General features: G+C 37.9%; 1 protein-coding gene across 1 annotated transcript; it reads right to left on the bottom strand.

Annotated features, from left to right (window-relative positions):
• Positions 1-84001: 84001 nt before the first annotated feature.
• On the bottom strand, positions 84002-85370 carry LOC121987437. The gene is made up of 2 exons (XM_042541227.1): positions 84469-85370; positions 84002-84366 (listed from the first exon to the last, which is right to left on the bottom strand). The coding sequence occupies exons 1-2, from the start codon at positions 84975-84977 to the stop codon at positions 84261-84263; spliced, it is 615 nt and encodes a 204-aa protein (XP_042397161.1). The 5' UTR covers positions 84978-85370; the 3' UTR covers positions 84002-84260.
• Positions 85371-144179: the final 58809 nt, after the last annotated feature.

Here is a 144179-nt window from a genome sequence, read left to right as displayed (position 1 = left end):
CTTAGATCTATCTCTATAGATCTGTATCCCTAGAATGCGGGATGCCTCACCTAAGTCCTTCATTTAGAAGCAACTCCCTAGCCAGGTCTTGACAGACTGAAGCATAGGGATGTCCTTCCCAATGAGTAGTATGTCATCCACATACAATATGAGGAAGACAACTATGTCCCCTACAACCTTCTTGTAGACACAAGGCTCATCTTCGTTCTTGATGAAACCAAACTGTTTGATCGCATCATCGAATCGAAGATTCCAGCTCCGAGAAGCTTGCTTTAGTCCATAAATGGACCTATGCAGCTTGCATACTCTACTAGTATGCTGTGGATCTACAAAACCCTCAGGTTGTGTCATGTACACATCCTCGAGTAGGTTTCCATTCAGAAACACGGTTTTGACATCCATTTGCCATATCTCATAGTCATGGTAGGCTGCAATAGCAAGCATGATCCGAATGGACTTAAACATCGCTACTGGAGAAAAGGTTTCATCATAGTCAATACCATGAATCTGCTTGAAACCTTTAGCTACCAAGCGACCCTTATAGATAAGTCCATCCATGTCAGTCTTTCTCTTAAAGACCCACTTACATCCAATGGGTTTTACCCCTTCAGGTGGATCAACCAAAGTCCATACTTGGTTGGTGTACATGGAATCCATCTCGGATCTCATGGCTTCTAGCCATTTCTCGGAATCTGGTCTCATCACAGCTTCCTGATAGGTGGTAGGCTCATCCCATATGAGCACAATGTCATCATGGTCAGACAAGAGAAAAGAGTATCTCTCAGGCTGACGACGTACCCTATCAGACCTGCGAAGAGGTATGTCTACTTGAACCGGTTGTTGTTCCTCAACTACTTGTGGAACAACATCATCCACAACACTTTGTGGTTCCAGTTCAATTTCCATCGTGGCATTAGTGCTATTGTTCGCATCTTGAACTTCTTCAAGATCGAACGCGCTCCCACTAGTCTTTCTAGAAACAAAGTCCCTTTCTAGAAAGACCCCAGTCTTTGCCACAACTACCTTGTGCTGACTGGGAATGTAGAAGTAATATCCCTTAGTTTCCTTGGGATATCCGATGAAATAGCACTTGTCGGATTTGGGTCCTAATTTGTCTGAGACTTGACGTCGTCCTCACAACCCCAAATCCTCATGAAAGACACCTGGGCATCTCTCCCAGTCCATATCCTATATCGTGTCTTTATCACGGCCTTTGATGGAACTCGGTTGAGTATGAAAGCTGTCGTGTCTAGAGCATATCCCCATAGATATGTCAGAAGATCTGTGTGACTCATCATAGATCGTACCATATCTGATAGGGTACGATTCCTCCTTTCGGATACACCATTCCACTGTGGTGTTCCAGGAGGAGTGAGTTGGGATAGAATCCCACACTCAGCTAGGTAGTCACGAAACTCATGGCTAAGGTATTCTCCACCTCGATCTGATCGAAGTATCTTAATACTCTTGCCAAGCTGGTTCTGTACTTCATTCTTGAATTCTTTGAACTTTTCAAAGGATTCAGACTTATGTGTCATCAAGTACACATAACCATATCTACTGAAGTCATCAGTAAATGTGATGAAGTATCTATAACCGCCTCAAGCAACATTGAAAGGGCCACATACATCACTATGTATGAGTCCTAACAAATCAGTTGCTCTCTCCCTATGCCCACTAAAGGGGGTCTTGGTCATCTTGCCTCGTAGGCATGACTCGCATATCTCATATGATTCTAAATCAAATGAGTCCAGCAAACCATCCTTATGGAGCTGGGATAAGCGCTTGTCATTTATATGACCTAAGCGACAGTGCCAGAGGTAGGTTTGGTTCATATCATTTGACTTGAACCTCTTGGTACTAATGTTATAGATAGGGCTCTCAAGGTCTAGAATATAGAGTCCGTTTATTAGTAGTGCACTACAATAGAACATATCTTTTAAATAAACAGAACAACATTTGTCTTTTATTATAAAAGAGTATCCTTTCTTGTCTAAACAAGAAACTGAAACTATGTTCTTATTAAGAGCAGGCACATAACAACAATCATCTAAATCTAATACAAGCCCAGAGGGCAGAGATAGCTGATAAGTTCCTACAGCAACAGCAGCAACCCGTGCTCCATTGCCTACTCGTAGGTCCACCTCGCCCTTTGCCAATGCTCTGCTATTTCTCAGCGCCTGCACATCAGTACAAATGTGAGAAGCACATCCAGTATCTAATACCCATGATGTAGAAATAAATAGATTGACTTCTATAACATATATACCTGAAGTGGAAGTCTCACTTCGCTTCTTCTTTAGATCCTCCAAGTATACCTTGCAGTTCCTCTTCCAGTGCCCGGTCTGACCGCAGTGGAAGCAGGTAGCATCCTTGGCGACCCCTCCTTTAGGCTTCAGTGCCTTGCCTTTGCCCTTGGTTTGGGACTTTCCCTTACCTTTGGCCTTGCCCTTGCCCTTGCCCTTGTGCTTCTGGACCATCAGAATGGGCTTAACCTTCTTAAGGTTAATCTCAGCAGTTCGTAACATACTAAGTAGCTCGGGAAGTGGCTTGTCAATCTCGTTCATGTTATAGTTGAGAACGAATTGACTATAGCTATCCGGCAAGGACTGTAAGATCAAGTCAGTGGCCAGCTCTTGGCCAAGTGGGAACCCCAGTCTTTGTAGGTTCTCTATGTACCCAATCATCTTGAGTACATAAGGACCTACAGGAGCCCCGTCTGACATCTTGCACTGAAACAGTGCCTTAGAGATCTCAAATCTCTCATGCCTCGCTTGTCCCTGATATAGTTGGCGAAGATGCTCAACCATATCGTAAGCTCCCATTAACTCATGTTGCTTCTGAAGCTCAGAGTTCATGGTCGCGAGCATTAGACAGGACACATCTAATGCATCGTCTTGATGCTTCTTGTAAGCATCTTTGTCTGCTCGCAGGGCATTGGCAAGAGGAGCTTCCGGAATGGGCTGCTCCAGAATGTACAGTTTACGTTCCTAGGTGAGAACTATTCTCAAGTTCCTGTACCAGACCAGGAAATTCGCTCCGTTGAGCTTGTCCTTCTCAAGGACAGATCGCAGGGAGAAGGAATTCGTGTTCGACGTCATGGTTATCTACAACAAAAATTTGCAGAAATAAATATCATATTCTTTAAAAATCATTTAATTAGGCCTTTAACTAAATGATGCTCCCACTGAATACTATAATTCATGTGGGACAAGATCCACATCATACTAACCCTTGAGTTAGCTTTGGCTAATACGCCCAAGGCTTAGTATGATCGGTAGGTAACGATTACCAATTACATCTCTATGCAACTCTTGTTTATAGAATCAATATCCACATTTATATTAAAACTCGAGTTAGCTTTGGCTAATACGTCCGAGAGTTAATATAGATGTGATTTTGACCTATCTTTTCCAACCGTTGGAATAATGCCTATAGTTGACTCGATCCAACCGAGTAACTAGGAATACTCAATCTAATTGAGTTTGTATTCACCCATGCGTTGATAGGCGGGACCAAGATTGTCCCTCCGTACCCTACCAAGATAATATGTATTGCTCTGCTTTGGCAGATTCAACAATACATGTGATCGAGGTAGTGATAGGTATCACGGCACGGTTAGGCATTAGAGTTGAGTCGATTGAGATCTAATCTAATCGAAAAGGATGCATCTTGTGCACGACTTAGATCTAATCTAATCGCAAGGATGCATCATGTGCACGACTTAGATCTAATCTAATCGTAAGGCACTAATTAATTAACTACTTATTAAATATGTATCACATACACAAGCAACTAATTAATCTATTTGTGATTTAGTCATGGCCCTACTACGATCTTCTCAAGCCAATGAGAAGATCGACTGGTCAACCTAGGGTCAACAGCTTCTCCAAGCTCTTCCCTTTGACCACCTTGTGTTGCTCGTGCCCGCCTCGGAACTCCGTCTCGTGTGGACCCTCCACCGCTCCAATTTGTACATTACAATTTGAAACTCGAGTTACATTTGAGTCTAAATCTAATTTACAACAAGAATATAAGAGAAGGCACGACGCGCAGGTCGCGAATATAATACAACACTCGCAAACACATAACGGCACGCAGGCCGTATTATGAATTACAACACAATCCAATCATATTGAGTTTTTGGGCCATGACTATCACAAAATTAATATATAATTCAAAATTATATATTTTTCATAATTTTCTGTAATTTAAAATTAATTTTTACAATTTTTACGAGTAAAATTTCCAAGCGAACCCGTTTAGCGGTTTCGGGCGCAATCGCGGAACGGATCCCCTTGCGGGGCCAGGGGCAGCGCCCCTACCCGCGATCTAACCATCGTGAGGGTTCCTTTGCGATCCAACAGCGCCTAAACCCGCTGTCCCAAAACGATTTGGGCCGAGACATTGCCGTTTCGGAAAAATCTTCCCGGCGGGTTCGTTTTTAGCGATTTCGGGTGCAACCGCGGAGCAAATCCCCTTGCGGGGTTAGGGGCAGTACCCCTACCCGCGATCTAACCATCACGAGTTGCTCCTAAGCGATCTAATGGCACCCAAGCCCGCTGTCCCAAAAAATTTTGGGGCGAAACGAAGCCGTTTTGGAAAAATCTTTCCGGTAGCCGAAGCCTACAAGTGCCGAGACACTTGTGCTTCGCTTCTACGGAAAATTTACCCATAAAAACTCGAAAATCATAATTTTACAGAAAATTACAGAAACTTTAGTTTTCATAAAACCAAAAACAAACTCGTACAAGCCTTGCACGTGGCTCTGATACCACTGATGGGTTTTTCGGGCCGCGAAAACCGCTTTTCGCGTCGCGGAAACCCCAAATCACCCAAGGCCAACGGATCCGTGCAAGGAAAAACAAAAATAAATATGAGTACGAGTTTGAAAAACCTTTTAAATCTACCCCTAGATCTACATGTTAAGAACTTTACCCTTGGTGCGTGCCTTCGCGTTCCCGCTCGTCCAAGGAGTTGCCGGATCTCTAGACCGTCAAGTGTCGGTCCTCTAGAAGTATCCACACGGACACGTAGGTGGAGAAAACCTTACACAAAGGTGTGCTAGCACCTTGGTAAGATTCGGCCAAGGCAAGGAGGAGAGGGAGAGGAAGAGCTTCTTGAGGAAGAAGAAGAAGATACACCACTTGAATGAAAAAATGAATTCACATTCAAAATCAAATGTGGCCGGCCACTCTCCATGGTGAAAACCCCCCAAATTAATTGCATTAATTGCAATTAATATGAAACCATTAAAGAGAATGGCTTTGTAACTTCCATGAGGTGGCACCCATGATGATGTGGAGTATCATCATTGGTCCACCTAATGCCAACTCACCAATGAGGTGGCAAAAGGTCAAGTCAAAATTAACCTTTGGTCTTCCTTCTTAAGTCAAGTCAAACTTGACCCAATCTCTTCCATGGTTGATCTAAACTAACCATTTGATTCAAGCTAACTTAATATAATGAATCTAATTCATTTAATTAAATTGATTCAATGAGTCAAAAATCAAAATTAGACTCATTGAACACATGAATCAACTTGAGTCAAACTCAAGTTAGCCCAATTAGGATTATTCTTAATCCAATTTGATTCATCAAATGAATCTAATCCTCTTGGTTCATCATATGAACCTAATCTCCATCTAATTGTCCTAAGTGTGTGACCCTATAGGTTCTTGTAATGTTGGCAATGCCCTAAACCTATTTAGGAGCATAAGTAATGAGTGGTATCTAGCAACACATCATTACTACCCAAGTTACAAGAATGTCGAGATCCGACATCACCTTGTGACTACTAATTGTGACTCCTCACAATATGTGACATTGTCCTTCTATCCTTGACATCTAGATTGATCAATATGAGGCATAGACCGTGTCATCCTCTAATCAATCTAAATCTTGAACTCCAAGTAGACTCACTCGATCAAATGAGCTCAACATCTAATGTTGACTCATTTGGGCATGGCCATGCACTTCGTGGTCTAACTCTATCAAGAATATTGATGTCGCTCTCGTCATATGGGAGGGATAGATCCCATCTACATCACTCACATCCCTCTGCATAATTTGTTACATACCCAGTAATCGCCTTTATAGTTCACCCTGTTACGGGTGACGTTTGACGAAACTAAAGTACATAACTCCTTATGTAGGGATCCATGGTGACTTCAGGTTAAAGGACTAATAGTCATACTAATAGCCACATGAGAAAGTATATGACACTCATATAACGATCCATGATACTTTCTCATGGCGGGTCATTCGGTATACATTCTCCAATGTATACCCATGTGTCAGCTTGATATCTCTATATCCATGACTTGTGAGATCAAGTCATCGAGCTGACCTACATGCTAGTCTTATTGCATTAACATTGTCCCTGAATGTTAATACTGGACTAGGAATGATTTAGAGTAGTGTTCCCTATATCAACTCACTATCGATTCAACTAATCGATTGATATAGGTATGAACCTTCTACTCAAGGACGCTATTATACTTAGTCTATTTGGCACTAATACAAACAAGTATAATAACCAAACAAATGCCTTTATTAATATACAAGAATATGATACAATGAGTCCATACAATCATCAAATGATTGGCTCTAGGGCTCTAACTAACAGAAATTACTGCAGGAAAATTTCTAGAATTTCAGCAACAAAGTTCCAGCACTGAAGAAATTCCAGAAGCTCAAAATTTGCCAACTTCGAGTTCTAATCCAAATTTCATTGATCCCTTGGATTTTTAGCATTCACAAAGGAGTAGAAATTTGATGCTGGAAATTTCTAGCAACTTTTGTCCAGATGAACAGTTTTCAGCAGATGTGCCAAATTCCAACAAATCTGGAAATTCAGGATATCATAATTTGGTTCAGAAAGATTTAGAGCCAAGCATTCCATTGCCTTTTCCTCAACGAAAAATTCAACCAAGGAAGAATGTGGAAGAGGAAAGAGCTAAGGAATTTCAAGAGCTTGTGAACTTATTTAGCAAGGTGGAGGTAAATGTTCCCTTACTCACGATGATCAAGCAAATTCCAAAATATGCTAAATTTTTGCAGGATCTTTGTGTGCACAAGAAGAAGTTGAAAGGGAATGAGTTGATTAGCATGGGCAAGAATGTAATTGCACTTTTTCAGCCAGTACCTCAGAAGTGTGAAGATCCTGGTGTGTTTACGGTACCTTGTTGTTAACGTTCTGCAAGTGTACGAATACGTCATCAATAATAAAGAAAAATATCATATCCACAGGGACTAGTTATAACCACTAAAGATATCTCAACACGAATTAGCTAAACAACTAATTAATTGATTTATAAAAGCTAGGTACAACTATACAAAGTAAAACCTAGAAGTAAAAGCATAAAAATAGGGATAAGGGCTATGATAAAGGATGTTCTAGGAGTTTTGGTTTCTTTGTAATATTATTCAATGTAAATAATCTACCAAGTCTTATTCCTCAATTGTCCTTCATTTGTAGGAGATTGTCGATTCTCTCTTGTAATAGATAACCAGGCTAGGACCAAAATTCTATATCTAATGTGATCAATTAGGAAAGATTCCTATGATGTCCTTACACGGGCTTACCTGTCACGTGCGTCCCTCGGATAATCAACATAGAAATTCATTACTTCTCAATCATATCAAGATATAAAAGATTAATGCATACAATCTATCATATCCCCTTGAATGACCTTATTTCCTCTTCAAAATTATCCCTCAATCGTCCTTACACGGGCTTGTCTCTCACGTACGTCCCTCGGATAATCGAATGAGGAATTACCTCTACAAGATCCACAAAACACTCAAACATTCAATCAAGTATGGTAATTAAGTCCAATCACAACAATCCACACAAGATCAAATGGATACAAAACAAGACAACATCATAGAAATAGGAAATTGGCAAATCCATAAGAGTTTACATCAAATCACATTACAAATACTCCCTCCATGCTAGAACAAAGAGATCTAATCCATAGAACAAGAAAAGAAACCCAAAGATAAGAAGATTACAAGCATCTTGATCCCAAAATCCAAGAAGAGAAAGGGAAGAAAAGCTTATCTACGATGAAGAATGGTCTTCGGATCCAATCCTCGTTCCCGGAGTCGATTCGTTGAATATCTGCCCTTAGATTGCCGAAAAATCCCTCCAAGAAGGTGAGGAATCGCCCAAATCTCGTCCTCTCCCAAGAGGGAGAACTCCCCCTTCAAATGGTGGAAGAAACCCTTATATAGAGCAGAGTTTTTAGGCGTCACACGGCCCCAAGACCTGGCCATGTGTGAGACACGGCCTAGGTCATTCTCTTCGCTGCCCCTCTCACATGGCCGAGTGATGCACATGGTCGTGACATGTTCTGCCACTGCCTCCCTTTGCACGACCATGTAGATCTACACGGCCTGTGTTGCCTCCAGCTCTGGAACTCATGCACGGCCGTGTCTGGGACACGGCTAGGCCCTGTTTGGCTTCTGGAAAAATTGCACGGCCATGTTTAGCATCTTTCTTTCCTAGTAAGTATCGGATGGTTGCATGATCAGTATAAACTATTACCTTTGAACTCACTAGATAAGATCTAAACTTATCAAATGCAAACACTACTGCTATAAGTTCTTTCTCTATAGAGGAATAATTCACTTGAGCTGCATCAAGTGTTTTGCTTGTATAATGGATTGCATGTAGAATCTTATTCTTTCTTTGTCCTAACACTGCTCCTACTACAAAGTCACTAGCATCACACATTATCTCAAATGGAAGATTCCAATCTGGGGCTTGAATTACTAGAGCTGAAGTAAGAGCACTCTTGATTTTATTAAAAGCCTCCATGCAATCATTATCAAAGCAAAATTTAACATTTTTAATCAATAGATTTGTTAATGGCTTAGAAATCTTTGAAAAGTCCTTGATAAAATGCCTATAAAATCCAGCATGCCCCAAAAAACTCCTTACTCCTTTTACATTAATCGGTGGGGGTAACTTCTCTATTACTTCCACTTTTGCTTGATCCACTTCAATCCCATGCTCCTATATTTTATATCCCAAAACAATTCCTTCTTTAACCATGAAATGGCATTTCTCCCAGTTTAATACTAAATTCACATCTTCACATCTTTGAAGAACTGTGGAAAGATTTGACAAACAAGTATCAAAATCATTACCATAGACCGAGAAATCATCCATAAACACCTCCATGATTTTCTCTATTAAATCTGAAAAAATAGCCATCATACATCTTTGAAAAGTAGCTAGAGCATTACAAAGCCCAAACGACATACGACGATAAGCAAAGGTACCGTAGGGACATGTGAAAGTAGTCTTCTCTTGTTCTTGAGGATGAATTGGAATTTGGAAAAATCCTGAATACCCATCTAGATAGCAGAAGTATGAGTGCTTAGCCAATCTCTCAAGCATTTCATCAATAAAAGGTAAGGGAAAATGATCCTTTCTAGTTTCTTTATTCAACTTTCGATAGTCAATGCACATTCGCCACCCTGTTACTGTTCGTGTTGGGATCAGTTTATTATCCTCATTTTTTATAACAGTCATTCTCCCTTTTTTCAGAACCACATGTACCGGACTCACCCATTCGCTATCTGAAATTGGATAAATGATCCCGACATCAAGAAGTTTAAGCACCTCCTTCTTCACCACCTCTTTTAGATTTGGGTTTAACCTCCTTTGATGTTCAATTGAATTTTTATAACTCTCTTCAAGTAAGATTCTATGCATGTAGAGAGAAGGACTAATTCCTTTAATATCATCAATTGTGTATCCAATTGCTTTTATGTGCAACTTCAACTCTTTAATCAGTCTCTGTGTTTCAAACTCAGTTAAATTGGCATTGATTATAACTGGGAAAGTGGAATTCAGCCCAAGGAATACATATTTTAAGTTTGGTGGAAATGGCTTAAGCTCAAGTTGAGGTGGCACTATTTCTGGCACAGTTGGCTCTTGCCCTATTAACTTAACTTCTTCCTTTAAATTTTTTTTTCTAAATCCTCATCATCTTCTAGAAACATATCATCCTTTTTATAATCGTTTAGAGATTTCTCCTTTTTAATTAAAAATACCTCTTCATCAAATATCTTTGAGAGGGACTCACAACACCAAGGAAATAATACTTGAAGAGCATTTTGATCCAGAGTAATTCCTTTCTCATCCTTCTCCTTTCCCTCAAATGCATTAACTGTTAGGATTGCATTATTCTGCCCTGACCAATCATTAAAATTCGATGTAATTCTGTAAATTATCTCATAGGCTTCCTCTAAGCTCTTCTTCATAAATGATCCTCCAGATGCTACATCTAATTGATTTTTGTTTGAGAAAGAGAGCCCAACATAGAATAAATGCATTGTTAACCATCTCTCAATACCATAATATGGGCATAGCTGTAAAAGAGATGAATATCTTTCCCAGGCTTGATGCAATTCTTCCCCAACAAGTTACTTAAAATTCAAGATTCGGCTTCTCAAATAAATAGTCTTCTATGGAGGAAAATATTTGTCCAAGAACCTCTGCTCTAACTCATCCCAGGTTTTGATACTTTGAGATTGCAGAGAATTAAACCATCTCTTTGCAGCATCTTTTAGACTAAAAGGAAAAACCAATAGTTGTATAACATCAGATGGAACTTCCTCTTGTTTTTGAATATAACAATATCTATAGAATTCCATGAGATGTGAATAAGGGTTCTCAATTTCCAGACCCCCAAACTAAGCTTGCTTAATCATTGAGATAAAGGATGGTTTAATCATAAAATTTCTTGCTTGAATTTTAGGGTAAACAATTGGCCCTAATTCCTTTGCAGACTTTGGAGTTCCATAATCTCCTAATGACCTCAATACCATGTTTAACTTGCAAAAGAAGAAAATTAGGAGATATAAATACAATTATAGAGATCAAAACGAATTATTAAGAAGTAGTAAGGCATACAAGATGAAAATAGAATTCTAAAGATTAGTTACAACTATGCTAATGAAAAGAAAAGAAAAGTTATGTTAAGTCTAACTCAATTGATAATCTCTAATGTTATAAATGCAGCCCTCGGCAACAGCGCTAAAAACTTGTTAACATTCCGTAAGTGTACGGATACGTCGTCAGTAATAAAGAAAGATATCGTATCCACAGGGACTGGTTATAACCACTAAAGATATCTCAACACGAATTAGCTAAACAACTAATCAATTGATTTATAAAAGCTAGGTGCAACTATACAAAGTAAAACCTAGAAGTAAAAGCATAAAAACAAGGATAAGGGCTATGATAAGGGATGTTCTAGGAGTTTTGGTTTCTTTGTAATATTATTCAATGTAAATGATCTACCAAGTCTTATTCCTCAATTGTCCTTCATTTGTAGGAGATTGTCGATTCTCTCTTGCAATAGATAACCGGCCTAGGACCAAAATTCTATATCTAATGTGATCAATTACGAATGATTCCTATGATGCCCTTACATGGGCTTGCCTGTCACGTGCATCCCTCGGATAATCAACATAGAAATTCATTACTTCTCAACCATATCAAGATATAAAATATTAATGCATACAATCTATCCTATCCCCTTGAATGACCTTATTTCCCCTTCAAGATTATCCCTCAATCGTCCTTACACGGGCTTATCTGTCACGTACGTCCCTCAGATAATCGAATGAGGAATTACCTCTACAAGATCCACAAGACACTCAAACATTCAATCAAGTATGGTAATTAAGTCCAATCACAACAATCCACACAAGATCAAATGGATATAAAACAAGACAGCATCATAGAAATAGGAAATTGGCAAATCTATAAGAGTTTACATCAAATCACATTACAAATACTCCCTCCATCCTAGAACAAAGAGATCTAATCCATAGAACAAGAAAAGAAACCCAAAGACAAGAAGATTACAAGCATCTTGATCCCAAAATCCAAGAAGAGAAAGGGAAGAAAAGCTTATCTACGATGAAGAATGGTCTTCAGATCCAATCCTCGTTCCCGGAGTCGATTCGTTGAAGATTTTCCCTTAGATTGTCGGAAAATCCCTCCAAGAATGTGAGGAATTGCCCAAATCTAATCCTCTCCCAAAAGGGAGAACTCCCCCTATAAATGGTGGAAGAAACCCTTATATAGAGCAGAGTTTTTAGGCGCCACACGACCCTGAGACCTGGCCATGTGTGAGACACAACCTAGGTCATTCTCTTCGCTGCCCCTCTCACACAGTCGTGTGATGCACACGGCGGTGACATGTTCTGCCACTGCCTCCCTTTGCACGGCCGTGTAGATCTACACGGTCTGTGCTGCCTCCATCTCTGGAACTCATGCACGGTCGTGTCTGGGACACGGCTAGGGCCTATTTGGCTTCTGGAAAAATTGTACGGCCATGTTTGGGACACGACCGTGTACTACTCTGTCTCTACAAGGCTTGCACGGGTGAGCATCACCACATGACCTAAGTCAATATGCCAGACATGGTCGTGTGGTACTCCAAGATGGTGTCTTCCTCCTTTCGTTAGCTTGTAGATTTGTCCTCGATAATAAATTCTTCTCCAAATACGACTCCTGCGCACAGAAAATGCACAAAAGCATATCTCCGAACAAAAAGAGTAAATATGCTAAAAGCAAAGCTGGAAGTATGAAAATGCATAGATAAAGCATGCGTAAAATATGTGAATGTGCATCAAAACATGCTAAATAAATGTATACAATCTACGCACATCACTTGTGAAATTGGAAGCAATCTTTTTGAGGATGCTATGTTAGATCTGGGAGCTTCGATTAATGTGATGCCAAAATCAATTTTTCAGACTTTAGGGATTGGACCATTACAACCTACAGGAGTAGTCATTCAGTAAGCTGACCGCAGTCAGATTCATCCAGCTGGAGTTATTGAAAATGTATTGGTTAAGGTGAGAGAACTCATTTTTCCTGTAGATTTTTATATCCTAGATATGGAGGAAGACTATCTGGCCAGTAGATCTCCACTCATTCTAGGACGACCATTTTTGAAGACTGCAAGGACCAAGATTGATGTTCATGCGAGCACAGTTTCCATGGAGATAGGAGAGGTCCAATTCAGTATTTTTGACACTATGAAGCATCCTAAAGAGGATCACTCTATTCTTAGTTTGGACATCTCAGAGGAGTTGGACAGCATGGATTTCTTTTCAGCGATTGATTTAGATTCAGATTCTGTAGAGGTTGGTCAAGGTGATATTTTATTTACGGATGTGGAGGATATTTTAGCCTTGGGAATGGATGATAGGTCTTGTGGATTATATCTGAGTGAGAGAGATGAATTATGTGTAGGGGATTGCTTAGGAGAAGCTCTATCCATAGGATCGCCTAGAGGAGAAGAATTATGTGTAGGGGATTGCTCAGTAGCATTACCCCTAGGATCACCTTCTGTTGACCAGACACAAGAAGAGTTGAAGCCATTATCTCAACACTCCCAAGTATGCTTACTTGGGAGAGAATCAACAGCTGCTTGTCATTATAGCTCAGAATTTGGAACCAGAACAAGAAAGCAGATTATTGGAGATTCTAAGACAACACATGAAAGCCAGAACAAGAAAGCAGATTATTGGAGATTCTAAGACAACACATGAAAGCCATTGGATGGACTCTAGCAGATATTCCTGGTATCAGTCCTTCTATTTGCATGCACAGGATTTATTTAGAGGAGGATGTGAAACCAGTGAGACAGCCTCAGAGGAGACTTAACCCACTCATTCTTGATGTAGTCAAGAAAGAGGTGACTAGACTTCTAGAGGCAAGTATTATTTACCCTATTTCTGAGAGTAAGTGGGTAAGTCTCATCCATGTGGTTCTGAAGAAATCAGGTGTGACAGTGGTAGCTAATGAAGAGAATGGGTTGGTGCCCACAAGAGTGAAGAATTCTTGGAGAGTATGTGTGGATTACAGGAAGTTGAATCAAGCAAGCAGAAAGGACCACTACCCTTTGCCTTTTATTGATCAGATGTTGGAAAGATTGGCGGGCAAGTCACATTATTACTTTCTTGATGGTTACACTGGATATTTTCATATTTTCATCGACCTAGAGGACCAAGAGAAGACTACCTTCACTTGCCCTTTTGGTACATTTGCTTATAGACGCATGCCATTCGAACTTTGCAATGCTCCAGGAACCTTCCAGCGATGAATGGTAAGTATTTTTGGTGATCTATTAGAGCATTGCATGGAGATTTTTATGGATGATTTTTCTGTATATGGTACATCATTTGATGCATGTTTGGAAAATTTATCTAGGGTTTTGGATAGATGCATTGAGACTAATTTAGTACTTAATTTTGAAAAATGTCATTTTATTATTGAGCATGGTATTGTTTTAGGACATATAGTCTCTAGGAGAGGTATTAAGGTAGATCCTGCTAAAGTTAGTGTCATATCTTCTTTAGCTTACCCCGCATGCGTGCGGGATGTTTGAGCTTTTCTTGGCCATGCAGGATTCTACAGGATATTTATTAGGGACTTCAGTAAGATCGCTCTTCCATTGTCTCAGCTTCTTTAGAAATATGTGGAGTTTCAGTTTGATCAAAGGTGCAAGGAAGCTTTTCAGAGATTGAAGGAGGCTTTGATTTCTACACCTTGTTATGCGAAATATCATACCGATTTCCCGGTACAAAAATTTTGTACAAGTCCTGAACCTTTTACTAACAACCTATTGTGTTCTTTAGAAATTAAATTAGGAATCGCAAACGGAACTTGACATTATTAATTCCAAATTTAACTTATCTGTTCTTAGTGGTTTAGACATGGATCGCAAACGATGCTTAACATTATTGATCCAAATCCACCCATGTTACAAATTCAATTAAATATTAATTTTAGAAATTGGCTTTCAGGTTAAACATAGCGAGGCACTAGGCCTTCTTGGGTATGGGAGCATCCACCACTTCCTAGACAAAGCCTTTTAATGAAATCTAATATTTAATTTCCTTATATAACCCTAGGTTTAACCAAAAGGAACAATCGAATCACAAATTCAAAAAATAAAAAAAATACAAACTCGAATCACAAATTCGAAAACTAGAATCATATGCCTCTTGTGTTTGGTATTTCAAAAAATATACAAAGAAAACTAGTATGATGCGGAAAATAATTACTAGTTATACCTTTCTTTGTAAGCAACAACCTCTTGATCATCTATCGTATTCCTCATCTTATCTCGGACGTTGTGTGGGTAATGATCTACCGAGATGAGAATCCACCAAGCTTCCTTCTTCCTTCCTCCAAGTTTCGGCCAAGCACCTTTCTCCAAGAGGTAGCAATTCTCGGCCACCAACCAAGCTCCAAGGGATACAAGAGAAAAGCCTCCTTTCTCTCCTTCTCCTAGCAAGAACCCGGCCACCACAAGAGCTCCAAGAGATGTTGAGGTTCGGCCACAAGAAGAAGAAAGGAGAAGAGAATAGGGTCGGCCACACCAAGGAAGAAAAGAGAGAGGAACAATAGAATATGTGTTGTGAGGTGAGACACCTCTACCCTCTCTTTTATATTACTTGGTCTTGGCAAATAAGGAAATTTAATTATAATTGAAATTTCCTTATATTCCTTGCCATAGGTTAATAAGGAAAATTTAAATAAAAATTCATTTTAACCCATGCTATGGTCGGCCACATCATATGCTCCAAATAAGGCAAGTTTTAAACACAAAATTAAAATTTCCTTATTTGTTTCCGGAAATTTTTAAAATAAAAATTTCTCTAATAATTTTTCCCTTCATGGTTGGTTATAAAAGGAATTTTATAAATTAAAATCTCTCTATTAGAACATGTGGATGATTTCCAAAAAGGAAAGTTATCTTTAAAATTAAAATTGTCCTCTCATTCTACAAATAAGGAAAGATATCAAATATTTTCTTAATCTTTTGTAGAAACTATAATAGGAAAGATTTAATTTTAAAACTCTCTTTTATATCATCAAGATGGTTGCAAAAAAGGAAATTTTTATCAAAAATTAAAATCTTCCTTTTAACTACAAATAAGGAAAGATATCAAACCTTTCACTTAATCTTTTGTCAACTATATCAAGGACAAGCGAGGCACGAGAGATTCGAGATCTCTAAGGCACTATTTCAGTGCAAGATGCAAGATACAAGATGGGACTCCCATAGGCCCATATGTACTCAAAATGATTGGGTACATAGAAAACCTACAGAAGTTGGGATTCCCACTTGGCCAAGAGCTGGCCACTGATCTGATCTTGCAATCCTTGCCAGATAGCTATAGTCAATTCATTCTAAATTATAACATGAACGAAATTAACAAGCCACTGCCTGAGCTGCTTAGCATATTAAGAACTGTTGAGCTCAACCTTAAGAAGGTTAAGCCCAACTCCATTTTGATGGTACAAAAGGGCAAAGGCAAGGGCAAGCCTAAAGGTAAGGGAAAGTCCCAAGCCAAGGGCAAAGGCAAGGCACTGAAACCCAAAGGAGGGGTCGCCAAGGATGCTACCTGGTTCCACTGCGGTCAGACCAGGCATTGGAAGAGGAACTGCAAAGTGTACTTGGAAGATCTTAAGAAGAAGAGAAGTGAGACTTCCACTTCAGGTATCTATGTTATAGAAGTCAATCTATCTATTTATTCATCATGGGTATTAGATACCGGATGTGCTTCTCACATTTGTACTAATGTGCAGGCGCTGAGAAATAACAGGGCATTGACGAAGGGCGAGGTGGACCTACGCATAGGCAATGGAGCACGGGTTGCTACTATTGCTGTAGGAACTTATCATCTATCTCTACCTTCTGGGCTTGTATTAGAATTAGATGAATGTTGTTATGTGCCTGCTTTAACTAAGAACAAAATTTTAGTTTCTTGTTTGGACAAGAAAGGTTTTTCATTTATTATAAAGAACAAATGTTGTTCAGTTTATTTAAATGAAATGTTCTATTGTAGTGCACCTCTGATAAACGGACTCTATATTCTAGACCTTGAGAACCCTATCTATAACATTAGTACCAAGAGGTTCAAGTCAAATGACATGAACCAAACCTATCTCTGGCACTGTCGCTTAGGTCATATAAATGACAAACGCTTATCCCAACTCCATAAAGATGATTTGCTGGACTCATTTGATTTTGAATCATATGAGACATGCGAGTCATGCTTTCTAGGCAAGATGACCAAGACTCCCTTTAGTGGACACAGTGAAAGAGCGACTGACTTGTTAGGTCTTATACATAGTGATGTATGTGTCCCTTTCAATGTCACTGCTAGAGGTGGTTATAGGTACTTCATTACATTTACTGATGACTTCAGTAGATATGGTTATGTGTACCTGATGACACATAAGTCAGAATCCTTTGAAAAGTTCAAAGAATTCAAGAATGAAGTACAAAACCAGCTTGGCAAAAGTATTAAGATACTTCGATCAGATCGAGGTGGTGAATACCTTAGCCATGAGTTTCGTGACTATCTAGCTGAGTGTGGGATTCTATCTCAACTCACTCCTCCTGGAACACCATAGTGGAATGGTGTATCCGAAAGGAGGAATCGTACCTTATTAGATATGGTACGATCTATGATGAGTCACACAGATCTTCCTATGTATCTTTGGGGCTATGCTCTAGACACAGTAGTCTTCATTCTCAACCGAGTTCCATCTAAGGCTGTAATAAAGACACCATATAGGATATGGACTGGGAGAGATGCCCAGGTGTCTTTTATGAGGATTTGGGGTTGTGAGGCTTACGTTCAACGTCAAGTCTTAGACAAATTGGGACCCAAATCCGACAAGTGTTATTTCATTGGATATCCCAAGGAAACAAAGGGATATTACTTCTATGTTCCCAATCAACACAAGGTAGTTGTGGCTAAGACTAGGGTATTTCTAGAAAGGGACTTTATTTCTAGAAAGACTAGTGGGAGTACGTTCAATCTTGAAGAAGTTCAAGATATGAACCATAGCATTGAAGCCTCGATGGAAGTTGAACTGAACCACAAAGTGTTGTGGATGATGTTGTTCCACAAGGAGTTGAGGAACCACAACCAGTTCAAGTAGACCTACCTCTTCGCATACAGATCTATAGAGATAGATCTAAGAGGTTGCTTGGCCTAAGTCAGAGTACATATATTGACAAGGTACTCCTACAGTTTGCCATGCAGAACTCTAAGAAGGGATTTCTGTCGATGTCACATGGCGTGAGTCTTTCGAAGACTCAAGGTCCCTCTTCTAGAGAGGAGAGAGACCGCATGGAGTAGATCCCTTATGCCTCAGCCATATGATCTATCATGTACGTCATGCTATGTACTCGTCCTGATGTCTCGTATGCTTTAAGCATGACAAGCAGATACCAGTCAGATCTAGGTGAAAGTCATTGGATAGCGGTCAAGAATATTCTTAAGTACTTAAGAAGGACTAAAGAATATTTCTTGATATATGGAGGCGATGACGAGCTAGCTGTAAAGGGTTACAGTGATGCCAGCTTCCAGACCGACTAGGATGATTATCGATCACAGTCAGGGTTCGTGTTTTGCATAAATGGTGGTGATGTGAGCTGGAAGAGTTCGAAGCAGGACACAGTAGTTGATTCTACGACAGAGGCCGAGTATATTGCTGCATCAGAAGCAGCAAAGGAGGCAGTTTGAATCCGTAAGTTCATTACCGAGCTTGGGGTGGTTCCTAGCATAGCTGATCCCATAGAGCTCTATTGTGACAACAATGGAGCAATAGCATAGGCTAAGGAACCTCTCTCACACCAGCAGACCAAACACATACTACGGCGCTTCCATCTCATTTGAGAGATTATCGAGAGAGGAGATGTGAAGATTTGCAGAGTACCCACAGAGGCTAACATCGCAGATCCCTTGACCAAGGCTTTGGCACAAAGAAAGCATGATGGTCACACTAGGTCATTAGGCCTAAGAGCCTACACTGATTGGCACTAATGCTAGTGGGAGATTGTTAGTTAGAGCCCTAGAGTCAATCATTTGATGATTGTTGTATGGACTCATTGTATCATATTCTTCTAATAAAGGCATTTGTTTTGGTTATTATACTTACTTGTATTGGTGCCAAATAACTAAGTATAATAGCGTCCTTGAGTAGAAGGTTCTTACCTATATCAATCGATTGGTTGAATCGATAGTAAGATGATATAGGGAACACTACTCTTAATCATTCCTAGTCAAGTATTAACATTTAGGGACAATGTTAATACGACGAGACTAGCATGTAGGTCAACTCGATGACTTGATCTCACAAGTCATGGATATGGAGATATCAAGTTGACACATGTGTATGCATTGGAGAATGTATACTGAATGACTCGCCATGAGAAAGTATCATAGATCATTATATGAGTGTCATATACTTTCTCATGTGGCTATTAGTATGACTACTAGTCTTTGGACCTGAAGTCAACATGGTTCCCTACATAAGGAGTTACTTACTTTGGTTTCGTCAAACGTCACCCGTAACTGGGTGGACTATAAAGGCTATTACTGGGTATGTAACGAATTATGTGGAGAGATGTGAGTGATGTAGATGGGATCTATCCCTCCTATATGACGGGAGTGACATCGATATTCTTGATAGAGTGAGACCACTAAGTGCATGGCCATGCCCAAATGAGTCAATATGAGATATTGAGCTCATTTGATTGAGTGAGTCTACTTGGAGTTCAAGATTTAGATTGATTAGAGGATGACATGGTCTATGCCTCACATTGATCAATCTAGATGTCTAGGATAGAAGGGCAATATCATATATTGTGAGGAGTCATAATTAGTAGTCACAAGGTGATGTTGGATCTCAACATTCTTATAACTTGGGTAGTGATGATGTGTTGCTAGATACCGCTCATTATTTATGCTTCTAAATGGGTTTAGGAGCATTGCCAACATTATAAGAACCTATAAGGTCACACACATAGGGCAATTAGATGGAGATTAGGTTTATTTGATGAACCTAAAGAATTAGGTCCATGTGATGAACCAAATTGGATTCAGAGTAATCCAAATTGAGCTAATTGAGTTGGACTCAATTTGGTTCATATGTTAAGTGAGTCTAATTTGGACTTAGACTCATTTAATTAATTTAATTCAATGTATAGAGATTCATTAAATTAAAATTGACTTGAACCAATGGTTAGATTAGATCAACCAAGGGAGAGAAGCGGTCAAGTTTGGCTTGACTTAAGTAGGAAGATGAAGAGTCAAGTTTTGACTTGACTTTGACTTGACCAATGCCACATCATAAAGGCTTCTTCATTTGGTCAAGTTTGAATTGACCAAATGCCACCTCATGGAGGAGATCAAGACACTTGACTCTTGATATTCCATGGGAGTTACAAGTCATGAAGTGGCCGGCCACTTTTAGTGTGGAATAAGTTGTTTTCATTCAAGGCAATTCATTTCTTATTCTTCCTCTCAAGGTTTCTTCTCTCCCTCTCCTCCTCCTTGACGTGACCATCAAAGGTGCTAGCACACCTTTTGTGTGGGTTTTCTCCATCTCTTGCTTGTGTGGATACACATAGAGGAGTATCTACTTTGATACTCTCGAGATCCGGCAAACCTAGGACGAGCGGGATTACGCGAAGGACTTCGCATCAAGGGTAACCTATTTATCTTGTAGATCTAAAGTAGATATAGGCTTATAAAACATGTATATGAAATTTTATTTCTTCGCACGGATCCGTGGCATGGGGATTTCGGGGTTTCCGCAACGCAAAAAGCGGTTTTTGCGGCCCGAAAAACCCAACACATTGTTATTGCTTTACCTCTTAAATTAAACAAAAAACCCCGAGGTCGACTTACTATTGTCCCTATCTGATAGGAAGTCAAAATCCGTGTAACCCACAGGGATCAACTCATCTGCCTTGAAAACTGGCATATAATCTCTAGTCCTTCTCAGGTACTTTAATATATGCTTTACAACAGTCCAGTGTCCCAGTCCTGGGTTACTTTAATATCTAATAACCATGCTCATAGCAAAACAGATATCTGGTCTCGTTCACAATATAGCATACATTAGGCTTCCTACAGCTGAAGCATAAGGAACTGTCTTCGGAGACATCTCTTTAGATAAAGCTACTCCATCCCTAAAAGGTAGAAAACCTTTCTTGGAGTCTTGCATGCTAAAACGAACTAGGATTATATCGATATATGAAGCTCAAGATAAGCACAACATTCTTTTCTTGTGATCCCTTATTACTTTAATCGTAAGAAAATGTGTTCATTCTCCCAAGTCCTTCATATTGAATTGCTTGGACAACTATACCCTTACTTCTGACAACACTTTGATATTGTTTCCAACTACCAAAAATGGCATATACATATAGTACAAGAAATACCACCACGTTTCCATCACACTTCTTGTATACACAAGACTCATCCAGACACTGAATAAATCCATAGGTATGGATTACTTCATTAATCCGGATGTTCCAAGACCTTGAAGCTTTGCTTCAGTCCATAGACTGATTGAGTTTTCATACAAGATACTCTTTGCCCTTTGCAATGAACCCCTCTGGTTGCTCCATATGGATGCTTTCTTCAAGACTTCCTTTAAGGAAAGCTATCTTGACATCCACTTGCCATATCTCATAATCCATATGAGCAGCAATAGATAAATGAATCCGGATAGACTTAAGCATGGCTACCGGTGAAAAAGGTTTCCTTATAATCGATACCCTTTTTCCAAAAAGCCTTGCTTTGAAAGTTTCCACCTACCCATCTGTCCTTCTTTTTCTATTATAGACCTAATGGCTTTTACACCATTTGGTGATTCTATAAGCTCCCAGACTTTATTAGAATACATATATTCTAATTCTTTATTCATTGCTCTTTGCTTAGATACTGCATCTTTATCTTGGAGTGCTTCGTCATATGTCCGGGGATCAGGTTCATGTTCACCAGGGTTCAAGTCCTGAAGACTCTCCCAAAAACATGAATCTTTCAAGTTGCCTCACAACCCTCCCATTACGACGAGGCACTGTCTGTAACTGTGCATCATTTGTGACACATGTTGCAGTTTCTTGTGATATTTCATCTTGTACTGTTGGTACTAAAGTAGGCATGTCCTCTCTCATTTCTTCTAGAACAATTTCACTCATGGGCTTGTGGTTTATTACATAATCTTCTTCTAAAAATCGAGCATTGATGTTAACAATGATATTCAAATTTTTAGGATTATAAAACAAACCACCTTTTGTTCCCTTAGGATATCCTACAAACAGACAAACTTTTGTACGTGATTCCAACTTGTCAGTATCCCCCTTTAGCACATGTGCTGGAATACCACATATTCGAATATGACTAGGCTTACGCCCATTCCACAACTCCATGATTTAGAAGGTACTATATTCAGAATGTACACTACTGTTTCCAGAGCATATCCCCAAAATGAATTTGGTAATTCTGAATAACTCATCATCGATCTCACCATTTCCATAAGAGTCCTATTCCTTCGTTCTACCACACCATTCTGTTGGGGTGTACCAGGTGTAGATAATTGGGATTGAATCCCAGCCTCTGATAAGTAATTCCTAAACTCTCCAAAGAGGTATTCGCCACCACGATCAGACCGTAGTGTCTTGATACTTTTACCATGGCGTTTCTCCACATCAGTCTTGTACTCTTTGAACTTATGAAAGTATTCAGACTTGCGGCGCATCAGGTAAATGTATCCATATTTTGAATAGTCATCTATAAAAAGACAAAATATTCGAAACCACCTCTTTCCTGGATAGATATAGGACCACACAAATCAGAATGAACCAGTTCCAACACATCTTTGCCTCTATACCCCTTGCCCTTAAAAAGGTCTCTTGGTCATTTTAGCTTCTAAGTAAGATTCACAAGTTGGAAAGTTTTCCAACACTAATGAACCCAAGAGTTCATCGGCTATTAGCCTTTGAATCCTACTCAAGTTAATATGACCTAGCCTTAGATGCCAAAGATATGTTTGATTTATTTCCGAAGGTTCATTTCTCTTATTAGAATTAGAAGATGTGTTATTAATTTCCATTTGTTGCATCGTGGGAGTTATTGGATTTAGAGTATACAAATTGCCAACGAACTTACCAGAACAGATAACTTCCCTATTTATCTTGATAACACCTTTACTATCATAGATAGATAGAATATCCATCCTTGTATTGTTTAGAAACTGAAATCAAATTCTTTCTAAAACTTGGTATGTAAAGATAATTTCTTAAAACCAATATTTTATTCCTATCAATATCTCCCACTACAACAGGTGCTACTTCTATAGCATTGCCCTTATAAACAGTGATTTCTCCTTCATGTAGTTGTCGGATTTCCTGGAACCCCTACAATGATTTGCAGACATGATCAGTGGTTATCATATCTACACGCTAGGTACTGGTAGATAGTACCACTAAACATGTTCCAACTACTATACCTATATTGTTCTCTTCCTATGAGGACAGTTTACCTTAATGCCCAAGTCTTATTTCCAATCATTATAATTAGGACTACTAAGTCTATTGTATAGTATAACAACTAGGGGATTGACAAACATTTGAAATCCTAAGAATCACAAAAATATTTGGTCAAGACCAACACCTCAAAATCCCCATGAATTTTGTATGCCACATTAGTATGGACGTATGCAAATTCAAACTTTAAGAGGAGATTTTATTCATTAATTTTATCTTGTCAACCTAACTTTATGATAAATAAAATTAATAGTTGGTCTGTCTTTGATCAAATATTTGGTCAAAACTTTGAATTTAAAATAATATTGATTGCTCAAACAATATCATTTAAATTCACCAACACCTCAAACACCGTGAATATTGTATGCCACAATAGTGTGGACGTATACAAATTCAAACATTTGTAAGAGGGGGGTTTTACCCATTAATTATCTTGACAACCTCTCTTTATGATAAATAAAATTACCTCAAACACCGTGAATTTTGTATGTCATGATAGTATGGACGTATACAAATCCAAACATTTGTAAGAGGGGTTTTACCCATTAATTTTATTTTCTTGTCAACCTGACAAATAAAATTACCTCATACATCGTAAATTTTATATGCCACGATAGTGTGGACGTATACAAAAATTACCTCATACACCTTGCTATGCAGAATATCATATCGGTTCCCGTGTACAAAAATTTTGTACAAGTCCTGAACCTTTTACTAACTACCTATTATGTTCTTTAGAAATTAAATTAGGAATCGCAAACTGAACTTAACATTATTGATTCCAAATTTAACTTATCTATTCTTAGTGGTTTATGTAACGACCCGGCCCTTTGGCCTCTTGGGAAGCCCTTGCGGCGGCCCACTGGCGGCCCTTATGTCGTCGGCCCATTTGGCGACCTCTCATGTCGTCGACCGATGACCCTTTGGCCGTGACGTTACTCACTAGGACTTTCCACCCCTGGCAGTGGATTTTTGCCTCCCCCAGGATTCGAACTCTAAACCTGCAGGCTTAAGTATTAGAGTTTAATCACGGTAGCCAATGTGGCTCTCCTTGGCTGCTTAGAGTTCAAACTCGGGAGGCAAAACCACCGCCAGGTGGAAAATCCTAGTGAGTAACCAAGACGCCAAAGGGTCGATCGACGATGAGGTCGCCAAATGGTCGACGACATAAGGCCGCCCTCATAGCTAAGGCACCTTTTTATTGTAACGACCGGCCCTTTGGCCTCTTGGGCAGCCCTTGTGGCCCATTTGTCGGCCCATTTGGCGACCTCTAATGTCGTCGACCAACGTTGGTCGTGCCGTTACTCACTAGGACTTTCCACTCATGGATTTTTGCCTTCCCAAGGATTGAACTCTAGACCTCCGGGCTAAGTAGTAGTTTATGAATCCCGGTAACCAAGTGAGATGCTCACTTGGCTGCAGATTCATAAACTCTAATAAAGCACGGAGGTTTAAAGTCGAATCACGGGAGGCAAAACCAACGCCAGGTGGAAAGCCCTAGTGAGTAACGACACGCAAGGGTCATCGATCGACGACATGAGAGGTCGCCAAACGGGCCAACGACATAAGGGCCGCCAGTGGGCCGCCGCAAGGGTCGCCCAAGAGGTCAAATAAAAGGCGCCTTTTTATTATAACGACCGACCCTTTGGCCTCTTGGGCGCCCTTGCGGCGGCCCGTCGGCCCGTTTGGCGACCTCTCATGTCGACCAGCGACCCTTTGGCGTGTCGTTACTCACTAGGACTTTCCACCGGCGTTGGATTTTTGCCTCCCCGAGATTCGAACTCTAAACCTCCGGGCTTAAGTATTAGAGTTTATGAATCCGGTAGCCAAGTGAGAGCTCATTGGCTGCGAGATCATAAACCTAATACTTAAGCCTGAGGTGAGTTCAACTCGGGAGGCAATAATCCAACGCCAGGTGAAAGTCCTAGTGAGTAACGGCGCCAAAGGGTCGTCGATCGACGACATAAGGGCCGCCAGTGGGTCACCGCAAGGGCTGCCCAAGAGGCCAAAGGGTCGGGTTGTTACAGTTTAGACTTGGATCGCAAATGATGCTTAACATTATTGATCCAAATCCACCCATGTTACAAATTCAATTAAATATTAATTTTTGAAATCGGCTTCCATGTTAAACATGGCGAGGCACTAGGCCTTCTTGGGTATGGGAGCATCCACCACTTCCTAGACAAAGCCTTTCAATGAAATCTAATATTTAATTTCCTTATATAACCCTAGGTTTAACCAAAAGGAACAATCAAATTACAAATTCAAAAAACAAAAAAAAAACACAAACTTGAATCACAAATTCAAAAACTAGAATCATATGCCTCTTGTGTTTGGTATTTCAAAAAATATACAAAGAAAACTAGTATGATGCGGAAAATAATTACTAGTTATACATTTATTTGTAAGCAACAACCTCTTGATCTTCTATTGTGTTCTTCTTCTTATCTCGGACGTTGTGTGGGCAATGATCTACCGAGATGAGAATCCACCAAGCCTCCTTCTTCCTTCCTCCAAGTTTCGGCCAAGCACCTTTCTCAAAGAGATAGCAATTCTCGGCCACCAACCAAGCTCCAAGGGATGCAAGAGCAAAGTCTCCTTTCTCTCCTTCTCCTGGCAAGAACCCAGCCACCACAAGAGCTCCAAGAGATGTTGAGGTTCGGCCACAAGAAGAAGAAAGGAGAAGAGAATAGGGTCGGCCACACCAAGGAAGAAAAGAGAGAGGAACAATAGAATATGTGTTGTGAGGTGAGGCACCTCTACCCTCTCTTTTATATTACTTGGTCTTGGCAAATAAGAAAATTTAATTATAATTAAAATCTCATTATATTCCTTGCCATAGGTTAATAAGGAAAATTTAATTAAAAATTCCTTTTAACCCATGCTATGGCCGGCCACATCACATGCTCCAAATAAGGCAAGTTTTAAACACAAAATTAAAACTTCCTTATTTGTTTCCAGAAATTTTTAAAATAAAAAATTCTCTAATAATTTTTCCCTTCATGGTTGGTTATAAAAGGAAATTTTATAAATTAAAATATCTCTATTAGAACATGTGGATGATTTCCAAAAAGGAAAGTTATCGTTAAAATTAAAATCTTCCTCTCAATCTACAAATAAGGAAAGATATCAAATCTTTTCTTAATCTTTTGTAAAAACTATAATAGGAAAGATTTAATTTTAAAACTCTCTTTTATATCGTCAAGATGGTTACAAAAAGGAAAGTTTTATCAAAAATTAAAATCTTCCTTTTAACTACAAATGAAGAAAGATATCAAACCTTTCACTTAATCTTTTATAGAAAGTTATAAAAGGAAAGATTTAAATTTTAAACTCTCTTTTAAAACTATGATATCCACATATGGAAAGATTTTAAATAAAATCCTTTTTATTCTTAACATGGTCGGCCACACCATGCTTGGGCTCTAAGCTAGGGCCGACCACCTATACTTGGCTCAACCTATGGCTTGGCCGGCCCAAGCTTGGACTAGAAGCTTGCTTGGCCGGCCACCTAATGGTTGGGTAAGAAGGTGGGTATAGGTGGGTATAACACTTTATAAATAAGAGGCTATGATAGGGACCGAGAGGAGGAATTGGTTTTGGTCTCCCGATGAAAATTAAGCTTCCCGTGTTCGCCCCGAACACCCAACTTAATTTCATCAATAATAATTCATACCACTAAAGAATTATTATTGAACTACCACACCAATCCCAAATTACATTTTGGGCTCCTTCTTATCATGAGTGTGTTAGTCTCCCTGTGTTTAAGATATCGAATGCCCACTAATTAAATGAGTTACTGGCAACTCACTTAATTAATATCTAGCTCCAAGAATAGTACTACTCAACCTTATCGTCATGTCGGACTAAATCCACCTACAGGGTTTACATGACAATCCTTATGAGCTCCTCTTGGGGACATCATCAACGTAGATTACTAGGACACAGTTTCCTTCTATAATCAACAACGCACACTATAAATAATATCATTTCCCAACTTATCGGGCCTCTTGATTTATCGAACTAAATCTCACCCATTGATAAGTCAAAGAAATAAATACTAGATATATGTGCTTGTTATTATATCAAGATTAAGAGCACACACTTCCACAATAACAAAGGTTTTGTTCTTTTATTCAATTAGTATAAAAAGAACTTACCTTAAATGGTCCTGCTCAATATACTCAGAGTGTATTAGTGTAATTTTATAGTTAAGATAAACTAATACCAAATTACACTACGACTATTCCAATGGTTTGTTCCTTTCCATTTTAGTCGTGAGCTACTGTTTATAATTTATAAGGACTTTATAACATGATCTTCTGTGTGTGACACCACACACCATGTTATTTTCAATATAAATTTATTGAACAACTACACTTAGCTTATAAATGTAGATATTTGACCAATATGATTCTTATTTCTAAGTAAATGTTTATACAAAAAGCTAGGCTTTTAGTATACATTCCAACACACCTATCATCAGGCCATTAGATTGGACTCTACCGTTTGAGCTTATGTGTGATGCTTCAAATTTTTCTATAGGGGCAGTACTTGGATAGAGAGTAGAGGGAGCACCATATGTGATCTGCTATGCATCAAAAACCTTGGATTCTGCTCAAGCAAATTTCACCACAACAAAAAAGAGCTTCTTTCCATTGTTTTTGCTTTAGATAAATTTCAATCATATTTACTTTGTTCTCACATAGTTGTATTTTCTGATCATGCAGCTTTGAAGTTTCTCCTCAAGAAGCCAGATGTTAAGCCGAGATTGATTAGATGGATGCTTCTCCTCCAGGAGTTTGATTTGGAGATTCAAGATAGGAGTGGGAAGGAGAACTTGGTTGCAGATCACTTGAGCATAATTGAAGGAGATTTGGATCACACGGCCATTGATGATGATTTTAGGGATGAACAGCTTTTTAGGGTGCATGCTGAGTCTCCGTGGTATGCAGACTTGGTAAACTTTTTAGTCGGTAATGTTTTTCTTGCACAATTTTCAAAAGCACAAAAGGATAAATTGAAAAGTGATTCAAAATATTATGTGTGGGATGATCCTTATTTGTGAAAATTTTGTAGTGATCAGATCATTCGGAGATGCATACCTAATTTTGAGTTTCAGTCTGTACTTACATTTTAACATTCATCTGAGTTTGGGGGGCATTTTGGACCTCAAAGAACTGCTAGGAAATTTTTGGAGTGTGGTTTTTATTGGTCTACCATTTTTCGTGATTCCTTTGTTTTTTGTAGATCATGTGATAGGTGTCAACGAACTAGGAACATAGGACCTAGGAATGAAATGTCTCAACGTTACATGCTATTTTATGAGATTTTTGATGTATGGGGTATTGATTTCATGGGCCTATTTCCTGTTTCTTTTAGATTTTCATATATTTTGTTGCCAGTTGATTATATTTCCAAATGGGTGGAGGCCATTCCCACCAGGACTGACGATTCTTCAATTGTTGTGAGTTTTGTCAGGTCACATATTTTCTACAGGTTTGGAGTGCCCAGGGCCATAATTAGTGATCAAGGTTCACATTTTTGCAATAGACACATGAACGCTATGCTAAGCAAATATGGTGTTTCACATAAAGTTTCTACTCCTTATCATCCCCACACAAATAGACAAGCTGAGGTGCCAAATAGAGAAGTGAAGGCAATTTTAGAGAAGATAGTGAAGCCTGACAAAAAAGATTGGAGCAAGAGATTAGATGATGCACTTTAGGCTTACAGGACTGCTTTCAAGACTCCTATAGGGATGTCTCCATATAGGATGGTTTATGGTAAAGCTTGTCATCTTCCAGCGGAGATTGAACATAGGGCATTTTGGGCAGTGAAATCTTGCAATTTTGAAGCTAACCTAGCAAGAGAAGAAAGAAAGTTTCAACTCCAAGAGCTTGAGGAAATTTTGTTAGAAGCCTTTGAAAACTCACGGATCTACAAAGAAAAGACCAAAAATTTTCATGAAAAACACATCGTGGGTAAGGAATTTCATATTGGAGATAAGGTGCTTTTATATAGGTCAAGACTTAAATTTATAAAAGGTACGTTGAGATCCCGTTGGGAAGGTCCATTTGTTGTTACTAATGTATTCTCTTATGGAGCTATTGAGATTAGGGAGGAATCTACGGGACGGATTTTCAAGGTGAATGGGCATCGACTTAAGGTTTTCATGAAGTCAACAACAAAGTGGAAGTGGATAGATTGAAGTACATTGAAGCTATCTACCCAATTAAAGGGGAGTTTGTTCCAACTTAGCTTTTATTTTTTCTTTCACACATATTGCATGTTTAGTTGCTGAATAAATGCTTTATTTCCAAATAATAATTTGAGTTTAGAAAAATGATCTCTTTACTGTGAATAATCTTCTTATAGAACTTAGTTTTGAAATTAGTAATAAAGAAAACGGTACCCCCTTTGCAAGATTTCAATGATATGTTAGAAATGGAGGAAGTAAGCTATTTTTGATTGTTAAGTTTTTGGCTTCATGTCAAGATTGGACTTTTAATTTTCTCAAGGTTTCTATTTAATAATAGACACTTGATTGGTAAATTGGATTGATACTTTTTCTGTTGGATTTTTCGGGCCACGAAAATCCCTTTTTCGCGTCGCGGAAACCCCGAAACCCCCTAGCCATTGGATCCGTGCGAAAGAAAAATTTCGGAAATATGAGTACGAGTTTTAAACTTCGATCTACAGTAGATCTACAAAGGAAAAATATTTTATACCTTCGATGCGTGCCCGTCGTAATCCCGCAAGTCCAAGGTACGCCGGATCTCGAAGTTGTCAACGTAGACAACTCTCTAGTGATATCCACACGAACAAGATGTGTTATCTAACACTCAAGGATGGAGAAGAGAGCACCCCAAGTGTGCTAGCACTTTCTAGGGCTCTCGAGTAGGATTTAAAAGGAGAAAGGAGAGAAAGTAAAAGGAATCTCACATACTCCTCTAGGTACCCTCCTTTGTGACCTTCACTTCACCCTTTTCACTTGGAACTCAACTCACTCACCTTCCTCTTGCTTGAAAACCCACAGCAACAGTAGCAAAGAGAAGGAAGAACCCAAGGAAGAAGATGAAGCAATCAACACCAAATCAATGCCACCAAAAAATGAAACCCATTTTTCATTATGTGGCCGGCCACACATGAGTAACTCCTCATTTAATGTGGCCGGCCACATTAAATGGAGGAGTGTAACCTCTTGATCTCCCTTGATGATGTGGAGATGATGTGGCAAGGTTAGTCATGCCATGTAGGATGAGTCAACCTTCATGATGTGGCAATACATCAAGTCAAACTTGATGTTTCAACTTCCATTTGGTCAAGTCAAAATTAACCAATTCTCTTCCTTGTTGAGTTAAATCCAACCTATAATTCAAGTCAATTTCAATTTAATGAATCTCAATTCATTAATATAAATTGACTCAATGAATCAAATTTAAATTAGACTCATTCAACAATTGAATCTAATTGAGTCTAACTCAATAAGTCTAATTTGAATCCAATCTTTGGTGCATCATATGAAACTCATCAAATTGGTTCATCATATGAACCCAATCTTCATCCACTTGTTCTTTATGTGTGACCCAATAGGTTCTTGTAACGTTGGCAATGTTTCTAAACTCCTTTAGAAACATAAGCAATGAGCGGCATCTAGAAATACATCATTTCTACCCAAGTTACAAGAAATGTTGAGATCCAACATCACCTTGTGACTACTAATTTTGACTCCTCACAATATATGACAAGTGTCCTTCTATCCTAGACATCTAGATTGATCAATGTGAGGCATAGACCGTGTCATCCTCTAATCAATCTAAATCTTGAACTCCAAGTAGACTCACTCAATCAAATGAGCTCAACATCTCATGTTGACTCATTTGGGCATGACCATGCACTTCATGGTCTAACTCTATCAAGAATACCGATGTCGCTCCCGTCATATGGGAGGGATAGATCCCATCTACATCACTCACATCCCTCTGCATAATTCATTATATACCCAGTAATCGCCTTTATAGTCCACCCAGTTACGGGTGACGTTTGACGAAACCAAAGTACATAACTCCTTATGTAGGGAACCATGGTGACTTCAGGTCTAAGGACCAATAGTCATACTAATAGTCACTTGAGAAAGTATATGACACTCATATAATGATCCATGATACTTTCTCATGGCGGGTCATTCAGTATACATTCTCCAATGCATACCCATGTGTCAACTTGATATCTCTATATCCATGACTTGTAAGATCAAGTCATCGAGTTGACCTACATGCTAGTCTTATTGCATTAACATTGTCCCTGAATGTTAATACTCGACTAGGATTGATTAAGAGTAGTGTTCCCTATATCATCTCACTATCAGTTCAACTAACCGATTAATATAGGTGAGAACCGTCTACTCAAGGACGTTATTATACTTAGTTTATTTGGCACCAATACAAGTAAGTATAATAACCAAAAACCAAATGCCTTTATTTATATAAGAATATGATACAATAAGTCCATAATACAATCATCAAATGATTGGCTCTAGGGCTCTAGCTAACAATCTCCCACTAGCACTAGTGTCAATCAGTGTAGGCTCTAAGCCCCAATGACCTAATGTGACCATCATGCTTCCTCTGTGCCAAAGCCTTGGTCAAGGGATCTGCGATGTTAGCCTCTATAGGTACTCTGCAAATCTTCACATCTCCTCTCTCGATGATCTCTCGAATGAGATGGAAGCGCCGTAGTATGTGTTTGGTCCGCTGGTGTGAGCGAGGTTCCTTCGCCTGTGCTATAGCTCCATTGTTGTCACAATAGAGCTCAATAGGGTCAGCAATGCTAGGAACCACCCCAAGTTCAGTGATGAACTTTCGGATCCAAACTGCCTCCTTTGCTGCCTCTGATGCAGCAATGTACTCGGCTTCTGTTGTAGAATCAGCTACTGTATCCTGCTTCGAACTCTTCCAGCTGATAGCACCACCATTAATGCAAAATACGAACCCCGACTGCAATCTATGGTCATCCTGGTCGGTCTGGAAGCTAGCATCACTGTAACCCTTTACAGCTAGCTCATCATCGCCTCCATATATCATAAAATATTCTTTAGTCCTTCTTAAGTACTTAAGAATATTCTTGACCACTATCCAGTGACTTTCACCTGGATCTGACTGGTATCTGCTCCTCATGCTCAAAGCATACGAGACATCAGGTTGAGTACATAGCATGGCGTACATGATCGATCCTATGGCTGAGGCATAAGGGTTCTGATCCATGTGGTCTCTCTCCTCTCTAGAAGAGGGACCTTGAGTCTTCGAAAGACTCACGTCATGTGATATCGGCAGAAATCCCTTCTTGGAGTTCTGCATGGCAAACCGTAGGAGTACCTTGTCAATGTATGTACTCTGACTTAGGCCAAGCATTCTCTTAGATCTATCTCTATAGATCTGTATCCCTAGAATGCGGGATGCCTCACCTAAGTCCTTCATTGAGAAGCAACTCCCTAGCCAGGTCTTGACAGACTAAAGCATAGGGATGTCCTTCCCAATGAGTAGTATGTCATCCACATACAATATGAGGAAGACAAATATATCCCCTACAACCTTCTTGTTGACACAAGGCTCATCTTCATTCTTGATGAAACCAAACTGTTTGATTGCATCATCGAATCGAAGATTCTAGCTCCGAGAAGCTTGCTTTAGTTCATCTATGGACCTATGCAGCTTACATACTCTGCTAGTATGTTGTGGATCTACAAAACCCTCAGGTTGTGTCATGTACACATCCTCGAGCAGGTTTCATTCAGAAACGCGGTTTTGACATCCATCTGCCATATCTTATAGTCATGGTAGGCTGCAATAGCAAGCATGATCCGAATGGACTTAAACATCGCTACTAGAGAAAAGGTTTCATCATAGTCAATACCATGAATCTGCTTGAAACCTTTAGCTAACAAGCGACCCTTATAGATAAGTCCATTCATGTCAGTCTTTCTCTTAAAGACCCACTTACACCCAATGGGTTTTACCCCTTCAGGTGGATCAATCAAAGTCCATACTTGGTTGGTGTACATGGATTCCATCTCGAATCTCATGGCCTCTAGCCATTTCTCGGAATCTGGTCTCATCACAGCTTCCTGATAGGTGGTAGGCTCATCATCTATGAGCACAACGTCATCATGATCAGACAAGAGAAATGAGTATCTCTCAGGCTGACGACGTACCCTATCAGACCTGCGAAGAGGTATGTCTACTTGAACTAGTTGTTGTTCCTCAACTCTTTGTGGAACAACATCATCCACAACACTTTATGGTTCCAGTTCAACTTCCATCGAGGCTTCAGTGCTATTGTTCGCATCTTGAACTTCTTCAAGATCGAACGTGCTCCCACTAGTCTTTCTAGAAACAAAGTCCCTTTCTAGAAAGACCCCAGTCTTTGCCACAACTACCTTGTGCTGACTGAGAATGTAGAAGTAATATCCCTTAGTTTCCTTGGGATATCCAATAAAGTAGTACTTATCGGATTTGGGTCCTAATTTGTCTGAGACTTGACGTCTAACATAAGCCTCACAACCCCAAATCCTCATGAAAGAGACCTGGGCATCTCTCCCAGTCCATATCCTATATGGTGTCTTTATCACGGCCTTGGATGGAACTCGGTTGAGTATAAAAGCTGTCGTGTCTAGAGCATAGCCCCAAAGGTATGTCGGAAGATCTGTATGACTCATCATAGATCGTACCATATCTAATAAGGTACGATTCCTCCTTTCGGATACACCATTCCACTGTGGTGTTCCAGAAGAAGTGAGTTGGGATAGAATCTCACACTCAGCTAGATAGTCATGGAACTCATGGCTAAGGTATTCTCCACCTCGATCGGATCGAAGTATCTTAATACTCTTGCCAAGCTGGTTCTGTACTTCATTCTTGAATTCTTTGAACTTTTCAAAGGATTCAGACTTATGTGTCATCAAGTACCCATAACCATATCTACTGAAGTCATCAGTAAATGTGATGAAGTACCTATAACCGCCTCTAGCAGCGACATTGAAAGGGCCACATACGTCACTATGTATGAGTCCTAAGAAATTAGTCGCTCTTTCGCTGCGCCCACTAAAGGGAGTCTTGGTCATCTTACCTCGTAGGCATGACTCGCATATCTCATATGATTCTAAATCAAATGAGTCCAGCAAACCATCCTTATGGAGCTGGGATAAGCGCTTGTCATTTATATGACCTAAGCGACAGTGCCAGAGGTAGGTTTGGTTCATGTCATTTGACTTAAACCTCTTGGTATTTATGTTATAGATAGGGCTCTCAAGGTCTAGAATATAGAGTCCGTTTATCAGAGGTGCACTACAATAGAACATATCGTTTAAATAGACGGAACAACATTTGTTCTTTATTATAAACGAAAATCCTTTCTTGTCCAAACAAGAAACTGAAATTATGTTCTTAGTCAAGGCAGGCACATAACAACAATCATCTAATTCTAGTACAAGCCCAGAGGGCAGAGATAGATGGTAAGTTCCTACAGCAATAGCAGCAACCCGTGCTCCATTGCCTACTCGTAGGTCTATCTCACCCTTCGTCAATGCCCTGCTATTTCTCAGCGCTTGTACATTAGTACAAATGTGCGAAGCACATCCGGTATCTAATACCCACGATGAAGAAATACAGAGGTTGACTTCTATAACATGTATACCTAAAGTAGAAATCTTATTTCTCTTCTTTTTAAGATCTTCTAGGTATTCTTTGGAATTCCTCTTCCAGTGCCTTGCTTGTCCTTGATATAGGTGACAAAGATGTTCAACCATATCGTAAGCGCCCATCAACTCATGTTGCTTCTGAAGCTCAGAGTTCATGGTCGCAAACATAAGACAGGACACATCTAATGCGTCATCTTGATGCTTCTTGTAAGCATCTCGGTCTGCTCGCGTGGCAGTGGCAGGAGGAGCCTCCGGAATGGGCTGCTCCAGAACGTACAGTTTACGTTCTTGGGTGAGAACTATTCTCAGGTTCCTGTACCAGTCCAGGAAATTTGCTCCGTTGAGCTTGTCCTTATTAAGAACAGAACGCAGAGAGAAGATGTTCATGTTTGACGTCATGGCAATTCTACAACAGAAATAAATGCAGAAATAAGTATCATATTCTTAATCATTTAATTTGGCCTTTAACTAAATGATGCTCCCACTGAATTCTATAATTCATGTGGGACAAGATCCACATCATACTAACCCTTGAGTTAGCTTTGGCTAATACGCCCAAGACTTAGTATGATCGGTAGGTAACGATTACCAATTACATCTCTATGCAACTCTTGTTTATAGAATCAAAATCCGCATTTATATTAAAACTCGAGTTATCTTTGGCTAATACGCCCGAGAGTTAATATATATGTGATTTTGACCTAACTTTCCAACCATTGGAAGAATGCCTATAGTTATACTCGATCCAACCGAGTTAACTAGGAATACTCAATCTAATTGAGTTGTACTCACCCATGCGTTGATAGGCGGGACCAAGATTGTCCCTCCGTACCCTACCAAGATAGTATGTGTTGCTCTACTTTGGCAGATTCAACAACTACATGCGATCGAGGTAGTGGTAGGTATCACGGCATGGTAGGCATTACGAGTTGACGTGATTTAGATCTAATCTAAACGATGATGCGTATCATATACTCGATAGATCTAATCTAATCGAATGGTGCATCATGTGCACGACTTAGATTTAATCTAATCGTTAGGCACTAATTAATTACTTAATTAACTAGCATGCATCACATACACACAAAAGCAATTAATTAAATTAATTTGTGATTTAGTCATGGCCCTACTACGATCTTCTCAAGCCAATGAGAAGATCGGATGGTCAACCTAAGGTCAACAGCTTCTCAAGCTCCTTCCGTTGACCACCTCGTGTTGCTCGTGCCCTCCTCGTAACTCCGTCTCGTGTGGACCTTCCACCGCTTCAAAATTTACATTACAATTTTGAAACTCAAGTTACATTCGAGTCTAAATCTAATTTACAACCAGAATATAAGAGAAAGGCACGACGCGCAGGTCGTGAAAATAAAAATAAAAATAAATACAGCACACGCATCACAAATAACGGCACGCAGGCCGTAATATGAATTACAACACAATTCCAATCTTATTGTGTCTTTTTGGGCCATGACTATCATAAAATTAATATATAATTCTAAATTATATATTTTTTCATAATTTTCTATAATTTTCATAATTTTTTACAATTTTATGAGTAAATTTATCCCGGCGGTCCTGTTTAGCGTTTTCGGGCGCAATCGCGGAACGAATCCCCTTGCGAGGCCAGGGGCAATGCCCCTATCTGCAATCTAACCATCGCGAGGGTTCCTTTGCAATCTAACAGTGCCTAAGCCCGCTGTCCCAAAAAATTTTGGGGCGAAACATTGCCGTTTCGGAAAATTCTTCTCGGTAGTCGAAGCCTACAAGTGTCTAAACACTTGTGCTTCGCTCCTACGAGAAAAATATCCATTAAAACTATAAAAACATGAATTTACAGAAAGTTTATAGATCTATATTTTTCATAAAAATACAAACCTAAACTCGTACTCGCTTCGCACGTGGCTCTGATACCACTGTTGGGTTTTTCGGGCCGCGGAAAACCCGAAACCCCCTAGCCATTGGATCCGTGCGAAAGAAAATTTTCGGAAATACGAGTACGAGTTTTAAACTTCGATCTACAGTAGATCTACAAAGGAAAAACTATTTATACCTTCGATGCGTGCCCGTCGCAATCCCGTAAGTCCAAGGTACGCTGGATCTCGAAGTTGTCAACGTAGACAACTCTCTAGTGATATCCACACGAACAAGATGTGTTCTCTAACACTCAAGGATGGAGAAGAGAGCACCCCAAGTGTGCTAGCACTTTCTAGGGCTCTCGGGTAGGATTTAAAAGGAGAAAAGGAGAGAAAGTAAAAGGAATCTCACATACTCCTCTAGGTACCCTCCTTTGTGACCTTCACTTCACCCTTTTCACTTGGAACTCAACTCACTCACCTTCCTCTTGCTTGAAAACCCACGGAAACAGTAGCAAAGAGAAGGAAGAACCCAAGGAAGAAGATGAAGCAATCAACACCAAATCAATGCCACCAAAAAATGAAACCCATTTTTCATTATGTGGCCGGCCACACATGAGTAACTCCTCATATAATGTGGCTGGCCACATTAAATGGAGGAGTGTAACCTCTTGATCTCCCTTGATGATGTGGAGATGATGTGGCAAGGTTAGTCATGCCATGTAGGATGAGTCAACCTTCATGATGTGGCAATACAGCAAGTCATACTTGATGTTTCAACTTCCATTTGGTCAAGTCAAAATTAACCAATTCTCTTCCTTGTTGAGTTAAATCCAACCTATGATTCAAGTCAATTTCAATTTAATGAATCTTAATTCATTAATATAAATTGACTCAATGAATCAAATTTAAATTAGACTCATTCAACAATTGAATCTAATTGAGTCTAACTCAATAAGTCTAATTTGAATCCAATCTTTGGTGCATCATATGAACCTCATCCAATTGGTTCATCATATGAACCCAATCTCCATCCACTTGTTCTTTGTGTGTGACCCAATAGGTTCTTGTAACATTGGCAATGTTTCTAAACTCCTTTAGAAACATAAGCAATGAGCGGCATCTAGCAATACATCATTGCTACCCAAGTTACAAGAAATATTGAGATCCAACATCACCTTGTGACTACTAATTTTGACTTCTCACAATATATGACAAGCGTCCTTCTATCCTAGACATCTAGATTGATCAATGTGAGGCATAGACCGTGTCATCCTCTAATCAATCTAAATCTTGAACTCCAAGTAGACTCACTCGATCAGATGAGCTCAACATCTCATGTTGACTCATTTGGGCATGGCCATGCACTTCGTGGTCTAACTCTATCAAGAATACCGATGTCGCTCCAGTCATATGGGAGGGATAGATCCCATCTACATCACTCACATCCCTCTGCATAATTCGTTATATACCCAGTAATCGCCTTTATAGTCCACCCAGTTACGGGTGACGTTTGACGAAACCAAAGTACATAACTCCTTATGTAGGGAACCATGGTGACTTCAGGTCTAAGGACCAATAGTCATACTAATAGTCACTTGAGAAAGTATATGACACTCATATAACGATCCATGATACTTTCTCATGGCGGGTCATTCAGTATACATTTTCCAATGCATACCCATGTGTCAACTTGATATCTCTATATCCATGACTTGTGAGATCAAGTCATCGAGTTGACCTACATGCTAGTCTTATTGCATTAACATTGTCCCTGAATGTTAATACTCGACTAGGAATGATTAAGAGTAGTGTTCCCTATATCATCTCACTATCGGTTCAACTAACCGATTGATATAGGTGAGAACCGTTTACTCAAGGACGTTATTATACTTAGTTTATTTGGCACCAATACAAGTAAGTATAATAACCAAAAACCAAATGTCTTTATTTATATAAGAATATGATACAATAAGTTCATAATACAAACATCAAATGATTGGCTCTAGGGCTCTAGCTAACATTTTCATGCCTAGTGAGGTTGAGCCTTAATTGAGTGATGCTCTTGTGTTATTGTACTCTAGAACTTTATTTGATTCTTTCAAAACCACAATTCAATGAATTGAATTATGTTTGTGAAGGTTAATCACTTTGCATAATTTTCTCTTCCACACAAATTCTTTCTATTCTTCTTGATAATCATCATATCAATTCATGTCTTCTCATTTGTAAATCTTTTGGATGTGGATACATGGTTTGTTATATGATGGATATTTTGGCAAAGGTGGATTCAGTTTAAGTGTGGGGGAAAGAGTTTTTGGATGATATGTGTGGATTACGTTTTGGATGCATTTTCTTATGGCCAAAATTTTTGATGTTTAAGATTAAGTTTGATTGTAGTGGAGGTTAACTTTAGAGTGTTGGAGTAGTTGGATGCATGAGGAAGATTGGAGTGGTTCAAGATTGGGAAGTGCAATTGTTAAAAGGTTGTTTTTGTGAAGGATTTCTTGTGCCAACTGATAATTCTGCATAATAATGTATAGCAAGGTTTTAAATCTAAGCTCTTAATATTGCAATGCCAAATAGAATCATTCCTTGAGCTTAATCATGTATAGAGCAAGCTTTAATAGCTTTTAATTTTGGAATTTGATACTATGGTGATACACTCAATTTCTGTAAAACACTGAAAAGAGACACGGTAGAATTCTAATGATAGCTGAATATGCACATTCTGTGCTGAATCTGAACATTACTGTTGTGCAGCAATTGCAGAAGTCTCAAATTCAGGAATCATTTAAAAAATGTGGAATGCTTGGACAATGCAACCATTGCTAAACCTGTAAATTGCTCAAATCTGTAGAAACAGGTTCAAAACAGTGAGGTAATGCCGAAACAATGAGCTGCAGTGACATGTGTGGATCAACATTCGAGATTTAATTAATGATCTTTGTGGAATCTGAAGCACTTGAAGATTTTGTTTGTTGGAAACAACTTTGACAACATTCTTATTTACCTGTTGAAGTACTAAGATGTGCAAGAAATTTGTTGCAGAAATTAAGTTAAAATCTATGAATGATACTGAATTTGTGATGTAGTAGGAAGTAAATTTAGATTTGAATCTGTTAGGATTCCTGTCACAAATGTACTGAAAGTTTAACTCTTCATTAACTTGACTTAAGAGTGGTTTGATTAGAAAAGGATAGAAGTTGAATTTTGAAGTGAAATCTGTTTTAAAAAAAATAGAATGCAGTAAAAAAAAAGAGAATTCAGTAGTGAATTGATGCTAAAAGTGTAGCAAAATGTTATGAGCAGCACTCAAATCATTGAGGAAATACACTGAAGCTATTGAATTATTTGTAACATATGGGGTTTAATTGCTTTCCATGACTTCACAAGCTAAACTGGATCGAATCTAGGAAGTATAAAACTGCTGAAATGGAAATCTGTGGAGTTGTAGAAACTATGATTGCTTGTTTTGAAATTTTTGAAGCTGATTGAATCGGACACATTGATTAGAATTCAAATAAGTTAACTGCAGAGTTTTGTATCAATAGTGTGCTAAATTCAGAAAAACCTTCAAACAGTGAAGATATTGAAAGGGAAAGGCAGTCACTTGGCTGTTAAAAACAGAAAAGCTGAAATCTGAAATGCTGGAATCTGTATTTCCAGTGCATTAGAAACTGTACAAGTTTAACAAGTTCAATTATTCAATCCTCAAGATTAAATCATTTTGAATTCCAAATCTTGATACTTAATCCGGGAATTTGAATTAAGGTCAGTGATATAGGGTAGACTACTGAATTTTATGTATCTGCTGTTGCAAATTAGGAGAGTTGTAAATCAAACTCAGTTTACTAAACCTTCTACTTAATGTGCCCTATTTGGTTTGTCTGAGACTGACAAAGGTTTAAGTGTGGGGGAAGGAATGAAGTGTGTAAGGTCTATTTTTGAGTTGTGGAGTTGTGTGTACAAATTTTTGGAATCTGATTTCTGTGAAAACTGAATGAGGACATTTTACAACTAATCAGAGCTTAAATAGAAGTCAGATTTTGGAATTGTGATATGTTGTATCAATTTAGATTCAGCAGCTCCCTAAGTAGTGAATTTTAATTGTGAAGCTTGGCTAATTATAGTGACAATTGGTACTGCAAATATTTCCATATGTTTATGAAACTACTTGAGCCGGATTTAGTAGTATCAATGAGTGTTCAAAGCATACAATGAGCTGTTTTGGGAGAGCTAAATGCAAAAAATTGAATTGAGGAATCAGTGGTGATATAATTGGAAGAAAGTTACGGAAAAAGAGAAAGAAGGAATTATGGTCAAGTATTCATTTATATAGCATTCTTTGTATCCATGTCTTCCACTAAAGCTAAATCTTTCTTTCTTATCTTTTCTTTGAGCTAATTCTTCCTTTTCTGATCTTTCCTTGCAATTAATGTTTTGATTTGCACTTAACTCATACTCTTACATTTTCCTTTCCATGATTAACCTTCATATTGTGATTTTTATCCATGATTATGGTAGAGAGTAGAAGATAAGCAAGCATATGGTAGTGCAAGAAGCACAAGTAGCATGAGTGCCCTCCATTTTTGTGATTACATGTGAAATAGGAGGAGGGCCACAAAAACTCTATCTTGTGAGGTTTTTAGTGTGAAATCAATTTCAATTTACTCATGATAGATGGAAATTATTATGTTGATAACCAAGAGTAAAGTTTGAAGTCCATGAATGATTGAGATTCTAGAATGTGATGATTTTTTATGGTTTTCTTTTTCTATTCTCTAATCATATTAAGGAATGTGTATATGGGGTGCCATTAAAGTAGGATTTCAGTTTCTTAACTTGCTTGAGATAAGCAAGAATAAGTGTGGGGGATTTTGATGATTTGTCAAATTGGTGTTATATTTTGATTCAAATTGATGGGCTTTTGGGTTTATTTCATTTGAGTAATTGACTTTGGAGTTAGATTTTGTTATGCAAGATGATCTTGAATTAATCCAATTAGTTAGCTTTTCTTCATGATTTGTGCTTCATATATTCTCTAATCTTGGTTGCAGATGAAGATTTGGATTCATTGATCAAACTTGAGTGCACTCGAGCTAGCTAGCTTGGATATGGATTCGACCCGTGCCAAGTAATGTTGAACTTGGTGGATCGAATGAGTTGCTACAACCAATGAACCGAACCAGCTATTGCATTGAACGAGAAATTGAACCTGGTCCAAGAGAAGATCAAAATCAAAGCTGCGGCACGATGAACAGTGGTTTGCGCTACTGTTCACCGTGCCACGTCTTCCTCCTCAGCACGGACGTAAGCTCCGTTCACCGCTCCAGATTTCAGTTTTCAATTTCGACTTCAACCGCTAATTCAGGATTTCTTTGCAATCAGCGATCGAAGAACAGATCGCGATCGTGGGCATTCCCTAGATCCGCGACATTTTTCTTCCGCGATCCGCATTCCCCATAGATTTAAGGGTGTTCCCTAGATCTGAGGTTCCAGGCGTCTATGGAGGTTAGCTGGAGTTTTCCTGAAGCTTCCGTATTCATTCCACTTCCGTGTAAGCTCGTAACTTCAAAATCAGTTTGATCAATCGATTGAAGCTTCGATTGTCATCTTTTACCTCTGTTCTTCACTCAACAAGATAGCAAGCTAGAAGGGCGTTCCCTGCGGCTTGGCGATTCTTATTCACTAGCTGAAGATTCCAGATGCAGCGATTGAGAGCTTGAAGGTCGTTCCCTGCGGCTTCTGTCAGATCGGCAAAGAGAAGGGATTGGATCTATGATTTGGAGTTTGTGAATGTTTCTTAATTTAGATTTTAGATTTTGTTTACAGATCAATTGTTTGTTTGGTTTTCCTTTAATACGAACAACTCCCATTTCTGATTTCGTAGTTCATAGTAGAAGTTCTTTGATCTCTGTTTTGGTTTCTTTCATAGTTTGTGACTGCACTTGATTAATTTCTGGTTTCTGAGTTTAGATCTGAGATTTGTAGTTGAGGATGTTTTCTTATTTTGTACTTAAGATCGGTTGCTAGATTGAACTTAGATTGCAATTGTTGACCGTTCTAGTTTTAGTCAGCAGCTTTCCATTTAATAGTGAATCAGTAGTTAGTTAATTTAGTGGACTTAGCTATGTTTAGCTGTTCTAGGTTAATTTAATTTCAACCTGTTAAGGAGTGTAGTAATTAGTGTTAGTTAGAGCTCTAGAGTCAATCATATGATGATTATTGTATGGACTCATTGTAATATATTCCTATATATATAAAGGCTTTTGTTTTGGTTATTATACTTACTTGTATTGATGCCAAATAACTAAGTATAATAGCGTCCTTGAGTAGAAGGTTCTTACCTATATCAATCGATTGGTTGAATCGATAGTGAGATGATATAGGGACCGCTGCTCTTAATCATTCCTAGTCAAGTATTAACATTCAGGGACAATGTTAATGCGATGAGACTAGCATGTAGGTCAACTCGATGACTTGATCTCACAAGTCATGGATATAGAGATATCAAGTTGGCACATGGGTATGCATTGGAGAATGTATACTGAATGACCCGCCATGAGAAAGTATCATGGATTGTTATATGAGTGTCATATACTTTCTCATGTGACTATTAGTATGACTATTAGTCCTTGGACCTGAAGTCACCATGGTTCCCTACATAAGGAGTTACATACTTTGGCTTCGTCAAACGTCACCCGTAATTGGGTGGACTATAAAGGCGATTACTGGGTATGTAACAAATTATGCGGAGGGATGTGAGTGATGTAGATGGGATCTATCCCTCCTATATGACGGGAGTGACATCATCATTCTTGATAGAGTGAGACCACTAAGTGCATGGCCATGCCCAAGTGAGTCAATATGAGATATTGAGCTCATTTATTTAGAGTGAGTCTACTTGGAGTTCAAGATATAGATTGATTAGAGGATGACACAGTCTATGCCTCAATTTAATCAATCTAGATGTCAAGGATAGAAGGGCATTATCATATATTATGAGGGTCACAATTAGTAGTCACAAGGTGATGTTGGATCTCAGCATTCTTGTAACTTGGGTAGTAATGATGTGTTACTAGATACCGCTCATTACTTATACTTCTAAATGGGTTTAGGAGCATTGCCAACGTTACAAGAACCTATAGGGTCACACACAAAGGGCAATTAGATGGAGATTAGGTTCATATGATGAACCAAGAGGATTAGGTTCATGTGATGAACCAAATTGGATTAAGAGTAATCCAAATTAGATTAATTGAGTTGGACTCAATTTGATTCATGTGTCCAATTAGTCTAATTTAGATTATGACTCATTAAATCAATTTAATTTAATGAATAGAGATTCATTAAATCAAATTGGCATGAATCAATGGTTAGATTTGATCAACCATGGGAGAATTTAAGTTAAGTTTGACTTGACTTGAGAGGGAAGATGAAGAGTCAAGTTTGACTTGACCTTGACTTGACCAAATGCCATGTCATTGTGACTTGGCATAGGTCCGGCCAATGATGATATGTCACATCATCAAGGCAACTTCATGATATGCCACCTCATGAGGGAAACCAAGAGTCTTGACTCTTGAGATTCCATGGAGGTTACAAACCTCATTGAAGTGGTCGGCCACTTTTAGTGATGGAATGAATTGATTTTCATTCAAAGCATCATCTTCTTCCTCCTCTCTTCTTTCTTGCTCTCCCTCTCATCCTTGCCGAGACTCCTTGGGGTGCTAGCACACTCTAAGGTTTCCTCTCCATCTCTTGTTCGTGTGGATACTTCTAGAGGCGTGTACACTTGAACACACTTGAGATCCGAAGAACCTTGGACGAGCGGGATTTGCGAAGGGCTTCACTTCAAAGGTATATCCCTTGTCTGTTGGGTTTTTCGGGCCACGAAAACCGCATTTTCGCGTCGCGAAAACCCTGAATCACCCATGCCACTGGATCTCGTGCGAAGAAAACTTTCAAAAATACGAGTACAAGTTTAAAGCTTCAATCTATAGTAGATCTACAAAGGAAGAAAACATTTTTATACCTTTGAAGCGTGCCTTTCGCGTATCCCGCTCGTCCAAAATGTCGGATCTCTAGACCGTCAAGCGTACGGTCCTCTAGAAGTATTCACACGGACAACTTAGGTGGAGAAGACCTAAACAAAGGTGTGCTAGCACCTTGATAGGTCACGGCAAGAAGAGGAGAGGGAGAGAGCAAGAAGAACTCAAGGAAGAAGAAGGAGGAATCAATGAGATTAACTCACAAAATGAAAACATATCCTCCTCTTGATGTGGCCGGCCACATTAAGAGATGTGTAACCTCCATGGAATGCCAAGAGTCACAACTCTTGGTAACTCCCATGAGGTGGCATCCTACTTAAGCAACCATGATGATGTGGAGCATCATCATTGGCCCAATCAATGACAACTCACCAATGAGGTGGCATAAAGTCAAGTCAAACTTGACTCTTCATCTTCCTCTCAAGTCAAGTCAAACTTGACTTAATCTCTCTCATGGTTGATCTAATCCAACCATTTAATTCAAGCCACTTTAATATAATGAATCTAATTCATTTAATTCAATTGATTCAATGAGTCATAATCCAAATTAGACTCATAAACACATGAATCAACTTGAGTCTAACTCAATTAGCCCAATTAGGATTACTCTTAATCCAATTTGATTCATCAAATGAATTTAATCCTCTTGGTTCATCATATGAACCTAATCTCAATCTAATTGTCCTTAGTGTGTGACCCTATAGGTTCTTGTAACGTTGGCAATGCCCCTAAACCCATTTAGGAGCATAAGTAATGAGCGGTATCTAGCAACACATCATTACTACCCAATGTTACAAGAATGTTGAGATCCAACATCACCTTTGTGACTACTAATTGTGACTCCTCACAAAATATGACAAGTGTCCTTCTATCCTAGACATCTAGATTGATCAATGTGAGGCATAGACCGTGTCATCCTCTAATCAATCTAAATCTTGAACTCCAAGTAGACTCACTCAATCAAATGAGCTCAATATCCTATATTGACTCATTTGGGCATGGCCATGCACTTCGTGGTCTCACTCTATCAAGAATATCGATGTCGCTCCCGTCATATAGGAGGGATAGATCCCATCTACATCACTCACATCCCTCTGCATAATTCGTTACATACCCAGTAATCGCCTTTATAGTCCACCCAGTTACGGGTGACGTTTGACGAAACCAAAGTACATAACTCCTTATGTAGGGATCCATGGTGACTTCAGGTCTAAGGACTAGTAGTCATACTAATAGCCACATGAGAAAGTATATGACACTCATATAACGATCCATGATACTTTCTCATGGCAGATCATTCAGTATACATTCTCCAATACATACCCATGTGTCAACTTGATATCTCTATATCCATGACTTGTGAGATCAAGTCATCGAGTTGACCTACATGCTAGTCTTATTGGATTAACATTGTCCCTGAATATTAATACTCGACTAGGAATGATTAAGAGTAGTGTTCCCTATATCATCTCACTATCGATTCAACCAATCGATTGATATAGGTAAGAACCTTCAACTCAAGGACGTTATTATACTTAGTTTATTTGGCACCAATACAAGTAAGTATAATAACCAAAACCAAATGCCTTTATTTATATATAGAATATGATACAATAAGTCCAAAATACAATCATCAAATGATTGGCTCTAGGGCTCTAGCTAACATTGTCATGTAGATCTAAAGTAGATCTAGAGTAGAAAACTAAGTACATGAAAATTTTAATCTTCGCACGGATCCAGTGGCTAAGAACTTCGGGGTTTCTGCAACATAACAAGCGGTTTTTGTGGCCCAAAAGTTCTAACAGTTAGGTTGTTTTGATTAGTAGATTTAGATTAAACTTAATCGAAACTAGGTTTTGAATTAGTGGAGTCTTTAGTGTAGATTTAATTTCTGAATTTATATCTTGATGTTTCTTTTTCAATTTACCGATCATGTTTTTCTTAAGGTTCACTAGTCAACTTTACTTTAGTTGTTTGAGTGTTTCAATAGCTTTAGTAGGTCTACTTCAGTTATAGATTAACTAGGGAAGTTAGTTTTTGGTGTCATCTATTATAATTTCTAGTACTTCTCTAGATCTTATTGTTTAGGGATAATTGTCTTTGTCTATTTAGTCATCTTTAGAATTTGATGTCTTGAGTTAGTTTTATTCAGCATAGTAATTTAATTGGCTTGGAGAAAACCAGAATTTAGAAGTAGGAATTGCAATGCATTAGTGTAGTTTTTGCACTTCAATTATTAGCTTATAGTTTTATTTTCTATTGAAGATTAGACAACCCAAAAAGAGTTTTGAATCTAATTCAAACACATATTTATTTGTTATCCTTGAGAAAAAATACGACTCAGGACTCGTTGCTACATCTCTTTTATTGAGATTACTTTGGTTCCCAATCCTTATTAATTTGGAGTGCCTAGTGACATGCGAAATGGTGACTGCCACCCTACCAACTAGATTATTAAGGACGTAGTTCTCGAGTTTGCCTCCACCCCTGTAGAGTACCTTGAACCCTCATCATCTAGACACTTGGAGCTAACCGACCATCCAAAATTGGCTAGGCACTCATTTTCTTATGGCTCGAGTCCCTCTAGATTTGATTTTTTAGATTTTCGTGCTTCTTTAGATTAGCTTCATGAGAAGTATAGTGCCAAATAACAATTGTTAGAGGGTCACTTTCAAATGTTTGATAAATAATTTCAAGAAGCACGTGATCATTTTTAGTTTAAGAGGAACTTTTAGAGCTAGGTGGTCGAATTTATCATCCTCCTCCTCCACCATATTGATTTCATTGAGACGATGAAAAGTTTAAGTCTATGGGGAGTTATACATAGACTTCCTTTCCTTGCATTTTAATTCATTTTAATTACATTTTGCTTATTTTTATGTTAGTTTTCTTCAGTTACTTTGATTGTTTTGGTTATTTATGGTATTGGAGAATATCAATCTTCACCTTATTGCTAACTTGTCTGATAGAAAAAGTATTAGCATGTTCATCTCTTGATTTATGTTATTGTGAGAAATAGTACTAGTATGTCTAGTGAACTTCTTTTCTCTATCTCTAGTAGCATGAAGTGAGCACTGTGTTGTAATGATAAAAATTTGAGAATTGTCCTGATTTTAAAGATCTCATTTTCACTCTGCATGAGTTTAAATAGTTGATAACTCTAAAATAGTCATGATTCATCAAATTTATTTGGTACTTTAATTTCTATAGTGATTTCTTATGTTCTTAGACTATATCTTGGTTATTGGATGATGCTCGAGTCATGTAGGCTTGCTTGGAAAAATCAAAATATCCCTATAAAAAATGAATGAAATTCAAGTATTGCACAATGCAATTACTTTGGGAAAAAAAAAGAGAATGAGGGATATTAGAATTAGTTTCACAAGTGAAAACTAACAAGTTATCCCTTTGAGATTAGTTAGGTTACTGGGAAAATAAATGATATGTTTCTCTTGATATCGAGCACACCTTTAAGACCTTGGGTAGATTAAGAAAAAATGAACCAAGCGTGTGCCAGGTAAGTGTTTATCATCAAGAACACAAGGAATTTAGTTAGATGATGATTTGACTATAATTAGGGATTGAAACTTGAAGAGCTTAGGTAACTCATCGTACTGTGCATGAGAACTTAAATTTAGGCCATACTTAGGTTACTCTATGATCATGCTCACCAGTGAAACTAGTTGATAGAGTTGAATTGTTTCACTAGAGATTATGATGCACTATATTGGCACATGAATCTAGATTGTAGAATTTTACTTGAGGAAAAGTAATGATTCAAGTCTGGGGTGTGATGTGCATAGATTACATACACTTTTATTCATGCTTTGATACACATCACATGTTCTCTTTGAGTATGTTCTATGCTATTATAATCCTCTTTATTATATTTTCAACATAATTTCTCTCTTTGTTGGAAATCTACTCATTCTTGATTTTTTTTCTTGATAGGATGCATTTTTGGAGTAAAAATGGAGCTAAGGTGCTCTATGTAATGATCTAAGAAGGAGAACAGGGCTTGGTTATACCCCCTGACATGGTTGTGTCTCCTCACCCGAGAGCAAGTAGACCACGCCCATGGCAAAAGGCATGGTGGTGCCACTCCACCAAAGGTTAGTCCAAGGTAGGTCGTATGGCTTCACACGGCCGTGTCCCCCTTCTAGAGCCCAATCGAGGTTAGCCTATATAGTTTCACATGACTATGTTCATCTAACAGAGTCAATTCAAGGTGTGGTCATGCCAAAAGGCATGGCCATGACACAACCTATGCCTGGATTGTGCTATGCTCTATAAAAGGAGATTTCTTCTCCTTTTCAAGGGGAGGAAGGTCTTCCCTTTGGGAAGACTGATTTTTGTCTAGATATGCTCATCCTTTGAACTCTAATTAACGATCTAAAGTCGATTCTGTCCTCTCCTTCAACTTCGAAAGCATAGGATTGAATCCAAAGACCTCTTTTTGACTTGACTTTTCTCCCTCTTCTTCTTAGATTGGGTTTCTAAGTTTGCAATTTCTATGTCTTTGGATTCATCTCCTCTTGTTATAGAGTAGACTCATTTGTTCTAGGATTATGGGAGAAGTTATGATGAGTAATTGATATATACTCTTTGAATGTGTGAATTTCATATCCGTATGACATGCTTATGCTTTGTATCTATTTGATTAAACGTGTGTGTGAAGTATTTGTGCTTAAATTGCATGTTTGATTGAATGATTTATTGATTTGTTCACCCAATAAAGGGGATGCTCTAGATCATATGACCGGGGGCCCTAGTAACAAGGGTATCCCTTTTATTGGACATATAAAGTGTCTCATTAAAAGGGAGGATAATTCTCTACAAGAAAGCATTGAATTAGGTTTAATGGATTATTTCTAATCCTATGTTATTAAGTGTCCTATGTAATCTAGTGAACGTATGACTGGAGGGCCCTAGTTATAAGGGTATATCTTTAACCAGACTTCCTAAGTTGCCCCTTCCACTTAGTGCCATCGGATACCATTAGAGATAGCACTCTGACATAACCGTCACGGGGTAGTGTTTTTTGGTACCCCAAGGTTGTTTGATGTGATCAAATAAGTTAAGTTAGGTCCTGTTATGTTTAACCTGGTGTCTAAGTGTGCAGGAGCTTAGGAGCATAAGAATTCGAGCAAAAGACGCAGCTAGCGAGGAGGACGGGATGGGAGAGAGTCGACGAGCTCAGTGCATCTGAGGGACGAGGTGCTGCAGAATAGTACATGGGCGGTCGAGAAGGAGGCGCGCGACGTTTCCGAGGGATGAGAAGCCAGAGCGAAAGGTTGCTCGAGAAGGCTGGAAGTTGGGTTTGAGTGAGCCCTATTCCGGATGGCCGAAATCATCCAAGCGAGCGGAGCCGAAGTGAAAGGCCCAGACCAAGGTGAGCATCACTGGAGGAGAGGGCTCGGACCAAAAAAAGTCAACCTTATTGACTTTTAGGGTTCCGGCGTTCAGAGCCTCTTTTTATCTACATCCGATGTGGATGTTGACCGTTGCATCGGGGATAGAATTATATCCCACTCTAGGTGCCTGGAACCCTTCCAGGTGCCCCGACCAAGGCTATAAATACAGCCTTGGTCCAGAAGCTAAAGTACAATAAGCAATTCTTGATACAACACTTGTGAGCTTTTCTGTTTTGTTTAGCTTCTTCCTTTCTGAGATTTCATTGCTGTAAAGAAGCTTCTCTGCCTGAAGGAGAAATTAGCGCACATCATTTCCTTGGATTAACAACCTCCCCGGTTGTAACAAGTAAAACTCTCTGAGTCTCTGTCTTTCAGTTTTTTTATTTATCATTTATGCAAGTGTTCTTTTAAGTCCAAGAAGGGTTTGTTTTGTTTGTGTGCAGGGCTATTCAAACCCCCCATCTAGCCGGCCAATGGTCCCAACAAGTAGTATCAGAGCCAAGACAATTCAAGAGGACTAACCGCTAATCGAAGCACCGAATCAATGGCCGGACCGAGCATATACCCACAGAAGTTCGAGTGGGAGTTCGCTAGTTGGAAAAAGCGAATGTAGGTATTCTTTAAAACTGACTTTGAATTACTTTTAATAATGAAGTTTGGTTTTGTAGCACCCGAGGATAAGGAGGAATACCAGTGGATAAAGAAGGAGTAGGTCGACTACGTGGCAAACGGAAAAGAAGAGTTCCATCTGTTAAGCGTCCTTCCGCCACAAGAAGTCAACCGGATCGGCACTTACAATTTAACAAAGGAGCTTTGGGAGAAGTTCCTTTAGCTATACGAAGGGGCGTCCGAAGCCAAGCTTGTGAGAAGGGACTTACTTCGCAACCAGCTCACAAACCTATGATTTGAAGAAGACCAAACGATTGCACAACTTCACACGAAAATTAAGAAGCCCATCACCGGACTTTTTCAACTTTTGAAGTGCATGAATCAAGATATGCAGGTACAAAGGAGCCGAAGCACAACATCGCCTTCAAGGCAATGAGAGACGAACATGAGTCAGAATCCTCTCTCAACGATGAAGAAATGGTAATGATGGTAAGGCGTTTTAAAAAGTTATTTAAATCAAGAAATACTAACCATCCCCAGGGTAGAAAGAAAAGGATAATCAGATGCTACCACTACAACAAAGAAGGGCACATTAAGGACAACTGCCCTAAGTTGAGGAACAAGGATAAAGGAAAGAAGCCTGTCCAAATGAGCAAGTACAAGACTTTAAAGGCGACGTGGGACGAAACGTCGTTTGAATCGGAAGTTGAGGCTTTCTTTGAGCTTGCATTGATGGCAAGTCATCAAGAAGAACACAAAGAAAGCTCTTCTGAAATGAGCATCGATGAAGGGGGAGCGACATCGGAAGAAAGCAGCAGTTCAAGTGGAGCCACGGACAATGAGATCAACAAGGTAAGTTAGGTACGATCTCTTCCTCCTGATAAAATATTTAAATTTGTTAAATTATTATCTAAAGATTGTTGCAAATTAGAAAAATAAATTAAAAAATTAAAATTAATTCTAGCAAAATCTTGTCCATTAGAAGATTTTGATAAATTAAAGCTAGAAAATGACAATTTACAAAAAGAAATAAAAAAAATATGAAAAATCATACATGCATATATAGTACAAGTATTAGAAAATATAATTTGAACTGGTATTTTAAATATTACAAAGGATAAATTAGAAAAATATCAAAGAAATATATTCCTAAAAAATTCTTAATTAATCCAGTTGGCTAGAACCGATATTTGGTTCCAAAGTCTTATTTAACTTGAAATTTAATTAGACTTAGATCATTCAGCAAGAAAATTAGATGTTTAATTTCCTTATGAGGTTTTGTCTAGAAAGTGATTGTTGCTCCAATAACCAAAAAAGCCTAGTGCCTCGACACAACTTGGAAGCCAAATATTGAAATAAAATGTTTAATTGACTAACTAATAAAGAATTAAAATTGAAATTAGATAATAATTTGAATAGTTATTCAATTTTTTTTAGAAAATTCTTAAATTTTTCTATGCAAATCTGTTTAACTTAAAAAAAATTCTCATTTTTTAATTTAAATTTTTTTTAAGTTATTTTATAAACTTGTGCTTTACCAAAAAGTATTTTATATATTGCACAAAAATTTATAAAAACTTAGAAAATTTTTTCTTACTTAGATTTTTTTTTTACTTAAAGTTTTTTTTAAGTATCAGATTTACTTTATCAAAATTTCTACAAAAATTATTTTTTAAAAAAATTGTTTAACTGAGGAAATTATTGATTATTTCACAAAATTTTTACTTAGAAATTTTTTAAAAAAATTATTGCATTTTTAGTGTTATCAAAATTATTTTCAATATTTTCATTTAATAAATTTTTCAAAATTATTTGTAAATCAGAGTTTTATAAAAGTTACCCTTAGATATTTTGAAACCCCATTTTTTATGTGATCAAAGGGGGAGAAAGAAATATTAAGTCTAGGGGGAGGTAGATTATTTTAATTTTTGCACTTGAATTGCAAATTTATCTCTTTTATTTTATATTTGTTTACCCTAACTTAAGTTGAGTTGCTCACATCAAAAAGGGGGAGATTGTTGGTACCCTAAGGTTGTTTTGATGTGATAAATAAAGTTAAGTTAGGTCATATTGTGTTTAAGCTTGTGTTTAAGTGTGCAGGAGATTAGAAGCACAAGAAGTCGAGCAAAAGACGCAGCTAGCATAAAGGACGGCACGGGAAAGAGCCGATGGGCTCGGTGCATCTGAGGGACGAGGTGCTGCCGAAGAGTACGCGGGCGGACGAGAAGGAGGCGCGCGGCATTTCCAAGGGATGAGAAGCTGAAGTGAAAGGTTGCTCGAGAAGGTCGAAAGTTGGGTTCGGGTGAGCCCTATTCTGGATGGCCAAAATCACCCAAGCGAGTGGAGCTGGAGAGGAAGACCCGAACCGAGGCAAGCAGCACCGAAGCAGAGGGGACAGGCTAGAAAAAGTCAACCTTGTTGACTTTTAGGGTCCGGGCACCCGTAACCTCTTTTTATCCATATCTGACGTGGATGTTAACGGCACAGGCTAGAAAAAGTCAACCTTGTTGACTTTTAGGGTCCGGGCACCCGTAACCTCTTTTTATCCATATCTGACGTGGATGTTAACTGTTGCATCAGGGATAAAATTATATCCCACTCCAGACACCTAGAACCCTTCCAGGCGCCCCAACCAAGGCTATAAATACAGCCTTGGTCAGAAGCTAAAAAACAATAAGCAATTCTTGATACAACACTTGTGAGCTTTCCTGTTTTGTTTAGTATCTTCCTTTTTGAGCTTTCATTACTGTAAAGAAGCTTCTCCGTCTGAAGGAGAAATTAGTGCGTATCATTTCCTTGGATTAACAACCTCCCTATTTGATTAAAACTCTCTGAGTCTCTGTCTTTCAGTTTCTTTTATTTATCGTTTATGCAAGTGTTCTTTTAAGTCCGAGAAGGGTTCATTTTGTTTTTGTGCAGGGCTATTCAGCCCCTCTTCTAGCCGGCCAATGGTCCCAACAGCGTTGGTATTGAGTTAGAATTCCTACATGTGCATAAGGATAGAAAATGGGTGATGGCAATTCATAGTACATTAATTAGTGTCACAACGAAATTGAACTCCTAGAATGCTTCACTATGTTAGACCAGTTAGGGTGGCTGGAGAGGGTTGAGTAACCTGAAACACTAAAATAAACTCCTTTCTCGACTTTCAACTCAAATTAGCAAAGCAATTAAAATAGAAATAACAACTTAAAGAAAATAAGTAAAAGACTAAGAATTACTTGGTTACAATCTAGATAATTGTTAATCTAAGGTAGTAGAAAGCTCACTAAGAATCTTCTTCACTGAATGTGGAGAAGCCTTTTACATACAATGAAAGCTCAAAAAAGACTAGAAAAGTGAAACAAAAGTTGTTACTTCTTTCTTATGTCTAGGGGTCATTTTATAGCTCCTGAAAAATCTTATCCGCAGGCTGAAGACGCCTTCCATAGGGCTGGAAGGCGCCTCCAGTGAGGCGCTCGCGGATAAAACTTTATCCACGGCCAACGGCTCATTTCAGCTTGGTTGAAGGCGCCTTCCATAGCCTTGGAAGGCACCTTCGCACTGTTCATCGAAGGCACCTTCCAGCCATAGAAGGCGCCTTCCACAGAAGGCGCAGAGGTGCCTTCAACAGCCTTTGAAGGCGCCGTCAGCAGTACTTGCAGCTCCATTTTGCTCCTTTGCTGCTGCGATCTCCTGGGTGAGTTCGACCACCGGAGTAGGGCTCACCCGAACCCAATTTTCGCGAGCAGGCTTTCGCTCCAGGTTCTCATCCCTCGAACGTTGTGCATATCTTTCTCGTCCACCGGTGTACTCTTCCGTAGCATCTCGTCCGACGCACCGAGCCCGTCAGCTCTCTCCAGTGCCATCCTTCTTGCTAGCCACGTCTTCCGCTCGACTTCCTGTGCTCCTAAGCTCCTGCACACTTAGACATAGGGATCAAAACTGTTGGTTAGTCCTAGGAAAATGTACCGGTTCCACTGTACAAAAAAATTTGTACAAGTGTCGAACCTTTCCTTAAATAACCTATTGTGTTCTTTAGAAGTTAAATTAGGAATCGCAGACGGAACTTAACATCATTGATTCCAAATTTAACTTATCTGTTCTTAATGGTTTAGATTTGAATCGCAAGCGGAACTTAACACTATTGATTCAAATCCACCTATGTTATTAATTTCATTAAATATTAATTTTCAAAATTAGCTTCCAGGACTGCATGGCGAGGCACATGGCCTTCTTGGATATGGGAGCAACCACCATCGCCTAGACAAAGCCTTTTAAGGAAAACTAATATTTAATTTCCTTAAATAACTCTAGGTTAACCAAAAAGAACAATCGAATCACAAATTCAAAAAAGAAGAAAACACAATCTCTAAAAACTAATTCGAAAAACTAGATCTAATGCCTCTTGTGTTTGGAATTCATACAAAAGAAATACAACTAGTATGATGCAGAAATTAATTACTAATTATACCTTCCTTTGTAAATTTTAATGACCTCTTGATCTTCTACCGTATTCCTTTTCTTATCTCGGACGTTGTGTGGGCAACGATCTTCTGAGACGAGAACCACCAAGCTCCTTCTTCTCCAAGCTAGATTCGGCCACCATTAATTCTCCATGAGAAGTAAAAGTCCGGCCACCACCACCAAGCTCCAAGGGATGCTAGAAACGAAGCCTTCTTTCTCTCCTTCTTCTCCTAGCTAGAACCGGCCACCATGGACTTCCCTTAAGTTGATGTCGCCGGCCACAAAGGAGGAAGAGAAAAGAAGGAGAAGAGGAGACCCTAAGGCCGGCCACACCAAGGAAGAAAAGAGAGAAAGAAAAGAATAGAGTCGCTAGCCATGAAGGCACCTTTACCCCCTCTTTTATAATCTTTGGTCTTGGCAAATAAGGAAATTTAAATAATAACTTCCTTAATTCTTTTGCCATGAAAAGGAAAATTTTAATTAATTAAAATCAAATTTCTTTTCTCAATTTCAATGGTCGGCCACTTTCTCCCCAAAACAAGGAAAGTTTTAATTAAAACAAGAATTAAAACTTCCTAATTTATTTCAAGAAATTTATAAAAAATTTCAATAATTTTAATCCCTTCATGATTGGTTAGTAAAAAGGAAATTTTATAAATTAAAATATTTCTTTTAAATATGTGGATAATTTTCAAAAAGGAAAGTTATCTCTAAAAATTAAAATCTCTTTTCAATCTACAAATAAGGAAAGATATCAAATCTTTTCTTAATCTTTTGTAGAAACTAATAAAAGAGAATATTTAATTTTTAAACTTTCTTTTAAATCATGAACATGGTTAAAAAGGAAAATTTTCTCAAAATTAAAATCTCCTTTCAATCTACAAATAAGGAAAGATTTCAAATCTTTTCTTGATCTTTTGTAGAAAGCTATAAAAAGAAATATTTAAATTTTAAACTCTCTTTTAAAACAATGATATCCACATAAGAAATAATTTTAATAAAAATTCCTTTTAATTTTCTAATGGCCGGCCACCTAAGCTTGGGACCCAAGCTTTGGTCGGCCACCAACTTGGCTCATCCACTTGGTCTTGGTCGGCCCTAGCTTGGGTTCCAAGCTAGCTTGGACGGCCCCATTAGGATGGGTAAGAAGGTGGGTATGTGGTGGGTATAAATCTCTATATATAAGAGGCTACGATAGGGACCGAGAGGAGGAATTGGTTTTGGTCTCCCGATGAAATTAAGCTTCCCGTGTTCGCCCCGAACACACAACTTAACTTCATCAATAATAATTCATACCACTAAAGAATTATTATTGAACTACCGCATCAATCCCAAATTATATTTTTGGGCTCCTTCTTATTATGAGTGTGTTAGTCTCCCTGTGTTTAAGATGTCGAATGCCCACTAATTAAGTGAGTTACTGACAACTCATTTAATTAATATCTTAGTCCAAGAGTAGTACCACTCAACCTTATCGTCATGTCGGACTAAGTCCACCTGCAGGGTTTGACATGATAATCTTTATGAGCTCCTCTTGGGGACATTATCAACCTAGATTACTAGGACAAAGTTTCCTTCTATAATCAACAAGTCACACTATAAGTAACATCATTTCCCAACTTATCGGGCATTTTGATTTATCGAGCTAAATCTCACCCTTTGATAAGTCAAAGAAACAAATATTAAATATATGTGCTTGTTATTATATTAGGATTAAGAGCACACACTTCCTAAATAACTAAGGTCTAGTTCTTTTATTTAATCAGTATAAAAAGAACTTACCTTAAATGGTTCTGCTCAATACACTTAGAGCATACTAGTGTAATCTATTAGTCAAGATAAACTAATACCTAATTATACTACGACTATTCCAATGGTTTGTTCCTTTCCATCTTAGTCGTGAGCTACTGTTTATAATTTATAAAGAACCGATAACATGATCTTCTATGTGTGACACCACACACTATGTTATCTACAATATAAATTAATTGAACATCTACATTAGGTATATATAAATGTAGACACTTGACCAATGTTATTCTTATAAATGTTTATACAAAATCTAGGCTTTTAGTATACACTCTAACAAAAACATAACAAGACCTAACATAACTTGGTTGATCACACCAAAAATAACCTTGGGGTTCCAATACACTAGACCAAATTTCCTCAACCAACTCTCCTTCCTAGCTCTCTCTTTTCTCTAATTCTCTCTTGACATTAGTGCATAAATTCACAGCATTCAATTGTTTAGCTAATTCACCGTGCTAAGTCTCTAGTACTTAAACTCAATCCTTGTGGGTTCGATATATTTTATTACTTATGATGTTACTGTTCACTTACGGTAACATAACATGCTTGGTGTATCCAAGGAATGAGGAACTGTGGAAGAGTATACTGGTAGAGCGAGAAGGAGGCACAAGTGCATCCAAGGAATGAGAAGCCGGGGAGGAAGCCTTCTCGAGAAGAAGGTCAGAGTTGGACTTGAGTGAACTTAAATCCAGATGACCGGAGCATTACTCAAGCGAGTGAAACAAAAAATGGTTAACAATGGAAGTTAACCATTTTCAAATGAATAGTATAGAGGCATCACGAATTGGACTAGAGGCGCCTTAAATGAACAGTATAAATGCACCTTCGATGAACTAGAGATGCTTCAAATAAACAGTAGCCGAGGCTGTTGGGATATACCCGATGTGGTATGTGCTAAAAATATATTTCATAAACATGCACAGCAGAATACTTAATGATAAACTAATTTATTACATCACACATACCACGCGCATGCAAAATATAATCGCATAGACAAGATTATAAATCAAAACGAAATCGAATAACAATTATTCTAGCTATACCTTATGGATGACCTATAATGAGAAGGGCATCAATCTTTTGTGACGTTATCAAACCTCGCCTCTATTCGTATCAATGTTAAGCTCTTCAAGATAACTCCAAGAGAATAAGCTTCAACTTCAGAAGGTACTAGCCACAAATGAAGGAGAAGGATTAAGAAGAGGAAGAAGCAAAAGAAGATCTTCTTCATTTGGGTGGCTCACGGCAATAAGAGGAGACCCTCTTGTTGTGGTCAGCAGCAAGAGAGAGGGAGAGGGAGAGAGAGGTATTGGGTTTAGATTTCTAAAACCTAATCAAGCCAATAATAAATTATGTATTAATTCTCTCATAACCATATAAATATATAGTCTTCTTTAATGAATTGAATGAAAAAGCTCAAATCCAACTCATTATGCCTTAACTAAAAATTAGTCCATTAACCCTTTGATTTGGTTCACAACTAAATCAAGTTGGTTCATGGCTAAACTAAAATGGGTCCAACTCTTTTATAAGAGATGTGGTCCATCCGCACTTCCGTTCCGACAAATATTTTCATATTTGTCTTATGTATGATCCAACCAAACATTTATCTCTTGGTCTGAGAATCCTATTCTCTAACTTGATTTACGTCTTTTAGTGACTCATAGTGTGTGTGATCCAATAGGTTCCTAGTTTTTCTTGGTCGTCCATAATTAACTACTTAATTATGGAATGATCATGAGTGACACCTAGTAGTACTTTATGATCCCCAATTAATCAGAAAATTACAGTTGATCTCATAACTAATTCTGAACCCTTCAGGAGCTATAGTGAGTTGCACCTCGTTCCTTTCACTCATCTTATACCTACTTGGTTCAAGACATGGTATATGTGTCTGCCCCTACTAGGCTGACTACGTCACACCTAACCCAAGTAATACTTCCTCATTCTACGAATTGAAATTACTCGTACATGTGTACAAGAGTCTCATACTCTTAACGTGTAATGTTTTGGCCAAATACTTTGAGTAATAATTCTAATGAGTCGTCATAGGGTATACGTCTTCTCTCAAGGAGTGGTGAATCCTCTGTGGACTATCCAAATACTTTCGGGTACTTCGACTTATACCCATTTATCTTAGGTTGACATCTCCAAGAGATATTTGCTTAAAATGTCAAAGTATAAGTCTCCATGACCAAGATGACTTGTATACCTCAAGTCGAAGGAAACTTGCACTCGAGCTGTAGTAAGAACTTCAAAGACATATCTATATTTATAGAGAACTATATGAAGTCTTAGCATCCACGTTTAACTCTAAACATCCCAATATCTCCAACTAGTGAGAAATAACTGCTTGGTCGAATCAATGAGTATAACTCATGTTAGTCTTATAGAATTGATGATGTCTAAATGCACTAATTCACGACTAGTGAAATTCTAATACGTTGATAATTATACATGTTGAGATAATCACAGGTTGTGATCCAATCATAAATTCTTTCATACTATAAATTGTATTACAGACATTCAGTAAATGAAGTTAAGACTATTCAAATATATAATATGTACTCAAATAATGAATCTATATTTATTGAATAAATAGTAAAATCATAAGGCGAATCGTCTTAGGACATTTCTTAAAATCTAACAAAGGCTCCTTCAGCTACTCGGAGGTGCCTCCAATGAAGTAGAGCCGTTGTGAAGCCGTTACAACATGAATAAAATTTTATCCACTTAGAGACGTCCTAGATGCCTTTGGAGATGCCTCCAAGCCACCTCAGCTAATAGTAACTTTTTTCAGAAAGCTATAAATAGCACATTGAAGTTAGGAATTTAACAACACAACTTGTATTTCATTTCTACATTTTGTTTTAAGCTTCCAAAGTCTGTAAGAAGCTACTCCACGTTCAACAAAGGAGATCTTTAGTGTACTTTCACTTGCCTTGGATTAACAACCACCTAAGTTGTAATCAAGTAATTTCTGACCTCTTATTTCATTTAATGTTGTTTATTATTCTTATTAATTAATGTTTTAGTGTCCTTGCTAAATACAAAGAAAGAGAATTATCTAACATAAATTGCAGGCTATGCAACGTCCCCTCTAGCCGGTCCACGATGGTTCAAAAATTCTGATACTCAAGTTAGGATTTGCTTGAGATTGTATACAAAAAGAAGAGGATGGAGAAGGAGAAGAGGACCTGGTAGAGTTGTAGAAAGTTTAGATTAGGGATCCTTCCTATTACCTTTGTGAGTATTTCTATTTATATAACTACTAGGAGAGCATCTCCACGTCAGCTGCTGCAGAGCGTGCTCCTCCATCTTTCTCATATGAGCTGACAAAGGGGACTAAATTCGACAGTCGTTAGTTCCCTTGTCATTCACCTAGTGTCACATGTTTGGAGGGAGGTATCTAGGAAATCAGATTTGATAATCTTGTAACTGCTTCTCCATTCATCCAATACATATGTTTTGTGGAGTATTTGTAGGAAAATAATTCTAAATGATGGGACGATTGTGCAGCCTCCTTAGCCACATGCTACTCACATGCCTTCGATACGCCACATAGAATGTGGACCTGATCTGAGAATGGGGGAATGAAGAATTGAAGTTTGTGTTGATTGGCCTTGAGAGTAGAAGATGTTGGCGACTGAAGTCAAGCCATAGGCGATATCAACAACTAAGGCCGAGTTAGGTAGGTAGTGTCACGATCTAACATTTAGTTGGAATTAATGTCGACAACTAAGGCTAAACACAAGTGATACCGAAATCTAATGCTGAGACTGAGATGGAATTAGAATCGAAGTCAATCGCTAAGATTGATCTAAGAAATAAGTTGGGATCGAAAGTTAAGTCTAAGCTAGATGATAAGTCAAAATCGGGAGCTGAAATTTACACTTAATCAATCTAAAATCTCTGAAACAAACATACTAAACTGGTTCAATTAAATTTGAGTCTTCTCTAAACGGAATTTCATTTTCTTTGGATCATATTTAATCCATACTTTTATCGAAATGAGAAATGTAGGGGCGACAGAAAACCGCCGCATCAATGTCCTTTGTAAATTACTGCATCTTTTTTGATATTTCATTCTCATTAAAACAAAAGGGCATTTCTTTAAATATTGGGAAATAAACTAAATTGAGTCCAACATCTTTAAAGTTTTGAAGATGGCATCTAGTTGATCCAGATACGATTACATAGATAACAGACAACATGCTCAAGTAGGGCATCAGTTCCATACATAATTACACAACTCCCAAGGACTTCACAACCGGACTCGGGACTCCCGCCGCCGATTATCTAATTCTTAACGCCCTGCCACTCGCCCGAAGGCCGATGAAGTAAGCCTTGGGGTCAGCCTCGAAGGGGATCCGTGGAATGCGCACGCTCGGCCTCCCGGGCGCCTTCATTATCTTCGACGGCAGTACTGATCTCCCGCAGCACGCCTTGACCATCTTCCATGCTCCTAGGGCGCACTGCCAGACTCCGATTACGAGAGCCCGGATCAATTTTCCGAACTCCACGACGCAGATGAGCAGGCACACGGCCAAAGCCCTGACGAGGGTGACAAGCAGAGCCACGCACGAGCAGACAAAGCAGGGGAGCAAGACCAGGCCAAGGATTAGGACGACGGTCATCGCCAACTGGACCAGCAAAAGCAAGGTGGCGCGGCTGGGATGCTCCGGCGGCAGGGCCTCTTCCAGCTTGCCGACCAGGGAAGCGGCGATGTCTTCCCAAAGGCGAGGGATCCGGGAGAATTGGTCTACGAGGAGGTTGAACAGCTGCAGGACGGCGGCGATGAGGCCGGCGAAGAATCCATCCGCTTCAACTCCATCTCCACCTCCCCAGAGCAGAAGACTCACTCGCTCAATCGATCTCATCTCGTCGGTGTGAGGAAGGAAGCAAGAAGAAGAGGATCCGAGCTGCTCTTTTAATAATGAAGGGAAAGGGAAAGGGAAAGGGAAAGGGGTAACGAAAAAAGGAAGGATGCTTCCCACTAAGTGATAATCTTGACCCTCAAATCAAATCGAGAGTCGTCGTGACTCGCCAGCGCGTTGGGCAGTAAATAAATCAAATGTTCGAACAGGAGGTTGATGTTTAATTTGATACATATAAAATTAATTAAATGAATAAATTTAAAAAATTTATTAAATTAAATAAATGAATTTGAATATATATATATATATATATATATATAAAAAGTTAAATAGGTTTGGACAACTGATTAAATTCAATAAATAAGTTTGAATATACGTGTTGTGTTCAGTTTATTAATTTTAATAAATATATCCGTGAATAAATTAATGAATATATTTATGAATAATGTTTATAATATAATTTAATTATCAGTGAATAATATTAATCAATAATTATCTTATTTAAATAAATAAAAAAATTAAAATGAATAAATAAGTTTATATTATCAAATTTAATAATTAACTAAATAAATTTAAAAATAAAAATTAAAAATAACCAAATAAATTTAAATTGAGAGCTTGATAATATATAAATAAATCAAGTTCAAGTCAAATTTGAACCAAACCAAGCTCAAATTCATAAAAATAAAAAATAAAAAAAATCAATATAAGATTCAACAATAATTTAAACGACTTTGATCTTGTTTGAAAGCGGTAGAGATGGTGTGCTTGATAGGTGGCTCCGACGTTGACTGGGAGAAGACTGTGAAATAAGGGAGAGATGACGCCGAGCCTTCCTTTCTGCGCACACCAGAGAGATCAAATGGAACATTAGAGCGAGAAACGGGGAAGAGGTCCCTGACAAAGATACTCCGATGCTCATGTTAGTAAGGTGCCCGAGCGAAAAGTGGAGCAGATGAACAATAGGTGTTTATGCCAAAAATGTGAGTGTACTTCGCCAACGGAGACAACCCCGTCTTTTTATGTCACCTCTCATAACCTCTATAATAATGAGGTGACAAGAAATATTCGGTGCCAGAAGATGTCAAGTAATGGAGGGTATGCAATCTTCCATGATAAATCTTCCGTTACATGTGTATGAACTGAAGGATAGATAGCAATTGATATAAGAGAGGGGGGGGGGGGGGGGTGAATATCGCTCTTTAAAAACTTTTCTTTTCGTATCGTAAAACCAATCAAAGTAAGCAACGGAAATTAAAATAGACAACTCAGGTGGTTAGTTGGTTCGAAGCATACGTCGACTCCTACTCCAAGTTCCGCGATCTTTGACCTCACTGTTGGTCAATCTACTATGATTATTCTTTCTAAAATCTTCAGAAAGAAACAATGCGTACAATTGCAAGTAGAAGATAGTAACAACCTACTATGATCTTCTTTTCAATTTAAGTACATAACAAGCTTAAATAAATATACCGACAAAAGTAGAAGACGAAGCTCGGTCGACACTTGAACGACGCAGCAACTTGCTTGAAGACGAGTAGCAGAGTAGTAGCATGAGCAGCTTTGCACAAAGATGAACTAGTGAAATTAATTCATATATATGAGCCTCAGACCTCGAGCTCCATTTTATAAGAATGTCAGCAATCAGTCAACCGATCGTTGGGTTCGGTCTACCGATCCCACTCCCTTCCTTCTTCATTGAGATTCCATCTTCGGCCATTGATGACATTTAATGGTTCGGTCGACCGATCACCTTGTTCAGTTGATCGAACAGTGAATTTCCATGTTTGTCGAGATTCGCACGTAATGCTTCATTAATGTAACGATCATTCGGTCGACCGATCTCCACTTTCGGTTGACCGATCAGCCTGACTTCCTTCTTTGCTTTGGGTCGAGTGCCATGTCATCATTGTTCGGTCGACCTATCTGCTGGTTCGGTCGACCGATCAAGATTTAACTGGACTTTGCCCTGTTATGCTCTGGTTTGATTTCTAACCTAAATCAACTTGTTTCGGTCGACCGATCCTGGGTTTCGATCAACCGATAAACTTTGGTTCTTACTGTAGGACCGTTGCGACCAGCTAGAAGGGGGGTTGGATAGCCTTGTAAATATAAAAACAAAAACCAACCCTTCTCGAACTCTTAAGATAGCACTTGCATAAATAGATAAATAGAAAATAACTCAGAAAAGTAAAAGGCACACCGAGATTTACTTGGTTACAACCTGGGATGTTGTTAATCCAAGGAAAGCGTAGCACTAGTATCTCCTTCAGGCAGAGAAGCCTTTTATAGCAATGAAGCGCACAACAAAAGCTAAACTACAGAAAAAGCTCACAAGTGTAGAAAGAATGCTTCAGTTCTAAATTGATGAAAATCTTCTAGACCAAGGTTATATTTATAGCCTTGGTCGAGGCGCATTGAGGGTTCCAGACGCCTTGGGGGGATAAAACTTTATCCCCCAACGTTCAGATTGCGTCAACCGTGATCTGGTCAACTTTTCAGGTCCGGGAGCCCAGAAGGGTTCCGGGCGCCCCGGGCAGGTCCAGGCGCCCCAAACTGTTCCGGGCGCCCCGGACCCCGAAGTCAACTCTGGTTGACTTTTTGAGTCCGGGTCCTCTGCTCTGGCTCTGCTCACCTCGGTCCGGGTCTTCTACTCCGGATCCGCTCGCTTGGGTGATGTCTGCCATCCGGAAAAGGGCTCACCCGAACCCAGCTTCCGGTCTTCTCGAGCAGGCTTTTGCTCCGGCTTCTCGTCCCTCGGAATCGCCGTGTGGTTCATTCTCGTTCGCCAGCGTACTCATCCGCAGTCTTCGTCCCTCGGCCGCATCCCGTGCCAACCTTCTCGCTAGCTGCGTCTCTTGCTCCTCGAGCAGTCTTCCGCTCCGGCTTCTCGTCCCTCGAAACCACCGCACGCTTCCTTCTCGTCCGCCGGTGTACTCTTCCGCAGCGCCTCATCCCTCGGACGCACCGCGTGTCGTCCTTCTCGCTAGCTGCATCTTCCGCTCGACTACCTGTGCTCCTAAGCTCCTGCACACTTAGACACAAGGTTAGAAAAACACGGGACCTAACTTAACTTGTTGATCACACCAAAACAACCTTGGGGTTCCAACAATCTCCCCCTTTTTGATGTGGGCAACCCAAGTTAAGGTAGGGTAGAATAGACAGAGAATAAGACTAACTAAATTTGCAATTAAGTGAAAAAAATAGAAAAATTAATTTTTGATTAATTTTTGTCTACCTCCGCCTAGACTTGTACTTTTTCTTCTCCCCCTTTGACCACATAAAAAATGGGGTTCCGAAAAATCTAAGGGTTAAAAAAAAATTCTAAATAAATTCTAAGTTAGAGAATTTGCAAAACAAAAAATTCTAACTTAAATTTTGAATTTTCCAAAAAAAAAATTTACGCACGGAAAATTTTTCTAAGTATAAAGATATATTTTTTTTTGAAACAAAATTTTCTAACTTATAAGAAAATTTTCTAAAGGAAGTTCTAAGTAAAAAAATTTGAAAGAAAAATGTTTAAAAGACTTTTTAAAGTATTATTAAATTTCCACCTTAATATTTTTATCAGAAAGTTAATTAAACATTTTTATTTCAATATTTTGGCTTCCAAGTCGTGGCGAGGCACTAGGCCTTTTTGGTTATTAGAGCAACAACCACTTCCTTAGACAAAGACTCATAAAGAATTTCAATGTTTAATTTTCTCGCTGAAAAGCTCTAATTCTAATCAATAGTTTAATTTAAACATGACTTAGGAACCCAATATAAGTTCCAACCTACTGGATTGATTAAAAATTTCTTAGGGACATTTTTTCTAGAGATATTCCTAATTTGTCCCTGGTGATATCTATAATACCAATTCAAAATTTTAAATTTTCTAAAATTAGATGAGCATGCATGGTTTTTCAAATTATCTACTTGAATTTTCATATCTTTATTTTCTGATTTCAATTTCTCATTTTCTAATTTTGATTTGTCTAATTCTTCTAAGGGATTGGACTTAGCTAAAATTACTTTAAAATTTTTATTTTCATTTTCTAATTTGCAGCAATCTTTTGTTAAAAGTTTAACGAACTTAAACATTTTCTCGGGAGGAAGAGATCGTACCTAACTTACCTTGTCGATCTCATTGTCCGTTTCTCCCCCTAAACTGCTGCTTTCTTCCGACGTGGCTCCCCCTTCATCGATGCTCTCGATGCTCATTTTGGAAGATCTTGACTCGTAGTCGTCGTCTTGATGACTTGCCATTAGAGCAAGTCCGGAGAATGCCTCGACTTTCGACTCCGACGACGTAGCGTCCCACGTCGCCTTTAGGGCCTTTCGCTTTTGGATAGGCTTCTTACCCTTCTCCTTGTCCTTGTTCTTCAGCTTGGGGCAATTTTCCTTGACATGTCCTTCTTCGTCGTAGTGGTAGCAACGGATCATCATTTTCTTTTTCCCCTATGAATAGTTAGTAGATCTAGATTTACAAAGTTTCTTGAATCTTCTTACCATCATTACCATTTCCTCATCGTCGAGAGAAGATTTCGACTCAGGTTCGTCTCTCGAAGCTTTGAGGGTGATATTGTTCTTGGGCTCCTTCATTCCTACACATCTTGACTCATGCACTTCAAATGTTGAAAAGAATTCTTCTAATGAAATTTTTTCTAAATCTTTCGAAATGTAAAAGGCATCTACTAGTGATGCCCATTTTGAATTTCTAGGAAAAGAATTCAGTGCGTACCTGAACGAAGCTCAGTTACTTACCTTTTCTCTGAGATTCGAAAGTTCGGTAATGATTTCTTTTATTCTTGAGTGTAGATGCGCGACTGTCTCGTCTTCCCCAAGTCACAGGCTGGTGAGCTGATTGCGAAGCAGATCCCGTCTAGCGAGATCTTGGCTTCGGAAGTTCCTTCGTGCAGCTCGAGAAACTTCTCCCAAAGTTCCTTTGCGGAGTTGTAGTTGCCGATTCGATTGACTTCTTGTGGCGAAAGAACGCTTAACAGATGATATTCTGCTTTGTCGTTCGCCATGTATTCAGCCTGCTCCTTTTTGTCCATTGATTTTTTTCTTTGCCCTCTGGAACTACAAAGCCAAGTTCCATTGTTAAAATTAATTCAAAATCTGTTGTGAAAAATACCTGCATAAGTTTTTTCCAAGTAGCGAAATCCCCTTCGTATTTCGGCGGGTGGATGCTTGGTCAGGCCATTATCTTTGCTTCGATTGGCGATTAGTCCTCCTGAAGCGCCTTGGCTCTGATACCACTTGTAGGACCGTTGCGGCCGGCTAGAAGGGGGGGGGGGTTGGATAGCCCTATAAATATAAAAACAAAAACCAACCCTTCTCGAACTCTTAAGCTAGCACTTGCATAAATAGATAAACAGAAAATAACTCAGAAAAGTAAAAGGCACACCGAGATTTACTTGGTTACAACCGGGGAGGTTATTAATCCAAGGAAAACATAAACTAGTATCTCCTTCAGGAGGAGAAGCCTGTTATAGCAATGAAGCACACAACAGAAGCTAAACTACAGAAAAAGCTCACAAGTGTAGAAAGAATGCTTGAGTTCTGAATTGATGAAAAGCTTCTAGACCAAGGCTATGTTTATAGCCTTGGTCGGGGCACCCTGAGAGTTCTGGGCGCCTTGAGGGGATAAAACTTTATCCCCCAACGTTCAGATCGCGTCAACCGCGATCTGGTCAACTTTTCAGGTCCGGGCGCCCCGGACCGAAGTCAACTCTGGTTAACTTTTTCAGTCCGGGTCCTCTACTCCGGCTCTGCTCGCCTCGGTCTGGGTCTTCTATTCTGGATCCGCTCGCTTGGGTGATCTTTGCCATCCGGAAAAGGGTTCACTCGAACCCAGCTTCCGATCTTCTCGAGCAGGCTTCCGCTCCGGCTTCTCGTCCCTCGAAATCGCCGCATGGTTCCTTCTCGTTCGCCAGTGTACTCATCCGCAGTCCTCGTCCCTCGGTCGCACCCCGTGATGACCTTCTCGTTAGCTGCGTCTCTTGCTTCTCGAGCAGTCTTCCGCTCTGGTTTCTCGACCCTCGGAACCATCACACGCTTCCTTCTCGTCCGCCGATGTACTCTTCCGCAGCGCCTCATCCCTCGGACGCACAGCGCACCGTCCTTCTCACTAGCTGCGTCTTTCGCTCGACTAGCTGTGCTCCTAAGCTCCTACACACTTAGACACAAGGTTAGAAAAACACAGGACCTAACATAACTTGTTGATCACACCAAAACAACCTTAGGGTTCCAACACCTACAACATAGAGTTAAAATGAAAGTTCCTGCAAAACAGGGTTAGCACAATAATAGTAAGATGCATGAGTAGTAACTGACAGTAACACTATTTTGATCTCAAATTGAAAACCTTCTCGATTTCTTTAGTTGGATCAGCAACCTAGGGTTTGTTCCTTCCCGGAACATGACCTCACTATCGCTCCTCCAGTTGCTTACCTCAACTTATCTGCCAAATCTTGGTCCTCCAGACTTGTTTGGACTTTGTCGCTTAGTATTGGACCTCTAAACCTATCGAGCTTCCCTGCCAAGTGTCGGTCCTCTCGACCCACTTGGTCTTTTTGCCTAGCTTCCATGATCTGCTAAGACTTTCTCCGGATTGAGTAAACAGTCTACACACTCAATCAACTTGTTAGATCACAACAAAACTTAACTTGAACCTTTGACAACATCAAAACTTAAGTTCAATTCTGGTGCACCCTACACCAACAATCTTCCCCCTTTTAATGTTTGGCAACCAAGGTTCACAGTTAAGTTAATATATGTAAAAATAAATAAGCAACTTTTACTTAACTCTCCTCGTGAGTTAAACAACTCCTCCTGAATTCACTATCTCTCCCCCTTTAATTAACACACATTAAAAATAGGGGTAACTTGAACAAAAAGTAACAAAATAGCTTGAAAATCTTGAATATAAAATTCCCAAGGTGATTTAGAAATCTTGATTTCTAATGTATTCTCTAAGTATTGCACTAATAATGATGAAATACCTTTTCTCAAAAATATTCTCATTGTATTCCTAAGGTATTCCCTTACCCTTTTGAAAGACTATAATAAGATATATTTAGGGTTTTCAAAATGATCATGATTCCAAGCTAATTTCAAAAATGTTTTTCAAGGAATTTCTAAAAAATCCACTTATTAAAATTTTTCAAGAATATTTTTTTTAAAAAAAAACATTTCAAGACTTAACATATTTTTTTTATAACTAAGATGCTTCCAAAATAATTTTTTCACTAATTTTGTAAGAGTGATTAAAAATATTTTCAAACTATTCTTATCAAATATCTTTTCAAAGAGTTTTTCAAAACATGTTTTCTAAAGTATGATTTTGACGAAAATATTTTTAAAAGAGAATTCTTGAACTTAAAATTTTTTAAACCCTTTATGAAGATATATTTTAAAAAATATTTCATTTTGAAACTCTTTTTTGTAATATGTCTTTCAATATAGTCTCTCCCCTTAACCAGACACTCTTTTGGATATCCTTGTTACCCATAAAGAAGACATTCCTCTACGTGTCTAAGGGTCATGGTTGACTTAAAAATCTAAAGACTTAGGTGGTAATCAATAATTTATATATAATACACTCAATCAATCATTAATCAAAATTTTTAAAAAAATTGATTTATAAGTTTTCAAAAACCTTTTTAAAAAGATTGTTAATTAACTTTAGCTTCTCACGCATTATAAATTATCAAATATGGTAATCCTATAGTTGTGCAAGATGACTTTATTAATTTTGAGTTGTAATTTGAATTGAGTTAAAATTGAATTTGAATTGAACTTGGATTAAGATTAAGTTAATTATTATTTTGTGAATTAACTAAATTAATTTTGTTTATTAATTTATTAACTTATGTTTAGTCTAGAAATTTTAAGGTTAATTGTTAAAGATAGTTAATTAATAAAGAATTAATTTAAGATTAAGTTGATTTCTGGTTATTAATTGGTTTAAGAATTAACTTTAATTGTTATGGTAAATTTATATAGAATGATTTTTTAGATTAATTTAATTTTATTTAAGGTTAAAGTACTGTATTTGTTGATTAAAGATGAGATTTATTACAGATTAATCATGTATATTAAGTTAAATTAGTTAAAGATTATGGTTAATTAATTAAGTTTTCAAATTATGAAGTTAAGTCGAATTATGAATTACTTGTATTTAGAGCTAGGATTTAGAATTGTGTTTTGAGTTGGTTCAGATTAGTTTTATTAATTTAAAAAATTTATTGATTAATGTTATTAATTAAAGTTTAGATTCATTAACAGTTAATTACGTGTATTAAATTTTAAATTTTAATTATTAATTAAGTTAAAATTATTTATCAATTGATTAATAATTTATAATTAATTTAGTTTTAATTACTTTAATTTAGGTTTAAGTTTACATTTTTAAGTTTTAAATTTATGTTTAAGTTTTAATTAATGTTTTAATTATGTTATCATTTAATTTTAAGTTATAATTAATTTTAGGTTTAATTTATTTAAGGTATTAAAAAATATTTATTAATTCTGATTTAAATTTTATTTAAATTTTATTCAAATTTTAATTTAGTTTTTTTTTATTTTATTTATTGATTATGAATTAACTTTTAATTGTGTTTTGAATTAAGGTTTAGACTTTTGGTTAATTAATCAGTTTTAGATTTAATTAAGGAATGTGATTTTTTTAGTTGAAATTTTCTAGAGATTGAATAATTGTTAATTTTAGATTAATTATTGATATTGAATTTATTAAGTTGATTAATATATTTTATTAATTGATTAAGTTTAATTAGATTAATTGATTAATTAATAGTTAATAATTAATTTAGTTTTAAGGTTGATTTAGTTTGTCTTTATTTAAGTTATAAATCAGTTAATGTTTATTTAATTTAAGTTTTAAGTGATTTTAATTTTGAATTACATTTTATGTTTTACTTTATTTTAGTTTTAATTAAATTTTAATTAATTTTGTTTAATGTTTTAACTTGTTAGTTACTTCAACTAAGTTTAAATTAAGTTATTTAGATTTAAATTATTAAGAATTTTGAAAAGGTAGTTCAACCCATGTTAGGTTCAAACTTAGATTTGGTTAATCAAGCAAGCTTCCTAAGAATTAGTTTTCAATTCAGTGGCGAGACATATGACCTTCTTATGTATTAATGGTGGACCACTTGCTAAATACTTTCCAAACTATTCCTTTCCAAAAAGCTCAATACTAAGTTTTAGACTAACTAGTCCATGTTTAACTAGGGTAGCTTTGGTCAGATCCACTAAGTCTAGTACACCAGGTAGAATACACAAGATTCAGCTTAGACATGCCTTCGACAAAACTTCCTTGACGTACTATCATCCTAATTCATTTTGATGCTATGTTATTAGGGTTTAGTAAACTTTTTTAACTAACCATTCTAAGCTAACCATAAGGAGAGAATGCATGAAATGATATATAATAAGTATACATAATTATGGTAAGTCAATCAAATCAAACAAGTCATATTATTTATAATTATTATTATTATTATTATTATTATTATTATTCTTGTTGTTTTATGATTATAGTTGTTTTGTTGTCATTATTATTGTTTTTTATTGTATTATTATTATTATTATTATTATTGTTGTTGTTGTTGTTGTTGTTGTTATTGTTGTTGTTGTTTTATTATTATTATTATTGTTGTTGTTGTTATGTTATTATTAATTTTAAATTATTTATTAGTTTCATAATTAAAGGGTGCATGATTATAATTAGGTTTTTAGAAGTTTTGTTTTAGATTTGGTTTTGATTTGTAACATAGATCTAGATTTTGTGAGTTGATAAAATTATTAATAATGTTTTACAATTTATCAATTTTATTTTTCAAAAGATTATTTTATTTTTCTAGTTTTCTAAAATTTGAATTTGTATTTAATTTTAAATTTTTACCGTTTAGCTTCTTATTTTATTTTCTAAATTTTTTTATTAAATTGTGTTTATTGTTAATTAACTTTAGAGTGACCGTAAAGTACCTCTTAAACTTAAAGGTAAGTTCTATAAAATCGCAGTTAGACCTGCTATGTTATATGGAGCTGAATGTTGGGCTATGACTCGAGCACATGAGCATAAGATGAGAGTTGCAGAGATGAGGATGTTAATGTGGATGTGTGGACATACGAAGATGGACAAAATAAGGAATGAGAGCATTAGAGAGAAAGTCGGAGTTGCATCTATTGAGGACAAACTCCGAGAGACACGTTTAAGATGGTACGGACATGTACTTAGACGACCAATAAATGCTCCAGTTAGGCGATGTGAAACCATGATAAACATGCATATCAAACGAGGAAGAGGACGACCAAAAAAGACTTGATTAGCAACAATAAAACAAGATAAAATTTATTTAAATATAGATGATAATATAATAGGAGATATGGCTCAATGGCGTAAAAGGATTCATACAGCCGACCCCACCTAGTGGGAAAAGGCTTGGTTGTTGTTGTTAATTAACTTTAGATAATTATTATTTTGATTTAAATTTAAATTATCTTGAGTAAATAAATTTTGATTACTAGATCTAGGTCTTGATTAAAGTTTGAGTTGATTTGATCATTTTTAGTTACATTTGAATTATTTAAATTTTTATAAATTAAATTATTTTTGTTAAGTGAGGTTAATGTAGGGTTTTCATGCTTTCTTAAATTCATAGTACAATCAAAACAGGAAAGATTTAAAGCATACAAATTTTCATGTAAAATAAATTTATTTGCCTTAATTGCTCCCCCTGGATCCTTGGATCTTTTTTCCTAGCATTGAAATTTATAATTGCCCATTCTTTTGCATTTGAAGCATTCAGTCTGGTCCTTCCTTTTTTGGACTCCAGGCGTTGGTTCCTCCTTTGCTTCCGGTTGTGTGGATTACTTCATTGGACATTTACTTTTATAGTGCCCTTTCTCACTGCACTTAAAACATGTTATGTGATCTTTAAATTTTATATTTACAATATTACCTTTTGAATCCTCATGAGGATTCTCCCCCTTGATTGTTGCCATCTCAGATTCGGGCTCGAGTGTTCGTTCGGACTCAGGTTTGGATCTGTCTACCTCCTCCTCAACGATTAGTGCCATGAAGTTGTTTTGGTCTTGATCTTTTAAATCTGTATCTAAGGATAGCTCTCCGAATTCACACTCAAATTCGAACTCATTTTGTCCTTGATCTTCTAGCCTCGACAGAGTTTTGTGAAGTTCGATCAATTTGGTCCACAACTCGAATGTGTTCTTGTAATCTTCTAATTGACACAAAATTTTATTAGGCAAAACACTAATTAATATATTCAATACCTTGGTGTTTGCTTCTAAGTTTCGAGAAGTTTGTCTCAGTGTAATCCAGTTGTCGAAATTGTTGATTCCTACAAAACATTCCATCATTCACCTCCAGGAATTGAAATAGACTTGATTGTACGGTGGAGGTTCATAGATGCTTCTCCCTTCTTGATAGGATGTCGACATTCTTGCAAGAAAAAGATAGAAAACAAATTTCTAAGACTTTCATCTTGGGATTAGCAGTGCGGGATAAAGAAGAAAATATTACTTAAGAATTTATGAAAATACTTTTAAAGAAAAAAATCTTTTAAAATTACTCAAAAAACGGTTAAGCAATTTCAGAGCTACCAAGATCTGATACTAATTTATGGATCGATAGAAAGCGATAGAGGGGGGGGGGGGATATCGCTCTTTAAAATCTTTTCTTTTCGTGTTGTAAACCAATCAAAGTGAGCAGCTGAAATAAAATAGATGACTTAGGTAGTTGCTTAGTTCGAAGTCTACATCGACTCCTACTCCAAGACCCGCGATCCTTAACCGCACCATTGGGTAATCCACTATGATTCTTTTTTCTAAAATTTTTGGAAAGAAGGAATGCATACAAATGCAAGTAGAAGATAGTAACAACCTACTATCTTCTTTTCAATTTAAGTACAAAGAAAGTTTAAATAAATATACCGACAAAAGTGGAAGACGAAGCTCGATCGGTAATTGAATGATGCAGCAACTTGCTTGAAGATGAGTAGCAGAGTAGTAGTATGAGCAGCTTTGCACAGAGATGAACTGGTGAAATTAATTAGTATATATGAGCCTCAGAACTTGAGTTCCTTTTTATAAGAATGTCAATGATTGGTTGACCGATCCTTGGGTTCGGTTGACCAAACCCGCTCCCTTCCTTCTTTGTTGAGATTCAATCTTTGGGCATTGATGACATTTAATGGTTCAGTCGACCGATCACCTTGTTCTGTCGACCGAACAGTGAATTTCCCTGTTCACCGAGATTTGACTTAATGCTTCATTAATGTAGCGATCGTTCGGTCGACCGATCTCCACGTCCAATCGACCGATCTGCCTGACTTCCTTCTTTGCATTGGGTAGAGTCTGCTGTCTGCCTTGCCATCATTGTTTGGTCGATTGATCTGCTGGTTTGGTCGACCGATCAGGCTTTGACTGGACTTTGCCCTATTATGCTCTGGTCTGATTTCTGATCTAAATCAACTTGGTTTGGTTGACCGATCCTGGGGTTCTGTCGATCTATAAACTTCGGTTCCTATAACACAGAGTTAGAATGAAAGCTCCTGCAAAACAGAGTTAGCATAGTAATAGTAAGATGCATGAGTAGTAACTGGCAGTCGCACTGTCTTGATCTCAACTTAGAAACCTTCCTGATTTTTTTCAGTTGGATCAGCGACCTAGGGTTTGTTCCTTCTCAGAACATGACCTCTCTGTCGCTCCTCCAGTTGTTTACCTCAACCTACCTACCAAACATTGGTCCTCCAGACTTGTTTGGACTTTGCCTCTTAGCATTAGATCGACCACCCAAGACTTTCCCTCAATCTTCGGTCCTCCAAACCTATCGAGCTTCCCTGCCAAGTGTCGGATCCTCTCGACCCACTTGGTTTTCTGCATAGCTTCCACGATCTGCTAAAACTTTCTCCAGATTGAATAAATAGCCTACACACTCAGTCAACTTGTTAGATCACAACAAGACTTAACTTGAACCTTTGACAACATCAAACTCAAGTTCGATTTTGGTGTGCCCTGCACCACCATGAAAAGTCTTTTGTAACTTTTGCAATAATGATAGAAATTGAGTAATGACTCTTATAAGTGTTGGAGATAGGATTCTGTTCTGTTTAAACTTTCCCGTACAAAAATTGTACAAGTAGAGAACTTCTCCTAGCAACTCGCATGCTCGATAAAAGATTTATTCGATCAATCAAGCAAGTTCTTGAATGATCAAAGCACACCTTGATCGAAATACAAGATCGTTGGCCTCTTGTGTTGATATTCAAAATCGATACGCAAAATTGATACGAAGAAAACAAAACTAGATACGCAGCGGAATTAAAGAACTAGTTGTACCTTTTTTTGTAGTTATAGACCTCTTGATCTTCTGCCGTATTCCTCTCCTCTTCTTGGACGTCGTGTGGGCGACGATCTACCAAGACAACACCACCCTTCTTTTCTTCTCTTCCAAACTGCCGGCTACAAAAGGAGTTGCTAGGATGGGGCACCTTCTAATCTTCTTCCTTCTCTTCTTCTTCCTCTTCTTTCTTTTCTTCTTCTTCTTCCTCTTCTTGCTTCTCTTCCTCTTCTTCCCTTTCTTCAAGCCGCCGGCCCTTGGAGAACAAGGAAGTGCCATCGACCCTTGATGGAGAAGAGGAGCCGGCCCTAGGTGGAGAAGAGGAGCCGGCCACAAGGAGGAAGAGAGGAGGTTGTGCTACCGGCCCTAGGAGGAGGAGAGGGGGTTGTGCCGTCGGCCCTAGGAGGAGGAGAGTGGGAGGCAACCACAAGAAGAGAAGGAATTGTGGAATAATAGAAAGTTCGGTTTTAGGGGCCACATCCTACTCCTTTTTATAGACTAGCCGTCGGTTATAAGGAAAGAAAAATTAACAAAATTTTGTTTAGAAAAAATGTAAACAAATTAAGTTAAACCAAACCAAGTTAAGTTAAACCAAACCAAGTTAAGTTAAACTAAACCAAGTTAAGTTAAACCGAACCAAGTTAAGTTAAACCGAACAAAGTTAAGTTAAACCAAACCTGGTTATGGAAGGGTTGATGCGAGACTTTATATATATAGAGGCTACAACAGGGACCGAGAGGAATTGGTTTTGGCCTCCTGATGGACTTGAGCTTCCTGTGTTCGACCCGAACACTCAACTCAAGTTCATCAATAATAACCCATACCACTAAAAGGTCATTATTGAACTACCGCACCAATCCCATATTACAATATGGGCTCCTACTTTCCATGAGTGCGTTAATCTCCCTGTGTTTAAGATATCGTATGTCTGTTAATTAAATAAGTTACTAACAACTCATTTAATTAACATCTGACTCCAAGAGTAGTACCACTCAACTTTATTATCATGTCAAACTAAGTCCACCTGCAGGGTTTACATGATATTCCTTATGAGCTCCTCAAGGGAATATCATCAACCTAAATAAATAGGACACAGTTTCCTTTTATAATCAACAACACACCATATAAATGGTACTATCTGCCAACTTATCGGGCCTATTGATTTAACGAATAAATCTCATCCATTGATAAGTTAAAGAAATAAATACTAAGTATATGTGTTTGTTATTATATCGGGATTAAGAGTACGCACATCCATAATAATAGAGGTTCTGTTCTTTTATATAGTTAGTATAAATAGAACAACCTCAAATGATCCTCCTCAATACACACATAGTGTACTAGTGTAATTATATAGTTAAGACAAACTAATACAAAATTACACTACAACCATTCCAATGGTTTGTCCCTATCCATCTTGGTTGTGAGCTACTATTTATAATTTATAAGGAACCGATAACATGATCTTCTGTGTGACACCACAAACCATGTTATCTACAATATAAATTAAATGGACAACTGCATCGACATATATATAAATATAAAATGTAGACATTTGATCAAGGTGATTCTCATTTCAAAATATCTCAAAAACATATGTTCATACAAAAGCTAGGCTTATAGTATACATCCCAACAATCTCCCACTTATACTAAAAGACTATGCTGCTATATATGCTGTCATACATCTGATTCTCATCCCCTCAACATGCCCATTAAAATCTCTCGTTGGAAGGGCCTTAGTGAAGGGATCTGCTAGGTTATCTGCTAATGTAATCTTGGCGACAACAACTTCTCCTCGCTTTACGATGTCTCGTATCTGGTGGTACTTGCGCTCAATGTGTTTACTTGCCTTATGGACTCGTGGTTCCTTCGAGTTTGCTACTGCAACACTATTATCACAATTAATTGTGATAACTTTGGGCAAACCAGGAATCACATCTAAGTCCATCAAGATGTTTCTGAGCCATACAACTTCTTTGGCTGCCTCAGAGGCTGCCACATACTCAGCTTCCATGGTGGAGTTCGAAACGCATTTATGCTTAACACTCCTCCATGTTATGGCTCCACCTCCCAAATAAACACATACCCTGAGGTTGACTTACTACTGTCCCTATCTGATTGGAAGTCTGAATCCGTGTAACCCACAGGGAGCAAATCATCTGCCTGGTAAACTAGCATATACTTTCTAGTCCTTCTCAGGTACTTTAATATATGCTTTATGGCAGTCCAATGTCCCTGTCCTGGGTTACTTTGATATCTGATAACCATGCCCATGGAAAAATAGATATCCGATCTCGTACATAGCATCACATACATTTGGCTTCCTACAGCCGAAGCATAAGGAACTACCTTCATCTCCTCTATCTCCTTTGATGTCTTAGGGCACATCTCTTTAGATAAAGGTACTCCATGCCAAAAAGGTAGAAAACCTTTTTTGGAGTTTTGCATGCTAAAACGAGCTAGGATAGTATCGATGTACGAAGCTTGGGATAAGCACAACATCCTTTTCTTGCGATCCCTTATTACTTTGATCCCAAGAATATGCCCACATTCTCCCAAGTCATTCATATCAAAATGCTTGAACAACTATACCCTTACGTCTGACAACACTTTGATATTGTTGCCAATAAGTAAAATGTTATCTACGTATAGTACAAGAAATACCACCACGTTTCCGTCACTTTTCTTATATACACAAGACTCATCTGGACACTGAATGAATCCATAAAAGTGGATCGCTTCATCAAACTAGATGTTCCAAGATCTCAAAGCTTGCTTCAATCCATAAATGGACCGATTGCCCATGTAGATGGTGATCTCCCCTTCATGTAGTCGTTAGGTTTCCTGGAACCCCTGTAATGAATTGCAGACATGATCAGTGGCTCCCGTATCTACACACTAGGTACCGGTAGATAACACTACTAAACATGTTTCAACAACTAACGAATAAGATACATCTTTATTGTTCTCCTGCCTGACAACTCGATTCTAGTGTCTGAAGAGTTTCTTGAGATTAAGCATCTTGTCATAGGCAGTGGGTAGGGCCTGATGCTGATGTTGCAACACTTTTGACATAGAAGCCAAAATGTAACACCGTGTCATCTCATCTGCCTTGATCCATTTCCTATGTCTCTCTATCTCCTCTTCACTAGAATCCTTATTAGGCATGCTAGGATAGACCTCAAGAAGGACGGACTTGTATTCTTCAGCAGTTAAGACAATGTCCAAGTTTCGTTTCCAATCAATATAATTTGGACCAGTAAGTTTATTTTCTTTTAAAATAACAGCAAGAGAATTAAAAGCCATTTTGAAATCCTGAGAATCACAGAATAAAATATTTGGTCAAAACTTAAGAATTTAAAATAATATTGATTCCTCTTACAATATAATTTAAATTCATCAACACCTCAAAACACCATGAATTTTGTATGCCATGATTGTGTGGGCGTATACTAATTCAAACATTTGTAAGAGGAGGTTTTACCCATTAATTTTATTATCTTGTCAACCTAACTTTATGACAAATAAAATTAATAGTTGATTTATCTTCGGTCACACAAATAATAGCAGTGACTCCGATGGGGAGGATACTATTAAATGCGTCTAAGTGTATACCATTACTTGATACTTAGTCCATTAATTAGAATTGTGCCCCTTCAGATGAAGATGATCATACAAACCTAAATAATTTCCTATAATCATCCATAGAGGAAGTTTGATCTAGTGATCCGCAAACAAACTTATCTGATATGGAGGAAGGCACTTAAAGCCAACGCGCAAGTTTATATGCATCACTTACAAACCAGTAATGGAGACCGTGGAATTTATTTAAATAATTCCTCTCCCACTTAGTTATTTAAAATCGAGGAATTTTAATCATGCACGCACATCACATCACATAAAAACAGCATATAAGACAATAAACATGAAAATAAAATTTCCAACTATTATGGCCTCATCCAACGCTACCCTCTAATATGCCTCCAATGGATCGCTGTCCTCCAATGTGCCGTCGATGGATCAAGCCGTCGCGTCTATCTCGCTTCCTTATCTGTCGCGCCTCTGGTCCTCAAGGCACTACAAGAAAAACTGCAAATGACAACGGATATTATCCGTTGTCGTAGGGTCAAAAAACCGTTGTAACTAAGGGCATTGTAGAATGTATTGCCCTACGACAACGGTTTTGAATCTGTTGTCTTTGTAGACATTTGACAACGGTTTTTATCCATTGTTGTTTATATGCTCAAAATTTATTTACGAAGGATACGACAACATTTTAAAACCGTTGTGGTAGATAATTTCAACAACAGAAATAAACCGTTGTGGTAGACTCTTTTTACAACAGATTAATTTTAAAACCGTTGTGGTAGATAATTTTAATATGTTTTACAACAGATAAAACTGTTGTCTTCTATCACTTTTTATAAAAAAAAAATTCCGTTGTGGTTATGTACTTTTTACAATATTTCTAACCGTTGTCTTTAATGTTCATGTTGTAACATGATAATAACAAACAACCAATCTTTATTTAATATAAACAAACCACCAATATAAAACTAAATATTTACTACATTCAATCCATGAAAATATTATCTTCAAATTTCAAAAATTAACTACACACATCAAAATGAAAAAATAATAGCTGTGTAATCAAAATCCAAAATATGCCAGCTAAAATCCTCTTCCCAACTGAATCTTTAAAGCCTTTTCCAGCAACTTACTGGCTACATCTTTACGTGACCGAGTATACAAATTTCCCTTGGCAATCAAATCTACAAAATTAAGCTGTAGGAGATGATAAAAATAAACAAATTATAAAGACATTAAAAGATAAAATATACATGTAAGCGAATAAAAATTATCTTAACCTACTGAAACACATACGGATTGATGATACAATTAAGCTTTGCACTACTGTTGTCTTATTTGTGCAGCATGTTATTGGAAATTAGCAATTGGTATAGAAGGAAATGAAATTGCATAACATCCACAGTTATTTGGCAATTTGCAACTATCTCAATCATATAAATCATATGGTTCTTCATTGAGTTCAATTTAGCCCAATGGCATATTCAAATCAAAGCATGATACTTTAAGGTTGGCAATGCCATAAAACTTATCCAACAAACACTGAAAGGTCAAATGCAAAGTGCTAACATAACACATTCTAACACTGAGCAAAACTAATAAGATATTTTCACCCAGAATGCTAGTTATGCACTATATGTCAAATAAAAAGATAGAAGAGAATGCTTGTGTAATGGGGAAAAAAGCTTCAGTTTCCCAAGTAGAAAATAATTGGATAACATGTAACAATTAATGGAGCAAGCCAATGAAGCATCAGAGAGAATAGAAGAGTTACTCATGAAGTGCTTTGGAAAGTTACAAGGATTCCAACGGTTGGAACCTCACCAGACAAGAAATTTGTTGATAAATTCCTACAGTTGTTAAAAAAATCATAGTCAAACAGTTAACTCTGCAACAACAAACTGCCTAGCCACCAATAATCACATGAAGACTCATAGAAATCGTAATTGGTTCAGAGAGCCAATAGATGGAGGAATTGTGCCCCTGAGCAAATTGCTTGACAAGTCCCTACATTTTTTTACATCAAGCTCAAGAAAACTGATTAAAGAAACAACTATATAACAGAAGAAAACAAGGGGATGTAAAAACTACAAGATGGTAAGGTGCACAAGTTCTCCAATCTCAGGTGGACCTTGAAGGTAATTAGCTCTCAAATACCTTGAAAAATAAGTAATGTGACAACTTCATGCAACAATATATAGTAAATTCTCATTGCCAATAACTATAATCGATAAAAAAGTATATGAATAGAAGAAAATACATACAATGCTGTTAGCTCAGTGCAATTCTTTATGGAATAGGACCGTGCAAGCGGTTTTGGTGCAAAGCCCTGCCACAATGATAATTTCATCCTTAAAAGAATTCCATCACTATAGCTACTTAAGATTAGAAATTTCATCTTCAGTACTATCTCAAATCTAGATCAAACAATAGCAAGAGAAATGTAATTAAGAAAGAATATATTGAATAGAACAGTTTAAAAATTAATATGGTGATCTACCAAATGGTGGTTCACAGTCTCCTTGTTTGGGATTTCATATTTCATATTACATCGTTTCATGTTTATTTATTTTTTTTGTCAGAATCACCATGCATTCGAAGGTGTTCTAGTAGGAAAAAAAGGAGCTAAAAGAAAAATGTGCTTACAATCTTTGAAGCCTCTGAATCCGGCCAATGCTTAGGGAGATGATGCCACTGAGTTGCATATAAGGAAAGTCACTACAATGGAAATAAGAATTGGTAAGGCAAGCTTCCAAAACCTAAAATACTAATACAGATAAAAGAAAATACATCCATGTTAAAAAATACATCCATGAACAGGAATAAAAAAAAATTGGAACAAGAATAATATAATTCAGGCATGGTTGTTAATCACAATTTGTCTCACGAATTTCTGATGCTCCAGCCCAAAATGGTCCAAACAAATCTGGATACAAAGTAGGAACTAAATTGAGTAGAGATCTCATGATCACTATGATCCAACCCTATGCTCATTCACCAATCCTACTTAAGATCTAAGTCTTGAAAGCCTCCACTTAATCAAATATATAATTATAGTATTGCTAACTCCAGAGTAGATCATTTCGTACCATGTCACCTAAGAAATTTTTTTATATATGATAACCAATTTTGACTTCAGAGTATAAGAAGCGAAACTAACTTTTGTAATCATCATCCATCTTAGAGGAGTACCATATAAAAATGCAACCCCTACTAGTTATAATGCATTGTTCATATATCTCCTACATAAATAATATTAGTCATCCTTAGCCATAAATTTTGGCTAACAAAACTAGATATTGAAAGATAATCCATATGATAAAATCAAAAATACCAAATATAATTTTTCAATAAATATTTTATTAAGCATTGGGATCTTAAGATCCTATGACTCCACAATATTTCTAGATAGGATCTTAATCCAAAACAAACAAATATGCCAAGAGATACAACTTACAGTGTCATACTAGATATAAATTTTTTGCAATGATACTAGATTACCTGTCAAGTGTGCCACTTATGACGAATGTCTGACCAGCTAAATAGTAAGGAGCACCTTCTGGAACTTCTTACTCAACCAAAGAAACAAGACTAAAGCATGGAAACTAGATAGATTTATTAAAGTGAATAATATCATTATTTACCAATTACCTTCTCTCCTTTGTGTGGAGGATCATTCCTCTCTCCAAAATTCATAATCCTTTTGCTCATTGCAAATATCAGGAATAGCAGACCAGATATTATGGTGTGGAATCATGATCCTTTTGCTCATTGTAAGATACCCTTTTACTAATCCTAGGGGAATTCATCAATTGTTGATTACTACCTAAAATAATTAATTTGTCTTTAAACTAATCCTCATAAAATATGATGGCAAAAAGTACTTGTTATCGAGAGAACCATTACACTGAATTAGAGTAGATGGTGGATGTCTTCCAGGAAGAGGAATAAGTAATATTTTGTGAGCAAACAATTGAAGATATGTTGTTAGACCATTAGTTCTCTTGATATCTGCAATCTTTCAAAAACAAAAGAGAACACTCTCAGTGCTAACCAATCTACACTTGTCACTAGATGCTTGAAAGATCTAAAAGTGAAAAACTATGGAAAATTGACAAATATTAATCAAAGGACTACATAATGGAGAGAAAGAATAGCAACATCTAATAGTTATCACACATTTACTGATATAGGATTCAAGAGAAATAAGTAAAACCAAGATTTTTTTAGCAATATTCATCAAAAGAAATTTTTTTCCCCTCAGTTCTGAAACAAGATCATCATTTAGTAAAGAAAAATCTGAATTACCTCAACACCGTACTTTATGGCGACGCCTGCAAGTGTGTCCAATTTGGATACATGATGCTCGATGTACTTCAACGCACAAGGAGACGAGGGAGGAGCAAAGGTATCATATTTTCTCTCATGGGAAAGAGATCCCATCGCTATAGGGTGAATGCAATAAAAAAAATGGGGGAGAAAACCTAGAATGACATCAGTTTCTTTGATCGACGACGCAAGCAGGTGGAAGAAGGTGAACAAATCAAAATAAAAGAAGGAATTGGTAATACAAACAAACCGAGAAACGGAAAGTAACCTAGATCAGTAGATCTGGAACTCCAGATCACGTCCTGGCGTCCGTCGTGCACACTCCCATGATCCGGACCCTCGCTATCGCAAAGAATTCACAACCATATGCAAAGCAAGAAAAAAGAAATATAGATTAACTTAATACCTGTAATACGAACAAGTGTTTCCCTCCTAGACAAATCTGTAACATGCTGCAAGCCCAAAATAGGTGAGAAAAATCAAAGGATCAGAGATCACTATACTTAGAAGCTCGATGCATCCCAACTGAACTTAATAGATATAATCCTAGGTTAAAACACAGTCTGTCAGAATAGAACTATCATATCTAGAAATAAAACTATCAAATTCAATTTGTAAACCACATATAATAAACAATGGAGTGGCGATACTGGACTACTTTCCATCATTTGCATTTGGCTGTATCAGAAACGTGACATAGATTACCTAAATCTGATTATTGACAAATAAGAAGAGTAAAAGCATAGTATCTGCCAATGCATAGGAGTAAAATAATTCATCCAATGGTCATCGTAAAAACCTACATTAATTGAACCGAACAAAACTCACAGCACGAGGGTGAGTGAAATGGAACGCATTCTTCTCCTTTGTGTAACTGATGAACTGTAACAGCGCATTAAATACTACATACTTACCCAAGTCAAAGGGAAAACTCATCATGAAAATACCAGCAAATTATCCGCTCGGTAAAAAAAATATAAACTTTTTAAACAATTTATGAAGAAAAGGATATAATCCGATGCAAGTGAGAAGAAAATCCTTGTTTTCCGGGAACATCTCCACCCTCAGCGCCGGAATCTCATGACTCCCTTCCACGCCGCCGAACGCCGCCACCCACGCAACCGTCACAAACATAAGCAGAGACATGAGGATCCCTCCCAAGGAGAGGAACGAGATCGACGACATGTCCCGCAACCACAGCGTCGGCAGCCCACCAGCACCGCCATCGCCGTCAGAAGCTGCGCAGTCGACAGGTGGAGCCACGGCGCGTGCGCGTGCACGCCGGCGAGCACCAGCAGCAGGTTGTCGCTGAGCGAGATGGTGTAGGACACGAGCGCGAAGAAGATCTCCAGGTAGATGAAGGCAGAGGCTACGATCCTGCCTTTGGATCCGAATGCTTGCTCGCCGATGTCTTGGTAACTCATGGAGCCACCACCGTCGTCGTCGAGGCACCTGCCGATGATGTGCGCGGTGTACGCGCACATGATTCCGAAGCCGATGAGCAGCAGCGCCGAGCTCCATCCTCCGTTCTCCAGTGCGTAGGGAGCCGACGACTGTCCTAGCCCTCAACCGACCGACAAATCAGTTACGGAAGCCGATTAAACATTAACGGTAATCAACGGAAAATTGAGGATCCATGCGTGTACCTATAAGCATGCCGACCATGTTGATGACAGAATGCGTGAACGAGCTGGTGGCCTTGGCATTTGCCTCACTCGCACAGGCACAGACTTTGCTCTCCTCCACGCAATTAATCACGCAGTTCGCGGCCTTCATGGCCTGATTCCGACGAAGTTTCACCGAGAAATGAATGCTTGCTTAGCTTGGATCGATGTTGTCGGAGGACTTGGCGGTGGCGCTGCTGGAATTTATAAGGTCAACTTTGAATGTAATGGCTAATGACTTGGTGGTGAACTAAAAGGGAAATTATTCGAGGTGGTAACACCATATTCTGTACAAACTGACGAATAACTCACCATGGTGGTAATAAGACGAGAGAGCAGTAACAACGAAGAGGAAGACTGCGACGGCGACAGCGAGAGGCGGATCGAGTTTCGGCTAAGACAGGTCGAAGGGAGGATCCCATGGCTTGGGGTCGTGCTTCGGAAGGCTATCGCAATGGAGGAGGAAGTCGACTAGGATTTTGAGGCACTTACAAATCTCGCGCAAGTGCTTCATTTGGTGTCATGGTGTGAAGAGATAGTCGAGGAGAGGAAAGAAAAATGGCTTAGGGTTCAGGAACACTAAGGGGAAAACACGGTGCGAAAAGATTTTTACAGAGAGGGAAAGCAAAACTGCGAGTGGAAATGACGAAACGAATAAAGCCAAAGACAACGGTTTTATTAAAACTGTTGTCGTAGCCCCTAAAAAAAGCGCTTAAAGACAACGGTTTTAGAAAATCGTTGTAAAAAGTATTGTTGATTCAAAAAGAAATCGCTCAATGACAACAGTTTTCCCAAAACCATTGTCTTTTATATTTAATGGGGAGTTCAAAGACAACGGTTTTGGCAAAAATCGTTGTCTTTGAGCAAATATGCAATGCTTTCTCTTAAAACCGTTGTCGTAGGGGTGTTGTCTTTTAACATTTTTGTTGTAGTGAGGTAGCACCACGCATAGCAAGCCGCAACAATAAGAAATAAAAAATTACATTTATCGATCCTATATTCCACGAAAGAATGTACATGTAATCTAGATTGAACAAAATGTAAAATAAACTAATACAGCTCTGGCTGTATTTAATAATTACAATCATGCACACACAAAATACCCTCGACATGCCCAAGGATCCAAATCACATACAAACACAATAGGTCATAATAGTTGGAACTAGGATGCCAACAACCACAGAGTTAATCTATTTTGCATATCCTACTATTATTTTGCCTAAATTATATATGAACAGTGCATAATTTAACCGAAAACCAAACACATAGAGGCAGAAAACTTGGCTCTGATACCAATTGTTGGCGTTGGGATTCCGTTCTGTTTAAACTTTCCCGTACAAAAATTGTACAAATACAGAACTTCTCCTAGCAACCCACATGTTCGATAAAAGATGTGTTCGATCAATCAAGCAAGTTCTTGAATGATCAAAGCACACCTTGATCGAAATACAAGATCGCTGGCCTCTTGTGTTGGTATTCAAAATCGATATGCAAAATCGTTACGAAGAAAACAAAACTAGATACACAGCGGAATTAAAGAACTAGTTGTACCTTTTTTCGTAGCTATAGACCTGTTGATCTTCTATCGTATTCCTCTCCTCTTCTTGGACGTCGTGTGGGCGACGATCTACCAAGACAACACCACCCTTCTTTTCTTCTCTTCCAAACCGCCGCTACAAAAGGAGTCGTTAGGATGGGGCACCTTCTAATCTTCTTCCTTCTCTTCTTCTTCCTCTTCTTGCTTTTCTTCTTTTTCTTCCTCTTCTTCCCTTTCTTCAAGCCACCGACCCTTGGAGAACAAGGAAGTGGCGCCGACCCTGGAAGAACAAGGAAGTGCTGCCGACCCTTGATGGAGAAGAAGAGCCGACCCTAGGTGGAGAAGAGGAGCCGACCACAAGGAGGAAGAGAGGAGGTTGCGTTGGCGACCCTAGGCGGAGGAGAGGGGGTTGTGCTGTCGGCCCTAGGAGGAGGAGAGGGGGCAACAACCACAAGAAGAGAAGGAATTGTGGAATAATAGAAAGTTCGGTTTTAGGGGCCACATCCTACTCCTTTTTATAGAATAGTCGTCGGTTACAAGTGATAGGATCGAGTAGCGCGATAGAGGGGGGGGTGAATATCGCTTCTTTTTAAAACTATTCTTTTCTTTTTAAGTCAGAATCGTGCAGCGGAAAATAAGAAAGGAGACACAATCGTTTACTTCGTTCAGAGCCTAGCTCGACTCCTACTCGAAGGCCCGCGGTCCTTGACCGCACCGATGGGCAAAACACTATAATCCTTCTTTCCGAACACCTCGGAAAGAAGTGAATCGTACAAGTACAGATATGTAAGATAGTAACACTTCTATTATCTTACAGAATTAAAGTGCAGTACAAAAATAAAGCTATACCGACAATTGCAGAATTTAAGTCGTAGCTCGGTCGGCAATCGGATGAAGTCGCTTGCAAATTTGATGAAGATTTGTAGCGTGGACAGATTGCAAACGAGCACAAGAGTTGATCAGAAAAGTTGTTACCGCCTCTGTCTTCGAGCCTGGTTTTATAGGAGTACTGAGGGTTCGGTCGACCGATCCCCTGTTCGGTCGACCGAACAAGCTTCAATCACCTCCAGCTGGCAATATGATGTTGGCTCGTAATTGTGCTTTAATTTGTCTTCAATGGTTCGGTCGACCGAATCCTTTTATCGGTCGACCGAACAAGGTTTTTCCTTGTTTGCTGAAATCTGCCGAGATCACCCTTTAATGCTGATTAAATGTTGATTGGATCGGTCAACCGATCCTCTTGTTCGGTCGACCGATCAGCCCTTCTTTCCTTTGCTTGCTGATTCTGTGCTGATGAACTGGCTTGCTGAGTCAACAGGTTCGGTCGACCGATCTTACTTTTCAGTCGACCTATCAAGATTTGACCGGACTCTGGCTCAGTTCTCATCTGGACTGACTTCTGTGCTGATCTCACTTGGTTCGGTCGACCGGTCCTCTGGTTCGGTCGACCAATCCGCCTAGACCTACAAAATAGTGTTAGAACAAAAAAACACCCTGCAACACAGATGTTAGCATAACAGTATAATAATGCATGAGTAATAAAAGAACAGTAGAACTGTTCTTGATCTCAACTTGGAAACCTTCCTGGTTTCTTCAGTTGGATCAGCGACCTAAGGTTGTTCCTTCCGGGAACCCGATCTCACCGTCGCTCCTCCAATTTGCTTACCTCAACCTACCTGCCAAACTTTGATCCTCCAGATCTAGTTTGGACTTCTCACTCAGCCTTGATCGGCTCCCTAGGACTTTTCCTTTGATCTTCGGTCCTTCAGACCTCTCGATCACACTGCCAAGCTTCGTCTCCCCTCGAGCTTCTTGGACTTTCACCTGGGTTCCACGATCTACTAAGATTTCTCCTGCATAGCCTCCAACTAGGTCTTTCCCAGTTGAGTAAACATTCTGCACACTCAGTAAACTTGTTAGATCACAACAAGACTTAACTTGAACCTTTGACAATATCAAAACTTAGGTTTGATTCTGGTGCAGCTTGCACCAACAATCTCCCCCTTTTTGATGTTTGGCAACCACGGTTCAAAGTTAAGTTAATAATATGCAAAAAGTAAACAAGCAATTTCAATTCTTATTTCTCCCCCTGAAATAAACCTCTCCCCCTGAATACACTATCTCTCCCCCTTTGACACACATCAGAAATAGGGGAAGACAGAACAAACAAAAAATTTTGAAAACTAAATGTTAGAATAATTAAAAAAGAAAAACTCTTAGTAAAAATAACCATTTAAAAATTTACTAAGGTAAAGTAATTTTACTAAGTTATAAATTTTGAAAAATTGAAAATTTTTTTAAGGAAAAACAATTTTACCAAAGTGTTTTGTAAGTATATCTACTAAGTTAAAAATATAATTATATATATATATATATATATATATATATTTTTTTTTTTACAATTTTGAAATTACACTATAAAAAATGTTAAAACCTGAATCACAAAGTTGACTTATACTAAGTAAATTATAATTAAAATGTTCAACAAGTAAAACCTTTTTAATTGAAATGTTTGACTGTAATTGAATTTCACCTGTACCAATTACCTTTAATTTTCCATTGTTTCCAAAGGCAACGGACCCTAAATTTTTGAATTCAATGTTGGTAAATTTATGCTGATCCCCAGTCATGTGTCTGGAACACCCGCTATCCAAAATCTATTTATCCAGAGCTTTGGAATCCAACAAAATGTAGGATATGACCAAAGTATGGTTAAAGGATTAAATAAGTAGTTTTGAATTTTAATTGATTTACATGAATTTAGTATGTATTATTTATTGTTCGAATCAAGTAAAGTGAATAAGCTTTAAATATAAAGTAATTTTAAAATTTTTGATTAAGTTTAAAATAATTTTTAATGAGTTTAAAATAATTTTTAATAATTTTTTAATAAGTTTAAGTTTAAAATATATTTTTTGTAATATTTTTAAAATAATTTTTAATAAGTTTAAAATAAGTTTAATATTAAGTTTAAAATAATTTTATTAAGTTTGAAATAATTTTAATAAAGTTTAAAATAATTTTATTAAGTTTGAAATAATTTTATTAAGTTTGAAATAATTTTAATTAAATTTGAAATAATTTTAATTAAGTTTAAAATAATTTAATTTTCAAATAATTTTATTAAGTTTGAAATAATTTAATTAAGTTTAAAATAATTAAGTTTGAAATAATCTTATTAAGTTTAAAATAATTTAATTAAGTTTAAAATAATTAAGTTTGAAATAATATTATTAAGTTTAAAATAATTAAGTTTAAAATAATTTAATTAAGTTTAAAATAATTTAATTAAGTTTGAAATAATTTTAATTAAGTTTAAAATAATTTTATTTACGTTTGAAATAACTTTATTAAGTTTGAAATAATTTTAATTAAGTTTAAAATAATTTTATTTAAGTTTGAAATAATTTTAATTAAGTTTGAAATAATTTTATTTAAGTTTAAAATAATTTTATTAAGTTTGAAATAATTTTATTAAGTTTGAAATAATTTTATTTAAGTTTGAAATAACTTTATTAAGTTTGAAATAATTTTAATTAAGTTTGAAATAATTTTAATTAAGTTTAAAATAATTTTAATTAAGTTTGAAATAATTTTATTAAGTTTGAAATAATTTTAATTAAGTTTAAAATAATTTTATTTAAGTTTGAAATAATTTTATTAAGTTTGAAATAATTTTATTGAAAGAGGTTATTGAACCCATGTTAGATTCAAACTTAGCTTTGGGTTAATCAAGCAGGAGTCCTAAGGATAAGTTTCAGTTCAGTGGCAAGGCATATGGCCTACTTGAATATCATTAGACCACTTGCTGAAGACTTTCCAAACTGTTCCTGCCCAAAAAAACTTAATACTAAATTTTGGTCTAACTAGCCCATGTTTGACTGGGGTAGCTTCGGTCAGATCCACTGAGTCTAGTGCACCAGGTAGAATTCCATATTCAACCTAGACATGCCTTCGACAGAGTTTCCTTGATGTACTATCATCCCAATCCATTCCGGTGCTATGTTATAGGGTTTGGTAAACCTTTTTCATCTAACCGTTCTAATAATCTTAATCCTAAGTATTGAGTTTGATTTAATTAAGTTGGTTGGATTATTTTTCTAGTTGCTCCCCTTGAGTCATAGCTTAGATAAGGTCTATCTAAGTAATTGATTTGACTCTTAGGGACCAAGTAGTGGTTTGGTTAAGTGTTTTGTTTGAACCCATGCTTGGACTTGACTTCTAACATTTTGACTGATTAGAGACATGTATGATTTGTTTGTTTTGTTCGGTTTATAGCCAAGCCCCGATTTGTTGTACACGGCTCGTTGCGATCCAAGTACCATATTTAGACACTTGGATCCCATTTCGAACCTTTCAAAAGTTTTCTTGAGTCGCTCGACTTGACCTTTCAAATCGGAATTTTCTTCCTCGAGTTTTTCAACTTGAGTTGAAGTTCCGACTTGAACTTGGTTAGTCGAGTCACTCAAGCTAACTTGTTGCTTAAGGTGGTCTATTTCCTTAAGTAACAAGTTATTTTATTTTTCCGAATTTGCTAATTTTTTAAACAAACATTTAACTACTTTAAGTAAATTTGACTTTGAATAAATTGTTACCATATTCGGATCTTTCGATCTGGGGTTTCTCTCGGAATCGAGGTCGATCTCGGACTCGTATTCTTCGTCGGACTCGGACTCGGAATCTTCGTTCCTTGCCATAAATGCAAGGTGACTCGAGTGCTTCGTTTGTTCCGTGTCGGATTCGTCGGAAGAGGTTTCGTCCCAAGTCGCTTGAAGTGCCTTCCTCCGTCTTGTCGATTTGGGTCGTTCTTCTTTCCGATTTGGGCATTCGTTTTTGAAATGCCCCTTTTTGTTGCATCCATAACAAATCATTTCTGATTTTTTTTGGATATGGTTCGGTGGAATCTTTTTGGTATTTCTTCTCAACTTTTTCTTAGTCAACAATCTTCGGACCATGTTGACTAGTTCTTCTTCGTTTGTTGAATCTGAGTCTGACTCGCTTTCAGACTCAATCTTTGTTTTTGATTTTGTCTCTTTGCTTGAACCTGCATGCAAAGCAACTCCTTTCTCGACATGGCTCATGTTAGATTGCTCATGTAATTCCAACTCGCAAAACAATTCGTCTAACTTAAGAATTGAAAGATCTTTGGAAACTTTGTATGCATCTACAATTGATGCCCACAAAGCATTCCTTGGAAAGGCGTTCAGAGCGTACCTTATCGTGTCGCGATTTTCGAGTTCGTGTCCGATCAGGTGAAGACCGTTGAGGATGTCCTTCAGTCGGGCATGTAATTACGAGGCCGTCTCTCCATGAAACATTTTTATATTAAGTAAATTATTTAAAAGAAGATCTCGTTTGTTTACCTTTGAGTCGTCGGTTCCTTCGTGTAATTTGATTAGTGAGTCCCACAAGTCTTTGGCGTTGTCGTAGGGACCAACTCGGTTCAATTCCTCCATTGTGAGTCCACACTGAATGGTGTTGATCGCCTTGTAATTTAGTTGTGCCTTTTTGACCATTTGTGGAGTCCATTCTTCCGGTTCTAGAGTTGTTCCGTCCTTCGTTGGAGGAGTATAACCTTTCAAGATTGTGAACCAGAGCTCGATGTTGGACTTCAGGAAACACTCCATCCTATTCTTCCAGTAGCTAAAGTTTTCTCCTTTGAATAGTGGAGGTCAGACCGTGCTATAGCCTTCTTGATATGAATTCGACATCCTTGCAAAGCACAGATTAAAAAAAATATTTCCAAGACTTTTGTCTTGGGATTAGTAGTGCTTGAAAAAATAGAGATAATGAAAAAGAAATTTGAAGAAAAGAAAAGATTTTAAAGATGCTTAGAAAATCGGTTAAGAAATTTCAGAGCTAACTTGGCTCTGATACCAATTGATAGGATCGAGTAGCGTGATAGAGGGGGGGGGGGGGGTGAATATCGCTTCTTTTTAAAACTATTCTTTTCTTTTTAAGTCAGAATCGTGCAGCGAAAAATAAGAAAGGAGACACAATCGTTTACTTCGTTCGGAGCCTAGCTCGACTCCTACTCGAAGGCCTGCGGTCCTTGACCGCACCAATGGACAAAACACTATAATCCTTCTTTCCGAACTCCTCGGAAAGAAGTGAATCGTATAAATACAGATATGTAAGATAGTAACACTTCTACTATCTTACAGAATTAATGTAACAACCCACCCTTCTTACTACTACTCTCTAAGGGTGATCATTACCTAACTCCTACTCTACTTACTAGTGTCACTTATGCTATTATTAGCGACACTTAGATTTATCACGGTTCAGAGAAATTCCTACCGAAAAATTTCGGCAGAATCTCCCCTGTACCGGTGACCAAATCTATAATACACAAGATATATATACACAGCCACATGCGGCTGGATCACAATTTATTCACAACCACGCAGTAATAAATCATATCATAATCAAAAACTAATCTAGCAACATGAACTAAACTCAATCTCCCAGAATGAAGCATAATAAGCTATAATGCACATCAAACTCAATCATAACTCATAATTTCATAACAGAAATAAGGAAAATGAACTAGACATAAACTCTAAATAAATAAGTCTTGCTAGTCCCCTCTGGACCTCTCCATAGTTCAGTCACCACACACATCCATCATCACCACCACCCTGTCGCCTCCCTTCATATCTTAGCTTTTCCTTTATCTGCAGTAGGAGGAAAGAAAACAAGATCTATAAGCGAAAACGCTTAGTAAGTACTAATCTATCTCACAAAACTCGAAATGCATAAATGTAATGCAATAATACTGAAACTGAAATGCTAAAGCAAATCTGCATGTGCTCATGGTATACAGAAAATGAAACTGAATACTAAACATGCTCACTATCTAACAGGATAATAAGAAATGAACACTGTAAGCTTAGAATTAAAGAAACTAACTTTTTATTTATTCTAAGCATAAAACTTATTATATTTTCTTATATCCTTGTAATAGAAATTAATCTTTTAATTTCTATCTTTTACTTTCTTCTTCTTTCTTTCTTTCTTTCTTTTGGTTTTCTTTTCTTTGGTTTTCTTTTCTTGGGCCCAGGCCTAGTACCAACTCATGCTCGTTCCCTAATAGGTTGGGGTTGCGAGCCACCAATCCTAAAAGAGCAGACCTCGGTCTACCAGGGCCAAGACCTCGGTCTACCAGGGCCAAGACCTCGGTCTACCAGGGCCAAGACCTCGGAAATGGTCACCTGGATTTGTTTAACGACAAGCTCTTGGATGTCGGGTACTAGCCTCTTACTTTAATTTACTTGTTATCTCTTTTTAATTAGACCTTGGTCTTTTTCTTTACTCATACTTCTCATAATCCTTTATTAGAGCTTATTAGAATCCTTTAGATATATATCTAACAAGTATAGGATTACAACTAACCAAGCATGCTATATAAAAATAACACGAAGGAAAACAAATCTGAACTCCCTAAGCCTGTTATAAAATAGAGCAAAGGAAAGCAAATCTGGACTTTCTAAACATGCTGTAAAATAGGGCAAAAATGCTACTTTAGGGATTCTAATCATGTTATAAAACATAGACAAAGAATACTACTTTAGGGCTTCTTAAGCATGCTATAAAATAGACAAAGGATGCTACCTTTAGTGATTCTGATCATGCTGTAAAAACAAACAGACATAGAATGCTACTCAACTTCTTAAACATGCTGTAAAAACAAATCTCTAATCAACTTTAACTATGTACAACATGACCTTAAAGCAAGGAAATTCATGTACAACATACAACTCAAAGAATTCAACAGCAAGCCAAGACAATGCATCCTTAAGTGAACTCATGGCAGCAACATGGGATAACTATAATGATCTGTTCGGTATGATCCTAAACAGGGCAGCAAGGAATCAACCGAAACTCCACTGTGCACGGCCAAAATCCCTAGCAATAATTAAGGATAGAATGCATACAATTCTACTTGGTACTAGAAACATACTCCATGCTCAACTAACCTAAACAAAACCTTGATTTCCCTGTGAAGCTCACGGCAGAACACCCAAAAGCCCAAATCCTTATAGCATGTTTCGGATTCAAGAAACTCAGGAAAAACAAGGAAACGAAAACCGAAAGATCGGAGCAACTCCTACCGCAGGTGAGTAGTACTTACCGCCGGTTCTTGGACTTACAACCGAAGAGAGGAAGAGATTCTAGGGTTTCGGCCGAAGCTTCTCCTTTGTGCTTCCGAGCTCCTTCCGTCGGGATGACCACGCACGATGAAGCTTGGAGATTGGCCGGAAGAGTCCTTTCGCCGGCACCGGAGAGGAACCCTAGCGCCGTCGCCTCGGTGTGTTTTCCGCCCGAGCCGCCGCTGTCGCGCGAGAGAGGTGAGGAGAGAAAGGATTTCGGGAGAAAAAGATCCTTTTCCGAAAAATCACTTAAGTTTTTCCCTCTTATTATCTCTAGGGTTTCCATATAACTTTACTTTAAATATTTTTCTCTCCATACCTAGTTAACAAAACCGTGTAGCTCAGCCGGTTGGGCCGGTTTTGCTTGGGTCAGTCCGACCCGAGGTCGTGGGTTCGAACCTCGTCTTCAACAGTTTTTGTCAAAATTTCTTTCTTTTTGTAAACATACTAAATGACCTCCAAAAATTCCATAAAAATACTCTAAAAATTTCTAAAAATCTCTAGAAGATTTTAAAAGCATTTCCAAATATTTTTATGGACATTTGGAACTCGAAATAGGGAAAATTGGGTTTTTACAATCCCCCATACCTTATAAAAAGTTCGTCCTCGAACTTAGAATAGCTCTGGATACTTCTGTCTCATACTGTCCTCCCGCTCCCAAGTGATTTCCTCGTGCTTCTGGTTCTGCCAGACGACCTTCACTAGTGGTACTTCTTTATTTCTCAATCTCTTGACTGCTCTGTCCACTATATGTGTAGGTCTGCTCTCATAACTAAGATCCTCTTGGATCTGCACTGACTGAGGCTGAATCACTTGGCTCGGGTCATGGAGACACTTCTTTAGCATAGAGACATGAAACACATTGTGTATTGCTGACATGTCTTGTGGTAAGTCCAGCCTGTAAGCTACTTTCCCAATCCTCTCTATGATCAGGTAAGGTCCTACATAGCGAGGACTTAATTTGCCCTTCTTGCCAAATCTCATCACTCCCTTCATAGGAGCGATCTTGAGGAAAACTGAATCTCCTACTTGGAATTCCAATGGCCTACGGCGTGTGTCAGCATAACTCTTCTGTCTGCTCTGGGCAGTCTCAATTCTCTGTTTGATTTTCTGGATTGCTTGAGTAGTCTCATCTATCACCTCTGTCTGAATGCCCAACTCTGCTTCTATCTCTTTTCTCTCTCCTGCTTCTTGCCAGCATATGGGTGATCTGCATTTCCTGCCATATAGTGCTTCATAAGGTGCCATCTTAATGGTAGCCTGATAGCTATTGTTGTAAGCGAATTCAGCTAAGCACAAATACTTGCACCAACTTCCTTTGAAATCTAGCGCACAAGCTCTGAGCATGTCTTCTAAAATCTGATTCACTCGCTCTGTTTGTCCATCAGTCTGTGGATGGAAAGCTGTGCTGAACTTGAGTTTGGTGCCTAGTGCATTCTGAACGCACTCCCAAAAGTGTGAGGTGAAGCGCCCATCTCTAACAGAGACGATAGATTTAGGAACTCCATGAAGTCTGACTACCTCTTTAACATATAGTTGGGCCAACTGCTCTATGGAGTGGGACACCTTGATGGCTAGGAAGTGAGCAGACTTGGTCAATCGGTCTACTATTACCCATATCGCATCATAACCATTGGTGGTTCTTGGAAGACCTGTTACGAAGTCCATGGAAATGTCTTCCCATTTCCATTCTGGTATTGGAAGAGGCTGAAGAACTCCTCCTGGTCTCTGGTGTTCTGCTTTGACTCTCTGACATGTCAAGCAGGTACTGACATACTTAGCTACATCTCTTTTGAGTCCTGACCACCAAAACCTCTGTTTCACATCTTGGTACATCTTAGAAGAACCAGGATGCATGGAATATGGTGTACTGTGAGCTTCCTCTAATATCCTCTTCCTCAGTTCCTCATCATTGGGCACGCAAATGCGACTCCCCTGATAAAGAATTCCGCTATTTGTCACTCTAAACTCTGAGTTGTCTTCTTTCTGTATCCCCTGCTTGATCTTCTGGATGTCCGGATCTTCACTTTGCTTTCTCTGTATCTCCACAAGCAATGTAGACTCTAAGGTCAATGCAGAGAGCTGTCCTTCGATAATTTCAAGTCCAAAATCTGACAACTCCTTCTGCAGTGGCAGGGCTAGTGATGACAAGGACATCAGGGATGCACTAGATTTTCGGCTGAGTGCATCTGCCACTTTATTAGCTTTGCCTGGGTGGTAGAGAATTTCACAGTCGTAATCTTTGACCAACTCCAGCCACCTACGCTGTCTCATGTTTAAGTCCTTCTGAGTGAAGAAGTACTTGAGACTCTGATGATCTGTGAAAATTCTACACTGGACTCCATACAAATAATGTCGCCAGAGTTTAAGTGCAAAAACTACAGCTGCCAGCTCGAGATCATGAGTAGGGTAGTTCTTCTCATAGTCTTTGAGTTGTCTGGAAGCATAAGCTATGACTTTTCCTTCTTGCATGAGTACAGCTCCTAAACCCATCTTGGAAGCATCACTGTAGATGTCGAAACTCTTGTCACTCTGTGAGACTATCAGAATGGGAGCACTGATCAATCTCTTCTTTAGCTCTTGGAAGCTCTGCTCACATTTATCTGACCATTCGAATCTCTTGTTCTTTCTGGTGAGGGTTGTTAGTGGAGAAGCTATCCTGGAAAAATCCTCCACGAACTTCCTGTAGTACCCTGCTAAACCAAGGAAACTTCTGATCTCTCTGACGTTCTTGGGTCTACTCCAGTTGTTGACCGCTTCCACTTTGGCTGGATCCACTTGAATGCCTTCCTTAGAAATTATGTGACCTAAAAACGCCACCTAATTTAACCAAAACTCGCACTTGGAGAATTTAGCATAAAGCTGCTTCTGCTGAAGAGTCTGCAGTACTATCCTCAAGTGCGTGTCATGCTCCTCTGGGGTCCTTGAATAGACCAGAATGTCATCGATGAATACAATGACAAATTTGTCAAGATATTCTCTGAACACTCTGTTCATTAAGTCCATGAAGACCGCAGGTGCATTGGTCACTCCAAAAGGCATAACTACAAACTCGTAGTGTCCATATCTGGTCCTGAACGCCGTTCTGGGTATATCTCTTTCTTTCACCTTCAGCTGATGATACCCAGAGCGCAGGTCTATCTTTGAGAACACTGTTGCTCCTCTTAACTGATCAAATAAATCATCGATCCTGGGGAGGGGGTACTTGTTCTTGATTGTCACTTGATTCAAGGCTCTGTAGTCTATACACATCCGCATTGTCCCATCTTTCTTCTTGACAAACAACACAGGAGCTCCCCAAGGTGAGTGACTAGGGCGAATGAAGCCTTTGTCCAGTAACTTCTGTAGTTGCTCTTGTAGCTCCTTCAGCTCTGCTGGAGACATGCGATACGGAGCTTTTGAAATTGGACCGGTTCCAGGAACCAATTCAATCTCAAATTTCACCTCTCTGTTGGGAGGTAGTCCAGGTAACTCTTCTGGAAATACTTCTGGATACTCGCATACTACCCAGACCTCCTCTTGCTTGGGTCCCTTCTGCTCTGCTGCCTTTACTATGTATGCAAGAAAACCTGCACACCCTTTAGCTAACATCTGGTGTGCTGCTAGGGATGAGAGGAGCTTCTGGGTCTTCCTCCTTGGCACTCCGGTGAACTCAAAAGTTGGCTCACCTTCTGGACTAAAAATTACTTTCTTTCTGCGGCAGTCCACTGAGGCACTGTACTTGCTGAGGAAATCCATACCAAAAATGATATCGAAGTCCTGCATGGCGAGGACTATTAGATTTACATATAATTCTCGGTCTGCAATTCTAACCAGTACAGCTCGAAGCCACTGATTGGATTCCATGACTTCCCCAGAAGGTAGGGTTGTCAGGAACTTGGAGTTCATACTTTCTGTAGGCACCTGTAAACTACTGGCAAAAGGTATCGATACAAAAGAATGGGTCGCCCCAGTGTCAAATAGTACAGTAGCTACGTGCTGGAAAATAACTACTTGACCTGTTACGACCGTGGAGACACTAGCCGCTTCTTCTTTGGTGAGGGAGAATACTCTGGCACCATCAAAGGCTGGAACTGGTGGGGCTTCTAACCTTCCTTGACTGATGTAGGGTCCCTCCAATGCCGCTCCCATGTGGTGCAACTGTGCAGGCTGGCCTCCATATTGCAATGGCTGTGGTTGAGGTGCTTTGAATTTGTTAGGACACTCTTTAGCCATGTGTCCCTCCTGACCACAGGAGTAACATCCAGTTTTACCCAAAAGGCAGGCTCCTGGGTGTATTCTCCCACATTTGGGACAGGGAAGGAACTTGGTCTGCTTGTTTGCTGGTCCTCCCTTCTGGCCACCTCCTGTGTTCCACTGCTTCCTTTTACCTTTGCCCTTCCAGTTCTGCTTGCTTGACTGTGACTTCTGGCTTCCTGCTGTCTTGTCCTCTGTCTTCACTGACTGATGTTGTGTTCGCTGTGCTTTGATGTTGTTCATGTAATGTTCAGCGATTAACTCTCTACTGATCAATTCTTCGCCAGTCTGGGGCCGATGAGCTCCATTGCTCACATTCAGTGCTATCTGTGGTCTCAGCATTCTGAGCATCAGCCTGACTCGCTCCTTCTCTGTACTCACTAGCTCTGGACAGAGACGAGCTAGCCTGTTGAACTTCTTGGCTGCTTCTTCCACTGACAAGTCACCTTGTTTGAACTCTATAAACTCCTCGTAGTGCTTGTTGGTAATCTGCAGGTGGAAGCACTCTTCATAGAACTCTGACTGGAAATCTGCCCAGGTAATCTGATCAGCTGCTCTCTTGGTCTTTATCCTCTCCCACCACATGCGAGCATCTCCAGACAGACAGAAAGAGGCGCACTTGACCTTCTCGACTTCTGGCCAGTCAAGAAGCTCCATAGTGCTCTCTAGTGTTTTAAACCAAGCCTGGGCATCCCAGGGCTCAGTCGTGCCTGAGAAGCTCTCTGGTTTCAGCTTTAGCCACTGTATAAGGTAAGCTTCTGGTCTCTGGGGTGCTGTGACGGTTCCCTGAGTAGCTGGTGGAGTCTCAGTTACCACTGGGGTCTCTGTAGTGACAACTGGAGGAGGGGGAGGAACTGCTTGCTGGTTTGCCATCAGATTGGCAATCACTTGCTGCTGCTCTGCTACTTGCCTCTGGAGCTGAGCAACCACTTCAGAAAGGTTGGGCTCAGTTGCTCTAGGCACTTCGTTCCCTTGAGCTGGTTCCTCAGTGTGAGTAGCACGTGGACGTCCTCTTCTTGCCATCTAATTATGAAAGGTAAAGGCTTGATATCTTACTTTAACCCTTCTAATCATACTTAAATATGAATAAAGAAAAGGGAAACTAAATCTTTGATCTTACTTAAGTACAAAAACAAACAAGTACTCTATACTGCAGTTAATAATAAGGAAAGCAGAATAAAGAAAGGATTTAAATACTTTCTTACTTGGAGACGGCAAGGATGATGCTGATGTGTGTGTGATGCTGGAGAATGGAACACTGCTCTGATACCAACTGTAACAACCCACCCTTCTTACTACTACTCTTTAAGGGTGATCATTACCTAACTCCTACTCTACTTACTAGTGTCACTTATGCTATTATTAGCGACACTTAGATTTATCACGGTTCAGAGAAATTCCTACCGAAAAATTTCGGCAGAATCTCCCCTGTACCGGTGACCAAATCTATAATACACAAGATATATACACAGCCACATGCGGCTGGATCACAATTTATTCACAACCACGTAGTAATAAATCATATCATAATCAAAAACTAATCTAGCAACATGAACTAAACTCAATCTCCCAGAATGAAGCATAATAAGCTACAATGCACATCAAACTCAATCATAACTCATAATTTCATAACAGAAATAAGGAAAATGAACTAGACATAAACTCTAAATAAATAAGTCTTGCTAGTCCCCTCTGGACCTCTCCATAGTTCAGTCACCACACACATCCATCATCACCACCACCCTGTCGCCTCCCTTCATATCTTAGCTTTTCCTTTATCTGCAGTAGGAGGAAAGAAAACAAGATCTATAAGCGAAAACGCTTAGTAAGTACTAATCTATCTCACAAAACTCGAAATGCATAAATGTAATGCAATAATACTGAAACTGAAATGCTAAAGCAAATCTGCATGTGCTCATGGTATACAGAAAATGAAACTGAATACTAAACATGCTCACTATCTAACAGGATAATAAGAAATGAACACTGTAAGCTTAGAATTAAAGAAACTAACTTTTTATTTATTCTAAGCATAAAACTTATTATATTTTCTTATATCCTTGTAATAGAAATTAATCTTTTAATTTCTATCTTTTACTTTCTTCTTCTTTCTTTCTTTCTTTCTTTTGGTTTTCTTTTCTTTGGTTTTCTTTTCTTGGGCCCAGGCCTAGTACCAACTCATGCTCGTTCCCTAATAGGTTGGGGTTGCGAGCCACCAATCCTAAAAGAGCAGACCTCGGTCTACCAGGGCCAAGACCTCGGAAATGGTCACCTGGATTTGTTTAACGACAAGCTCTTGGATGTCGGGTACTAGCCTCTTACTTTAATTTACTTGTTATCTCTTTTTAATTAGACCTTGGTCTTTTTCTTTACTCATACTTCTCATAATCCTTTATTAGAGCTTATTAGAATCCTTTAGATATATATCTAACAAGTATAGGATTACAACTAACCAAGCATGCTATATAAAAATAACACGAAGGAAAACAAATCTGAACTCCCTAAGCCTGTTATAAAATAGAGCAAAGGAAAGCAAATCTGGACTTTCTAAACATGCTGTAAAATAGGGCAAAATGCTACTTTAGGGATTCTAATCATGTTATAAAACATAGACAAAGAATACTACTTTAGGGCTTCTTAAGCATGCTATAAAATAGACAAAGGATGCTACCTTTAGTGATTCTGATCATGCTGTAAAAACAAACAGACATAGAATGCTACTCAACTTCTTAAACATGCTGTAAAAACAAATCTCTAATCAACTATAACTATGTACAACATGACCTTAAAGCAAGGAAATTCATGTACAACATACAACTCAAAGAATTCAACAGCAAGCCAAGACAATGCATCCTTAAGTGAACTCATGGCAGCAACATGGGATAACTATAATGATCTGTTCGGTATGATCCTAAACAGGGCAGCAAGGAATCAACCGAAACTCCACTGTGCACGGCCAAAATCCCTAGCAATAATTAAGGATAGAATGCATACAATTCTACTTGGTACTAGAAACATACTCCATGCTCAACTAACCTAACAAAACCTTGATTTCCCTGTGAAGCTCACGGCAGAACACCCAAAAGCCCAAATCCTTATAGCATGTTTCGGATTCAAGAAACTCAGGAAAAACAAGGAAACAAAAACCGAAAGATCGGAGCAACTCCTACCACAGGTGAGTAGTACTTACCGCCGGTTCTTGGACTTACAACCGAAGAGAGGAAGAGATTCTAGGGTTTCGGCCGAAGCTTCTCCTTTGTGCTTCCGAGCTCCTTCCGTCGGGATGACCACGCACGATGAAGCTTGGAGATTGGCCGGAAGAGTCCTTTCGCCGGCACCGGAGAGGAACCCTAGCGCCGTCGCCTCGGTGTGTTTTCCGCCCGAGCCGCCGCTGTCGCGCGAGAGAGGTGAGGAGAGAAAGGATTTCGGGAGAAAAAGATCCTTTTCCGAAAAATCACTTAAGTTTTTCCCTCTTATTATCTCTAGGGTTTCCATATAACTTTACTTTAAATATTTTTCTCTCCATACCTAGTTAACAAAACCGTGTAGCTCAGCCGGTTGGGCCGGTTTTGCTTGGGTCAGTCCGACCCGAGGTCGTGGGTTCGAACCTCGTCTTCAACAGTTTTTGTCAAAATTTCTTTCTTTTTGTAAACATACTAAATGACCTCCAAAAATTGCATAAAAATACTCAAAAAATTTCTAAAAATCTCTACAATATTTTAAAAGCATTTCCAAATATTTTTATGGACATTTGGAACTCGAAATAGGGAAAATTGGGTTGTTACTGTTGGAGTGTATACTGAAAGCCTAAGCTTTGTAAACATTCATTATGAATAAAGAATCACATTTGGTCTAATTATCTACATTTGTTTGTAGTTGTTCATTTAATTTATATTGTAGATAACATAGTATGTGGTGTCACATACAGAAGATGATGTTATCAGTACCTTATAAATTATAAACAGTAGCTCACGACCAGAATGGAAAGGAACAAACCATTAGAAGGTCGTAGTGTAATTAGGTATTAGTTTATCTTGACTATATAATTACACTAGTACACTCAGAGTGTATTGAGTAGGACCATTTGAGGTCGTTCCTTTTATACTGACTTTATAAAGGAACAAAGACCTCAGTTATTATGGAAGTGTGTGCTTTTAATCCTAATATAATAACAAGCACATATGTTTGATATTTATTTCTTTAATTTATCAATGGGTGAGATTTAGTTCGATGAATCAATAAACCCGATAAATTGGGAAATGGTATCACTCATAGTGTGTGTTGTTGATTATAGAAGGAAACCGTGTCCTAGTGATACTAGGTTGATAATGTCCTCAAGAGGAGCTCATAAAGATTGTCATGTTAAACCCCGCAGTGGACTTAGTCCGACATGATAATAAGGTTGAGTGGTACTACTCTTGGACTTAGATATTAATTAAATGAGTTGTCAGTAACTCACTTAATTAGTGGACATTCGATATCTTAAACACAGGGAGACTAACACACTCATAATAAGAAGGAGCCCAAAAATGTAATTTGGGATTGGTGCGGTAGTTCAATGATAGTTCTCTAGTGGAATGAATTATCATTGATAAAATTAAGTTGTGTGAACATGGGATGCTTAATTTTATCGGGAGACCAAAACCAATTCCTCCTCTCGGTCCCTATCGTAGCCTCTTATTTATAGAGTACTATACCCACATATACCCACCTTCTATACCCACCTAAAGGGGGCCGACCAAGCTAGCTTGGGAACCAAGCTAGGGCCGGCCTAAGCTTGGGTTTAAGGTGGCCGGCCCTAGCTTGAACCCAAGCTAGTAGGGCCGGCCATAATTAATTAAAAAGAAAATTTAATTTTAATGTTTATTATTATGTGGAAGATTTAATTTAAAAGAGAATTAAAATTAAAATATCTCTCTTGTAAAAGATTTACAAAAGATTAAAGAAAGAGATTAGATCTCTTTCCTTATTTGTAGATTGGAGAGATGTTTTATTTTCTCTTTAAAATTATTCACATGTTAATAAAATTAAAATTATAGATATTTCCTTTTATTAACCATGAAGAGATTTTTAAAGAGAAATTTTATTTTTTAAAATTTCCGGAAACAAATAAGTAAAGTTTTAATTGTTGATTAAAACTTGTCCAATTTGCTTCCTCTTGATGTGGCCGGCCATTAGAGTTTATTTGGGAAATTTTATTTTATTTTTCTCAAATAAATCATGTCAAGGAAATTAAGGAAATTTTATTGTAATTAAATTTCCTAATTTGCCTAGGCCAAGGAATATAAAAGAAGGAGTGAGGGTGCCTTCACAAGACACAACCTCTATTGTTTTCTCTCCCTTTCTCCTTGGTGTTGTGGCCGGCCATTACCCTCTCCCTCTCTTCCTCTTGTGGTGGCCGAATACTTCATCTCTCTTGGAGTTCTTGTGGTGGCCGGATACTACTTGGAGAAGAAGAAGAAGAAGGAGAGAAAGCTAGCATCTCTTGGAGCTTGGTTAGTATTTTGATTTTCTTCTTTGGTAAAGTTCTTCCTTTGTGGCCGAACCTTGCTTGGAGAAGAAGAAGGTGGTTGGTGGTTTCTCATCTTGGTAGATCGTTGCCCACACAACGTCCGAGGTTAGAAGAGGAATACGGTAGAAGATCAAGAGGTTTTTCTACAAGGTATAACTAGTAATTTCTATTTCATCATGCTAGTTATTTATGGAAATAATACCAAATACAAGAGGCTTACGCTCTAGAATTTCGAATATGTTTTTCGAAGTTGTATTCTTTGTTTCTTTCTTTTCCTTGTGATTTGATTGCTCTCTTTGGTTAACCTAAAGTTATTTTAGGAAATTAAATATTAGCTTTCTATTAAAGGTTTTGTCTAGTCGGTGGTGGTTGCTCCCATATCCAAGAAGGCCATGTGCCTCGCCACGTCAGTACTGGGAACCTTTTATGGAAATTAATATTTAATGGAATTAATAACTTAAGGAGACTTGGGTCGAACGTGTTAAGTTCCGCAGGAGATCCAAGTCAAAACCTAAAAGAACAAATAGATTAAGTTTTGGATCAAACGTGTTAAGTTCCGCAGGCGATCCAAAATTTAATTTAAAAGAACACATGGTAGCTAGGAAAAGGTTCAGACCTTTGTGCAAAATTTTGTACAGTGGAACCTATAGGTTTTCCGAGTAGCAACCAACAATTGGTATCAGAGCTAGGGTTTTGCCTCTGTGTATTTGGTATTTAGTTTAATTATGCACATGTCATACATAATTTAGGCAGGTTAATAGTAGGATGTGCTAACTCTATGGATGCAGGATCCAACTATTATGGCTTTTAGTTAATTATGTGTGTGATTGGACCCTTGGACATGTCAAGGGCAATTTATATGTGTGTGCATGATTGTATTAAAATACAGCAGGAGCTGTATTTAGTTTTATTAGGATTTTATTTTTGATCTAGATACATGTACATTCCTTTTATGGAATATAGGATCAAAAATGTAAAATTCTATTTATGTCGCGGATCGAATCTTGCAAAGCGTGGAACCTTCTAAGGACCAGAGGCGCAGCGGAACTCGGAGCAAGATGGATGTGACAGTTAGACCCGGTGGCGGTGGCCAAATATGGCAGCGGATGACAACACACGGAGGACAATTAAAGATAAAAGCCATAATAGTTGAAAATTAGATTTTCTATTTATTGCTTTTATATTGTGCTGTGTGTGCATGTTAGTTTACAAGTTTAGTAGGCTAGCATAGTTAAAATTCCTCATTTATAAATAACTAAGTGGGAGAGAGATTTTTAAGTAAATCCCATGGTCTCCATTACTGGTTTGTAAGTGATGCAAACAAGCTTGCGCGTTGAGTGCCTTCCTCCATAACGGATGAGCTTGTTTGCGGATCACTAGAACAGACTTCCATTTTTGGATGACTATAGGAAGTTAATTAAGAGCGTGTGATCTTCCCCAACGGAAGGGGCATAATCTTATTAATGGACTTAGTGTCAAGTAATGGTGTACACTTAGACACATCTAATAGTATCCTCCCCAACGGAGTCACTGCTATTATTTGTGTGACCAAATAATACCAACTATTAATTTTATTTGTCAAAAGTTAGGTTGACAAGATAATAAAATTAATGGGTTAAAACCCCTTTTACAAATGTTGAATTTGTATACGTCCACACTAACGTGGCATACAAAATTCACGGTGTTTTAAGGTGTTGGTTAATTTAAAATAGTATTGTTTGAGGAATCAATATTATTCTAAATTTAGAGTTCTGACCAAAAGTTATTTGTGATTCTTAGGATGACTTTCAACCCACTGTCCATCATACTTCAACAAAATAGACTTACTGGACCTAACTACATAGATTGGAAAAGAAACCTGGACATTGTTCTTACTGCTGAAAGCTATAAATTTGTACTGACTGAGCATTGTCCTGATGCACCTACTGGTGAATCTACCCAAGAGGAGATTGAATATCATAGGAAATGGGTAAAAGCAGATGAGATGGCACGGTGTTACATTTTGGCTTCAATGTCAAATGTATTACAACATCAGCATCAAGATTTACCAACAACCTATGATATCATGAACAATCTCAAGGAACTCTTTGGTCATCAGGATAGGGCTTCTAGGCAAGAAGCCATGAGAAAGATAATGACAACCACCATGCAAGAGGGTACTCCTGTAAGGGATCATATCCTAAAGATGATGGCTTATCTGAACGGAATACAGATCCTTGGAGGAGAAATTGATGGGGAAACCCAGATCGATATAATCCTCCAAACCCTACCTAGAAGTTTTGAGCAGTTCCGCCTGAACTATAATATGAATAAAAGGATTTATTCATTAGGGGAACTACTGACAGAACTTCAAGCAGCAGAAGGGTTATTTCGTCACAATGCTCAAATTCACTATGCTGAAAATGGTTCTACTTCTAAACCGAAAGGAAAGAAGAAGAAGAAACAAACTGGTTCAGCAAAGAAAGTGAATAAATCTCAGAGTACGGGATTTAAAGCTGGAATGAAGAAGCCGAAGGGCAAGTGCTTCATCTGCAAGCAGGCAGGACATTGGAAGGTGGGCTATCCTCGTAAGAACCAAAACAAAGGTATATCTCATACTCTAGTTGTTGAAACATGTTTAGCGGTGTTATCTACCAGCACCTGGTGTGTAGATACGGGAGCCACTGATCATGTCTGCAATTCCTTGCAGGGGTTCCAGGAAACCCGACGACTATCTGAAGGGGAGATTCTACTAAGGTGGCAGCTGTTGCAGTGGGAGATGTCTACTTATCTTTTAGTAGAAATAGAAATTTGGTTTTAAGAAATTGTCTTTATGTACCCAGTTTTAGAAAGAATTTAATTTCAGTTTCTAAACTGTTTTTAGATGGATATTCAGTTTCTTTCAGTAACGATGTAGTTATTAAAAGAAATAAAGTGATTATCTGTTCTGGTGCATTAGTTGGCAATTTGTATATTTTAAATCCAAATTCTTCCACAAAGCAAAACATGGAAATTTATAATTCATCTTCTAATTCTAATAAGAGAAAAGAACCTTCAGAAATGAACCAAGCATATCTTTGGCATCTAAGGCTTGGTCATATTAACTTAAGTAGGATTCAGAGGCTTATAGCCGATGGACTTTTAAGTTCATTTGAGTTGGAAAATTTTCCAACTTGTGAATCTTGCTTAGAAGGTAAAATGACCAAGAGGCCGTTCAAGGCCAAGGGGTATAGAGCCAAAGAAGTATTAGAGTTGGTTCACTCTGATTTGTGTGGTCCTATGTCTGTCCAGGCAAGAGGAGGTTTTGAATATTTTGTCTCTTTCATAGACGATTATTCAAGATATGGATACATTTACCTAATGCGCCGCAAGTCCGAATGCTTTGACAAGTTCAAAGAATACAAGGCTGATGTGGAGAAACGATTAGGTAAAAGTATCAAGACACTACGATCTGATCGTGGTGGCGAATACCTCTTAGGAGAGTTTAGGAATTACTTATCAGAGGCTGGGATTCAATCCCAATTGTCTGCACCTGGAACACCCCAACAGAATGGTGTAGCAGAACGAAGGAATAGGACTCTTATGGAGATGGTTAGATCGATGATGAGTTATTCAGAATTACCAAATTCGTTTAGGGGAAACGCTCTGGAAATAGCAGCGCACATTTTGAACTTAGTACCTTCTAAATCAGTATCTTCTACTCCCACACAATTGTGGAATGGGTGAAAACCCAGTCTAAGACATATTCGAATTTGGGGTAGTCCAACACATGTGCTGAAACCAGATGCTGATAAGTTAGAATCTCGTACAGAAGTTCGCGTGTTTGTAGGATATCCCAAAGGAACGAAAGGTGGTTTATTTTATAGTCCTAAAGACCAGAAGGTCATTGTTAGCACCAATGCCCAGTTTTTAGAAGAAGACTATATAATGGATCACAAGCCCAGTAGTAAAGTTGTTTTAGAAGAACTTAGAGAGGACATGTCTACTTCAGTACCAACAGTACAAGATGAAGTACCACAAGAGACTGCAACACGTGTCACACATGATACACAACCACAGACAGTGCCTCGTCGTAGTGGGAGGCTTGTGAGGCAGCCTGAAAGATTCATGTTTTTGGGAGAGTCTTCGGACTTGATCCATGAACTTCGGTCATATGACAAGCACTCCAAGATATAGATGCAAGATCTTGGCAAAAGGCAATGAATTCAAATAGAGTCCATGTACTCTAATAAGGTCTGGGAGCTTGTAGAACCACCTGATGGTGTAAAAGCCGTTGGATGCAAGTGGATCTACAAAAGGAAAAGAGGGACAGACGGGAAGGTAGAAACCTTCAAAGCTAGGCTTGTTGCGAAAGGGTACACTCAGAAAGAGGGAATCGATTATGAGGAAACCTTTTCACCGGTAGCCATGCTTAAGTCTATCCGGATACTCTTATCCATTGCTGCTCATATGGATTATGAGATTTGGCAAATGGATGTCAAGACAGCTTTCCTTAATGGAAGTCTTGAAGAGAACATCCATATGAAGCAACCAGAAGGATTCATTGAAAAAGGCAAAGAGCATCTAGTGTGCAAGCTCAATCGGTCCATTTATGGACTGAAGCAAGCTTCAAGATCTTGGAACATCCAGTTTAATGAAGTAATCCAGTCATATGGATTTATTCAAAGTCCGGATGAGTCTTGTGTATATAAGAAGTGTAACGGAAACGTGGTGGTATTTCTTGTACTATACGTAGATGATATTTTGTTAATTGGCAACAATGTCAAGGTATTATCAGACGTAAGGGTATAGTTGTCCAAACAATTTGATATGAAGGACTTAGGAGAATGTGCACACATTCTTGGGATCAAAGTTATAAGGGATCGCAAGAAAAGAATGTTGTGTCTATCCCAAGCTTCATATATAGATACAATCCTTGCTCGTTTTAGCATGCAAGACTCCAAGAAAGGTTTCTTACCTTTTAGACATGGAGTAGCTCTATCTAAAGAGATGTCTCCAAAGACATCAAAAGAGATAGAGGACATGAAAGCAGTTCCTTATGCTTCGACTGTAGAAGCCTAATGTATGCAATGCTATGTACGAGACCCGATATCTGTTTTACCGTGGGCATGGTCATAGATATCGAGTAACCCTCGACAAAGACATTGGACTGCTGTAAAGCATATATTAAAGTACCAGAAGGATTAGGATTATATGCTAGTTTACCAAGCAGATGATTTGCTCCCTGTGGGTTACATGGATTTGGATTTTCAATCGATAGGGACAATAGTAAGTCTACATCAGGCTATGTGTTTACTTTAGGAGGTGGAGCCATTTCATGGAGGAGTGTTAAGCGAAATGCGTTTCGGACTCAACCATGGAAGCTGAGTATGTGGCAGCCTAAAGAAGCTGTATGGCTCGGGAACTTTCTAATGGACTTAGATGTGATTCCTGGTTTGCCCAAGATCATCACAATTTATTATGATAATAGCGGTGCAATTGCAAACTCGAAGGAACCACGAGCTCATAAGGCGAGTAAACATATAGAGCACAAGTACCACCGATACGAGATATCGTAAGCGAGGAGAAGTTGTCATCGCCAAGATTGCATCACGGATAACCCGCATCCTTTCACTAAGGCCCTTCCGATCGGCATGTGGAGGGAATGGGAATCAGATGTATGGTAGAAGATATGGCAGCTTAGTCATTAGTATAAGTGGGAGATTGTTGGAGTGTATACTGAAAGCCTAAGCTTTGTAAACATTCATTATGAATAAAGAATCACATTTGGTCTAATTATCTACATTTGCTTGTAGTTGTTCATTTAATTTATATTGTAGATAACATAGTATGTGGTGTCACATACAGAAGATGATGTTATCAGTACCTTATAAATTATAAACAGTAGCTCACGACCAGAATGGAAAGGAACAAACCATTAGAAGGTCGTAGTGTAATTAGGTATTAGTTTATCTTGACTATATAATTACACTAGTACACTCAGAGTGTATTGAGTAGGACCATTTGAGGTCGTTCCTTTTATACTGACTTTATAAAGGAACAAAGACCTCAGTTATTATGGAAGTGTGTGCTCTTAATCCTAATATAATAACAAGCACATATGTTTGATATTTATTTCTTTAATTTATCAATGGGTGAGATTTAGTTCGATGAATCAATAAACCCGATAAATTGGGAAATGGTATCACCCATAGTGTGTGTTGTTGATTATAGAAGGAAACCGTGTCCTAGTGATACTAGGTTGATAATGTCCTCAAGAGGAGCTCATAAAGATTGTCATGTTAAACCCCGCAGTGGACTTAGTCCGACATGATAATAAGGTTGAGTGGTACTACTCTTGGACTTAGATATTAATTAAATGAGTTGTCAGAACTCACTTAATTAGTGGACATTCGATATCTTAAACACAGGAGACTAACACACTCATAATAAGAAGGAGCCCAAAATGTAATTTGGGATTGGTGCGGTAGTTCAATGATAGTTCTCTAGTGGAATGAATTATCATTGATAAAATTAAGTTGTGTGTTGGGGGCATAGGATGCTTAATTTTATCGGAGACCAAAACCAATTCCTCCTCTCGGTCCCTATCGTAGCCTCTTATTTATAGAGTACTATACCCACATATACCCACCTTCTATACCCACCTAAAGAGGGCCGGCCAAGCTAGCTTGGGAACCAAGCTAGGGCCGCCTAAGCTTGAGTTTAAGGTGGCCGGCCTAGCTTGAACCCAAGCTAGTAGGGCCGGCCATAATTAATTAAAAGAAAATTTAATTTTAATGTTTATTATTATGTGGAAGATTTAATTTAAAGAGAATTAAAATTAAAATATCTCTTGTAAAAGATTTACAAAGATTAAAGAAAGAGATTAGATCTCTTTCCTTATTTGTAGATTGGAGAGATGTTTTATTTTCTCTTTAAAATTATTCACATGTTAATAAAATTAAAATTATAGATATTTCCTTTTATTAACCATGAAGATATTTTTAAAGAGAAATTTTATTTTTTAAAATTTCCGGAAACAAATAAGGAAAGTTTTAATTGTTGATTAAAACTTGTCCAATTTGTTTCCTCTTGATGTGGCCGGCCATTAGAGTTTATTTGGGAAATTTTATTTTATTTTTATCAAATAAATCATGTCAAGGAAATTAAGGAAATTTTATTGTAATTAAAATTCCTAATTTGCCTAGGCCAAGGAATATAAAAGAAGGGGTGAGGGTGCCTTCACAAGACACAACCTCTATTGTTTTCTCTCCCTTTCTCCTTGGTGTTGTGGCCGGCCATTACCCTCTCCCTCTCTTCCTCTTGTGGTGGCCGAATACTTCATCTCTCTTGGAGTTCTTGTGGAGGCCGGATACTACTTGGAGAAGAAGAAGAAGAAGGAGAGAAAGCTAGCATCTCTTGGAGCTTGGTAGTATTTTGATTTTCTTCTTTGGTAAAGTTCTTCCTTTGTGGCCGAACCTTGCTTGGAGAAGAAGAAGGTGGTTGGTGGTTTCTCATCTTGGTAGATCGTTGCCCACACAACGTCCGAGGTTAGAAGAGGAATACGGTAGAAGATCAAGAGGTTTTTCTACAAGGTATAACTAGTAATTTCTATTTCCGCATCATGCTAGTTATTTATGGAAATAATACCAAATACAAGAGGCTTACGTTCTAGAATTTCGAATATGTTTTTTCGAAGTTGTGTTCTTTTGTTTCTTTCTTTTCCTTGTGATTTGATTGCTCTCTTTGGTTAACCTAAAGTTATTTTAGGAAATTAAATATTAGCTTTCTATTAAAGGTTTTGTCTAGTCGGTGGTGGTTGCTCCCATATCCAAGAAGGCCATGTGCCTCGCCACGTCAGTACTGGGAACCTTTTATGGAAATTAATATTTAATGGAATTAATAACTTAAGGAGACTTGGGTCGAACGTGTTAAGTTCCGCAGGAGATCCAAGTCAAAACCTAAAAGAACAAATAGATTAAGTTTTGGATCAAACGTGTTAAGTTCCGCAGGCGATCCAAAATTTAATTTAAAAGAACACATGGTAGCTAGGAAAAGGTTCAGACCTTTGTACAAAATTTTTGTACAGTGGAACCTATAGGTTTTCCAAGTAGCAACCAACAGTTACAATTAAAGTGCAGTACAAAAATAAAGCTATACCGACAATTGCAGAATTTAAATCGTAGCTCGGTCGACAATCGGATGAAGTCGCTTGCAAATTTGATGAAGATTTGTAGCGTAGACAGATTGCAAATGAGCACAAGAGTTGATCAGAAAAGTTGTTACCGCCTCTGTCTTCGAGCCTGGTTTTATAGGAGTACTGAGGGTTCGGTCGACCGATCCCCTGTTCGGTCGACCGAACCAGCTTCGATCACCTCCAGCTGGCAATCTGATGCTGGCTCGTAATTGTGCTTTAATTTGACTTCAATGGCTCGGTCGACCGAATCCTTTTATCGGTCGACCGAACAAGGTTTTTCCTTGTTCGTTGAAATCTGCCGAGATCACCCTTTAATGCTGATTAAATGTTGATTGGATCGGTCGACCGATTAGCCCTTCTTTCCTTTGCTTGCTGATTCTGTGCTGATGAACTGGCTTGCTGAGTCAACAGGTTCGGTCGACCGATCTTACTTTTCGGTCGACCTATCAAGCTTTGACCAGACTCTGGCTCAGTTCTCATCTGGACTGACTTCTGTGCTGATGTCACTTGGTTCGGTCGACCGGTCCTCTGGTTCGGTCGACCGATCCGCCTAGACCTGCAAAATAGTGTTAGAACAAAAAAACACCTTGCAACACAGATGTTAGCATAACAGTATAATAATGCATGAGTAATAAAAGAACAGTAGAACTATTCTTGATCTCAACTTGGAAACCTTCCCGATTTCTTCAGTTGGATCAGCGACCTAAGGTTGTTCCCTCCGGGAACCCGATCTCACTGTCGCTCCTCCAGTTTGCTTACCTCAACCTACCTGCCAAACTTTGATCCTCCAGATCTAGTTTGGACTTCTCACTCAGCATTGATCGACTCCCCAGGACTTTTCCTTTGATCTTCGGTCCTTCAGACCTCTCGATCACACTGCCAATCTTCGTCTCCCCTTGACCTTCTTGGACTTTCACCTGGGTTCCACGATCTGCTAAGATTTCTCCTGCCTAGCCTCTAACTAGGTCTTTCTCGGTTGAGTAAACATTATGCACACTCAGTAAACTTGCTAGATCACAACAAGACTTAACTTGAACCTTTGACAACATCAAAACTTAGGTTTGATTCTGGTGCAGCTTGCACCAACAACAAGGAAAGAAAAATTAACAAAATTTTGTTTAGGAAAAATGTAAACAAATTATGTTAAACCAAACCAAGTTAAGTTAAACTAAACTAAGTTAAATTAAACCAAACCAAGTTAAGTTAAATCGAACCAAGTTAAGTTAAACCGAACCAAGTTAAGTTAAACCAAACCAAGTTAAACCAAATCAGGTTATGGAAGGGTGGATGTGAGGCTTTATATATATAGAGGCTACAACAGGGACCGAGAGGAGGAATTGGTTTTGACCTCCTGATGGACTTGAGCTTCCTGTGTTCGACCCGAACACTCAACTCAAGTTCATCAATAATAACCCATACCACTAAAGGGTCATTATTGAATTACCGCACCAAATCCATATTACAATATGGGCTCCTACTTTTCATGAGTGCGTTAATTTCCCTGTGTTTAAGATATTGTATGCCCATTAATTAAATAAGTTACTGACAACTCATTTAATTAACATCTTACTCCAAGAGTAGTACCACTCAACTTTATTATCATGTCGGACTAAGTCCACCTGCAGGGTTTACATGATAATCCTTATGAGCTCCTCAAGGGAATATCATCAACCTAAATAAATAGGACACAGTTTCCCTTTATAATCAACAACACACCATATAAATGGTACTATCTGCCAACTTATCGGGCCTATTGATTTAATGAATAAATCTTACCCATTGATAAGTTAAAGAAATAAATACTAAGTATATATGTTTGTTATTATATCGGGATTAAGAGTACGCACATCCATAATAATAGAGATTCTGTTCTTTTATATAGTTAGTATAAATGGAACAATCTCAAATGGTCCTGCTCAATACACACATAGTGTACTAGTGTAATTATATAGTCAAGATAAACTAATACAAAATTACACTACAACCGTTCTAATGGTTTATCCCTATCCATCTTGGTTGTGAGCTACTATTTATAATTTATAAGGAACTGATAACATGATCTTCTGTGTGACACCACACACCATGTTATCTACAATATAAATTAAATGGACAATTGCATCGACATATATATAAATATAAAATGTAGATATTTGATCAAGGTGATTCTCATTTCAAAATATCTCAAAAACAGATGTTCATACAAAAGTTAGACTTATAGTATGCATCCTAACAATAAGAAGGTTACGTTACATGTATATATCAGACATCAGAATATTGTCTAGAGAATAACTATTATTTTCTGACAGGTTGTTGTGATTCCGTGACAATATTGTCCCTTGGAGGTAATCCGACCAACCCTATATCTGACTGTCTATATAGAATAGGAGGCTGGTAATAAAAATGGGGAACTAAATCCCTCTAGTCTGATTGAATATTAGGTTGACCAGGTATATGCTGAGAGTTGTATTATAGTAGTGAGAAATGAGTTGTCCTCTAAGTCCGAATGGCATCGAGTCCGACTGACAGTATACTGAGAGTGCTTTAGCTAGGAAGTGGGAAGCTCAGCCCTAGGTTCGTTTAACACTTATCTTATATATATATATATAAAGATAAGATAAGATAAGAACGCTAAACCATGCACACTCGACCAACCTTAAGATCGATTGGTTGTACGAAGAAAGATTGACACATAAGAAGTTGGGATATGGTCCCCACAGGTACGATTAGCTCTTCGGTCGATTGGTTATATAGTAAGAATTATATTGTAGGGCTGACCGACTGTATTCGGAGTACCTTGGATCTGTAAGGCCGATCGGATATTATATTTGTTAGCTACTTGGCTAATGCATTATTGCTGACCAAGTTTATTCTGAACAGCCACAAGTGAAGCACTAGATCCCTCAAGTCTAACCGACTCTTGGGTCGATTATCCCTAAACTAAAAACTGTCTTGTAAACCTGATCGACCTCTGGTCCACCTGAGTTTAGTCTGTGTAGCTTGATACTGATGTGCACTCGTAAGTATACGGGTGTCATCAAGTAATAAAATATCGATCCCATAGAGACTGGATATAAGCACTAGAATCCAAGCATAGCGAACTAGCTAAACTATTGAAAGATTTAAGATCGTAAACACAAATGTAAAGGGAAGTAAGTAGGAAAAAGAGAGAAAAAGAAAGAGTGTTAAGGAACATGGTTTGAAAAGTGTTCTAGGGGTTCAGTTTCATTGTGATGCTAATCAATCTAATATGGATCACCTATCACCCATCCTCTATTTCTGTGTACTTGTAGAAAGTAGATTCATTACTGGCTCTTCCCCACGGAGGTCAAACCAAAATGCTATCTTAACCTATATCCTATGCACTAAATGGAAGTGATTCTTATGAAGTCCGGTAATGGGATGCCCCTGTCACTAGGGTCCCTTGGTTATAAATTTAAAAAATACACTAACATTCAATAACATAGAGATAGAAATAATAATTATGTCCAGTTCCCTACTTCCTTATGGAGAATTGCTTCTCCTTTCAAGGCAATGCCCTAGATGTCTAAAAATGGGATACACTTATCAGTAGGGCCCCTCGATCATATGATTTAGGGCACTCCCTCTACGAGATTAGCAATTATACACAACCATTCAATCAAACATAGAAATTAAGCTCAAGCACATTATACACACATAAGGTCAAGTAGATACAAGGTATAACAATGTCGTATAGACAGAAAAATGGTAAATCTATGAGTTTTACATCAATTCACATCATAATTACACTATTAATCCTAGAACAAGAGATATATTCTATAACTAGGAGGAGAGAATCTAAAGACATAAAGATTTAAGCTAAAATTACCCAAAATTCGAGAAGAGAAAGGGAATAAGGCTTATCGTATATGAAGAGTGGTCTTAGGATTCAAACCAAGCTTTCAGAGTGATGGAGACATTGAATTTAGCTTCGGATCATCCAAGAAAGTGCTGAAGAAGTCCAGATCTCACCCAAGTTGGATCTCCCTAAGGGGAGAACCTTCTTCCCCTTGAAAAGGGGAAGAACTCCCCTTAAATAGAGCTTTACATAGGCCTGGCATGACCCGTGCCATGGCCGTGTGGAATCCACACGGCTGGAGTCTACCTCAACTCTGGTCCAGTGGCATAGCCATGTGGATTCCATATGGCCATGTGCTGCTTTGGCTTTGGAAATTGACATGGCCATGTGGATTCGACATGGTCGTGTGCTACTTCGTCTCTCAAAATTGATATGGCCATGTGGATTTCACATGGTCGTGTGGTTGCTTGTGTAGGATCGAAAGAGTGCGATAGAGGGGGAGGTGAATATCACACTTTTAAAAACTTTTCTTTTAATTGTTTAAATCAAAGTCGTGCAGCAGAAAATAAAGAACAGGTTCGGTTACTTGGTTCGGAACCTAGATTGACTCCTACTCCAAGGTCCGCGATCCTTGATCACACTGTTAGACAATCCACTAAAACTCTTATTTCCAAAAACCTCAGAAAGAAGCAGTGCGTACAATATGCAAGAATATAAAATAGTAACAACCTACAATCTTATATTCGTTTAAGTACAATGCAAGCTTCTTAAAATAAAAATATACCAACACTTGTATGGAAGATGATGCTCGGTCGGCGCTTGAATGAAGTAGTTGCTTGCGTGAAGACGAGTTGTAGAGTAGTAGTACGAACAATAGCAGCTAGCACAGAGATGAACTTGGAACCCACCATATTTCGTTACCCAGCCTCGGACCTCGAGCTCACTTTTATAAGAGCCTCGACATTCGATCGACCGAACCAACTCCCTTCCATCTTCGTTGAGCTCCGATGCTGATTCGATCTTCAACATTTAATGACATTAAAGTGTTTGGTCGACCAATCACTTTTTTCGGTCGACCAAATAGAGAATTTCCCTATTTGCCAAGATTCACACGTAATTATGTATTGATGAGGTGATCATTTGGTTGACCGATTTGTTGGTTCGGTCGACCGATCAGCTTAGTTTCCTTCTCTGCTTCTGACTGAATTGATCTGTGCCACATCGTCAGGGTTCGGTCGACTAATCGAGCTTAGATCGAATTTCGCTCTACTTTGATTTGAAAGTTTTGTTTTAGATTTGGTTTTGATTTATAACTTAAATCTAGATTTTGCAAGTTGATAAAATTATTAATAATGCTTTCTATTTTTTTAATTTTATTTTTCAAAATATTATTTTATTTTTCTAGTTTTCTAAAATTTGATTTTGTATTTAATTTATAGTTTAGTTTCTTATTTTTATTTTCTAAATTTTTAGTTAAATTTTGTTTATCGTTAGTTAACTTTAGATAATTATTATTTCGATTTAAATTCAAATTATCTTGAATAAATAAATTTTGATTAACTGGATCTAGGTCTTGATTAATGTTTGAGTTGATTTGATCAATTTTAGTTATGTTTGAATTAATTAAGTTTTTATTAATTAGATTATTTTTGTTAGGTAATGTTAAAGTAGGATTTTTCATGCTTTTTTAAATTCATAATGCAATTTAAACAACAAAAATCTAAAGCATACAAATTTTCATATAATTTAAATTTATTTACCTTAATTGTTCCCCCTAGATCTTTGGATCTTCTTTCCGATCATTGAGATTTGTAATGACCCATTGTTTTGCATTTGAAGCACTCTATGTGGTCCTTCATTTTCCAGACTCTAGACATCGGTTCCTCCTTTGCCTCCGGTTGTGCAAATCGATTCTTTGGACATTTACTTTTATAATGCCCTTTTTCTTTGCAATTAAAACATGTTATGTTTTCTTTAAATTTTGTATTTACAATATTACCTTTTGAATTCTCATTAGGATTCTCCCCTTTGACCATTGCCATCTCAGATTTAGGCTTGAGCATTTGGTCAGACTCAGATTCGGATCCATCTGCCTCCTCCTCGACGATTAGTGCCATGAAGTTGATTTGGTCTTGATTTTCTAAATTTGTCTCTAAGCATAGCTCTCTGGATTCAGACTCAGATTTGAATTCACGTTCACCTTGATCTTCTAGCCTCGACGGAGTCTCATGAAGCTCGATCAATTTGGTCAGCATCTCGAATGCGTTCTTGTAACCTTCTAATTGACACGAAACTTTATTAGGTAAAACACTAATTAATATGTCCATTACCTTTGTGTTTGCTTCTGAATTTTGAGAAGATTGTCTCAGTGTGATCCAATTGTCGAAATTGTTGCTTCCAACGAAGCATTCCATCATTTGCCTCCAGGAATTGAAGTAGATTTTATTGTACGGTGGAGGTTCATAGATGCTTCTCCCTTCTTGATAGAATGTCGACATTCTTGCAAGAAAAGAAATAGAAAAAAAATTTCCAAGACTTTTGTCTTGGGATTAGTAGTGCGGGATAAATAATTAAAAAAATATTACTTAAGAATTCACTACAACAAAAAAGGCATACGACAATAGATATTATCCGTTGTCGTAGGGTCAAAAAATCATTGTAACTGACAGCATTGTAAAATGTATTGCCCTACGACAATGGTTTTGAATCCGTTGTCTTTATAGACATTTGACAATGATTTTTATCCGTTGTTGTTTATATGCTTAAAAATTGTTTACCCTATACGACAACGTTTTAAAACCATTGTGGTAGATAATTTTGACAACAAATATACACCGTTGTGGTAGACTCTTTTAACCGTTGTGGTAGATAATATTTACAACATATTTAAACAGTTGTGGTTTTGAATTTTGCAACAATTATAAATCATTGTGGTATATAATTTTAATATGTTTTACAATGGATAAAACCGTTATCTTTTATCACTTTTCATGAAAAAAAATCGTTGTAGTTACATACTTTTTACAACATTTCTAACCATTGTCTTTAATGTTCATGTTGTAACACGATAATAACAAACAACCAATCTTTATTTAATATAAACAAATCACCAATACAAAACTAAATATTTACTACATTCAATCCATGAAAATGTTATCTTCAAATTTCAAAAATTAACTACACACATCAAAATGAGAAAATAATAGTTGTGTAATCAAAATCCAAAATATGACAGCTAAAATATACAAAAAGAGTTGTACTCATCAAACTTAGTAGTATCAAATCATAAATCACATGCTTTCCATTACGATGTTCATCATATGACTTCTTCGCATTAGCAAGGCAATCTAGAAACTAAACAAAGCTTACTCCTTGCATAAAAAATCCCAATCCTCATGAATTGCCCCTGAGTTACGTAGCTACAAGAGAAAAGCCAATTAATCGATACTTAAAACTCAAATAATTGATTTAATGCAAACAAAGTGAGAAGGAGAGAAAAATTAAACAAAACTAATCAAATAGAAATATAAAATATAAGAGAAAAGAGAATTATAGTAACTGCATGAAGTGTAACCAGAGAATAAACGCACATCATTCTAAGGCATAATGTATTAATTTGGAAGTCAATCAAATAATTTGTATTATCAACCAAATTTAAAGTCATTACCATTAATACAGCTAGAAAGTTGTAGTTAGAACCATCACTATGATAACAGTTATTTTACCTTAATTGGATCAGATCTGTGATAAATACTAAAACTCACCTCTAGATCCAAGGAAATCCTCCATAAAAGACCATTATCAATATCACATATAAGATCAGGAACTAGGAAAATCCAATTATCTCCATGTATCATTGCACTATATGCACTAGTGAGACTATCCTCAACTTGCACTCCTTGTCTACTAGAAACTAAATGGCGTCTCAACAGAAGTGGAAGTGGAGCAGATATTGGTGGTAGAGAATCAAGAAATATATCATACATTATGACAACTGTTGCATCAACTTGATGAACCAAAAGTACATTGTCAATCACACTAACTGCAACTTTGCTTGAATAAATAGGTAAAGGCCCCTGAAAAAATATACAAGGTATGTCCTTAAAGACGTTTAAAGCTAAACGTAATCTCAATGAGTGTTTCTTGTGTTGCAAAGTATGTGGTCCTTATACCAAGTTAACTTATATATTATTAACATATTAGTAAAATTGTAAATTAGCTAGTTATAAAAGCATCAAAGATCATAGTTGGCTTGAGTTTACAATTTGGTGCATAGGAGAATACCAAAGTACCTTGTGTTATTGTCAAAGAATCCTGCAATGATGCTCTGATTAGCAACACCGAGTTTGTGTTCTGTGGCATCCCTTACCTGTTCTTCAACAGTATGTACCTACACACATCGAGCAAAGAACAAGAACAAAAATTATACATAAACTGGAAAAGACAATTATTACAAAAATAAGTTCAAAGAAAACATTTTGGGATATCCATTGATAGAAAAATCAAGGGAAAAAAGACAATTGTAAAAAAAAATTGTTTATAAAGTGGCAAGTATGATATCAGCATCCTTTATGTAAGCTTTACTAATGAATATACAACATACTGTCTCCAACCGTAGAACAAGTACATCCCTCTTTTGTCCAATTCAGTGGGCTCTTTCTTGAGCTTGCAAATCGACCTACATCCTCGGGGAAAATGTTAGATGACAATCTTAAACTAACAATAGTTATAAATATCCCAAGAAGTGAATATTGCCCGTGGATTCCAATCAGTGTCAAATAGGATGACAGTATCTGCAGCTTGAAGATTTACACCAACCCCTCCAGCTCGAATGCTAATAAAAGCATCAGTGACACAGCAATATCAGACAACGAATCACAAAGAATATACTGAAGATGGAAAATACTTAGTTTTTCATTTGATGTGAAAAAATAGAAAACCTTAGGAGAAATATGAATGCTTGTGAGTCAGAACGGTTGAATTCATCAACTAAAGCTCCACGGTTGATGTGCGTAGATTGTATACTCTTGTTTAGCATATTTTGAAGCATATTCACATATTTTTCACATGCTTTATCTATGAATTTTTCATACTTCCAGCTTTACTTTTAGCGTATTTACCCTTTTTATTTGGAGATATGCTTTTGTGCATTTTTTGTATACAGGAGTCGAATTTGGAGAAGAAATGATGTCCGAGGCAAGCAAACCAAAGGAGGAAGGCACCATCCTTGTGTGCCACACGGCCCTGCCATGGGGGGTTGCCCTGGCCATGTGAGGTTCACCACCCGTGTGGCTGCACAAGGAAAGGGAGTGGCCATGGCCGTGTGAGCTTCACACGGCCGTGCCCAGTTTTGAAGCCAACAGGAGTCAGGTCGTGTACACCACACGACCTTGCAAGCTCTCCAGAATTGAAGCAGTGCTCGGCTGTGTAGATCTATACGGCCGTGCAACATTTCCAGAGGCTAAGAACGCCCTGGCCGTGTGCACCACATGGCTGTGTAGGAGCTCCAGAGTCGGAGGCAGTGCAGGCCATGTAGATCTACACGGCCGTGCAAGGGGAGCAATGGCAGAGCAAGCCACGACCATGTACCACACATGGCCATGTGAGACAGGCAGAGAAGGGAGTGGCACAGGCCATGTGAGCTTCACACGGCTGTGTCTCGGGGCCGTGTGGCGCGCAAACCCTTGCCCTATATAAGGGGTTCTTCCTCATTTGAAAGGGGGTCTTCTCCCTTTTGGGGGGAAAGGAGTTTTGGGGCGTTCCTTCACCTTCTTGGAGGGATTTCTGGCGATCTAAGGCCAGATCTTCATTGTTTCGACTCCGGGGAACGAGGATTGGATCCGAAGACGGTTCTTCATCGTAGATAATCTTTTCTTCCCTTTCTTTCTTGGATTTGGGATCAAGATGCTTGTATTCTTCTTATCTTTGGATTTCTTTCCTTGTTCTATGGATTAGATCTCTTGTTCTAGGATGGAGAGAGTATTTGTATTGAAGATTTGATGTAAAACTCTTATGGATTTGCTAATTTCCTATTTCAATGATTTTGTCCTATTTTGTATCTCTTTGATCTTGTGTGGAATGTTGTGATTTGGACCTAATGCCCATTCCTGATTGAATGTTTGAATACCTTGTGGATCTTGTAGAGATTATTTCCCATTCGATTTTTCGAGGAACGTTCGTGACAGGAACAAGCTCATGTAAGGACGTTTGAGAGATGATCTTGAGGGTGAAATATGGTTATTCAAGGGGGTAGGATAGATTGTATGTGTTCATATCTTATATCTTGATGCGGTTGAGGAGAGATGAATTCTTATGTTGATTTTCCGAGGGATGCATGTGACAGGCAAGCCCGTGTAAGGATAACATAGACTCATTCCTAATTGATCATATTTAGGTATAGATTTCAGTCCTAGGCCGGTTGTCTATTGCAAGAGGGAACTGACAACCTCCTACAAACGATGGATAATTGAGGAATAAGATTTGGTAGATCATTTACATTGAATAATCTTACAAAGAAATTGAAACTCCTAGAACATACCTTTATCATAGTCCTTATTCTTGTTTCTTATTCTTTAGTTTTTATGTTATACTTTACATAGTTGTACTTTGCTTTTGTCAATCCATTGATTTGTTGTTTAGCTAATTCGAGTTGAGATATTTTTAGTGCTTATACCAGTCCCTGTGAATACGATATCTTTTATTATTACTTACGACATTTCCGTATACTTGCGGAACGTCAACAAGTTTTTGGCGCCATTGCTGGGGACTGCGCTATAACATTAGAGATTATCAATTGAGTTAGACTAAATATAACTTTTCTTTTCTTTTCATTTGCATAGTTGAGCCTAATCTTTAGAATTCTGTCTTCATTTTGTATACCTTACTACTTCTTAATAATTCTTTTTGATTTGTGTAATTGCACTTGTATCTCCTAGTTTTCTTCTTTTTCAAATTAAACATGGTGTTTAGATCATTGGGAGATTATGGAGCTCCAAAGTCTGCAAAGGAATTAGGGCCAATTGCTTACCCTGAGATTCAAGCAAGAAATTTTATGATTAATCATCCTTTATCTCAATGATTCAGCAAACTCAGTTTGGGGGCCTGGAAATTGAGAACCCTTATTCACATCTCATGGAATTCTATAGATATTGTTATACTAAGAAATATGAGGAAGTTCCATTTGATGTTATACAACTATTGGTCTTTCCCTTTAGTCTAAAAGATGCTACAAAGAGATGGTTTAATTCTTTGCAATATCAAAGTATCAAAACCTGGGAGGAGTTAGAGCAGAGGTTCCTGGACAGATATTTTCCTCCACAGAAGACTATTTACTTGAGAAGCCGAATCCTGAATTTTAAGTAACTTGTTGGGGAAGAACTGCATCAAGCCTGGGAAAGATATTCTTCTCTTTTGCAGTTATGTTCGCATCATGGTATTGAGAGATGGTTAACAATGCATTTATTCTATGTTGGGCTCTCTTTCTCAAACAAAAATCAATTAGATATAGCATCTGGAGGATCATTTATGAAGAAGAGCTTAGAGGAAGCCTATGAGATAATTTGCAGGATTACATCGAATTTTAATGATTGGTCAGGGTAGAATAGTTCAACCCTAACAGTTAATGCATTTGAGGGAAAGGAGAAGGATGAGAAAGGAATTGATCTGGACCAAAATGTTCTTCAAGTATTGTTTCCTTGGTGTTTTGAGTCCCTCTCAAAGATGTTTGATGAAGAGGTATTTTCAATCAAAAAGGAGGAATCTCCGAATGATTATAAAAAGGATGATATGCTTCTAGAAGATGAAGAGGATTTAGAAAATAAATTTCTAAAGGAAGAAGTTAAGTTGATAGGGCAAGAGCCAACTGTACCAGAAATAGTGTCACCTTAACTTGAGCTTAAGCCATTGCCACCAAACTTAAAGTATGTATTACTTGGGCCAAATTCCACTTTCCCAGTTATAATCAATGCAAATTTAACTGAGCTTGAAACACAGAGACTGATTGAAGAGTTGAAGTTGCATAGAAAAGCAATTGGATACACAATCAACGATATTAAAGGAATTAGTCCTTCTCTCTGCATGCATATAATCTTACTTGAAGAGGGTTATAAAAATTCAATTGAACATCAAAGGAGATTAAACCCAAATCTAAAAGAGGTGGTGAAGAAGGAGGTGCTTAAACTTCTTAATGCCGGGATCATTTATCCAATTTCAGATAGTGAATGGGTGAGTCGGGTACATGTGGTTACTAAAAAAGGGGGAATGACAGTTATCAAAAATGAGGATAATAAACTAATTCCCTCACGAACAGTAACATGGTGGCGAATGTGCATTGACTATCAGAAGTTGAATAAAGAAACCAGAAAGGATCATTTTCCATTGCCTTTTATTGATGAGATGCTTAAGAGATTAGCTAAGTACTCATACTTCTGTTATCTAGATGGGTATTCAGGATTTTTCCGAATTACAATTCATCCTCAAGATTAAGAGAAGACTACTTTCACATGTCCTTATGGTACCTTTGCCTATCGTCATATGTCGTTCGAGCTTTGTAATGCCCCAACTACTTTTCAGAGATGTATGATGGCGATTTTTTTAGATTTAATAGAGAAAATCATGGAGGTGTTTATGAATGATTTCTCAGTTTATGGTAATGATTTTGATACTTGTTTGTCAAATCTTTCCACAGTTCTTCAAAGATGTGAAAATGTGAATTTAGTATTAAACTGGGAGAAATATCATTTCATGGTTAAATAAAGAATTGTTTTGGGACATAAAATATCAGAACGTGGGATTGAAGTGGATCAAACAAAAGTGGAAGTAATAGAGAAGTTACCCCCACCAATTAATGTAAAGGGAGTAAGGAGTTTTTTGGGACATGCTAGATTTTATACGCATTTCATCAGGGACTTTTCGAAGATTTCTAAGCCATTAACAAATTTATTGATTAAAGATGTTGAATTTTGCTTTGATAAAGATTACATGGAAGCTTTTAACAAAATCAAGAGTGCTCTCACTTCATCTCCAGTAATTCAAGCCCCAGATTGGAGTCTTCCATGCGAGATCATGTGTGATGCTAGTGACTTTGCAGTGGGAGCAGTATTAGGACAGAGGAAGAATAAGATTTTATATGCAATCCATTATGCAAGCAAAACACTTGATGCAGCTCAAGTGAATTATTCCACTACAGAGAAAGAACTTCTAGCAGTAGTGTTTACATTTGATAAGTTTAGATCTTATCTAGTAGGTTCAAAGGTAATAGTTTATACTGATCATGCAGCCATCTGATATTTACTAGGGAAGAAAGATGCTAAATCCTGGCTTATTAGATGAATTTTATTGCTACAGGAGTTCAACCTTGAGATTAGAGATAAGAAGGGAGCAGAAAATGTAGTGGCAGATCATCTCTCTAGGGTATGGCAAAATAAAGAAAAGGATGCAGATGTTGATTTACCTATTGATGATGATTTTCCAGATGAGCACCTTCTAGCTTTGTCAAATGTAAAAGTACCTTGGTATGCAGATTTTGTTAATTTTCTGGCATGTGGAGTTCTACCCCCAAATTTCTCTAGTCAACAAAAGAATTTTTTTTTTCAGATGTCAAGAATTATATTTGGGATGAACCTCTCCTTTATAAGAAATGCAATGATGTGATTTATCGAAGATGTGTGCCCGAAGAAGAAGTTAGAGATATCATATTTCATTGTCATTCTTCATCTTATGGAGGGCATTTGGGTAGCTCAAAGACAATTTCAAAAATTCTTCAAGCAGGTTTCTATTGGCCAACTCAAAGACACCAAGAATTTTGTACAGACTTATACTCAATGTCAGAGGACTGGAAACATCACCAAGAGGAATGAAACGCCTCTGAATTACATACTTGAAGTCGAATTATTAGATGCATGGAGAATATATTTCATGGGGCCATTCCCTCTTTCATATGAGAATAGGTTTATTCTTGAGGTAGTAGATTATGTATCCAAATGGGTAGAAGCTATAACTTTGCCTACAAGTGATGCGAAAATAATTAACAAATTGTTTAGAAGTATAATTGTAAAATACTGAACCAGATAATAATTAAATAACAAGATTATTTGAGGAAATAATCTTATTGGAATTTTTAGGAATTTTCTGAAATTTTCTGGGAATTTTTCGGAGTTCGTATGACATATTTAGAGGGGGTGCGTTCATGGGCCCAAGAAAAGTCTATTTGGAATACCCGGAGGTGAGAGTTGATCGAGGAACTTATCTAGGGTTTAATTAAAAAATCCCTAAGTTATAAATTTATACCCGTGCCCTAGTCTCCTTCCCCACGCCGATCCCCCACCTCACGAGCGTTTCCTCCTCCGCCCCATCCACCTCTTCCCTTCCCCAACTCCTCCGCCGAACCTCTCCTCTCTTCCCTCACCTCCGACCGCCCCACCCCCATCGCCGACCTCCTCCTCACGCGCAAGCACCAAGACGCCGCCCCTTTCCTGATCTTGGCGACGCTGAGTTCTCCACCTGATCCACTACCGCTGGCCGACCATTGACGCTACTCTCCTCTGTGCGCCACTGTCGACCACCACCGCCCCACAGCCGGTCGCCGTTGCCAAATGTCGACGACCACCCCCTCCCTCTCGTTAGTTTTCTTCCTCACCGAGTCGAGGTTGGATGGTGCGATGGGTTGGTCTCTTTCCGATATCTCTCGACGATCTCCTGCTCCTTGTCAATGGCTTCGTTGACATCCTAATTCTCACCAATAGCTACCAGTTCTCGGGTCTCCCTGCCGTTTGGGATGTTGCCACTAACAAGAACGCTGTCCATTGGGGTCGCTTCTTCCAGGATGTGGTTAAGATGACAAGTGGCTCCGGTCATACGCTTCTACCAGTGAAACTATTCCGACTGTGATCTACTGGTGAGCACCTTAGACTTGGGTAGGTTTTGGAGGTATTTTTTGTACAAACTAACTTTGACTTAGTTGTGGGATGATTAAGGTTGCTGGATTTAATCTAGTGATGGAAGAGATTAAATTTGTCAGGGAGATGGAGATGTAATTTTAGTTTCCTGTGGCATTTAAGCTGATTTCATGGTCATTATTAGAATCATCAAATTGAGATGGGTTGGTGGATATGGATTTTTCTTGTATCAGATTTTGTTGGATACGTGATGGATGTTAGGATCATTGATTTGTTGTGGATGAATTTAGTATGTATTGATCTTAGAAGATAACCATAATTAAATTGATTAACTCAAGAGTAGGATTGAAGTCAAGGAATCATGGATTGAGTTAAACCTAATTGGGTTAGAGAATTAGGTTAATTGTTTCAATTAGGATTTTCCTAATTAGGTTAGGGACTTTATTTAGTTATTTGCTGTATATGTAATTAGCTAAATGCATTATGTGATCGCAGGGCGTTGATTTGAGACAGGCGTCTCGACGTTGGATTGGTTTGATACGATCTTCTTTTGAGGTGAGTACTTCTTGCTTTGTTTTCTTTTAGTACTTTGACCTTAGTGCATGAATTATTTTGGATAAGGATTGTTTACCTTGACTCCACTCTTATTTTTCCTGCGCTTGATACTTCCACGTGATCTTTGAGATATTCGTTTCCATATCTATACAGTCTCTTGATGTTGTCTATGATATGTAGCAGATATTAGATACCATGTTTGTATGCTTTGACTGTTGTTTATTTATGTACTATTTTGAGCATGCTGGCTTCATGTAGCATACCTAATTTCTGCTTATATTTGTATGATGATTGTTACATTTGGCACATTATATCATGACATGCATGTCAACGACTGATTCTCCCTTACGGTCAAGAGGGTCGTTGACCAGGGTCTCATCCTCGGCCACTCGAGAGAGTGGTAGCTGGAGTTGATGTCGCTTGTCCTGTCGTGCCGCACTCGGCCACTCATGGAGAGTGGTAGCTGGAGTTACGAGCAGCAGGGACCCCGTCGCAGATGTAGCTAGTTAGCTACTATGCAACTGTCCCCTCGACAACTTGAGAGAGTGTAGTTGGTGTGGTGTACAGTCTGTCACTGACCCGACCTCTCGACCATACAGGGGTCATGGTGCAGAGGGGTGGGCGGGAGTGACCATCTGTGTATACGCTGTTTATTATTATACTTGCTTTGGCTGTTGCTTATATATGCTGTTATTGCTTACTGCTGTTGTTCACATATGCTGATATGCTTATTTGTGTTGAGATATATTCTCATTGTAGATGTTTAGTCATTAGAAATTTGTATATACCTTGCTTATTACCTATGTAGTTATGAGCAGTACTGTAGCATATTAGTACCAGTTCTGACCTACTATACCTAGCCTAGGATATGGTTTCAGGTATGAGCATTTATTTTGATTCTATTATAGTATCTGCTATTTCATCTTATGAGACTGTATACTCTTGACTCACTTTCTATTTGTATGTTACGTTCATGCACTTTCTTACTTTTACCCGCTGAGTTCCAATACTCACCACCTCGCAAATTGGTTTTCTTTCGCCAGGTAGCAGTAGATGATTCATGGATGTTTGGAGAGATGCCGACTGCCAGTCCTGGGTCCTGTGCTATATCGGTTTTATTTCTGCTTTACTTGTATGTTTAGTATATAGCGGTTTTAGTATTGTATGAATTGGTCTGTGTTTGAAGTTTGATTCGTGGTGTTTTGCTTTCGTGATCTTGTGGTGGTATAAGCCTATTTAGCTCGTATTATTTTATGTTTTCTGCTGTGTTTACGTTGTTGTGTGTTTACTTTTAGCCGTGTAGGCTTATTAAATTGTGTGGTTGTATTTATTTTGTTCCAGCCGAGTGGGCTGATGATATAAACTGCGTGGTTGTGTATATATTCCAGCCGAATGTGGCTGATGTATATTTTGTATGTAGAAATGCTTCAGATTGTCACCCGTACAGGGAAGATGCTATCAAAATTTCTTCGGACAGGGACTCCTCTGGGGTGTGACAATTTAGTGGTATCAGAGCATGATTCGAGTCAAATGCTGTGTTTTATGTTTTGAAATTTCGATCTTGTTTCGATTTATGATTTTCGGTGTTCTGATTGTTTTGTTTTCCCTTTGTAAGTTGATCCCTCGATGTGACTCTCGAGTTGTGGGACCAAGCAGCGGCAGGAATCTCCAAGCTATAGGGGGTATGTGGTATACCGTTATCATACACTTTTGTTAGTACTTGGTTAGTTGTTTATACCATGTGTACTTGTTTAGTTGTTTGTACCATGTGTTTATACCATGTATGATTTGTGGTGTTAGTCATTGGTTAGATCAGATATGATGATATGTTGTCTTTAGATGATCTATTTGTGGATATTAGACCTGATGGTCTATTATTTAGCTTTTGAAGTTGATAGTAACTTAAAGAGTATAATGCCTTGATATTTATGGAGTTGGTGATTTTAGTTGAAGGTTAGATTACAGACTTTGTGCCAATGATTTTATTTTTGGGTATGTTTGTTGTACGGACAGAGGAGCCCATGATATTGCTATTTAGGTTTACAGTGCCCTAGATACATTTATGGACCCGATGTATAGTGTGTCGATTTACTCGCGTTGGTTTGGTTAGTAAAGGACTGATTTACTCTTATTAGCTTAATCAATAGGAGACCGCCTTACTCTTTGATAGGTCTAAGGCTCCCTATATATATAACAATTATGGAAAGGGAAAATGTAGAGGATGATATTGTGAACTTCGGAGTCTGATTCTCTGTGTGTCAACAAGTGAAGGCAGAATATCAGAGTGGCGCAGTGGAAGCAAGATGAGTCCATAACCCACAGAAGCATCCTTTTCGGATAAGGATTTGATCATGATATTGTGAGGGATTAGTATATGAGTGTGTTATTTGGTTGATACCCTCGGATGAGGATCCCCTGAGTTAAGTAGTAAATTTGGGAACTAAATTTTTATTAGTGGGGGAGAATGTAAAATACTGAACCAGATAATAATTAAATAACAAGATTATTTGAGGAAATAATCTTATTGGAATTTTTAGGAATTTTCTGAAATTTTCTGGGAATTTTTCGGAGTTCGTATGACATATTTAGAGGGGGTGCGTTCATGGGCCCAAGAAAAGTCTATTTGGAATACCCGGAGGTGAGAGTTGATCGAGGAACTTATCTAGGGTTTAATTAAAAAATCCCTAAGTTATAAATTTATACCCGTGCCTTAGTCTCCTTCCCCACGCTGATCCCCCACCTCACGAGCGTTTCCTCCTCCGCTAACTTCCCCAAATCCTAAGCCCGTGCCCTAACTCTCTGCGCCGAACCTCTCCTCTTCCTCCCGATCCCTCACCTCGCTACGCTACCCCGCCCCCATCGCCGGCCTCCTCCTCACGCGCAAGCACCAAGACGCCGCCCCTTTCCTGATCTTGGCGACTGTGAGTTCTCCACCTGATCCACTGCCGCTGGCCAACCATTGACGCTACTCTCCTCTGTGCGCCGCTGTCAACTACCACCGCCCCACAGCCGGTCGCCGTTGCCAAATGTCGACGACCACCCCCTCCCTCTCGCGAGTTTTCTTCCTCGCCGAGTCGAGGTTGGATGGTGCGATAGGTTGGTCTATTTCCGATGTCTCTCGACGATCTCCTGCTCCTTGTCAATGGCTTCGTTGACATCCTAATTTTCACCAATAGCTACCAGTTCTCGGGTCTCCCTGCCGTCTGGGATGTTGCCACTAACAAGAACGCTGTCCATTTGGGTCGCTTCTTCCAGGATGTGTTTAAGAGGACAAGTAGCTCCGGTCATACTCTTCTACCAGTGAAACTATTCCGACTGTGATCTACTAGTGAGCACCTTAGACTTGGGTAAGTTTTGGAGGTATTTTCTGTACAAACTAACTTTGACTTAGTTGTGGGATGATTAAGGTTATTGGATTTAATCTAGTGATGTAAGAGATTAAATTTGTCAGGGAGATGGAGATTTGATTTTAGTTTCCTGTGGCATTTAGGCTGATTTCATGGTCATTATTAGAATCATCAAATTAAGATGGGTTGGTGGATATGGATTTTTCTTGTATCAGATTTTGTTGGATACGTGATGGATGTTAGGATCATTGATTTGTTGTGGATGAATTTAGTATGTATTGATCTTAGAAGATAACCATAATTAAATTGATTAACTCATGAGTAGGATTGAAGTGAAGGAATCATGGATTGAGTTAAACCTAATTGGGTTAGAGAATTAGGTTAATTGTTTCAATTAGGATTTTCCTAATTAGGTTAGGGACTTTATTTAGTTATTTGCTGTATATGTAATTAGCTAAATGCATTATGTGATCGCAGGGCGTTGATTCGAGACAGGCGTCTCGATGTTGTATTTGTTTGATACGATCTTCTTTTGAGGCGGGTACTTCTTGCTTTGTTTTCTTTTAGTACTTTGACCTTAGTGCATGAATTATTTTGGATAAGGACTATTTACCTTGACTCCACTCTTATTTTTCCTGCGCTTGATACTTCCACGTGATCTTTGAGATATTCGTTTCCATATCTATACAGTCTCTTGTTGTTGTCCATGATAAGTAGCAGATATTAGATACCATGTTTGTATGCTTTGACTGTTGTTTATTTATGTACTATTTTGAGCATGCTGGCGTCATGTAGCATACCTAATTTCTGCTTATATTTGTATGATGATTGTTGCATTTGGCGCATCATATCATGACATGCATGTCAACGACCGATTCTCCCTTACGGTCGAGAGGGTCGTTGACCTGGCCCGCATCCTCGGCCACTCGAGAGAGTGGTAGCTGGAGTTGATACCGCTTGTCCTGTCGTGCCGCACTCGACCACTCATGGAGAGTGGTAGCTAGAGTTACGAGCAGCAGGGACCCCGTCACAGATGTAGCTAGTTAGCTACTATGCAACTATCCACTCGGTCACTTGAGAGAGTGGTAGCTGGAGTGATGTACAGTCTATCACTGACCCCGCCTCTCGACCATACAGGGGTCATGGTGCAGAGGGGTGGGCGAGAGTGACCATCAGTGCATACGCTGTTTGTTATTATACTTGCTTTGGCTGTTGTTTATATATGTTGTTATTGCTTACTGCTGTTCACATATGCTGATATGCTTATTTGTGTTGAGATATATTCTCATTGTAGATGTTTAGTCATTGGAAATTTGTATATACCTTGCTTATTACCTCTGTAGTTACGAGCAGTACTGTAGCATATTAGTACCAGTTCTGACCTACTATACCTAGCCTAGGATATGGTTTCAGGTATAAGCATTTATTTTGATTCTATTGTACTATATGCTATTTTCTCTTATGAGACTGTATACTCTTGGCCCACTTTCTATTTTTATATTACGTTCATGCACTATCTTACTTTTACCCGCTGAGTTCCAATACTCATCACCTCGCAAATTGGTTTTCTTTCGCCAGGTAGCAGTAGATGATTCATGGATGCTTGGAGAGATGTCGGCTGCCAGTCCTAGGTCCTGTAACGACCCAAATTTCCTCCTTTTGAGCCCCAAAAATAATTCAAAAATATTTAGAAATGCTATAGAAAAATTCTAGAGATTTTTAGAAAATTTTAGAGTATTTTTATGAAATTTTTGGAGTTCGTTTGGTATTTTTACCAAGAGGAAGAAGTTTTAAAAAAAAAAGTGTTGAAGCCGGGTTTTGAACCCAAGACCTCGAACACGAACAAGGTTTAACCGAACTCAGCCAACCAACCGGTCTGCGAGAGTTTTGTTAATCAAGTATGGAGTGAAATATATTTAAGCTATAGTTGGAACATTTAAAATAAATTGGAGAAAAAGGGGCGCGACTAAGAATCGAAGCCCAGACCTGTGGCTTCAAGCAAAACCCAACGAACCAACTGCGCCAGCGGACTTTGTTAATTTAGGATGGAGAAAAATATATTTAAGTGATAGTTATTAACAGAATACCGGGTTATTAAAAGGAGAACTTAGGTTTTCCCTTTTGGCCCGAGAACCCCTAATTCCTCTCTTCTCCCTCACGCGTGCGCGGCGTCGGCGATTTCTCTCTGGCAGAAACGAAACCGAAGCTAGGTTTCGTCTCCGGCGGCCGGTCAAGGACCAAATCCGAGGGTCTTTCACATCGTCGTGATCATCTTGTCAAGGAGGACGCGTCGGCACGAGGAGAACGCTGAGATAGTGGGCTCGTCCGAACCCTAGAAGGGATTTTTGCCGGCTGCGAGTTCAAGAACAGCAAGGTAAGTTGCTACTCACCTGCAGTAGGATAGCTCCGTGGTTTTATTCCTTGTTTCTTTCCTTTTTCCGGATTCTGTTTTCTTCTTGTTTGGCCGAAGTATGTAGTAGGAGTGTTGTTCTTGAGGTTTGCTGCCGTGAATCTCAATTTCAGATTTGTTTAGGTTTGGAAAATGAACAAATTGATCAGATGAGCATGTAGTTTAGCATTTCAGCTTGTAGAGATTCTGGAATAGATTTCTTTGTTATTAGTTTTTAAGCATACAGTGTTTGATCCATTGGTTGTGTAGTATAGTTTTCAATTCCAGAATTTCTTTTGTTAAATCTGAGTATGAGGAATGGTATTTGTTTTATTTTCCAGTAGCAAACCCTTTACTAGTTATAATGGTTTCCTTGTCGGGGTACTGAACAGGGGATTAGTAGAGGTTTCGGCTTGTTCTATTTGATACTTGTTGTTATGAAACTTAATGCAGATTTGTTTAGATTCGGAGGAAATGTTAAGTTGTTGCCATAAGTTTCAAAGAAGAACATGAATGGTTGTTTATATTTGCTGTACAGTTTAGTTGCCTTGGAAGAATTCTGTGAAGTCTGAATTGTATTAGAGTTTGCTGTACAGTTTAGTTGCTTTGGAAGATTTAGAAATCCTCACGTTGGAGTGAAGTTCTTGTGTGAAGCAATAGGATTTAAGTTCTTATATGCTCCTGTTAACTGAAATAGCTAGGAACTGTTTTAGAAAGGTTTGGATGAAATTGGTTTGATGTAAGTTTGGGTTCTATGTTTAGAAAGATAATTCCTGTACCGATTATTGAGGTTAGTTTAGTCTAAAGGTGAGAAGTATGTGGGTGATTTAGTTATGCAAGTAATAAGTTCAGAATAGAAGTTTAGTTTAGAAAATGAGAAAAGAGATTTACATGTTGATCAATGTAGATTTTATAAAGTATTAAGATACATATTTCTGTTAAGCTATTATGCATATTTTTATTAAGCTAGTATGCAGATTTCTGTTAAACATTAGTGCAGATTTTTGATAAGTATTGTATGTGTAGATTTCTTTTGTATTCTATGCATGATTATGTGTTACATAGTTAGTTTCATTCATAGATGCATACGAAAGGTACCCTAACAGTATTTTGGGTTTAAGAAAAGTATAAGAAAGATAAAGAAAAGTATAAGAAAGATAAAGAAAAGAAAGAAAAGGCCAAGGCCTTAAGTAGATCCCAAAGTCAAGACTTTAGGGATTTTTGGCACACAAGGTGCCTATCAAAATGCCAAGGCATTTAAAGAAGAAGTAATTAAGATTATAAGTATTTTACTTTTAAGAAGAGGCTAGTACCCGACTTCCGAGGTTGTCGTTAAACAAATCCAGGTGTCCAATTCCGAGGTCTTGGCCCTGGTAGACCGAGGTATGCTCTTTTAGGATTGGTGGTTCGCTACCCTAACCTATTAGGGAACGCGCATAAGATGGTACTACGCCTGGGCCCAAGAAGAAGTTGATTATTATTTTGAAGTATTATAAGTATAAGTTTTTGAACAAGTAAAAGAAGTTTCACATAAGTATTAAATAATAAGTCTAAAAGCAAGTGAAATAAGATTTAGAAGATGTTTAGAATTCAGTAAGTTTAGCTTTCTTTATGCTAGCATGATTGTATAGCTTTGCTTTACATGTTTAGTCTTTCAGTATGTTTCTTTTACTAGTAGATGAGCATGAATAGTTTTCCTTTTGAGCATTCAGTTTTAGATTTCAGTATATCCTCATGCATATCGAGATTTTGTGAGTTAGATAGCGCTTACTAAGCAAATTTTGCTTATAGACTACACTTCCTCTTACTGCAGATACAGGAAAGGAAAAGATATAGAAAGGAAGGCGACAAGGAGGTGTTCGAAGGATGTGTGATGCCAGGACTATGGAAGCCTTGGGACTAGGAAAGAAGTTTTAATTTTAGTTTCCGCATTTTAGTTATTGTAAACATTTGAGTTGCATTTTAAGTTCATGTCATTTGAGATTATTCTGTTTAGATTGCATGTAGGATGAGTTCAGTTTAGTAAGTAGATAATTGTGTGTTTGATACTTATTTAACTGCGTGGTTGATTGATATGTGTTCCAGCCGCTTGTGGCTGAGTATATATTGCATGTATTGTTGAATATGGTCACCGGTACAGGGGAGACTCTGTCGAAATTTTTTGGTAGGGTTTCCATGTGATTTTTAATCATACTGGTTAAGTAGAGTTAGTAGTTAAGTAACGGTCATCCTTAGAGTGTAGTAGTAGTAAGTAGGGTGGTCGTTACAGGTCCTGCGCTATATCGATTTTATTTCCGCTTTACTTGTATGTTTAGTATATAGCAGTTTTAGTATTGTATGAATTGGTCTGTGTTTGAAGTTTGATTCGTGGTGTTTTACTTTCGTGATCTTGTGGTGGTATAAGTCTAATTGGCTCGTATTATTTTATGTTTTCTGCTGCGTTTACGTTGTTGTGTGTTTACTTTTAGCCGTGTAGGCTTATTAAATTGTGTGGTTGTATTTATTTTGTTACAGCCGAGTGGGCTGATGATATAAACTGCGTGGTTGTGTATATATTCCAGCCGAATGTGGCTGATGTATATTTTGTATGTAGAAATGCTTCAGATTGTCACCCGTACAGGGGAGATGTTGTCGAAATTTCTTCGGACAGGGACTCCTCTGGGGTGTGACAATAATTTTTCCAAGATTTGGTATGCCTAAACCAGTCATTAGTGATGGTGGATCGCATTTTATAGAAAAATAGTTTGAAAAATTACTCAAGAAGTATGGAGTGAGCCACAAAGTAGCAACACCATATCATCAACAAACTAATGGGCAAGCTGAGATCTCTAACCATGAAATTAAAGCCATATTAGAGAAAACAGTATCTACTTCACGAAAGGATTGGTAATTAAAGTTAGATGATGCTTTAAGGGCATATCGTACGGCTTACACGACTCCTATTGGAATGACTCCATTTCGGCTAGTTTATGAAAAGCTTTGCCATCTTCCAATGGAACTAGAACATAAGGCTTATTGGGCGATTACAAATCTAAATATGAACCTCAAAGAGGCGAGAGAGAAAAGGAAGATCCAGTTAAATGAGCTTGATGAATTAAGATTAGATGCCTATGAGCATGCTAGATCTTATAAGAAGAGGACAAAGAAATGGCATGATCAACACATTCTCCGCAGAAATTTCAATGACGAATATTTAGTTTTATTGTATAATTCAAGACTAAAGCTTTTCCCAGGGAAGCTTAAATCAAGGTGGATGGGTCCATTCAAAGTTAAAAAGATTTATCCTTCCGGAGCTGTAGATATTTGGAATAAAGTGATAGATCGGATGAGTACAATAGAGGGGGGGTGAATATCTTACTCTTTTAAAACTTTTCTTTAGACTTTTAAAAACAGTGTCGTGCACAGCGGAAAGTAAAAGAATAGACAAGTATGTTTTACTTCGTTCGGAGCCTAGCTCGACTCCTACTCGAAGGCCTGCGATCTTTGATCGCACCGATGGGTAATCCACTATAACCCTTCTTTCTGAGATCCTCGGAAAGAAGCAGATCATACAAATGAGTAGAGTAAGATAGTAATAGCCTACTATCTTACTTGAATTAAGTACAATGCAAGTTAAACAAATATACCAATTACTTAGATAGAAGATGTAGCTCAATCTGCACTTCTTGGATGGTACAACAACTTGCTTGATGGATGTGTAGAAGAGTAGTAGCACGAACAGCTTTTTCACAGAGATGACATCAGAACCCGTTACCTAGCCACGGGCTTGGAGCTTCACATTTATAAGAATCGTCAACGTTCGGTCGACTGATCCTTGGGTTCGGTCGACCGAACTCGCTCCCTTCCTTCCTAGCTGGAGTTTGACGCTGGCTCGATCTTCTGCATTAACTAGTCATTAAGGGTTCAGTTGACCGAACCTCTTTTTTGGTCGACCGAACCTCTTTTTCGATCGACTGAACAACTTCCTTCCCTATTCGTCGAAATCTGCTGAGATTTTCATTTAATGCTCCATTAATATTGATTGGATCGATCGACTGATCAAGCTTCGATCGGACTATGCTTCGCTTTGGTTTAAACTGATCTCTGGTCTGAGTCAAGCTGGTTCAGTCAACCGATCCTCCTGTTTGGTCGACCGATCAGGCCGAATCTGTAAAACAGAGTTAAATAGTATTCCTGCAAAACAAAGTTTAGCACAGTAATATAATGCATGAGTAATATAGACAGTAGAACTGTCTTGATCTCAACTTGGAAACCTTCCCGGTTTCTTCAGTTGGATTAGCGACCTAAGGTTGTTCCCTTCAGGAACACGACCTCACTGTAGCTCCTCCAGTTGCTTACCTCAACTTACCTACCAAATATGGTTCTCCAGACCTATTTGGACTTTTGCCTGCTCAGTGTCTGATCAGCTGATCCACTAAGACTTTTCCTGTAATATTATGTTATCCAAAGCAATAATAATAATACAGAAAATAATGGGAAACCTAAACCTAGATTTACTGAGATCCGCTGGTCCGGTCGACAGCGCGCGGTCAACCGGAAACCATTCGATCAACCTTGCTTAGAGTTCACTCCTCCAAGACTTCTCGTTACCTAAGGTTATCACCCCCTAGAATTTACTTCATTTGGCTTCACTCACCAGAACCTAAGGTTACCACCTCCTAGGATTTTCTCCACTTGGCTTCACTCACCAAGATTTAGTATTCAGCTACCCAGGGATCAGGTCCTCCAAACCTATCCACATGGCTTCCACGATATACTGAGATTTCCCTAGCCTACAACTAGGACTCAGTATTCGGCTACCCAGGGATCAGGTCCTCCAGACCTATCCACCTGGCTTCCACGATATACCGAGATTTCTCTCCTTGCCTAGCCTCAAACTAGGACTTCCCTTGCCTAGCCTACAACTAGAACTTCCCTAGATCAAGCTCCATACTTAAACATACTTAAGCATACTTAAACATACTTAAATATATTTGTCTGACATTAAAATCTTGGAGGTTGATTGCTCCAACAATCTCTCCCTTTTTGATGTTTGACAAATATGTTTAAGTTAGGTCAATTTAAAAGATTTAGATTTCTAACTTAAACCCTTCTTCTCCCCCTTTTGTCATACAACAAAAAAAACCCTTTATAAATGACTTTAAGTGTTAAGGATCCCTATGTTTTGCACCAACAATGATGGAATACCTTTAAACATTTTCAAGATATTTTCTAAGGTATTCTTTCACCCTTTTTAAGGACAATAATAAGATGTATTTTTCTAAGTGAACATGCATCAAATATTAATTTTTTTTAAAAAAATAGTTGTTGATAATTTCAAAAATTTTCAAGGAAAGGGCAGTAAAATTAAAGAAACTTCTGAAAATATTTCAAAGTTGATTTCAAATAATGCTTTCAAGTTATTTTTAAGGAATTCTCTAAGTAAAATCTTTCAAGAATATTTTTCGAAAATACATTTCAAGGCTTAATGCTTGCAAAATTTCTCAGAATTTCTTTCAAAAATTTTCAAAGAATACTTTTCAAAAATATTTGTAAAGCGTTTTTATCAAGCATTCTTTTCAAAAAGTATTTCAAAGCTGAGTAATTTTCAAGAAAATTCTCTAAGTAAAATTTTATTTCAAAGTATTTTTGAAACTATGATTTTTCATAAAGTGTTCAAAAAATAGGATTTTGAAAAGATAATACTTGAAAAGATGCTTCCCCTTAACCAGACACTTTTTTTAGATATCCTTGTTACCCACAAGGAAGATATTCCTAGATGTGTCTAAGGGTCATGGTTGCCTTAAAGACTTAGGTGGTGAGTAAGAATAATTTATATATAATACACCCAATCAATCATCAATCAAAAATTTGAAAAATATTTATTAAGAAAATAGATTTATAAGTTTTCAAAATAATTTAAACATAATTTAAATTTAAAATTTTTTAGCATCTCACCCATTCTAAATTTTCAAGTATAGTAATCCTATAATTGTGTGAGATGACTTTATTGATTTTAGTTTGTTGAAATTTAAATTAAATTTTAGTTAAACTTTGATTATTGTAAGTTAAATAGATTATTAATTAAGTTGATATAATGGTAACATTTATTTGTTGATTAAAGTTAAGATTTCAAGTTGAGATTTATTAAGAATTAATTAAGTGTATTAAGTTAATTTAATTAAGTTAAACTAGTTAATGATTAGGGTTAATTAATTAATTTAGTTTATTTAATTAAGTTTTAAAATAATTTTAATTAAGATTTAAATAAAGTTTTAAAATAATTTTTAAAATATTTTTAATTAAGATTTTAATTAAGTTTTAAAAATAATTTTAATTAAGTTTTTAATTAAAATTTAAAATAATTTTAATTAAGTTTTTAATTAAGTTTTAAAAATAATTTTAATTAAGTTTTTAATTAAGTTTTAAAAATAATTTTAATTAAGTTTTAAAATAATTTTAATTAAGTTTTAAAATAATTTTAATTAAGTTTTAAAATATATTTTATTAATTTTTAAAATTATTTAGTTAAGTTTGAAATTATTTAATTATTTAGTTTAGTTTAAAATTAATTTAATTATTTAGTTTAGTTTGAAATTATTTGAATTTTTGAAAAAGGTTATTGAACCCATGTTAGATTCAAACTTAGCTTTGGGTTAATCAAGCAAGCTTCCTAAGGATAAGCTTTCAGTTCAGTGGCGAGGCATATGATCTTCTTGTGTATCAACGGTGGACTACTTGCTGAAGACTTTCCAAACTGTTCCCGCCCAAAAAATTTAATACTAAATTTTGGTCTAACTAGCTTATGTTTGACTGGGGTAGCTTCGATCAGATCCACTAAGTCTAGTGTACCAGGTAGAATTCCATATTCAGCCTATACATGCCTTCGACAGAGTTTCGTTGACGTACTATCATCCCAATCCATTCCGATGCTATGTTGTTAGGGTTTGGTAAACCTTTTTAACTGACCGTTCTAAATTAAGAGAAAATGCATGACATGGTATATAACAGATAAGTATGCATGATCATGACAATTCAAACAATTCAAACAAGTCATCCATGATACAAATTGTTTATTAATATTATTGTTTTATTATTGTTGTTGTTGTTATTTTTGTTATTATTATTATTATTGTTGTGTTATTATTATTATTATTATTGTTATTATTATTATTATTATTATTATTATTATTATTATTATCATTTAGTTTCATAATTAAAAGGTAGATGATTATAATTAAGTTTGTGGAGATTTTGTTTTAGATTTGGTTTTGATTTATAACTTAAATTTAGATTTTGTGAGTTGATAAAATTATTAATAATGTTTTCTAATTTATTAATTTTGTTTTTCAAAACATTATTTTGTTTTTCTAATTTTATAAACTTTGATTTATAGTTTAGTTTCTTATTTTTATTTAAATTTGTTGTTAAATTATGTTTATTGTTATTTAATTCTAGATAATTATTATTTTGATTTAAGTTCAAATTATCTTGAATAAATAAACTTTGATTAACTGAATCGGGGTCTTGATTAAGGTTTGAGTTGATTTGATCAATTTTAATTATATTTGAATTATTTAATTTTTTATTAATTAAATTAGTTTTGTTAAGTAAGGTAGGATTTTCATGCATTTTTAGATTCATAGTACAATTCAAACAAGAAGGATCTAAATCATACAATTTTTCATGTAACATAAATTGTTTTACCTTAATTGCTCCCCCTGAATCCTTGGGTCTTCTCTTCGGACATTGAGATTTGTAGTATCCCATCTTTTTGCACTTAAAGCATTCGATGTGGTCCTTCCTTTTCCGGAATCTAGGCATCTGTTCTTCCTTTGCCTTCGGTTGTGCGAATTGGTTCATCGGCCATTTATTTTTATAGTGCCCCTTTTCACTGCAATTAAAACATGTTATGTGTTCTCTAAATTTTGTATTTAAAATATTACCTTTTGAATCCTCATTAGGATTCTCCCCCTTGATCATTGCCGTTTCGGATTCAGGCTCAAGTGTTCGGTCGGACTCGAGTTTAGATCCATCAGCCTCCTCCTCAGCCACTAGAGCGATAAAGCTGATTTGGTCTTGCTCTTCTAAATCTGGTTCTGAGGATAGATCTTCAGATTTAGATTCGAACTCACTTTTGCCTTGATCTTCTAGCCTCGACGGAATCTCATAAAGCTCGATCAATTTGGTCCACATCTCAAACGCATTTTTGTAATCTTCTAATAAACACAAAATTTTGTTAGGCAAAACACTAATTAATATATCTATTACCTTTGTGTTTGCTTGTGAGTTTCGAGAAGATTGTCTCAGTGCGATCCAATTGTCAAAACTTTCACTTCCTATGAAAGACTCCATCATTCGCCTCCAGATATTGAAATAAACCTGATCGTATGGTGGAGGTTCATAGATACTTCTCCCTTCTTGATAGGATGTTGACATTCTTGCAAGAAAATAATAGAAAACAAATTTTCAAGACTTTTGTCTTGGGATTAGTAGTGCGGGATTAAGAGTAAAAAGTATTACTTTTAAAAAAAAATTAAGGAAAAGAAAAGAGTTTTAAAAGTTGCTCGAAAAACGGTTAACTTTTCAGAGTTACCTCGCTCTGATACCAATTGATAGATCGGATGAGTACGATAGAGGGGGGGGGGTGAATATCTTACTCTTTTAAAATTTTTCTTTAGACTTTTAAAAACAGAGTCGTGCATAGCAGAAAGTAAAAGAATAAACAAGTCTGTTTTACTTCGTTCGGAGCCTAGCTCGACTCCTACTCGAAGGCCCGCGATCCTTGATCGCACCGATGGACAATCCACTATAACCCTTCTTTCCGAGATCCTCGGAAAGAAGCAGATCATACAAATGAGCAGAGTAAGATAGTAACAGCCTACTATCTTACATGAATTACGTACAATGCAAGTTAAACAAATATACCGATTACTTAGATAGAAGATGTAGCTCGATCGACACTTCTTGAATGGTACAACAACTTGCTTGATGGATATGTAGAAGAGTAGTAGCACTAACAACTTTTTCACAGAGATGATATCAGAACCCGTTACCTAGCCATGGACCCAGAGTTTCAATTTTATAAGAATCGTCAACGTTCGGTCGACCGATCCTTGGGTTCAGTCAATCGAACCCGCTCCCTTCCTTCCTAGCTGGAGTCTGACGCTGGCTCGATCTTCTGCATTAACTGGTCATTAAGGGTTTGGTCGACTGAACTTCTTTTTCGGTCGACCGAACAACTTCCTTCCCTATTCGTCGAAATCTGCTGAGATCTTCATTTAATGCTCCATTAATACTGATTGGATCGGTCGACCGATCAAGCTTCGATCAGACTGTGCTTCACTTTGGTTTAAACTGATCTCTGGTCTGAGTCAAGCTAGTTCGGTCGACCGATCCTCTTGTTCGGTCGACCGATCAGGCCGAATCTACAAAACAGAGTTAAATAGTATTCCTGCAAAATAAAGGTTAGTACAGTAATATAATGCATGAGGAATATAGACAGTAGAACTGTCTTGATCTCAACTTGGAAACCTTCCCGGTTTCTTCAATTGGATTAGTGACCTAAGGTTGTTCCCTTCAGGAACTCGACCTCACTGTCGCTCCTCCAATTGCTTACTTCAACTTACCTGCCAAACATGGTCCTCTAGACCTATTTGGACTTTTGCCTGCTCAGTGTCTGATCACCTGATCCACTAAGACTTTTCCTACAATATTATGTTAGCCAATAGCAATAATAATAATACAGAAAATAATGGTAAACCTAAACCTAGATTTACCGAGATCCGCTGGTCCTATCGACCACGCGCGGTCGACCGGAAACCATCCGATCAACCTTGCTTGGAGTTCACTCTTCTAAGACTTCTCATTACCTAAGGTTACCACCCCCTAGGATTTACTTCATCTGGCTTCACTCATCAGAACCTAAGGTTACCACCCCTTAGGATTTTCTCCACTTGGCTTCACTCACTAAGACTCAATATTCGGCTACCCAGGGATCAGGTCCTCCAAAACTATCCACCTGGCTTCCACGATATACTGAGATTTCCCTAACCTGCAACTAGGACTCAGTATTCGGCTACCCAGGGATCAAGTCCTCCAGACCTATCCACCTGGCTTCCACGATATACTGAGATTTCTCTCCTTGCCTAGCCTCCAACTAGGACTTCCCTTGCCTAGCCTACAACTAGGACTTCCCTAGATCAAGCTCCATACTTAAACATACTTAAGCATACTTAAACATACTTAAACATATTTGTCTGACAATAAAATCTTGTAGGTCGATTGCACCAACATAAAGAGCTTGGGATGATTAAGGTGAATGGCCAACGATTGAAGGAATATATGCATGATATGGATTTAGAGGAGAAACAAAGGTTGTATTTTTCTGAACCTCATCCTCCGGATTGATTTAGTTGTCATTACTTATTTCTTTTGAGTTTATTTTTGTTTTGTTTTCAGGTTGAAATTTCACTTTCATGAGC

The sequence above is a fragment of the Zingiber officinale genome, chromosome 5B, assembly GCF_018446385.1.
Source record: "Zingiber officinale cultivar Zhangliang chromosome 5B, Zo_v1.1, whole genome shotgun sequence".
Classification (NCBI taxonomy): domain Eukaryota; kingdom Viridiplantae; phylum Streptophyta; class Magnoliopsida; order Zingiberales; family Zingiberaceae; genus Zingiber; species Zingiber officinale.
Note: the sequence above shows the minus strand (reverse complement) of the source record. Positions and strands in the feature narration are given on the sequence as shown.

Coding starts and splice junctions, on each gene's coding strand:
- LOC121987437 (XM_042541227.1), bottom strand. CDS start 84,977: ATGGAGCTCGGCGCTGCTGCTCATCGGCTTCGGAATCATGTGCGCGTA. Junction 84,367..84,468: donor CTTCTCACTTGCATCGGATT/ATATCCTTTTCT, acceptor TGACTTGGGTAA/GTATGTAGTATTTAATGCGC.